The sequence below is a fragment of the Salarias fasciatus genome (genome assembly GCF_902148845.1).
Source record: "Salarias fasciatus chromosome 23 unlocalized genomic scaffold, fSalaFa1.1 super_scaffold_20, whole genome shotgun sequence".
Lineage (NCBI taxonomy): Eukaryota > Metazoa > Chordata > Actinopteri > Blenniiformes > Blenniidae > Salarias > Salarias fasciatus.
This window is the reverse complement of record NW_021941230.1, coordinates 8,403,329-8,541,176: the sequence shown is the minus strand read 5'-3', so window position 1 is coordinate 8,541,176 and position 137,848 is coordinate 8,403,329. Positions and strand designations below refer to the sequence as shown.

General features: G+C 46.1%; 12 protein-coding genes and 4 long non-coding RNA genes across 31 annotated transcripts in view; 12 read left to right on the top strand and 4 right to left on the bottom strand.

The window, feature by feature from the left end:
• The window catches only part of LOC115384111 (ribose-phosphate pyrophosphokinase 2-like), a 3,430-nt gene extending 3,228 nt beyond the window's left edge, over window positions 1-202 (top strand). The window contains exon 7 of the mRNA XM_030086433.1: window positions 1-202. This exon is cut by the window's left edge and continues 86 nt beyond it. Coding sequence (XP_029942293.1) covers window positions 1-7 — 7 coding nt within the window. The 3' untranslated portion in view covers window positions 8-202.
• Window positions 203-1,797: 1,595 nt separating this feature from the next.
• On the top strand, window positions 1,798-3,543 carry LOC115384122 (thymosin beta-12-like). The gene is made up of 3 exons (XM_030086452.1): window positions 1,798-1,953; window positions 2,628-2,743; window positions 2,833-3,543. Exons 2-3 carry the CDS (start codon window positions 2,644-2,646, stop codon window positions 2,862-2,864), a joined length of 132 nt encoding a protein of 43 aa, XP_029942312.1. The 5' UTR covers window positions 1,798-1,953; window positions 2,628-2,643; the 3' UTR covers window positions 2,865-3,543.
• Window positions 3,544-22,386: 18,843 nt separating this feature from the next.
• tceanc (transcription elongation factor A N-terminal and central domain containing) lies at window positions 22,387-24,268 on the top strand. Its single transcript, XM_030086286.1, has 2 exons — window positions 22,387-22,520; window positions 22,682-24,268. The coding sequence occupies exon 2, from the start codon at window positions 22,687-22,689 to the stop codon at window positions 23,503-23,505; it is 819 nt and encodes a 272-aa protein (XP_029942146.1). The 5' UTR covers window positions 22,387-22,520; window positions 22,682-22,686; the 3' UTR covers window positions 23,506-24,268.
• A 958-nt stretch (window positions 24,269-25,226) lies between these two features.
• On the top strand, window positions 25,227-29,473 carry LOC115383992 (ras-related protein Rab-9A-like). The gene is made up of 2 exons (XM_030086237.1): window positions 25,227-25,456; window positions 27,688-29,473. The coding sequence occupies exon 2, from the start codon at window positions 27,752-27,754 to the stop codon at window positions 28,355-28,357; it is 606 nt and encodes a 201-aa protein (XP_029942097.1). The 5' UTR covers window positions 25,227-25,456; window positions 27,688-27,751; the 3' UTR covers window positions 28,358-29,473.
• Window positions 29,474-29,653: 180 nt separating this feature from the next.
• LOC115383658 (uncharacterized) lies at window positions 29,654-62,609 on the top strand. 5 transcript variants are annotated; one of them, XR_003930721.1, is made up of 9 exons: window positions 47,677-48,540; window positions 51,306-51,427; window positions 51,835-52,114; window positions 53,743-53,822; window positions 56,553-58,985; window positions 59,065-59,388; window positions 61,134-61,257; window positions 61,433-61,469; window positions 61,554-62,609. It is a non-coding gene; the product is annotated as an uncharacterized LOC115383658 (long non-coding RNA). The 5 variants fall into 5 exon arrangements; XR_003930719.1 differs by lacking the exon at window positions 51,835-52,114 and having other exon boundaries at window positions 56,553-56,849; window positions 58,895-58,985; window positions 61,554-62,587; XR_003930722.1 differs by lacking the exons at window positions 47,677-48,540; window positions 51,835-52,114 and adding an exon at window positions 29,654-29,761 and having other exon boundaries at window positions 61,554-62,607.
• LOC115383654 (neuronal membrane glycoprotein M6-b-like) lies at window positions 30,522-47,691 on the bottom strand. The gene is made up of 7 exons (XM_030085787.1): window positions 47,512-47,691; window positions 35,534-35,720; window positions 35,157-35,316; window positions 34,441-34,609; window positions 33,799-33,872; window positions 33,645-33,710; window positions 30,522-33,064 (listed from the first exon to the last, which is right to left on the bottom strand). The coding sequence occupies exons 1-7, from the start codon at window positions 47,579-47,581 to the stop codon at window positions 32,912-32,914; spliced, it is 879 nt and encodes a 292-aa protein (XP_029941647.1). The 5' UTR covers window positions 47,582-47,691; the 3' UTR covers window positions 30,522-32,911.
• On the bottom strand, window positions 55,816-76,555 carry LOC115383659 (uncharacterized). The gene is made up of 4 exons (XR_003930723.1): window positions 76,545-76,555; window positions 68,556-68,565; window positions 68,189-68,194; window positions 55,816-56,093 (listed from the first exon to the last, which is right to left on the bottom strand). It is a non-coding gene; the product is annotated as an uncharacterized LOC115383659 (long non-coding RNA).
• gemin8 (gem (nuclear organelle) associated protein 8) lies at window positions 56,089-57,834 on the bottom strand. Its single transcript, XM_030085796.1, has 4 exons — window positions 57,734-57,834; window positions 57,589-57,639; window positions 56,529-56,829; window positions 56,089-56,450 (listed from the first exon to the last, which is right to left on the bottom strand). Exons 1-4 carry the CDS (start codon window positions 57,797-57,799, stop codon window positions 56,191-56,193), a joined length of 678 nt encoding a protein of 225 aa, XP_029941656.1. The 5' UTR covers window positions 57,800-57,834; the 3' UTR covers window positions 56,089-56,190.
• On the top strand, window positions 62,744-85,044 carry LOC115383656 (OX-2 membrane glycoprotein-like). Of its 6 annotated transcripts, XM_030085792.1 has the most exons (16): window positions 62,744-62,964; window positions 63,048-63,371; window positions 63,921-64,044; window positions 64,221-64,257; window positions 64,341-65,665; window positions 65,749-65,838; window positions 65,995-66,072; window positions 66,709-66,835; window positions 67,117-67,154; window positions 67,238-69,091; window positions 69,343-69,406; window positions 80,643-80,732; window positions 80,905-81,156; window positions 81,234-81,554; window positions 84,295-84,391; window positions 84,498-85,044. In XM_030085792.1, exons 10-16 carry the CDS (start codon window positions 69,074-69,076, stop codon window positions 84,532-84,534), a joined length of 879 nt encoding a protein of 292 aa, XP_029941652.1. In that variant the 5' UTR covers window positions 62,744-62,964; window positions 63,048-63,371; window positions 63,921-64,044; window positions 64,221-64,257; window positions 64,341-65,665; window positions 65,749-65,838; window positions 65,995-66,072; window positions 66,709-66,835; window positions 67,117-67,154; window positions 67,238-69,073; the 3' UTR covers window positions 84,535-85,044. The 6 variants fall into 6 exon arrangements, with proteins under 6 accessions (XP_029941652.1, XP_029941653.1, XP_029941650.1 ...); XM_030085793.1 differs by having other exon boundaries at window positions 65,749-66,072; window positions 66,799-66,835; XM_030085790.1 differs by having other exon boundaries at window positions 65,749-66,072; window positions 67,248-69,091.
• A 9,254-nt stretch (window positions 85,045-94,298) lies between these two features.
• On the top strand, window positions 94,299-94,868 carry LOC115383660 (uncharacterized). Its single transcript, XR_003930724.1, has 3 exons — window positions 94,299-94,425; window positions 94,602-94,638; window positions 94,724-94,868. It is a non-coding gene; the product is annotated as an uncharacterized LOC115383660 (long non-coding RNA).
• A 2,345-nt stretch (window positions 94,869-97,213) lies between these two features.
• LOC115383661 (uncharacterized) lies at window positions 97,214-98,102 on the top strand. The gene is made up of 3 exons (XR_003930725.1): window positions 97,214-97,349; window positions 97,600-97,637; window positions 97,721-98,102. It is a non-coding gene; the product is annotated as an uncharacterized LOC115383661 (long non-coding RNA).
• Window positions 98,103-101,118: 3,016 nt separating this feature from the next.
• On the top strand, window positions 101,119-105,015 carry LOC115383655 (OX-2 membrane glycoprotein-like). Its single transcript, XM_030085788.1, has 6 exons — window positions 101,119-101,267; window positions 101,674-101,763; window positions 101,894-102,145; window positions 102,223-102,543; window positions 103,583-103,670; window positions 103,776-105,015. The coding sequence occupies exons 1-6, from the start codon at window positions 101,177-101,179 to the stop codon at window positions 103,810-103,812; spliced, it is 879 nt and encodes a 292-aa protein (XP_029941648.1). The 5' UTR covers window positions 101,119-101,176; the 3' UTR covers window positions 103,813-105,015.
• A 1,239-nt stretch (window positions 105,016-106,254) lies between these two features.
• On the top strand, window positions 106,255-108,676 carry LOC115384016 (OX-2 membrane glycoprotein-like). The gene is made up of 6 exons (XM_030086273.1): window positions 106,255-106,350; window positions 106,925-107,272; window positions 107,358-107,714; window positions 107,798-107,906; window positions 108,075-108,125; window positions 108,227-108,676. Exons 1-6 carry the CDS (start codon window positions 106,269-106,271, stop codon window positions 108,342-108,344), a joined length of 1,065 nt encoding a protein of 354 aa, XP_029942133.1. The 5' UTR covers window positions 106,255-106,268; the 3' UTR covers window positions 108,345-108,676.
• Window positions 108,677-110,924: 2,248 nt separating this feature from the next.
• Window positions 110,925-113,993, top strand: LOC115384015 (OX-2 membrane glycoprotein-like). Its single transcript, XM_030086272.1, has 7 exons — window positions 110,925-111,019; window positions 111,595-111,951; window positions 112,037-112,381; window positions 112,461-112,569; window positions 112,739-112,789; window positions 112,887-113,018; window positions 113,613-113,993. Exons 1-7 carry the CDS (start codon window positions 110,938-110,940, stop codon window positions 113,674-113,676), a joined length of 1,140 nt encoding a protein of 379 aa, XP_029942132.1. The 5' UTR covers window positions 110,925-110,937; the 3' UTR covers window positions 113,677-113,993.
• A 155-nt stretch (window positions 113,994-114,148) lies between these two features.
• On the top strand, window positions 114,149-124,089 carry LOC115384207 (nectin-2). Its single transcript, XM_030086514.1, has 7 exons — window positions 114,149-114,276; window positions 115,241-115,453; window positions 115,546-115,869; window positions 117,715-118,044; window positions 118,923-119,207; window positions 119,908-120,009; window positions 122,511-124,089. Exons 2-7 carry the CDS (start codon window positions 115,390-115,392, stop codon window positions 122,513-122,515), a joined length of 1,110 nt encoding a protein of 369 aa, XP_029942374.1. The 5' UTR covers window positions 114,149-114,276; window positions 115,241-115,389; the 3' UTR covers window positions 122,516-124,089.
• A 673-nt stretch (window positions 124,090-124,762) lies between these two features.
• Window positions 124,763-134,610, bottom strand: btla (B and T lymphocyte associated). 7 transcript variants are annotated; one of them, XM_030086521.1, is made up of 6 exons: window positions 134,308-134,610; window positions 132,950-133,273; window positions 132,838-132,867; window positions 132,648-132,767; window positions 125,194-125,228; window positions 124,763-125,111 (listed from the first exon to the last, which is right to left on the bottom strand). In XM_030086521.1, the coding sequence occupies exons 1-6, from the start codon at window positions 134,375-134,377 to the stop codon at window positions 124,989-124,991; spliced, it is 702 nt and encodes a 233-aa protein (XP_029942381.1). In that variant the 5' UTR covers window positions 134,378-134,610; the 3' UTR covers window positions 124,763-124,988. The 7 variants fall into 7 exon arrangements, with proteins under 7 accessions (XP_029942381.1, XP_029942379.1, XP_029942378.1 ...); XM_030086519.1 differs by lacking the exons at window positions 132,648-132,767; window positions 132,838-132,867; window positions 132,950-133,273; window positions 134,308-134,610 and adding exons at window positions 125,310-125,426; window positions 125,493-125,522; window positions 125,600-125,923; window positions 126,143-126,316; XM_030086515.1 differs by lacking the exons at window positions 124,763-125,111; window positions 125,194-125,228 and adding exons at window positions 131,745-132,446; window positions 132,529-132,563.
• Window positions 134,611-137,848: the final 3,238 nt, after the last annotated feature.

Here is a 137,848-nt window from a genome sequence, read left to right as displayed (position 1 = left end):
GCTGTGAAGGGGGGGGGGCAGGGCTCCGCGGACGTGGGCGGAGCTCCCCCGGTGCTCGCCGCACCACTTCCCCTCTCTTTTGTATTTAAAAGTCTTTTTATTTCCTCCCCTCCCACTGCTGCACGGTTCCGGGGGCAGTTCCAGGCGTCGGGTCCCCCACCCCCCTCCTCAAAAAGGTCATTAAAATGTAGTGATGTGATGATTCGCCGTTTGAAGAGTAATTTTTTTTTTTTTTTTTTTTTTTTTTTTTAACATGTAACTCTGGAGCTGGTTCTTTACAATAAAGCTTTGACGACGCTTCTACTCTGCTGCGGCTCGTTTCTTCTTCCCTCCGCTGCTCAACGCAGAACTTTTCTTTCTTTCACAGAACTATTTTTGAACATTGTGGTGCTTTATTTGTTATTTTACTCGGTTTAAACTCCACGAGATCCATGGATGTCAAAGACTTTGGATGTAGAATAGTTTATCCGTTCATCGACGATTCTTACTGCTTTTTTCTGCAGGAGAAGTCTTTTCCATGAATTTACTGAAGTGTTTCCCCAAATGTTCACACGGTAAGTTAAATACGGTAAAATCAGTGGCTTGTAAAGAATAAAAAGAGATTTCTGGTCCAGTATATCGCAGCTTTGACCAAGACTGAGATGCTTCTGAGTATTTTGATTTGACGTTTCCAGCAAATTCTGTCACCAATTATTGTTACTCCCTGGAGTTTGTTTTGATTCACCCTCTCTATGCATTTAAATCATGTTTTCCAAATATCATACATTTTTGTTTTACATAGTTGTAAAGATAACTTCAATTTTTTTAACCTCTGAAGTTATAATCTCCAAAAGTTGCTGCAAATTCTCACCAGTTCCAGAAATACTTGTTTCTTCTGCAAATTAATTTTTTTACATATGTCATTGACTTACAGAATGAACAGTTCAGGTCCCAACACTGAACCCTGAGGGACGCCACACAATGTCCAGGTGTTCAGAAAGACAGTCTTCCAGCTTCAAAAGCTGTTTCCTGTCCTCCAAATAACTTCTCGACCAGTTCAACACGACTCTCCTGACTCCAGTTTATTGGTTAATATGTCAGGATTTATAGTATTGATGACTTTTCAATGAAAAAAGAGAAATAAAGAGTGACACACACACTGAACATACCTGCTCCCCGTTCACACCTCTGATAATGAGTCGGGTGCCACCGGGGAGGGGAAAGGCCCAATCCGGACACTTCCTCTGCAGGGTGTCGTCGGTTTCTCTGCGAGGACGGTGGAGCTCGGCGCTCATCGTCCCACGAAGACATGAAGAGAAAGATTTTCAGAAATACGAGCCGTGCACCGTGCACGCTGAGGAGAACCTGGACTGTTTAATCACTCAGGGTTCAAACTGCAGCTTCATTTACTGGATCTCTCAAGGTCTTCTCTGCATTTTGTGCACGAAACCGTGCACGTTCCCTTGAATAAAGCCTGTGAGAGTACGTGCACGCGAATTGGAGAAGATCTGACCACACAGAGCTGATATTAAAGGTCAAACTATGTTCCTTTCCTGTTTTCTGAGGGATTTCTGCAGTGCAAAAATATTCCACCTGCAGGACGAGCGCGCGGCCACCAGGTGGCGCGCACGGCGCTCGAATGTGTGCGCGTCAGCCGCGCGGAGGGGGAGAACAAGGGAGACGAGCACAAACTCCTCCAAGTCAGAAAACAACGTGTTTGTTTGGTTTGAGAAGTCAAGAAACGTAAACGCGTTTTTCCGTCGGACGGGCTGTGTGGAAACGTGTTTGTGTTTCTATGCGTGCGCGCGTGCGCCCGCGCGCGCGTGTGGGGGGGGCGTGCAGGAGGACGGGAGCCGCTGATGTCAGTCCTCATTAGCATATCCAGGGCTATATGAGCAGCCTGCGCACAGCCCGCGCCACCACTGCTGCGACGCACGGACCACCGGAGACTCCAGCCTGCTAGCCAGCACATCGGTAAGACCCCCGGCTCGAGCCCCGTCACCCCGCCGACGGGCTGTAGCAGGAGGACACGCGCCGCCGAGCCGAGCCGAGCCGAGCAGGACGATTTTTTTTAAATTGTTTGTTTTTTTGTCACGTTTTTCACGCCTTTGCGTCTTTGTCCACGCGCGCGCACACACACACACAAACATTCACACACACATCCACAGCAACCCGGCGTCTTTGTTGCCTCGCGCCTCACGCCCCCCTCCTCGAGCTCTCCGTGATTTCTCTTGATTTTTTTTTTTTTTTGAGGCGCGCGCCTCCATCAGGGCGGTGGTCCCACCAGGAGTGCGCGTCCACGTGGAAACCTCAACCTGCCTTTTTTTTGTTTGTTTTGTTTTTGTCTTAATTCTTTCTGCATCTACTTTCGCTTTCTGCCGCCCTCCTTTATCTCCCCCCCCCCCCCCCCCCCCCCCCACCTCCCCACCTCCCCAGCATGGGAACTCCCTTTGTTATGTAAAGCCGCGAGCGGCTGCATTGTGCGCGCACATGCCGCCGCTGCTGCTGGATAACGGCGAACAAAAGGAGGCGCGTCGCGCGGCTGCGCACTGAGCGGGGGAAGAAAAAAAAAAAAAACCACAAAAAAAGAAGCGAGAGAAGCTGAGACAACGCCCTGACCCCCTCTTCTCCTCCTTCTTCCTCCTCAGACTCGAACCAGACACCATGGCCGACAAGCCCGACATCTCCGAGGTCAACACGTTCGACAAGACCAAGCTGAAGAAGACGGAGACGCAGGAGAAGAACCCGCTGCCCACCAAAGAGAGTGAGTGTCGCCCGGCGGCAGCACCGCCCCGTGTCCTCCGTCCTCCATCCTCATCCTCTGCTTCTTCTTCTTCTTCTTCCTCTCTGCAGCCATCGAACAGGAGAAGGCGGCCACATCGTGAAGCCCCCCCCACCTTCCTCCTCTCCCACCATGCACTGTACACCCCCCCCTCCTCCTCCTCCTCCTCCTGCATTGCCTTGTTTTCACTCACTTCTTCTAGCTGTATAACTCTGTAACCCAAACATGAAGCCGCCGCCACCACCACCACACCCGGCAGCGGACGGATGACGCCTGCGTGGGGGTGATTGGGGGTGGGGGGCCCCTCCTTGTGTTCCCACCACCACCCCTACTCCGGAGGGTCCTGAAGGTGCACATCCACGTCCGAGGGGGCGCGACCCGTCAACACCTCACCTCTCCGTGTGGCGAGATGTCCAGCTTCTCCGTGTTTGTTGTTTTGTTGTTTTTTTTTTCTAATTTTTTTGGGAAAAATGCACAACTTCGTTTGTACGCTGGCCAAAATGTAAACACCCCGCCCTCCAGCCCCCCCCCCTTCCAGAAAAACAAATTGATTCTGTCGTCTGTCAATTTTTTTTGTTGATTGTACACAAGGACGAAGACGGATTCCACCTGGATCTGGGAGAAATTAATGGACCTTAAACACGCTTCATCGGCACTGTGGGTCTCTGAGCTTGGGTTGGGGGGGGGGGAGTCGGTGTCTAGATCACAGTTCTTTGGAGTTTTTTTTGTAAATTCCCAGCAGTCGTGTTATTCTGCCACAAATCCATCACCACAAATGGAAAAGGAAAAAAAGCAGTGAAATGTTGTAATAAAAAAGAATTTGTTACTAAAGATGTGTCGGACTGGCTGCTTCTCACTCACACACACGCATATCGTCAGGTTGTTTTTAGCCGTTGGTTTGAGAAGGGCAGGAATCCTGCAGGATCCAGGAAGTGGAGGAGCCTTGGGGAGCGGTGCAGTGGCTGCTGGGACATCTCGGCCTGACCCAGAGCGCTGGGTGCAGCCTCAGCGGGAGATTTACTAAATTAGCCGCCGCCTCCAGAGCCTTAATGGCATTAGCATGACATGGCTGTCATTTCCTGTCGGCGGCGGCGGCGGCTCGGAGGGCTCCGGTCAGCACGGCTGCACTCTGCATCCATATCTGAGCGCTAAGCTAGCAGCTAGCGTCGGTGTTTGTTGGGGCTAAAAGGTGCAGAAAGCGGCGGTTTGGCGTCGGACTGCAGGTCCTCCACGCTGCTGTAAGTGGATTGCTCTTAATGAGGCATTAATCTGCATGGAGGAGGGTGTGTGTGTGTGTGTGGAGGTTAGTGGGCTAGTGAGATGGATTAACACCTCCGTGCTCATGCCAACCCGCAGAGAAAGTCCTGCAGGATTTGAAGAAACGGGACGGGAGGGTGTCCTGTCTGGTAACCCATGGCAACGGCAGCTGCTGAGTCACCGGCCGGGGTCTCCGCGGAGAAGCCTCCTCCTCCCACAAGCCGCCGCAGCGTCTGAGCTGGACGTCTGCGATCGATCGGCGGAAAGAGGACGGTCGCCGCAGCGCCATTAGCATCAGCCGGTTGCTTTTATATCCCGCGGATCAGGAAGCGCTGGACAGATTAACATCAAGTTTACTGCAGACGCTAATGCTTTTTTTGCGCGGCCGTCGCTTGGCTTTCACCTCCAGATCGCACCGTCTCTCAAACACACAAACACTTCGACGCGTACGTGATTGAGCAAGAATTCCCCCCCCCCCGTGAGTTTGTGTAATTGGACGACCGGGCTCCGCCAGAGCGGCCTGATCTCTACACGCTGATTCCTCCGTGCCAAGAACATTTTGTGCATGTTTCAGATCTGTATGAATCCGGCCTGGCGGCTGCACACACACTGTCGCTCCAAAACACTTGGCTGAAGTGTGGAAACTGCTGCACTTGAATAAACCCCGCTTTAAGTGGGGCTTGATTTGGCTGTTTGGTCAGAAAGTCGGGGATACTCCTGTCAAGCTAAGTATCACAGCATCAACACAGCTGGACGTCTGTGGCCTAACTAGTCTAATGTCGTTTTTTTATGACTGAAAAACAGGGAAAGATGACTTTTAAAAAATGAATAATTTGTTAAAACTAAGAAAAGAAGTGAGAAAGCTGTGTGCTAGCATCTCAGCTAGCATAAGATCATGTGCGTCAGACGGAGCGAGGACGGGCCAGGCAGCTCATAACGGGAGAGTTTACAGTTTATTGAGGCGTCTCGGGACTTTAATTGCAGTTTTATTGTGACGGCTCCGTGTGTAAAAGTGTCAAGCGAACGATAAACGGTTAGTCGGATTGGCGCGAGCCGTCGTCTGAGCCGGGGACGATCTGACCAGGTTTTCCCACCGACTGAGTCGAGCGTCCGTCAGTCGCAGGCCGAGACAAACACTGGCTGGGCTGTAGGTTTCCATGGCAACCACCCACCCAGGAATCTGACTTCCGAGCGGAGCCGGCTCGGCCGTCGCTCGCTCCCACCTGAGCGCAATTGTCGCTAATATCCGCCGTGTGTGTGGTGATGAGACACACACACACACACACACACACACACACACACACACACACACACAGAGGAAGGAGGGCCAAGCAGGAAAAACATGTTTGTGTGATTGTGACTCTTTCCCGTCTGCAGACGGCCTTGTCGATGGCGATAAAGGAAAAAAAAAAAAACATAAACACAGACTGCAGGAGTTAGCGGCACGTGGCTAACAGCGAACATGCAGTGTGTGTTTAAACACACACGGCTATCCAGTTGTAATGCAGAACTAAACATGTAAAATAACTCAGATTTTCTTTTAAATCAGCTGAAAGAGGAAAACTGGTCAAAATGTAGGGATAAAGTCAACAAATACCACTTCTAAATGAACCTAAAAAAATGCAAAATTGCAACAAAATGGGCAAAACAGCCAGTATGTGTGAAGTTAAAATCCCTAAAATGCCAAAAATGCCCAAAGATTTGTTAAAAAAAAAAATTCCAAATGGTAATGGCTGTACTGAAATAGCAAAAACAGCTTAAACAGTGACAGTTTAACAGTGACAATACTGCTAAAAATGTTTGGAAACAACCTGAGATGAAGTAAAGAAGCACCGATCCAGAACGCTGTGGAAGCTTAAATCTTTAATGCGTTCGACTGAAAGACACTGTTGTTCTGAAGCCTGAGGAGCTTCTTCGCGGAGACGCTTCATTTCTGCTCCACGCTCCTCTCCGAGGAGGAAAGAATGTTGCTCATGGGCGTTAATTACCCCGCCGGCCCCCGAGGACGAGCGCTTTAATCACCGTGTTGAGAACCAGAGTCGAGTCACGTCCTGATTCCATGAATCAGCAGAAAGCCCGAGGACTTAAAACTCCCCAAACTGCAGTGAAATGAGTGTTTTTTTCACGTGGAAGCTGAAAATATTGCAGCCGTGTGACGTTTCTGAGTCGGTGGGACACGACTGGCCGCATCGTGTCTGAGCCGCGCACCTGAGATCCGCCGCCTCGTCGGCCTCCGGATCGTCTGCAGCTGTGTGTCTGGAGCGTTTCAGAAGGCTGTGATTTAACAACACACCTGCCTCGAAGCTCGACACACTTCTGTGTGTTTACACCGACTGCGCCGCACCCACGGCACCACCCGCTATCTCTCTTTATGTTCCACATGCGAGGTCAGTTCGGTTGCGATAACGCCTGCTGGCGTGACGGTGAGTCACAGTGGGCCAAGGTCAGCGCCGCCGCCGCCGCCACGCTGTGCAAACAGCGGCGCACGTACGGAGCAAGGTAAGACAACAAGGAAGCTGACATGAATCCTAGCGCTCGTCCCTGAGCTGCCAGCATCACATGACTGCCTCAATAAACCCCTCCAGCTCTGATAAAACGCGGCTGAGATGCTGAATTGTCACGTAGAGCTTCGGGTTAGAGGTTGATTTGACCCTGACCCTGACCCTGACCCTCACTGGCATCACACAGCAGCATCTCCCATCCGCAAACGTCCATCTTGACAAACACGGCCTCCAGAAACCTGAGCTTTTCCCTCCTCTTTCTTTCTTTTTTTCTTTTTTGTTAAAGTATCGCCACATTTTTGCGCCGGGCGATGGGCGCTCACCTTCCAGGCATGTCAGGAATCCTGCGCCGCGCCGTGTTTTGTCTTAAAGGAGGTCAAGCGCGCTCAGTAGCGTCTCTCCCCCTTTTTGGCCGAACACCAATGTTTGGACAATAAACTGCAGAACCGTCTCCCATCATCCCGCAGCTTTAATCTGACTAACCCTGAAAATCTCTCCTTTTCTGGGATCCTTCTCCACATTTCACCACACTGTGGTTTAAAAAAAAAAAAAAAAAAAAATGATGATGAATGGTGAATTACCCAGCATGCAAGAAGTCTGGCTGCTCCTCACTTCCTTCATGCTGCTTTTTTGAGCCTGTCGCCCGGAGAGGAAGCCGAGCGCCTCTCAGGTTGTTGTCATACGGTGACGACTGTGTGGTTTTATGTCAAAAACGAGGCAAAACAGGGTTTAAAATAAGCAGATTAAAGTAATGCAATAATAGCATTAGCATCATTAATGCAATAAAATGGCCGTTTTGCAGGAAGTTGGCGAATGTTTCCTGCGGAGAACGAGTTCTGAAGCTCGCCTTTGAACGAACTCGCTGCCATCAGCTCGGCCCGGGAACGGCGCGCGTATCAGTGCAGATTGTACTTCAGTTATTCAGCCCTTTATTGCACCAGAACCAACTGTCACAGCAATAAAAACTTTTTCCTCACAGACTTCCTGAATTGACCTGCCGATAGCGCGTTTGCATCTAGGTCAACACCCAATCAATAAAGATAACAAGACCTGATTTACTTACAGCGCATACGTGGTAATCTCAATTATAAAAGCACGGTCAGTGGCTATTGTTGAGGCTGCTAATCTACTGAGATTAAAACCGTGCTCGGTGTGTGAGGCCGGCGCGGCGGCGTCCATGCCAGGTTTCGAGTTTGGTCTTATTCCCTTAAGTCAGTTTGACTAACAAGCTGTGTGGACTTGAAATATCAAGTTTGATTGTGCCCGGCTAATGAGATCAGGCGTTCTCAGGGGTGTAATGCGGCCCGGCTGGATCGGAGCAGCTGATTCAATCAGATGCTTCATGATCACATTATTTTCTCCAGGAAAGTGAGATTAATCATTGATTCATATTGTTTTATTGATGTTTTTTTTTACCATTTCAAAAGGTCGATGTCCAAAAGTAGCGGTCGTGGCTATCGAAACTTGCTTACTGGAACATGAATTCAACATTTGAAGCTTTCAGGTTTGCCTGAAACCGGATCTCTCAGTCCATTTCAGCAAAAGTCTTTTGTTTCCAGTTATGTAAGAGGTTTGATCTCTGCAGGTGTCTCTGCACCAGGAAGTGAAGGAACTGATTACTCTTCCTGTTTTTTGGGGCGCTGAGTGTTTTAGTTCAGCTATTTTCTGCCAAGTTTCCTGCCTGAAGCATCAGAGGTGAAGCGCCGTCGTCCTGAGGTCCGGAGCGACGGTCTGCTGAGGCAGGTACTTCACGCTTCCTATAGCCGCACGCAGCGACGAGCACACTGCGGCAAGACAAAAGGCTGTGTGTGTGTGTGTGTGTGTTCTGCAGCGCAGAGAGGACGTCCATCCGTCGCCGGGCCGTTGCTGGGTGAACGGCGCCCCTCCATCTCTGCAGGCAGGAACAGCCGGTCCCTGTGTCTCCGTCTTTTTTGTCGGTTGAGGTTGAGCCCCCCTCTCTCCCCCGCCTTGCATAAAGGCTTTTGGTCAAACGTGTGCCTGCCCCCCCGAACCCCCCCAGTGCCGTGAGTTCCACTGGACCCCTGCCCAGCGGAGCGCCGGCTCGCCCTCTTTGTCTGCAGCTCTGGCACCGTGGGCCGCGCTCCAAACGCCGCCCACGCCCCCATTGTTCCTCCGTGCCCCGTTTTGCCCCACTCTCGCAGGCGTGGGCCAGCTGCCAAGACGGGCACGGCAACAGCTCGCAGCGACCGCCGCAATTTGGCGCGGCGAAACGCCGAATTAAGACAAATGCCTCATCTCGAGAAGGTTGGCCGAAATGTTGGCCACTGCGTCCACCTGCAGCTTGTTGGGTTAGCGTGTTGGCTAATCTGGCGGATCTCGGTTCACACACTGCTGATTCATACACTCGCCTCTCGTCAACACTGCCGTATGAGGAAACTCATCAGCTGACGGAGGGTAAACAAATGAAGTTGTTGGCTGTAAGATGCAAACAGTGCTCGACTGGTTTTCCACACATCCTGTGTCTTATTTGTCGACCACGTGCGACAGCGATTGGCCGTCCACATCAGAGGAGCCGCTGCCGGCTCCGTCGACGGAGGCCCTCTTTCTGGAGAATGTAAATGTTTAGATTGGCGCAGTGGAAGTGGAGGTTCGGGCCCATCTGTCACGCCGCAGATTAGCATTCCCCCCCCGCCGTTCGGACTCCTCTGGAGGTGGGCGGGGAGAAAGTGAGGTGGGCAGGGTCGGAATGTCAGCCGTTCCCGAGAGCGCCCCCGCCACGCAGCGAAAATACCTTCCAGGCATCGTTCAATCAGAAACAGCTTGAGCTGATCTCAGAGTGCGTAGAAAGAAATCATCAGTGTGATTATATGGAAGTATTCCTCCACCCTCGGGCTTCTTCCCAATATTGTTTGGCTTTTCGCTCCGAGGAGAAACCTGAGACTCTCCAGCCGGGGATTAGCATGAGAAACAGGGGGAAGCTGGGTGGAGCGAGGGCGGCCCCTCCCTCCCTCCCTCCCTCCCCGCCATCAGCTCCTCCATCTCACAGGTCAGAGCAGGGTCACTTCCCAGAATCTGGCCCTTCCTCCATCTCCCGTCTTTCCATAACAAATCTCCCCAAAACTGGAGGGTGGTGGGAGCCGGCGGAGCTGCAGGACGGCCCGCTTCACACAGCTTCGCCACGAGGACCCAGTGTCCGGGCAGATTTCAGCCTGGCATCAACCTTCAAGCTCAAACCAGCCTGGATTGGGATGAAATTGGAGTTCCCGGCCTTGGAAAGATGGGGGGATTTCATGTATGTGTGCCAATGCCTTGACTTTACCTGTATCGATGCGTCCTCTGCTGTTACTTCCTCCAGCGTTAACAGCCCGAAATGTAAATACTTCACTCAGACAAAGTGGCTTTTATCAGTGTCATTCAGCGGTGAATCGCAGGCCTGTTGACAGTGTCGGAGTCGGTGGAGACTAATTGTTTTAAACATTTACATTCCTCGGGGCTGACAGGGTGACGGGATTATCCGGCGGTCGGGTTGACAACGCCAGCGTCTGTCTCCTGGAAATGCAGATGGCGTGCTCCCGACAGGTTGCCCCGCAGACGCGAGGAAATGATCCACGTGCGCAGCAGGATGCACATCCGAGGCTGCAGGGCCGACGCCTTTGCTCCAGGGCCGAGGCGGTCCAGCCGGACGGCGGGGGACGTTCCCGCCGCCAGTGAGCAGGGCGACCGATGCTGCCAGCGACAGCGAGGCTGCATGTCAGGAATCTCCTTCTTACCAGCTTTGCATGATCACACACGCTTCTGCCAGGAGCTCAGGACGCGCCCATAGCGAGGAGGAAGATTCTAATCATCGTCCTGACTCTTCAGCAGAAACCTCAACATTATTCCAACCATGAGAGCGTTTTCCTTCAAATGAGATCACCTGATTGGTGCATTTACTTTAAAAATACCTTAAAAATATTCTCCCAATACATGACGGGTTTAGCATGTACACTTTTCTGAGGGATCTTTATGATCTCCAGAGACACGGAGATTTGATTCCAGAGCATCAAAAGAAGTCATGCAGTGAAACTGGCAGGAAGTTAAGGTTATCTTGGAAAAAGACGCAGAACTTTCACTCTCTGTTCTGTTTTTTTTTTTTTGTGTGTGTGTGTGTTTCAGTCCAGTCGATCAGTGTTGATTGATGGGATGAGATGAGCAGGGGTTTTTACTGAACGGCCCACAAAGAGCAAAGAGCAGCGCGTTTGATGCTTTCATCGGATTTGACCCATGGGCAGCTGCAGCTGACCCGCATCTCCGCATGGGGCCCGATCGGCCGCGCTGCTTTGCGACCTGCAGATACGACGGCGTTCTGTACATGAAGAGCACTGTGAGAGCCCGCACAGTGTGCGTGTGTGTGTGTGTGTGTGTGTCCTCAGGCTGGATGTTACATAAGCCGTGACAGACAGACTGACAGACGGACTGTGAGGCTCCTCAGGGCCAGACTTCTCCACTTCCTGCTGCTTTCAGACGGCAGTGAATCAAATTAAAACAACGGAAAAATGGAATTTAAAATTCAAATTTCCTTAAATGGAGAGCAGTTTCTGGACTGTGTGGAGTTTGCACGTTCTCCTAGGGCGTGCACGGTTTTAAACTTGTCTCCCTGAGGTATTTTTACCTCCTCGCCTCCTTTCAAACACCCCCCCCCCCCAAACTGTAATTACGGCTGGAAAAGCCGCCATTAGCTGCGGCGACTAATGGAAACCCGGCCCTGCGCTTTATTGTCTGCGTTCTGAAGCCGAGCAGGATTTAAACAGCTGCAGCGGAGCTTATTTTTCCGCCGGCCCGGGTACAGTCTGTTCCGCATTGTGATGGAGATTTAACACCTCCGCCGCGACGCCTCCTTCGGCAGGTCACGGCGCCGCCGTCCGCAGTCCGGCCTTACAGCCTCGTAATCTGGGAATAAAAGCAGCCAAACATGGGCGGGAGCGGGCCGAGCCCCGAGGAATTGAAAACTTGTGGTTATAAACCTGGAGAGAAAAGAGGAAAGAGGATCTGCAGCGGTGCGAGAGGCGGGCGGCCTGTTTTCATGGGAACCGGAAGGGGTTCGGGTTAGTTACGTTTGAGAGGTTTCCGCTTTTCAATTTCTTCAAATTTTAATCACTGGTGTTGAAAAACATGCTTTTTATGTTTATCTGAAGGGAAGTGGCGGGGAAGCGGCAGCAGCACACGAACAGATTGCGTCCCTAAATAAGAGCCCGGTCCGTTTATCGGCGCCGTTATAGAAATGCCGGCCTGAGCCAAGAGCGAGCAGATGGTTGGAGAAATCGATGGCCGCGGCTCAAACGAGCTGATCCGCTGATTCGCTTCAACACCCCGGGGAGGGGGGGGGATGAGGGGGAGGCTGGGAGGGGGGGCGTTTGGGCCGCTTCAGTGCGTGGGCGCGCGAGTCTTTTGCGGAGCACGGCGGGGTCAAACATGGCCGCCGCCGGCGCACGGAGCGAAGGCCCGGCGGTTCCCGGCAGCTCGTCTCACCTGGACCGCCGACGGGAACCCACCCAGACGGCAGCCAACGGCAGCAGAGCATGAGCTCCTGTCTGAAACAACAGCCATCAGTGTCATTTGAAAACAGGAAGAAATGCAGAAATTACCAAACGCGATCACTGATCTTATCTCAGCGGCACACACCAGCTGATGTTCCCTTTTTATTCCTGTTGATCGTACCGGTGCAGAATCCACAGCATCGGTCGTATCTGTATTCTGCTGATAGATTAAAAAATAAATAAATAAATAAATTATTGTAATTGTAACGACAGCTCACAATTAATTCTCCTGTTTTGCTCCATCGCTGCCCTCGGCTCAGGCTTCCAGGAAACGGAAGCTTTCCAGATGCTTCTGGTCAAGGCGTGTTTTAACGGTCTGAGCTTCACAACTAACACGGTCTGACTGAAACGGTTTTTCAAACGGATTCATCACACTCTGATGCCGCGTTATGTAATATTTTCTGAAGCGCTCGTCTTCCTCATCTCCACCGCCGCTCATCCCTCTGTTTTTTTGCTCTCCCAGCGCCGCCGCCGCAGCGGCAGGAGGAATGATATCAATACAGCCGCAGCGAAAACACTCGTTCAGACAGGCTGTCTGCTCTTAATGCAACTTTCCAATATTACCCATAATCCAGCGGGGCGCATCTGCGCGGTCCTCATCCTGTTATCGTGCGCAGAAGCAGCCAATCAGGCGCCGTCTTATGTAATCTCAGCATCCATCTAGTGGCGTGGTGGACGCAGACCCATCCTGAAGGAGGGCACACACACACACACACACACACACACACACACACACACACACACACACACACACACACACACACATTCCTCAGACATGAGGCCGGCCTGATGCAGCAGATGGGGTTGACTGTAAACGCTCCTGTTCCACTTATCCGATCACACAAACACACATACACGCTGTGTGTGAACTGGGAGTGACGTACAACCTGAGAATGCTGGGAGTGTGTGCTGTCCGTGGTCATGTTCAGGCAGCGCATGTGGTGAAATTGGAAAAACGAGAGACGCGTTCACGCTGCGGCGATGGGATTAGAGCAGGAAAACTCTTTAATGGATTCTTCAGAGTGAAGGCTGAACGTAAAGCCCGTCTTCGCTGCCGTATCTTCGACATCTCGACGTTTTCATAACTGGCATGCGTGTGGAGCGAGAGCGCGGCGGCTCAGGTCCGGTGTGTTTACATGAAAGGGAAACTTTCAGCACAACAGGAACCAGCCTTCAAATGTTCAACAATGTGATCCCCCCCCCCAAAAAAAACAGGAAGCGATCGGTGAACGCGGCCCGAGCGGCCTTCGTTTGATAAGACGGCTTCGCTTCTAATCGAGTGTATCCTGGCCGCAAAGAGTCGGACGAGCTGACAGCGCCAGGAAGTTTACGTGTTTTATTGAACTTTGGAAACGGTTGGAGAAAACCCCTCAGCTTTTCTCCCACAGAGCAAAAAAAAAAACATCATTCCCGTCCCTCACTGTACAGTCTTGAGAGACGTGGCGGGAAAAGCAAGGCATGCCTTTGTCTGATTGAGTAGGAGGGGGGGGGGTTAGCTTCGGACAACAGCCGACCAATAGGAGCCCCCCCCCCCCCCCCCCCCCTCCTCCACCCCGACCCCCCACTGCGCCAGCTGCCACGCTGTTCCACTGATCTGTGGGCATTCCTGCTCATTAGTGGCCTTTGTTGTTCATTTTGTGAGCTCCTGTGTGTGTGTGCGTGTGTGTGTGTGTGCGTGTGTGTGTGTGTCTCTGTCAGTGGACGAGCGGCTGCGCAGCAGGTGCAGCGGCCTGCCAAGGCTCGTGGAGTCCTCGGCAGGCTGAGCCGAGGACTCCACCTGGGGTCGAAGGTCGCCTCTCCGAGGAGGTCTGAGCGGTTCAGGAATTCCTCCTTTCGGCCATGTCTGCGTCTCTTACCTCATCCTCTCACCTTTTTTCGAGTTTCGGCATGCGCCCATATTTGGACACGAACGATCTTGCCCCCATTTGCTGAGCAGGAATTCTGTTATCAGTCCTTATCGATGCTGCGATAAGTTCCCGAGATGCCTCCGTCGGACAGAACAGATCTCAAAAAGCACATTTCAGAGCTGTTTTTTTAACCAAACGGTGATCTTTAACGTAAAAATGCAGCATTTTCCTCGGCCAGGTTCTCTGTGTTCGTGCCCACTTTTTCGCCTTTCAGACCGGGCATAAAGGTTTTCGTGCATGAGGTCAGCTCTGAGGAATGTGGGCCGTCCCTTCCTCTGTTACACTGAAACCAGCCAGATAACCTGCCCGTTCACGGGGACAATGTGTTTCCACATCAAGAGGGACTTTTTCTCTCTCTCCCTCTCTCTCTCTCTCTTTCTCCCCGTGCTGAACAGCGGCCGCTGTGTTTTCCCGCAGACGGCGGCCATTGTCTCAGGAATGCGGGAGAGACGGTGTGTCCATTAAGGCCACGACATGAGTCTGGAGAGTGGTGCGTCACAGGACGAGACTCTGAGTTGATGAGATGGAGGGAGTGATGGATGGATGCGTCCTCCACCCTTCACTCTAGACTAAGAATGTGAGGGTTAAACAGAGCTCTGCAGGCGGACGTGTTCGTTGTGTAAGGCTCAGCGAGGCTCTGAGCTGCCGACTCGGATCACAGGGAGGAAGAGGACGACGACGACGTTCAGATGGAGAACTGAGAGCGACCTTTCTCCTCTTTCGAACCCCACGCACTTCTGCATTCGGCCCCGGCCGAGGAGGAAGTGGGAGCGCTGACTTCCCGCTGCTGAAGATGGGTGGGCGGAGCCAGCGCTTTACCCACAATCCCTTGCGGGGGGGGTTTGGAAAAGCAGAAAGGCAGGAAGTGTGACCCAGGCTTGATAACAGCGGGGGCGGCTATTTGCGAAAACGGCGTGCACAGAGCAGACAAGGAGGTGTCTGTTGGGCTTCCTGTTGGTTGTTTTGTCAGATGCGAGCGGCTGAATGTGTCTTTATGTGTCAAAATGAACTGTTTGTGCTCCGAGGTCGGGCGCAGCGGCCCGGCGCCGCACAAAGAGAGCCCCACATGAGCCGCGAGACGAGCTCGGACGCTGGTTTTTTTCCCCCAGCCCGAACGCCCTGAATCCCGGTGCTGTCATCGGCGTATCGTCTGATCCGCGCAGGAGAAAAAGCCCGCAGGCCTCGCTCGGGTTTCGCAGCCCGCAGATATTGTTGTCGAGCGTTTGAAGGAGAATTTCACGCTGAGCTTGAAAGCGGTTTGATAAAAACCTGATGTGGAATCTTGGCCCTCGTCATCTCCTTCCTTCCTTTTTTTTCTTTTTTCTTTCCCATGATGCCAAATAAGGCCCGTTTGCCACATCTGCTGCATTGTTGCAGTCCTTCGGCATCTCGTCATCGCGCCGGGAGACGGGGAGGGGGGAAAGGGGGGAAACGTGCGTTTGAGTGTTTGCTCTGCTGACTCGATCCCCTACTTTTACTATAAAATGGAAGATGACGTCAGCCGGTTTCTTTCCCTGCTCCCTCCTCCAGCATTCCCCACTTTTTTTTTTTGTTTCCATTGGCCTTTTCTCTCTTTCACATGCTCGTCGTTATGTAACTGCATGCAGGGCCAAATTTTGAACCTTTTGCACTGAAAACATTTCCCCTCTTCCTCCTCGGGCCACAGCTGCTGTGTTTCACAGACTGACGCTATCAGAGAACGCACTATTAACCCAACACTCGCTCATACGGCTGTATTTACGCAAAGAAAACAGCCTAAAACGGTAACTTACAGGCCCGTTTGGATTACTTTAGGAGCTAAATGTAACTAAATTTGAGCGAGTTTTCTGTTCGGTGCTTCTTCCTGAATACGGTTTGTGCTTTTGACTCTGAAGTTCCCCTTCTGGGATGAGAGCCGCGCTTCATGCAGGCTCGCAGACAGGAAGTGAGCTGCAGTGTTGCGGTTTACCTCAGAGTAGCTCGACTCGCCGGTTCAAAGCCACAGAGCCTGACCTCTGCTCCCCGCTCACACAGTGCACACACACACACACACACACACACACAGTGTGTGTTTTCACGGTGCCAGCCTTTCATCCTCCGCGGACGGGGTTCAGCGGCCTCCGCCTCCGTCCGTGGAGTCCACACGTTCAGCAGCTCACAGGTTAAATTCCTGCAGAGCTGCCCGGGTCGAAGGAGGCTCGGAGGCTTCAGGCAGCCGGTCATCAAGCGTCTGCGGCTGGAGGAGTTTCAGGGTGTGTGTGTGTGTGTTTGTCCGAATGCCTCCGCACTGCAAGCACTCGTTGCTATAAATCTGTTTTTTTATTAAATAAAGCTTTGATTTAGTTATTTCTCCGAGGAATCTGTAAAAGAGTTTAACTACCGAACCTGACATCTGATTTTAAGTTAGAAAAATATACAACCGTCCCTCCAAGCTCAGGTCTGACGGGGGATTTGCTTGAGCGTTCCCAAGAAATATTACAGGCGTGCTGGCGGCTCTGCTTGACTTTATCTCCCACAAACAGGATGACGAAGATGAGGAACTTGTCTAAATTCAGCCTGTGGTCACAGAATTTTTATTTTTAAATACATCTAATAAGTGTTTTTTCTGGAGAAACAGAGAGAGAATTGATGACATGTTCTGCTGGATCATGAGAAATTTGACTTTGTTTGCACGTTTTGATTTTAATTAAATCAGCTGCTGACAGTTTGTGGAATTTGAACCCTCAACACACCATATGCCCGCTTTCTAAGAAACATTAGCTCATAAACTGACTTCCTCAAATTTATGACGAAGGATTGGGTTGACAGTGGTTAACCTGATGAAAATGGTTTGATAAACATTTTATTAGCAGACGTCATCAAAGAGTAACAAATACTGTTTCATCCAGCAGGGTCTGAAATCTGCTCTAACTTGACCAGTTATCCCACGCAGAGAGAGCAACCGTCATTCATGAAGACGTATACAACTGCATATCATCGGTATAACGATGGAGAGAATTCCAGAAGAAGTGATCGGTGTCAGATATAGAGAGAATATCAGTGGGCCCAATACAGATCCTGGAGAATCTCTGATTTCTAGCAGCATGCATTGATTTTTCAGTGTTTTTCCATCAGCTAAAACCACAGAACTGAAGGTGTGATGGCAGCTTTTTTTCACATCTTTTCTGCTGCCTGCTTCTATTAACTCAGCTGTGTGTGTGTGTGTGTGTCCGTGTGTGTGTGTGTCTTGTGCATTCCTTTTGTTGAATACTCAAAGGCAGAGCGGTGGTGACTCTGTTTGCTCTGATGTCTTTGCCACATGACCCATCAGGATTTTGTCTGTTCCGCACATGAAAACAACACGAACACACTTGCAAGTGTGTGTGTGTGTGTGTGTGTGTGTGTGTGTGACTGAAAGCACCCCTCATTCCACACTTTCTCTCTCTCTCGCCCCTCTCTTTTCTCAGACAATATGTCCCCCTGCGGCTGAGCAGTTTGGATCCTGCGAGCCTCCGACCGTCAGACAGGCGGAGAGGAGGAGGGTGGGGGGGGTGGGGGTGGGGAGTGAGGGGGGAGGGGGGGGGGCGTTAGAGGAAGATCTGTAGTGATGAGGAGGAGCAGGAAGACTGGAGAAGAAGGTAAGGGACAGGAAATGAAGCTCAAAGACAAGATGGCCAGAACAGGGGGAAGCAGAGGAGGGTTCTCCTTCTCCACACACACACACACACACTCACTCACACACACACACACACCGCAGGCCCATGAAACCTGACTGTGGGATATCAGGAATTCACTCAGTCATCCAACGGAAATGAGCAGAGAGAGGCGGGTGGAGGTGAAGGGAAAAGACGAAACCCTGCCGCCGTCCTGAGGCAGAAAGGAGAAGAAGAAAAAAAAGAAAAGAAGCTATTTTGTTTGTTTTATTGGTGAAGCTCTCCACTCCTGAGCCCATCATGAACCTCTTTTGCATGTCGGGGTGTTGAGAGGAGACGGAGATGATCCACGTCTGCACGCAGGAAGCCTTGGGACTTTAATGTCGTTTGACAGTCGATGGTCAGCTGTACGTCTTCTTTCAGTTCTTCTTATTTAAAGGTCGTCTCTCTCAACAGAACTGAAAACACTGGTGTCGTATTGATTCGCCAGATTGACCTTATCTCCTTGTCGACCCCCTTTTTATTTCCATGAAGTTTAAATCAGGTTTTTGTTTTTTTTCTTTTTAATCCAGACTGCAGCGTTTCTCTTCTCCCGTCGACTTGTTGTCTTTTCTGGTTCGGCTCTAACTTTCTCGTCCTCTCTCCATTTATGCAAAATACGCCTCTCATTCACTGTCTGCAAACTTTCTTTTGTCTGCTCCTTGCAGTTATCAGTGAATTGCAGTTTGGCTTCTATCGTCACATAATTACCTTCTGATTTCCAGTGTGTCTGAAATGCATCTCTTTGTGAAGGAAGTGTTACAAACAGCCGCCCTGCGGTCACATTTCGGGGATTTTTTTGACACACTGTCCTTCAGAGGAATGTTTCCTGATGCTACAACAGCACCGAGTGCAATGTTCAGCTTTTCTAGAGATACGAGGACCAGAAACGAGTCTGTTTGAAGTCATCTGGATTATAATCTAACTGCACTGCAGTTAGACTGATTCAAAAGCTGAGCTGTTATTTTCAGGCAAATAACCTTTGGTTTCCTCTGTGTACTTACATCTGTGACTAAAGGCATCATGGGTAAAAGCAGGAATTTGCACACCCGGTCAAACAAAAGGCTCTTTCAGCTGCTATCGTCGGCGAGCTGAACACACCTGTTCAAGCCTCGCCACATAGGTAGATGTTGAACAGCGCGCGGCTGCAGCTGTGTGCGCAGCGAAGAGGGAGGTTGTCGGAGTGATTTCGTATCGCAGGGGCTCGGCGTGAGGAAATCTGTGCGGAATTCCTCACAGACAGCTGACCGGCGCCGAGGAGCGGCCCGTCCCACCTGCGCACGGCCGGCGATCACGTTACAAATCCGCTCTCTGATGCGCAACAACTGCGATCCAGACCGGAGGAAGTGGTCATGTGCGGCTGCAGGCCCACCGGCGGTGGAGTGTGTGTGTGTGTGTGTGTGTGTGTGTGTGTGTGTGTGTGTGTGTGTGTGTGTGTGTGTGTGTGTGTGTTAGTGGGGTGGAGCAGAGGTGGGTGGGGGTGAGTCAATGAGGGGACACGGATGACTCAAACCAGCGTTTTCTTCTTCAGTTTCAGGCCTGAGGGGCAGAGCTGTAAACCAGTAAATAACTCAGCTGACTGCAGCGATGAGCCGCCGCCACGTGACGCACTCTACGGTCGTCTAGTTCCTCTTTTTTCTTTTTTTTTTTCTTTTGTCAGAGAGAGAAAATGTTATCAACAGCCAGAGCGAGACATAACAGTCGCAGCTTTTTTGCGGTTTGCCTCGTTTCCTGCCCGAGGCGGAGCGGGACCCTTTAATGAGCGCCCATTGAAGAGGCCGCTGCACTTCGTCTCCATTGAGGCTCTGAAAATAGAAACGAAGAAAAGTGTCAGTCAAAACACGGGAGAAACAGCTTCCACTGCAACTGTCTGCCAGCGGCCTCAAGGTCATGATGGGAGGGTGGGAGGGGACAGGCAGGCTCCCCCTCAACACACACACACACACACACACACACACACACACACACTCTCTCACACAGACGCCCCTGTCAAGAGCATTAAGTTCACATCCAGACTGAAGGCAGTGCGAGGCAGCGGCCTCGTGACTCCCCGATGTGTCAAAACAAGCAGTGTAAACAGAAATCTTCATTGTCTAAACCATAGCAGCCTCTCCGAAACCGAGGTGGAAATTACGCGACAAACGTGAAATAAATAAAGCATTGCGTAACAGTAGAGGACTGGTGCTAACAGGATCTCGGGCTGTGTCGAGCTGTTTAATCATCCTCCACCGAAACACAGTGCTACAAACTAAATTAGCACTTTTCTAAGCTGCAGTAAAACCACACACTGACCTGATGGTATCCTCTCATGTGGTAGAAGGAAATATGGGTGTTCGCAGCTTTTCAAGAGGTATGGGGAGCAGAAATGAATCAAACTAGAGAAACCGGGCTCCTGTGCTGTGAACATGTGCAAGATTTAAAGAATAACTGAAGTATTTCATATCTTTATTGTGACACATGTCTGTATCACTTTTTTGTTTCTCAACCTTTCGTGGAGAAATGTCCATTTTATTCGTGCTGGAAAGAAAACAAACGGTGAGACTCCCCTCCTCGCCAGCAGGGAGAAAGCATGCAGCAGCTTCCCCCCCTCCCCCCCTCCTCATAACGTGTGTTACAGTCTCCAGTTAGCTGAGTTTTACATTGACAGACACTTCAGAAACACGTTACGTCTGACTGCTTCTCCTCCCCCCGCTGTGTGTGTGTGTGTGTGTGTGTGTGTGTGTGTGTGTGTGTGTGTGTGTGTGTGTGTGTTGTGGAGAGGTGAAGGTGGGGGTGCTTTCAGGTTGTGACTTGTGTCGGGGTGTGGGAGTGTGGGTGTGTGTGTGTGTGTGTGTGTGTGTGTGTGTGTGTGTGTGTGTGTGTGTGTGTGTGTGTGTGGGGCGGGGTTACCATGTTGTCATGACTGTCTGTCCACGAAGAAACTGATTACTTTAACAAGAGAGCCTCCCTCCTCCTCCATCTCCTCCTCCAGATTTCTCAAGCTCTGGGCGGGGTAGTGTGTGTATGCCTGTGTGTATGTGTGTGTGTGTGTGTGTGCGTGTGCGTGTATTGCTGACATTGCAGGGATCAATGCATCCAAAAACATGTGAAAGACGAGGACTTTTCCAAAACATAAATCGACAGTTGAGGCAAGTGGAAATCATGCTTCAGGTCGGATAAAAAATACCCTTAAAATGAAAGTAAGTCAATGGAAAGTCCCCCCGAAACAGATAAAAACACGACGGTGCGTGCACGTGTGTGTACATGTCTTCATGCATGCCGTCAAGTGTGGCTGGTCTGCTGTGCACAAGAGGCGGAGACAACAAAAGCAGGATGTGATACAGCAGGGCTCCACTTCCTCATGGAGAGTCTGGGGGGAAGTGGGTGCAGTGCGGAGAGCGCCACCTCTCCGCTAGCGCCCGCCACGGCAGCGGCGTGCTGGTAAAATTCCATTCCCACAGATAAGGAGCCAGCAGCAGGCCGCAGTGGAGTGATTGGATCAGATCTGAGGACCCTCCGGAGCGTTTTGGGGAATTCCAGCACTGCGTGGCTGCAGGAGGAAATGCAGACGACCTGTTGTGATAAACACCTGAAAAAAAATCTGAGCTTTTGCTTCTTGTTTCTGCATCTGTTCTGTCTCCACTGAAGGCTGAGCCAGACCCCACCCAGCTCTCTCGCTGGGAATCCTACATTTCTGCGCACTGAAACCCAGAAAACCTTGAGCGCCGCGCCGCACATTTCCTGAGGCTTCAGGTCGGAGGAGGAGAAAGTTAAACATTAACGCTGCTGAAAGCCTCCTGGAGGCCTTCTCTTCCATTTGAGCTTTTAAAAAGCGGCAGGTTGAAGACTTGAGAGCCAGCAGCTATTAAGAAAAGAGACGCCGAATCAATTTTCCCCTCCAGGCCTGCATGAATCTTAAAAGCAAAATTTTAATGCCAGATTAAGAGGGTGATGTCATTTCTAAGTTACATAATGCTCATCTATTTATATGTCATGGAGGTATTTCTGCATGACTAATAAAGTCTGTAATTTGTGAGGACCACTTTTAAATGTGCTTCGCTGAGCGAACAGGTTATTTCGAGGTGAATCTCACTTCCTAGTGAAGCGTCTGTCTGTTTTTTGGGGAAGTTGGACGAGTCTTGCACTGGCCGTTCGTGTTCAAGCACACCAAAACATCCCATGAATGTCACACTCCGTCAACCACTTCAAGTGGAAACATGGAAGTGTGGCTTTGCACGTTGAAAAAAGTCAAACAAACCTCAAAATATTGTATTTTCACTTTCCACTGAACGCATGTTGCACCTCTACGGGCGCGACGAGCTTCTAGCGTCGACACACCGAGGGTATCATAACAACTACCTGCAAAACTGGACGCTGCACTGCTGCAGGTCTGACGCACACAAGCGCTTCTCCTCTCCCTTCCCCAACCCATGAATTACCAGAGGAGTCTTTTATCTGCTTTCACAACATGTAATTGCTCCACAGCTCACAGACTTGCCACATCGTGTGTGAGACTTTGCTCTTTTAGATGCTGCAAGGATGTTTGCATGTGATGTTTAGGGTATCTAGAGCTGGATATGCTTTCATTTGGAGAGTTTTCTGCACAGTCCATCTTTGACGTGATCCCTCAGGAACTCCGCTGCTGAAACACCTTGACACATAAAACACTCTCTGCAGGACTAAAGTGACACGAGCATCACTGAGAATTTTCATTTCGAATGTGACATGGGCCAAAGTGACTTCTGGGATGTGAATATTTCAATGTTTGCACGTGGTTGCGTTTGCAGGGTCCGATTAAGTGAGGCTGCGGCTCCATCTAGCGGTGAAACCCGGAACTGCACCTCCTGTGGAAAACATTCAACATGGCTGCTCGCGTGCAGACGGCTCTCCGGTAGCCGGAAGAAGCTTCAAACCATGAAGGAACTGAGGTAAAGAAACGCATGTTGGGATTAATTCAGCTGTACTTAATGATGCATGATGATGAGCAGCGCATCCGGCTGCTTTTTTGCAGGCATGCTTTTTTATTTTTCTGCCTTCATTTAAAGGATTTCATGTTTGTCAGTTCACCTTCTTGTGCTTCTCTCTGTAGACAGCATGGATTCAAAGGAAATCGTCCACTATGCTCTTCAGATCCAGAAACTGAATGTCGACAGAAGCTACGGCGACATGGTGACCCTCCTCGGTGACCTCGACCGGGTCCAGGTCACTGCGGAGCAGCTGGAGGCCACAGACCTGGCCTCGGTGCTTTACGGCATCCTGAAGACCTGCTCGGACCAGAGCGTGAAGAAGGCGGCCAGGGGTTTGCTGTCAAAGTGGAAGAGGGAGTTCAAGAAGAAGGAGGCGGAGGAGAGAGGAGGCCCAGCACCGCCCTCTGAACCCACCGTGAGGAGTAAATGCGTGCAGCTCCTCCTCGCCGCCCTGCAGCCCGAACCTCCCGACGGAGCCGGGGCGGCCGAGCTGGCCGGAGCCATCGAGCAGCATGTGCACCAGCTCCACGCTCACAGCCAGGCCAAGTACAAAGCCTGCATGAGGAGCAAGGTGGCCAACCTGAGGAACCCCAAGAGCGCCCACCTCCGCCGGGGCCTCCTGGCCGGCACGCTGTCCGCCGACGCCTTCGCCCGAATGTCCGCGGAGGAGATGGCGGGCGCAGAGCTCCGGCGGCTGAGGGAGGAGTACTCGTCCCGGGGCGTGAGCGAGCGGCAGCTTCCCCGGGGCGTTGAAGGGACGCCCACCGAGAAGATCCGCTGCAAGAGGTGCGGCGGGTCCCAGTGCACGGTGACGCACCTGTCCCGGGGGGCCCTCTTCCTGCCCGCCTGGGTGAGACGGGGCGGCCCTGACGAGGATGCCATGACCTTTGTGACCTGCAGCGGGTGCGGGCAGCAGTGGTACCACAGCGGCTGGATCTGCCTCTGAAGCCCGGCTGTCCGGTCAGAGGACTCCTGAACGGGACACGCTCCTTTAATGAGTGCTTTAAAAAGGTTTAGATGCTGTCCGCGTCCTAAAAAACACTAACTGAATCATTTCCACTGACTCGTTGACGTATCGACCTTCAGAAAGAGGCCCAAGGACACCGGCCCGAAAAGTGCTGAGTCATCTTCTTCCAGCCGCAGCCTCGTCATCTTCTCTGAATCATTTCCTGCTTCCTGTCCTCTTTCATAGTTCAAATCTGTTTATCATTAATATTATTATTATTAAATTATCTTGTTCCAGTAAGGAAACTCCACATCTGTTACACGTGGTCATGCTCCTTCTTTATCACAAGAAGTTTTATCTATCTTTTATCTAATCTAATTGTGAGCTTAACATCCTCTTTCACATCTTCAAATCTTTCACGTCTTTCAAAACTCATGATCTGACAGCTTTGATTTTTCATATTTCCCTTATTTTCATGTGTTTTATTGCACTTGTGACTTGTTTTGACTTTGTTTGAACTCACTTGTGAAGCCGTCTGTAGCCCACAGTTTGTGAAAAGTGCTGGAAAATAAAATTCTCAGCCCACTTTATACCTTTCCTCGGCACGAAGTACCACACCCCTCACATGTGATTACCCCGACCCCCCGACCCCTGTGCCTGTAAATACTCTGGATCTGCCCCTTTCCGCCTCCAGATGCATGTAATCAGAGTAACTTCGGGTATGAAAGTCACCTGAATTCCTCTGACAATATCTCATTCATCGGAGGCAACATGCGGCATTTGTGAAGCATGTGACCTCAGAGCAGCATGTGAGTCTGTAATCTGTCCTCCCGAGCAGCCCCAGGGGCAGATATCCCATGATGCTCTGCTCCGAAGTGGTCCACCAGCTGCCTCATCACCCTGACGTCACCCAGCGGGGATTTCAGGCCAAAAGAGTCACTTTTAAAGTTAGAGCTTTTGCTTATTCTCATCCTTGAACTAACTGAGCTGAGCTGATATGAATCAACTCTGACACTAAAATTCAGTTCTGATGTCATGACTCAGTTATGATGTCATGACTTGGCTCTGATGTCAGGACAGTTCTGACATCATGATTCTGCTCTGATGTCATGACCCATTTCTGATGTCATGACTTAGCTCTGACATCATGATTCGGCTCTGCGTGTTGTCAAATAAGCAGCTGCAGAAACGTTTCCCAGGCTGATCATCAGCCAGCTATGTTGGTCTCTCGACAGACACGTATGTAAATTTACAATACGTAAAATAAATACGGTGCCTTGTTATGTTTTATCAATGAGTTCCTGTTCTCTGAGCATTAACTCTTTGGGTTTACGCGCTGTCTCACGGTGTTTGTTGGATGGTGCTTCTTCAGCTTGCATTTTCATTTCTGCTTTTTTCACCACAGCAGATGCGTTCAGCTCTAATTTTGTCCTTGCTTCTATGAACCTATATTCCGTGTAACTCTAGCCTGAATCATTTTTTCTCCCTCTAATTTCTTTGAAACCTCGCTTCTGTGTATGTTTCAGACACTTTTAAGTAACACGTCATTTAAATGTTTTTGAATCAATCATTAATCATTGTTTAATGAAAACACTCAACCGTATTGAACTGTTGCACCTTATGACCGCCCATGAAATCTGTGGCGGCCCCCGTGGGGGGCGAGCCCCGCTGTTTGATCACCACTGGACCAGAATATAAGTTGCTTTGTGGCTCCTCGCGTGAAGTCCCAGTCGTTCCTCGTGCTGGGAGCTGACGGTTGAGTGTGAAACATCCCGGAGAGGAGCCGCGGGCGGCAGGAGGCGTGTCGCCGCCGGTAACCGGTCATATGAGCGCGATCAGCGGCCGCGGAGCCACACGGCGGCGGGGCGGACAGCCGAGCGCCATGTGAGCGTCCTCCTGGAGGAAACACCGGGAGACCGCAGCTCCGGGAGCCGAGACACGTGTCAAACAGGTACCGTGGGCGGAGGCCGGTCTGTGCGATGAGAGCGAACACGAGTGGAACTTTTTCTCTTATGTTTATTTCGCGTTTCGGAAACTTTTTGGGAGTGTGCGCCCCCGGTGCGCCCATTATCGGACGAGGAGAATTCTCTTGAACAGAAATGTCTGATGTTGAAACTTTCACGATCGTTTGTGATATTATCGGAAAATCTAAAGGTTTTTGGAGATAGAAACTTTCAGAAATGATTTCAAGTGCAAGAAAGCGTGTCTCCGTCCGATAATGGACTCACGGTTCTATTATCGGACAGACTTTGGTTGCCTTTTTAGTTCTGCAGTAAATAAATTGAATTTATTTTATAGGACTATGGAGATATGAACATTTAGACACCTATAAAAAGGTATATATTTGTTTTGGAAGTGAAAAAAGCATGTTTGTAAAGAAAGAAGAAACCTACATTGATTTGCAAGTTTCTTTTTTTGACATGATTCACATAAAAACAGAGATCTGAACCGAAACTTCACCAACTGAAGGCAGAAACAAAGATTTATAGAGCCCCGGATTATATTTTGAGAATGATAACGCACGTAGTTACCCGATAGATGCTTTTTATTTAAATATTTGAGGGAGATGAAAACAGAGACATGATGGAGAATTATGACAGAAAGCCATTTGTTTTATGTTGAAGACATTCTGCAGAGACAACACTTCTTATGAAAGCAAATCATGTGATGATCTGCTTATAAAACACAGCAGTAAGAGAATGGGCATCAGAAGCTTAACTTCAAGCTACAAACAAGTGAAAACTCCCAGTTTTCCAACCTTTCTTGGAATATTCTTGCAGGTTTGGAGGCTTTAAAGTCGCCTCACTCTCAGCTGAGGTGTGACCTCTGGACCATGTGACCGAATCAGGTCACATATTTGTAGGAAAAAAATGTTTTTTAGAAGTAGGCTAAAGAGCAGCCTCCTGCTGGAGGAAGCACATGACCTGTGAGTGTGTGACCGCGTGTTCATTCATTCCAGCTTCTTACTCTGAGATGTTTCCCCCGCTACAAATGACAGGAGCAGCTCTGTGTTTTAAGATCCCGGCGGACATTCTTCCACACTTGTGACTGTTCTCCAGTCTGCAGTGTGTTCAAACCCTGCATACTTGGTTACGTTGCATAGAGTAAAACTCTGTAGTTATCTTGTGAGCCTGCAGTGCTGGACAGCCTCTGAGACGTCCAAGGTGAAAAGGAAAATGCTTGATATTTCGGTTAAATCCATAATTTTGGTGCATTGAGATGAAGAGGTGGATCTTAAGAGGCTCCATGATGACAGAACAACAGGGCAGGGATCTTTCAGGCTGGTTTTTATTGGAGACACGTGGGTTCTTTGTGACTTTGTCTGGAGAGTTGTCTCAGAGTGTACCCTGAATTACATAACTTTCAAAATCTGCATGTTCTTCATCATTACTGTGTGTTTTTAACAGTTTTTGAGTGTGTTAGATGTCATAGACTGGAGAAGCGATGAGGATGATGCATGCTGGGATTTATTCAGTGGAAAACCGAGCTCAGAAGTGTAACAAACCAAATGTGTTTGGAAAGTTATGCTTCATGGTATTGAAGCATTTTGTTTCCCTTTAGGATTGTGTCACATTTGAAAGGAGCATGCATTTGTGGGATGAGCGGGGGCGGGGGGGCACCCGCCAGATGTGACGGCGAGCTGCCGTTCGCTGACGTTACATGCGGTCCTGTGATCCGAGTGCATGTGATGTGATGTGCTGCGCGGATCGTTCCGCGCTCGACGCATTACACGAACTGCAGCGTAATGACCGGGCTGTGGCCGCTTGAGGGGTTTATCTGAAGCGACTCCGCTCCTGCCGGGTCAACTTTCAGCCAGTTTGTAAACACCGTCACGGTTTTTTATGGGCCGTGGACGATAAAACATGAAAAGTAGGCTGCCGCTCCCCGGTTATCTTGAAGGGTAACGGTAGGAAAACACTGATCTGGCGTTCCACCTGCTGTTCTTCCCTCTCTGGCCTACATAAAACCTTACGTCATCTTCAGCTCACTTTATTCAGATCGAAGTTCTTCAGGTGAGAAGTTATCCTCCACCCAGGTCCTGAAATGACCCCTGGAGGTAGTCTGCTCTACAGGTGTATCGGGCACCAGTTTCATGCCGGATTTCCTTGGAGAGTTCTAAACCAAGTCTCTTCAGTTTTTCAATCGTCTTAGATACTTTACTTTCTTCTTCCTCCTCTTCAGGCGGAGCCCCCTCCTGACAGCCGTCCACCGCCAGCAGCCCCAGACAACCCCGCCTCCCGCCACCATGACGTCCAAGTCCACCTTCCTGAAGGTGATCCTGCTGGGCGACGGCGGCGTGGGCAAGTCGTCGCTCATGAACCGCTACGTCACCAACAAGTTCGACACGCACCTCTTCCACACCATCGGCGTGGAGTTCCTCAACAAGGAGCTGGACGTGGACGGGCACCGCGTCACGCTGCAGATCTGGGACACGGCGGGCCAGGAGCGCTTCCGCAGCCTGCGCACGCCGTTCTACCGCGGCTCCGACTGCTGCCTGCTCACCTTCAGCCTGGACGACTCGCAGAGCTTCCACAACCTGGCCAACTGGAAGAAGGAGTTCACGTACTACGCCGACGTCAAGGACCCCAAGAGCTTCCCCTTCGTGGTGCTGGGGAACAAACTGGACGTGCCCGAGCGACAGGTGTCGGGGGAGGACGTTCGCAAGTGGTGCCGCGAGAACGGCGGGTACCCGTACTTTGAGACCAGTGCCAAGGACGCAGTCAACGTGACGTCCGGCTTCGAGGAGGCGGTCCGTCGGATCCTGGCTTCCTGCGACCGGGACGAGCATCTCATCCACACCAACACGGTGCACCTGCAGAGGAAGAGCCAGTCCGAGGACGGCTGCTGCTGAACGCCACCGCCCCCGCCCCCGGCGGCACGTGGCGCCCGCTCGGCTCTGTGTGTGACTGCAGAAAGAGGAAGAGCGGCTGCGGCGCTGCCTGCCCGCCGTGTCCTCGGTTAAACTCAGACACCAGATCAGCAGTGTCAAACCCACACAGACTTTCTTTTCTTCTTTGCAGCTCTTTGGGCGCAGTATTGAGTTTATCCCCCCCCGTCTTCTGATTGCGCCCGCCTCTGTCGGGCACGTGAAACGGACGGACTTGGCTTCAGCTCCTGGCGCCAAACTACATCACATGCTCTGCATTTCCAGAAGTAATACGTCAGAAATAAGTCATATTTTGTTTGTGCGTGTCGTCTGTCCTCAGTTGAGCTCCTGAAGTTTTACGAGTCGCTTCCAAATTTTGATCATCTGCCAGCCCTCCTCGCCAGATCGAGTGTTTGTTCTTTCATCTGGTTTTCGCCTCAGAGCAGACAGAATAATGGAGACTCACAGCAAAATGCCAAAATTTTTCCAAAAACTCATTAAGTTCTGATTGTTTAGTCACATTTTCACGTTAAAATGTATCTAGTTTAAAGTTTTTTTTTTCTGTAATAGTTTTTTTATTTGAATTATTCACTGTCATTCACTTTTTCCTACTTTATATTGGATTTAGATTCTGGGATTGAGTGAAAGGATCGATAATAAAAGTACAATTATACGCATGTAAAACGAAAATGTTCCTTTTCCATACGCATGTGAAATTCTGATATTGTCTGTTTCTGGATGGTAAACACAATCAGCTGACTCCGGGTGAAGATGTCTGCAGATAAAATATTGAACGGACAAATGAGAAAGTATGTGCATTTAAATTTGGGACAGTTGCAGTGAAACCTTTTGATTTTTCAGTTTTTGGTGGAATTTTGCATTTTTAATAGACTCTGATAATGTCATTTATGTGTGAGTTGTTTTTGATCATTAGATTTATATTTTTTAGCTAAAGATCATCAAACAAAAACATTTTTGAAGCCGTTGATGATTTTTCCCCCAAAAAACTCTCCAAAGAAGAAAAACTGTAAAATGAACTGGAGTTATTCACTTTCTGTGTTTGAAGTTTTCACGTGCTTAATAAAAAAGAAATAAATCAAACTGGAGAAAAAAAAAAGACAAAAAGGTTCTTCATTGATTTTTTTCATGGTGATGTAACACCGGTTTTGACCAGAGGGGGCTCTGGTGCTTCAGAAAATGATTAAGAAGCTGCTTCGACTCAGGCTGGTGGTGAGTGGTCATGAATTCTGGTCCTGCGGGGCCGCCGTATTCAGGGTTCACCTGAGCGAGCCAACATATCCGGATGTGACAAACAGGTGTGCAGGAAATAACAAAAGCCTAAAACCAAGACCAGAACCTGAACCGGGGCTCCGGTCTTCTCACCTGGATGTGAGTTCTCTTATTTTATTTACCTCATTTTGCAAGTTTCTTACTTAATTTCTTTGTTGATTCAGCTTGAATGTTGTTTTTCTCACGTGTTTGTGGCCTGCTGTTGATTCTCAACTTTCCTGAAATATCTTCAACATGTTTCTGTAGCGTCTAGTCTGTCTCCAACACGTGTTTAATCTAGTTTAGTTGATAAAATGGTACTTTTCAGATGACTTTTCAAATCTTTTTAAGTAATGAAGTGAATAACGAGGCGAGAGACAAAGTGGGTCACGATAATAAAAAATATCGGTTTTACTAGAGAAGGTTACAAAAATCATCACTATATAGGAGTCATAGAACTATTTCCAACTTAAAAAAAAAATCAAATCATAATGAAACACCTACAGGGACTACAATGCCATCAAAGTACAATGGAGTTTGTTTTAGAAAAGAGTTGGGGAGGTGGGGGGGTTGTTGGGGTTGGGGGGTCGGGAGGTCGAAGGAGGGGGGAGGGGGGGGGGGCAAACACCGCCTACCATAGTTGTCAGTACAATTGACTACACATCACCTGAAAAACTGCAAAGACAGTCATGTCTCCTTCATGCAAATAACGAGGAAACGACAACACCCTGACACGCATCGTCTTATAGGAAACTCAAGTTTGCCTTTACATCAACCTGGCGGCAAAGCACGGATATTTATCAAACAGAACACACATGGCAATATAGTCCTTTTTTTTTCTTTTTTCTTTAGGTTTTTTTTTTTTGTTCTTTTTCTTTTTTACAGAATAGACAGCTGCACACATGGACGATACTGACATGCTTCATCTCATCCCAGGTGGAAAATGTCGTCTTTCTTCAGTGTTTTCTTGAGGGTGAATTAACCAGTGAAGAAATCCCGGTCGCGACCGCTAAAACGATATCTGGGTTATAAAATGGACGTATGAAAATTCCTGACTTGTTTGATTTCAGAGTGTAAACATCCAGAAACAGTCTGAGAGGCATGAGGAGGAGGAGGGAGGGCAGAGGGTGGGGGGGGGAAAAAAAACAAGAGAAGGCGTCTTCAGCTCACGCGGGTCACTCATTCGGCTGAGCGTGGAGAAAATAAGCACGAACATGATTCGAAAAAAATCATCGTTACCCAACCACAAGCTGCCTAAAACCGATTTAAAAAAAAATTACAAACTAACGTTTTTTTTCGTTCTTTTTAAGCCACAGTTTCAAATGTATACGTCACATCGTCCCTCCCACCACACAGCAGCCCAGATGTTACGTTACAGTGATTATATCCAATGCAGAACTATATTTGAGTGCTAAACACAGACCTCAGAGGGTACATTTACACACATCTGTGGAGGAAAAGCAAAAGATCATGGCAAAAAGAAACACTGATTGTGTTGCTCCTGTTTGGAGGAGAGGTGGAACTCCATCTTTTTTGGGCTATTTACAGGTGAGGAGGAGGAGGGGGAGGGGGAGGAGGAGGAAGAGCGGGGTCTGACTGTATGGTCCTGAACCCAGAAGCTTTGGAGAACACTGCTGAAGATCAGATTAGCTTTGATACCTGAGGTGTGTGTGTGTGTTTTGAAGATTTCTCTGACTTCTTTCTCACAGACCCCTCCGGGAATAGCTTTGCTTTTTTTTTTTTTTTTTACCTGGACGTGGAAACAGTCTGGAATGTAGAAATGAGCGAAACCGGCTCACCATCGCACCGTGTTTCTGAAGCTCTCTGTTCACACTGAGCAGGTGTGAGGAGGCTGAAAGCAGGCCTAAAGCGCTCACATTCAGAGAGAAAAAAAGAAGATCCTACAAAATAAACGTTGTTATCTAAAACCTGGCCATGAATGCTAACAAAATAAAAGTCTAATATCTGAAATAAAGGGAAAAGCAAAGGAAATAAGTTAGCCTTGAGTTCTGCATAAAGTAAAATCTAAAATCTAGCATCTGATGCAAAATATATCGACATCGCAGTAAAAAAGGCGAATGTTTGAACGCGATAATATATCTGGATCATCAGTAAAATTACTAACGTCTAATTCCTCGAGGTTACTCAAGAGGAAAAAGGGAAAATGCCGCTGAAAGAAACCCATCAAGAAATGTAAATATCCCAAAACTGAGCAGGAAATCCTCAGAATTAAGCACCACGTGGAAAATAAAGATTGGAAAAAGCTGATCAGTGTGAACGCCGCCTTCAGCAGTGCGATCAGTCGAGCTCCAGTCGGCGCTGGTTCTGTTTCAGTCGAGGCAAATCGGCAAGCTACTCCGTCGGCGTCGCTCGGAGCTGCTCGGACCTCCAGGTGGAAAAACGAGACGCTCTAAAAGCAGAGAAATCCTCCCGAAGCCGCCGTGATTCCAGATTGTTCAGTTCGGAGGGAGGAGGAGGAGGAGGAAGAGAAGGGGGCTTGGATTGGTTTTGTGTTTTTGCGGGATTTCTGTTCTCCCTTATTTTTTTTTTTTTTTGTTTGTTTGTTTGTTAAATAGTGCAACAATGTATCGAGCATTAGCAATCAAAAGTTAAAGATGGAGAAAAAAGTAAAGGAGGAGAGGAAAAAAAAAAAGCAAATGTAAAGAAGAAGAAGAAAGATCAAAGTAGTTACCAGGCATACTTTTCAGAGTATTAAAAAAAACAAAAAAAAAAACAACAACATTCGTACACATTCGCACAATATATTCATATTCATATATATATGCATATAAAACACCAAACAAAAGGAGGGAGCTGGTCGCCGCCCGGCGCCGCTGTGGCCGCGGCGGCTCGCCAACAATGTTTTTTTTTAAACTTTTCAGATTTTTTCGGCTGTGAGGAGCTGTGTGTCGACGGGCTCAGGGCGCCACAGCGTCGCAGCCGGGGGGTGGGGGGTGGGGGGGGGGGTGGGGGACAGGGAGGGAGGGAGGGGAACGCTTCCCAGCTGGTTACCGGAGCCCCGCCCCCCCCCGGCGGGGCGAGCTCGCCCGGACCGAAGCGCCCGCCGCCGCTCCTGTACCCTCCGCCCTCCGCTGGCGGCGAGCCCACCGCCCTCTTCACGGACACGGCGGAGGGACGGGAGAGGGCGGAGCGTCAGGCGGCCGGAGGCGGGGGAGGGGCGTCTGTATGTGTGTGTGTGTGTGTGTGTGTGAGGGTGGTTTGGGGGGGGGCGCGAGGAGATGGGTAATGGCGGAGGACGAGCTCTCGTCCTTACGAGTAGGAGGAGGAGTTCTGGCCCTCCTTGGACCGCGCCTCCGCCTCCAGGTCCTGGTCGTCCTTGGTCTTGATGTCTTGGTACTCGTGCGTGGAGACGGCGCTCTTCAGGTAGGCCCAGTTCGCCGCCAGGATCATCAGGTAGTGGATCTGGAGGGAGAGCAGGAGCCGTTTGAACTGTGAACTCTGACCCCTCCCAGAACACCAACATGATGGATTATTATTCTTAATTATTATACTTAATGATTGGAATTTGCATCGCAATGAAAATTACGCTTAATCTATATAGAGATGTAACAATTGCTACTTAATTCAGCTTCCGATCGATAGAAAAAGAGATCAATTTTGTCCCATAACGGTAAATAAATTCAGGCATTAAACCCCTGAACATGACTAAATCTCTGCTTTTAAGCAGATGAGCGTTAGCGCGGCAGCTCCGCGCTCCGTCTTTAATATTTATCTGCGGAACATCAAAGCGCGGCGGCTTCCAGGAGCGCCGGCTCCACATCTGGAGAAGTGCTCCTTTTTTTTTTTTTTCTTTTTTTTCTTCCATTTTTAGCATCTCCATCTCCGTGCACTCCAAAGCGAAACGTCCGCCCCCGCAGGTCGGCCCCTCCCTTCAGCCCGTGCAGCCACACGCGTGAGAGAGAGAGAGACAAGAGAGAGAGAGATGCCCGGTTGCCACGGCAACAGATCAGCACGCCATGGCAACGCCAAGCGATGAGCTTACCAACGCGATGACGGTGGCGCCGGCGCCGGCCAGAGCCACGATGTAGAGGTGGTAGGACAGGTAGAACTGTGAGAGAGAGAAGGGGAGAGGGGGGGGCGATCAGAACCGCACAAGCACCAAATCAATCGTGGCCGGCGCTGTCGGGGCGCCTCACCTCGCTGGTGTTGCAGATCTCTCCCAGCGTGGCTCCGCACGCTTTCCCCGGATTGGCGGTCCAGGAAATAATACCTGGAAGGATGAGGGAGATGAAAAGGTCACAGAGACAAGAAGCTTTCTGCTCCCCGGGGGCCGTGCGATTGAAAGCGTGATGAGTCGGGCCCAGATAAAGATTAGAGGCAGGAATATGGGTCATTACTTTGATTTTTTTTTTGCTGGGAAATCACGTTCGCGCTCATGCTTTTTAGCGTTTTAGCACCTCCGCAGGTTTATCTGCGTCCGTTAATCCCCTCGTGTGGACGTTAACGCCGGTGATGCAACCGCCGCCCGCTAATTGGGGTTAATATTTCATGCGGCTCTGCGGCCAATCAAGCATATGCCATCCTCATCCGACTTTGCGAGCGGAGCGGGCCGGCAGCTGCCTCTCGGATGTGGGTCACGCGCTGTACATTAGGCCGCGGAGCAAATGGCCGCAATGTGGGACGCCGGCGCCGGAGAGGAAAGCCGCTTTCTTTCAGCAGGTGAAGCGGTGCGAGAGGCGGCGAGACGCTTCCACGGCACGCCGGCGCTCGCTCGCCTTAATCATGTGAAGACATGTAGCGTCTCCTCCCGATCTGGAAATTAAACCTGAGCCACTGACCGTACTGTCGCACGTCCACACAGATGGAGTCCGGGGAGGTGATGTTGGCGTCGGGAGACTTCATGGCGGCGCAGGTGTTCCACATGTTGAAGAAGAGGTAAACTGGGATGGCCGTGAAGCCGAAGATGGCGAGGAAGGCCAGGAAGAGGATGTAGGTCAGGAACATGAACTGAGAGAGAGAGAGAGAGAGAGAGAGAGAGAAAAAGGCTCGTCGTTACAATCAGGAAAAGGTTAATGAAATTCCTTAAAGAGCACAGAGAAGCTAATGCTAGTGGACGTCTGCGGCAATTAGGCGGATCAGGAAAGGACGAAGTGTGTCGAGAGTCGCCCTGAAGGCTGCTGGGAGCTCGGATCAATGGTGGAGAAGCTGTTTTTCCACATCAGGAGGCCAAACTGAAGTGTGATGACAATAATTACAGACAGGGCAAACACCAGGCTCCTCTGCAGTGTGTGTGTGTGTGTGTGTGTGTGTGTGTGTGTGTGTGTGTGTGTGTGTGTGTATGTGCGTGCACGTTAACATATGGAGGTGTGTGTGTGTGTCTGTGTGACACTTTGATGTGGTTTCATGTGAAGGCTGAAAAAGGGAAAACCTTTTAAAACACAGTTCAAAGTGATTTTAATGTCACTTTGATTTGATCTGGAAGTGGGTCAGAGGGTGTGGCGATCTGCAGCGTGCGTGTGTGTGTGTGTGTGTGTGTGTGTGTGTGAAAACGTACGAAGGCGGTGATGCAGCGTCCGCACACGGTGGTCTTGAAGTCGCTCTGCAGCTCCTTCTTGATGGCGCTGGTGGTGTAGAAGCCCTCGGCCAGCAGGATGATGGCGTAGACGAAGAAGAAGGAGGCGATGCCGTAGATGATGTACTGAAAGATCTGGATCCTGCAGAGGGGACCCGGGTCAGGATTCGAACCCGCAGCCGGAGTCGATGCTGCGTTTAGCTGATCAATTGACTAGCTTAAACTGTGTCAAACTGGATCAATGCCTCATTGACAGACCCTCAACGCCATTACTGTCCTCTTTATCCAGTCTGTACACTTTAATTAAAGTCAGAAAGGTCGACCCGGGGTTGAAGTGTGTGTGTTTTGTGAGCACTTACACCATGGCCAGGTTCTCGTGGTCACTGCTGACCCTGGAGAAGTGGTTCTCCAGCATGGTCAGGGTCCCGGTCAGCGCCACGTGGCCGCACCCGCAGAACAGCGCCACGCCGGAGAAGCAGAGGATGGTGGCCACCAGCGAGGCGTACGGCACGCCGCCCAGACACTTGATGCAGCACTCGAAGCATCCTGCGGGGGGAGGTGGGGGCGAGAGGTCAAGACGTACGCTGATGACACCCGGCTGTGGCGCTGACCTCGCAGCGGCACGAGCAGAAATCGCCGAGACGTCCGAGCGCCAACAGCCTTTCCAACAACCCCAACGACCAGCTCAGACGTCTCAATCGGGCATTTGCGGGATGTGCTGAGAGAACTTTAAAGGACCTGCTGGTTGACCTACTTGCTGGTCCCCGCTAACGCTCCTAATGGCCGAGACGGCACCGTCCTGAACTCTTCCTCCAGCTCTTCCCTCCTCTCTTTTTTCCGACGCTCTAAAGCGATGAATAATTGAAGGTGGTCCCTCGCGCTGCTGGAGCCATTTCTCCACAGCGCTGAGGATGAATTAGTAAATTTGTTTTTCCACTAAGCGGAGCCTCCTGCAGGAGTTCTGGATCTTTGGGTCCCGTCTTTAGTCCAGCGGAATGAAAATGAGGGGGGATTGCAAAAAAAAAAAAAAAACCCACAATGTAGTCAAGAGTTGCATCTTATATAACGTCTGTTTAAAAATAACTCCTCCAGCGAAGCAGGAAGTAACTCCGGGGAAAGAGAGAGAGAGAGAGAGGAAAGACAAAGCGGTCCGTCTTGTGTGCCACTTTGCTGTTTCCATGACGACCTGCTCCAGTTGGCATCTCTGAAGCGTCGTTACTTCACAAGTTTGTTGAATCCCGGCGTTTCCGTGGGCCTCGAACGCGTCACCTGACGATCCCGCCCGACAGCGATGGCAAGCGTTAAAGGACAAAACACACGCTCTGATGTGTGTGTGTGCACATGTGACGTACACACACACACACACAGACATCGAGAGACGATACCCTTCAACATAAAGCAATTAACACACGGAAACGACTCCAATATTGGCAGTATCCACAGCTTTTCTGGAGATGCGGGGAGCAGAAAACCATATTTGATGCAGTTTTAGTGACTTTCTGGGGGGGTTTCCATCGATCACAGGTGGGGCGGACAGTCGTTATCGACGGCTTTAAAAGAGCAGTATTGATCGGCGCGCCCCGAGGGGAGGAAAGGAGTCAATAAAAAGCAAAAACAAAAGCACAGTGAGCCTAAATGTGGAAAGGATTTTATTTCAGGAGTGGCTTCAGGTGCTCCCCAGCTGATGAAATATGACGGAAAATCTACTTAATTCCGAGGGGGGGGGAAAAAAAAAAAGGGCCAAAAGCGCCGAGTGATCCAAACGACAGACAGCCGAGAGGAAAGAAATCACAGCAAAAGGCTTCGCTCGTCCACTCCTGACACCAGAAAACCGTTTTCACTGCCGCTCACGCTGAATAATAATGACTTTACTACTTTAGTGGCCAAATGTTTGCTTCAGCTGCACTTTGTGCTTCTGCTCATGTTTGTTCCAAGCTGAACTCTCAGTCAAAGAAAGGAGTAAAAAAGAGACGAGCAATAAAAAAATAAAAAAAAGTGGAAAAATTTGATTTATAGTTATTAATCACTGATGGTAAGCTTTCAAAATTCAACAATAAAATAACATGAATACAAACAATATCAGTGTGATAGAAACGTTAACAATGCACATATGCTTCTCATAAATTGAGAATTTAATGGAAAACTAAAATTTTCTCAACATTTATGGCAAATTTTTTTTTCTGATTTTAGTGTTCCAGCTTACAAGTAACAGTATGTCCAAAAATGAGATTTTTTTTTTAAACAAGATATTCAATAATACATCGTTTTTGAATTATACGTTCAAATTTTATAGTTAATCTTGAAAATTTGCTGCTTCACTGTGTCCGCTGTTTGAATAAATAATGTTGAAACAGTGGTGAGGATTTTGCCCCCGGCGGCTTTTTTTGCCCCTCGTGCGAGTGAGGGTAGGGTGAAATCAAAAAGGCGGGCCGCTCGCCGCCGCTGATGAAGGCTCCTCCTTGCGTAACGCTGCCGAGGCCTGTTGCGTAACGGATCCAAATCCTGTTAATGTTAATGAAGGAAGCGGGACGATGGAGGAGGCGGGGCGGCTCCAGGAGCCCTCTGAGGGCCTCGGAGGGCCCCGCCGTGCACCTCTCAACAGGTCCCTCGGTCGATTTCAGCGAAAATCCGTCAGACGGATGAAGCGATCCTGCTTTTTCAAATGCAAATCAGGAACTTTCAGCTGATTTTTATCTCGGTTCTCTGAAGAGAAAAAAAATAAACCGTGGCTATTTTAGGAGAAAATTCCTGGAGCTTCTGCTGTAAAACTCTCCTTCCCGGCTCCATGTGGCTTCATGGATGAATTCACAGGTTTTCTTTAAAACGCCGCCGCCGCCGTCATCCGGTGTGCCCCCGGCTATGCCTGTTTGTCAGCCCGAGTTTTAAAGTGCGCTAATGGGAAGCAGACAGGCCGGGGTGGTCAGCTGCAGCCGGCCCTAATGGAAATCAATGGGCTATTCATTAGAGGAGAACCGAGGTGACGTGCCGGGGTCGCCCCCCCCCGACCCTGCTCTTTCTACCCCGCTGCATCTCGGGCCCTGCCTCCTTTCTCCGCCGCCGTTGTGAAATACGACTTGCGTGCCCACGCCGCGCTCGCAGCGAGCCAGCTGGAGCTCATCGCCCAGATGATACTGTGCCATACATCAGCCGCCCCGGCTCATGACGAGACGCTTTTTACTCCAGCGTCGCCACGTTTCATGACGTGGCATCAAAATGTGGATTCATTGACACTGTGTGCCGTTAGAAGACCGAATTTGCCCGCTGTGTTCATCATCAAACTCTGTGCAGGAATCTGAGTCGGAACCCGACCGAAATCGCACACGAGAGCGCGATCGATTCCTCCCTGGAGTCTCGTAAAAGATCGCCTACGCGCTCCCGAGTGTTCGCGTCCTCCACTATCGTGTGCTTTTTACAACAAAACGACCTCAGCGATAAAACAGCACTGGACGTGCTTCTGCGAGGCGGGAATTAATGGGCGCTTCCACGACCGGCTGGATAAAGAAACGCGTAATTTTATTAAGGAGTCATCTGATCCTGAAGGATGAGATGAGGGAGCGTGTCCTCGTGCTTCCATGACGATCCAGCAGGCTGCAGCGGTCAGGAGTTCAGCGGAGTCCAGCGGAATAACAGACGTCGGCTCGGTTTAGAAATGAAGTGTTTCTGTTTTCTGATCTTATTTTATATCATTTCAGGAGGAAAGCCATTTTTTTTCCCAATCAATAACTGATTTTATTGAATGTTTCATAGAATATCTGGTAGTTTTTTTTTTGGAGGGATTGTATCCGTGCCAGTCCTGTTTGGTTCTTTTTTTTTTTTTTTTTCATTTTCCATGGCAACAGTGAGAAAACATAAAAGTTACCACAAATATAGATCTAGTTGAGCAGAAATTCAACGGTTTCAGTTGAAATCATCTTGGAAAATGGCTGCCAATTAGAAATTCCAAGTGGCCAGCAGGATTCTTTTTTTTTTATTTTTTTTTTTTTAAATCTTGAAAACGTACAGCCCACGCTCAGATGGATTCATCTGCCGGTTTGTGTTCTTCGCGTCGAGGCTCTGGAAGGAGATGAGAAGGCAGCACCAAGCGAGGTGAATGAGGAGCGGAAGAGGGAAAATAGAAAGCAACATAAAGAAGGGAGTGGAGGGAGGGAGGGAGAAGGCAGAGTGAAGGAAGAGGAACGGGGGGGGGGGGGGGGGGGGGGGGGAAGAAAGTGGAAGTGAAAAGCCGCTCTTGGCCCCGGGGCCGGTGTTACGGTGGCTTCTGCGTGGCTGCAGAGTGGTGCGTGCGGCCAAGCGCCAGCAGTGGGGAAAAAAAACCTGCACTTCAGCAGAGACAGATGGACAAACGCACGTCCGAACAGTGTGTCGTTAAAGTGTCTGCGGTTTGTGCAAATGAGGATGTGTTTCTTCTTCTTCTTCTTTGTTTTTTGTTTTTTTTTAAATGACAGGTGTTTGTAGGGAAGAGCGCTGTAAATAAAATACATGCCGAATAACGAACCCCGCCATTCATCACCAGACACGTTGTTAATCACATTTATGCATGTCATGAATTAATATCTGCATGCACTACGGCGGGGGGGGGGGGGGGGTTGCGATTCTCCGCGGGCATACAGAACCCTACATAACACCGGCGAACGGCAGTTGCCATAGCAACGTGTTACCCACGACCCAGTTCAGTAAAGTCGTCCTTCGATGCTTCACTCTCCTTATTCTCTCTCGATCTTTCTCTCTCCTCACACACACACACACACACACACACGCTCACACACGCTGACAGGCAGTGATGTAACCTCCATCCGACGAGCAAGACCGGCGGTGAGCGCGGCGCGCGGCTGTCCGACGGTACGGATGTGAGCGCGGAGCGAAGAGACGACGAGAAGAAGGGAAGGAGGCCGATGTAAAGGACGACCCTCCCTCCACTCGGGCTCCGGGAATTAGGTCAAACTGAATTATTTGACTTGAAAGAAAAAGAAAAGCGCCGCCGCCGCTTCTTCTTCTTGTTCTTCTTCGTGCACCTTTCCCTCTCCAGGACACTCCTGCATCGCCTGAGCTCATGTCGCCACAGAAAGGCAAAACTATTGATGACCAACATGCAAGAGGTTTATTTCTCCGTGCATGACTTTTATGAAACACCTTTAGGTTCGGAGGTTAAGCCGTTAGCAGTCGATTCATTACAAAAAAACAAATAAAAACAGGTTTTTCGGAGAAACTTGCTTTAATCCTGCAAGTTTCTCTGGATTTAGAAGAAGAAACCTGTTTGCACCTTAAAAAAATCAAAGTTATTGGAGGATCTCGGCATCGTAACTAATCAGATCCTCCTGTCTGGGGCTGTAATCTGATTGGACGAGGGCGTTTCAGCCTCTTTGAGTGGATAACTGAGGCTTTCTGACAGCGACTGTCACCCACTGCCGACATCTTTTGTGATTAAGCTCCGGATCCTGTCAATCAGCCGACGCCCACAATTCAGGAAGGGAGAGTTAATCCCTGAAAGGCGCGAGGACCATCGTCACATGGCGAGCAGGTCTGAATCTGTGGCGCACGCGCGCTAAAGAAAGAAACATGCATGCATTATGAAACGGCCCGGCAACATACATCATTCATTATCAGCCAACGTCGCATGAATTAACGCTCCGCGCGCGAGCGGCCGCGTCGATTCAGCTCCTGCGATCGCTGGGAAGCAGCTTTGAATATCAGAGATTACATCCACTGGCCTTGTAGTTATTATTATTAATGTTTTTTTTTTGTTTTTTTTTAAACTTTAAATTGTACAACCCAGTGGCACAGCACGATTATCGCCAACTGTTAGTGCGCCCAGTGCATCTGCCAGGAAGAGCAGCGTTAATAAAGCCGGGTGAATATTTCAGAGGCCGATCTGCTCCCTGCCTGCGGCTGGATTCAAACTTATTATGGGGCAATTTCCTCACAGTGCATTATGGGTGGATTTCCCCACAAGCGTGGAAGGAGGACCTCAGAGAAAGAGGACAGAGGGAGGAAAGGTGTGGGAGGTTATAAAAAAAAAACCCCATCTTCTCTGGCTGAGGTGAAGAAGGAAAGCCTGTCTGTTGGAGAGCAGAAACCCCAAAGCACTGTGGGTATTTTCACTTCATCCACGTGAAGCAGCTACGTGCCAACCGTTTCACTGCGTCACAGAAAAGACAGGAAATCAAGTTTAGCGTTTTCAGCATTTCAGGATCAGTCAAATGGAGTCTGTGATGGATCTGTTTCCCTTCATCGTCTCGAAATCTCACCACACCTGACGGCAGCAGGCCGGGCGACGGGAGACGCACAGAAGCAGGAGAAAGTCGACAAAAACAAGAAGCACAAAATGTGTTAAGATAAATTGTGTCTTATTTTGGCTTTGTTCGGTTGGATGTTTTGCTTCTTTTCACCGCCGAGGCAGTGAAAGCGAACGCGGCTTCGTCGCCACGAAAGGAAACAAACATGAGCAACTGGATAATCTGCCTGCGTGTCACACGAGCCAACAGTTCAGATTATCTATACTGGCAATAATCTCTCATTGCGCCGAGTCGTCAAAGCCGATAGGCCGCAGCTAACATGATCTGCCAATAACGTTAGCTGTTAATGTCTCCGAAATACCCAGCGGCGCAAGCGGGAGCGGCGTTTTCCAGCGCCGCCGCGGTGCCTTCAGGGACCATTAGTGGCCGCAGGTCGAAAGCATTCCGGACGTGATTGCCGGCTGCTGTTTTCAAAAATTAATGCGTCAAGTGTCGACGGCGAATTAAAATGCATAATCCATCCTCACCACCTTCTAACCAGCAGTGCTTCAACATTCCCAACCAGGAACTCTCACTTTTTTTTTTTTTTTTTCCCTTTTTCCCACGGTACATAACTGACCCTAATCTGAGAAACCCACTGCTGGTCATGCAGCATTACCAAGGTCACGGGGGCAACATCTGGCCGGGCGTGACTGAGCCTGATGGACTGGCGAGTCCGGCCAATCGATACCCTGACCCCGCCGATCAGGAGGGGTTGCCGGTTCCGCTCTTTTCCGCGCCCTCCGAGCTGCTCCCCGGACGCTTGGTCACCTGTCCCCCGGCCGCCGGCTCGGCGGGGCAACGTGCGAGTCCGCGAAATGTGAAATGGCCCCTCTGGCCGGGAGTGGCGTGCTGGCAGTGGTTACGCAACCCACTCGGCTAATGCGACTCTCTCCGAGACGTCAAAGGAGTCGGTGGTCCTCGCTTTGGCCTCGTGCGATTACAGAGATTCACTCTCCGGCCGCCTGGAGGGCCTCGTCCAGACCGTGCGCGGCTGAGGGTGAACTCTCTTTCGCCGCGTGGCGTCGGGACGAGCCGCCTCTCGACGGCGGCCTCGGCTAATGATGACAAGTGCTAATGGGCGCCGGGCGGCTCCGCGATTCGAGAGGAGCAGATTGGGCGTCAGTGGGTGATGGAGGGAGGCCAGAGGAGGTTGGCGCCGCTCAGGAACACGGCCCGCTGTGCCAACCTGCCGCTCGCCGCTATTCATATCCCCGCTGCAGACTGCGGTTCAAACATAGCCGCAGTGTTGGAGGGGTGATGCATCCGCGGCGCCGCTCCTGCCTCTTGGCTCGGGCTGCCGCCCTCGACAGGCGACAAATCTGTTGCTTCTTCGGAGAGCTACAAGTATTCCGCTGGAATCGAGAACGCTCTCGTCGTTATCGCTTTCAGTCCTGTGACTCTGTGTGAGAGTGTGTGTGTGTGTGTGTGTGAGCTCCAGTCAGCTGGGACTGGCCTGCAAGTGGCTGCCAAAGCACGCACAGGGAGGAAGAACATGCAAACTCCGCACAGGTGCAAAGCACCAGAGAGCATCAAAGGAGATTTTTTTTTGTTGTGTTTTCGGGATGTGTTTACACTCCAGCGGTGCACCGAAGACACAACTTAAAACAGGGCCGTCTTTTATTCTTTGATCAGGGGTGGGTGTGTGTTTGTTGCCCTTGTGGCAGGGGTCGTGACCCCGTGGTGAGGGAGAGGACCGGCTGACCACCGCCGTGAGTGAAAGGCTCTCGTCCACGTGTGTGTGTGTGTGTGTGTGTGAACAGAAATAGAGATCCTCTCTCCGCGCAGGCGAAGCACTGACACAGACGTTCCTTAACTACTCCTGGTCATTGACACGTAAACAAATACAAGCGCGCGCACACACATACACACACACACACACACACACACACACACACACACATCCAGATGGAGGCTGACAGCACGCTTTGGGCAAATGGCTTCAAATGAGGAACACATGAGCCTCTCTCTGTGTGACGGCTTTCACATGCTCCCACAACCTCACACACCTCCGGGCGAGAGGAGGAGGAGAGGCACGGGGTGTGTGCATCAGTGTGTGAGTGTGTGTGTGTGTGTGTGTGTGTGTATGTGTGGGAAACAGAGACAAGTAGGAGAACCAGGCTGAAGACAGAAGAATGGGGGCAAACGAAAGCAGATGATGGCGCAAAAGCAGGAGTGGAGCGAGCGGCAAGCAGATGTGGAAACACACCGAGCTTCACAGACTGGAGATTTCAACCAAACACCTCGAAGCTCGAACAGGAAGCCCAGCGAGACTGGAGTCTCTTCAAAATAATGTTCCTGCAGATTAAAAAAAAGAAAAAGGAACTAAAAACCGTAATCGACAGAAAAAAAAAACTTGATTATCACCGTAAATTCTTCTTTTCTATGTTTCTTTGTGGTGAAGTCTTCCTTTCACCGATCGGCCCTGACCCGCTCGCTCTCTACTTCCTGTCCACCTGCCTCCCTCCTCGCTTTCACTCGCACGTTCACCTGGCCTCTGCTGACCTTCGCTCACGATGTTTCCGCAGAGCGTCGAGAAGAAAATGAGCGGAGAGATCAGACACGTCGGCGACCGGATGCAACGGTCGGAATCGTTAAACCGCCCGAAGCGAGAGCCAGCGATGAGAAACGGTTTGTATCATTTACAAGCGTTTCGAGTCTGCAGTTTAGTCAGAAAACCGAAGGTTAACTGAGGATCAGGGCTCTCCTTCAAGAGCGGGAAAAGGTTTCTGCAGGATTAAAAACGTTTCGAGCAAAATCAAGCCTGACTGACTGCGAGGCGACGGCCGCCGAGACGCCATCCAAATGTCAGCGGAGCGCCAGATCGCCACCTCACACCGCCCGCCACTGACCTGCTTCCCTCCCCGTGGTCTAAACATCCAACCTGGGTGTGAATCTGAATATCTGACCGTGTGAAGAAAGAATGATCGCCCCAATGATCTGGCTGAAAAATAACCCAACAGACAAAACATAACCGTTAGCTTGTTTGCTTTTTTTAACCGGCATTTCACCTAAAAAAAAAACGCTTGAATCAAGTTTTAGGTCAAACATTTTTAGGGGATTTTACAGGAGAAGGACGTGAAATCTGATTAAGAGGAAGCCTCTGCCTGCCTCCAGAAGCCGCAGCAGAAAAACTCGGTAAGACCTGCAGACGATGATGTAATCTCTTACGGTTCGGCTCGAAACTTCATAACCAAGGACGGCGAGCCAGTGCGGCGTTATGTAAGAGCGGGCACACACACACACGCACACAGAGGGGAAGGTGTGTGTGAGCAGACCAATCATTTGCCACAAAGAGGCGGACAGACAGACGCAGAGAGCTGAAAAGCACTCAGGAATCCGGAGACGTCTGCGTTTCTCTAACCGAACTCCGTCAGACTAATGAAATCGGACACAACGGCACCTCGGAGAGCGCCGCCGATCGCCTCGTCATCCCGGTCTCTCCTGAGCGCCCGGCACCTCCGGCGCTGCACATGCAGATTACAGATTATAGGAAGCAATCAAGCAAAAGGATCAATCCACGGTCCCGGATTTATAAACCGCGCCTGTGTTCATTTCCCAGTTTGTAATCACTCTGGGTTCTGTGTCACGCTGACGAGCTGCGCACCAGTGGATCATGGACCGGCGTGATTGTTCGGGGTTCAAACACTCCAGATGAGTTAAACTAGTTATTCAACCGTCAGCATATCAGCACTGACAAGCCCAAAATGAGCGAATCAGCACATGTGGGTTTCCAGCGCGAGGGAACCAAACCCTTTAGTGAATTAACTCGTATTTTTTTGTTTTTGGTGGCAATTGTTCTTGTCAGGTGCATCTGGGAGCTATTGCCTCCTTTAACGCGTCTGTTTACTCCAAACTTCACCCACGTGCGTGGTGTGAATCAGAGGATCTGGCGCACGCCGGCTTCAAGCTCCTTACATGACGGCTCTCGCCTCCTTGTCCCCTCCTGCAAATCTGCAGCTTCTTAGCCACAAGCTACAAGCTTATGGTCGCAATCCAGATGTCAGATGATTACACCCACAAAACAGGCCGGCCCTCCAATCCGGGCGGCTGCCGGCGGACTCGGTTGTGCAACATCATCGCACCTGGAGCGCAGTAGCGGCGGCGGCGGCGGCCGAGGTTGAATCGGGTGAAGCTTTCACTGCCTCCACATAAAAGAGGCTTGTTATGGAACTCAGAGGTTTAATTGCCGCCTATAAATACAGCTGTCCTTCTGCTGGAGTGTCCTCGAGGGGGGGGGGGGGGGGGGGGGGGGGCTTCACACTTGCCCACTCAGTGGAGTGAAGTTGCTGGGTGAAAGCTCTTGTCGGACGCCGGTCCGTCCGTGCGCGGCAGCAGCAGGAGGCCTCGGGAGGACGTGATGTAACGTCTTTTTGAAACCTCGCCGCCGAGGGACGCCCTGCTCTCCCGTGGCCTTACGTCATGGCCCACACACACACACACACACACACACACACACACACACACGCACTGTGACCCTGCAACATCGGCGGCGGGGCGCAGTCCAGGCGGTGCTGCAGGAGGACGGCCGGAGAGGGCGAGCCAGTGTGTCGCTGCAGAGTTTCGGAGGGTTCAAGATGAACGTGAAGCGTGAAATCCAGAGAATTTTCAATGCAAATGAACACGCGCGCACGTTTTGAGGAGTCCAGGCTGGAAATAGCGAGCTGGCCTGGAGGACTGAAGGAAAAGTGGCTGGTTGTTTTTTTTGTGCATGCAGACAGTAAAACTCTGCAGAAAGGTCTCATTTAAACACTGGAGGATGCTGTGAGGTGTGTGTGTGCGTGTGTGCGTGAGAGAGAGAGAGAGGCCCCTGGGGCTCCATGCACTCTCACTCTGCATCAGCCCTCCTGCTCTCTGATACCCATCAGGCCATGCAGGCATCAGACCAGGGCGACCCCTGTAAATAGCAAGAGAACAAAGGTGTGCCACCTCCAGTCCTTCACGTGCGCAGCAGCCATCATGGACACATCCTGATCTGTGTCAGGGTGTGTGTGTGTGTGTGTGTCTCTGTGTGTGTGTGTGTGTGTGTGTGTCTGTGTGTGTGTGTGTGTGTGTGTGTGTGTGTGCAAACTGCTCATTTATATTTAAACACCACATAAGCAGCCTGTTGCCAGAGTTACTGGAGGATTTTACTACCAAAACCACAGGGAAAACAAATCGGTGCGTGAGCTGTCCAGTCCTCCTCCGACGCACGCAGACACGCCTACACATTCACGGAGCAACAGTTCGCGAGCGATTTTCACCCAAAAAAAGATGACATTTGATGCGATTTTTTTTTTTTTTTTTTTGCACAAAATGTGTGAAAATGTCAGGCTGGCGTTTGAAATGTGCGGCTGTCTGTGGGGCCGCGGTACGGCGGGGGTGTGGGGGGCTGGAAGGGTGTGTTTCTCCATATTTTTTTTTTTTTTTTTTTACCAACAACAGCATCTGTGGCGCATCATCGGCGGATCAGATGCGCGCACCGTGCCTTGCATGCGCGTCTTTTCCAGCCCGACGACCGATCGCGCGCTCCCCCCGGGTGGATCCAGACGCTCGATCCTCCGTGAGGATGATGGCCTATCATGATGGCAACGAGCGGGAGGATCCACCTGGAGGGGAGGAAAAAAAAAAAAAAACAATGCGTCCGCCCCGCGCGCGGAGCGCTGCGCGCCCCCGCTCCGTCCGTCCAGCCGCCGCGCGATCGGCTCAAATAAGCTCATGATTGCTGCGGCGATACAAAAGCAAATTGGCGTTAACGCGCCGCTCCATAAAGCCACCGGGGCCAGCTCCGGACCGTCAGTCCTGCACATCACGCACACACCCGCACATATGCGCTAAAGCGGAGCGGGCTTTATTCTGATCACCTGCAAGCATTATTTCCCTCAAAAAAAAAAAAAAAAAAAGGTGGGAAGACACCGGAGGGGAGGGGATGGAAAAAAAAAAAATCAGCGCTATTGTGTCGCGCACAAGCGAGAAGCCATTGCAAGTAGGTTAAACCGCTCAGGCTGGCGCAGACGCAAATGTCTCCAAAAGAAAAATAACAAAAAACAAAAAACGGGGGAAACGGCGCAAAAACGCGTGCGTACCTTTGCTCTCCTGGCCCTCGTCCTGAGTCTCCTCCGCGTTGGACTCCATGGCAGGCTTTGTCCCGTCCATTATTTCAGCGGGTATTTAGTCTCCTCGTACTTGCACTTGTGCCTCACAGTGTGTGTGGATGGTGGATCCTGTTCTGGTGACTTGATGCTCTCTCTCTCTCTCTCTCTCTCTCTCTCTCTCTCTCTCTCTCTCTCTCTCTCTCTCTCTCTCTCTCTCGCACACACCCTCCCTCTCTCCCTCTCCCCCCTCTCTCTCTCCTCCTCTGTGTTCAGGCTTAGCTCCTCTCTCTATATGTATATTAACAATGCCCAGTGCAAAGGCGCTGACAGATTGGATTTATTTCGCCCGTGCAGATTAGAGTCCCCCCGCCAATCGATGTCAGACAACAGTATTTGGTAAAAAAAAAATCAGCTCTAACTGAGAAGGAATGGTGCTGATGGGGTGAGAGGCATTCCTAAACGTCCCCCTTGACGGTGCCTGATTGCCTTCATCTGCTCTGTCCTGTTCGCTCAGGATCCTCCGCCATCAGCTGATCCGGGTTTTGTGTGGTTTTGCCTCAGTGAAGGACAGAATGTGCAGGAGATGTAAATATGCAAACTCATGGGTAACCATGCATGCACGAATACACACATACAACCACACACACACACACACACACACACACCGCCCCCTCTCCATCTGGTGAGTGGAGAGAGGATCTGTGTGCTGCACAAGAGTTTTCCGTCACTCCAAACTGCGTCGAGCCTGATCAACTCTCGGTAATGACACACACACACACACACACACACATTGGAGGCTGGTGTTTTTAATTGTTGTCGTTACACTACAGTTTGGCCTCCTGATGTGGAACAACAGCTTCAATTCAATTGATCCGAGCTCTGATTGGACCTCCTCCACCAATGGGGGGGCCGGCGGACTGTCAAACAGCCATGTGTCCTGAAGAGGGGACTCTTTTGTTTGCCTCCCAGCTCGGCCTCTGATTGGCTCGGCCCTCAATCCAATAAGAAATCAAGCAAAAGGTGAGTTCCGGGTTTCCATTATTCACCCCATTTTCTAATAATAAACACATCCTCCAACAATGGGACACCATCTGTCCCGAATCCTCTTAAATAAGGTTTTAATTCAGGCCCACGTGGCCCTGTTTCAGACAAAGCCCCACTCACACAACAGTCCAGGAAATCTCCCCCCCCCCCCCCGACCCCACCTCACCCCACCCTCACCACGCCCAGAGGTGACCCCCCCCCACCACCACCCCACCAGCCCCTGATGTTTCAGTCCAACACAACACGAGATGCGACGTGTGTGACAGTGAGTGGAGCCAGTCGCCGCCCCCCCCCCCCCCCCCCCCCCAACCCTAGGGCAGGAATTAACACCCCCTCTGCACCAGACGCTGCTCAATCAAACGCGCTTCCTGAGACGCCAGGAAACGTGATCCACCGCGAAGGTCTGCCGGCGTGAGACCTGACACCCCGCATGTAAAAAAAAAACAAAAAACAGCAACAACAACGTAAAAGTGTTCGCAGATTTTCTACAGATATGAAGCGCAAAAAAAAAAAAGTGTTGAAGTACAGATTCAACTTCTGTACTTAAAGTTAAGAAGGTGAAGTCTCCACAAACACGCAGCTATTTGAAAAATGGGTGTAATTAGTCAACAGAGCTGACAGAGCGTGTATGACAGCGGCTTCATGGCTGATCCATATCAAACAATCCATAAAATGCGAATTTGTTTTAACCCCCTCCGCTTGCATAAGACGTCATTACATTAAAGCGCGATGGAATCAGGATTAATTTAATGATCCGGCTAAACACAGAATAGAAGAAAATAACAACAGCAACGACAACTAAATTACGACGTTCAGCTTTTAAAAATCCAGGTTCATCCATCGTGTCTGTAAAGTGAATTGAAGCCTCTCACACAGTGACCATGAAGAAATATTCCCTGGAGATTTTATTCAATTTGCATAAATTGTAAATGCAAAGTGACACAAACTACAAACTGTCAGTTAGCACGCTTTGCTTTTTTTTTTTTTTTTTTTTTTTTTTTTCTCCTCTCAGAACCCCCATAATCCCCTGCTGGGTCACACAGATTAAGGACTTGTCCAGAAGATGAGATACAGTGCTCTCTGGCACCCTTCACTATCGCCCTGTGTCACACACACACACACACAAACACACACATGCACACACGCCTGGACTATGGCCCTCCCACCGTGCTGCGCTCCAGAGTCACCACAAAGTGGGAAATCTCCTGATTCCCACCAGAGCGGCGTCTCTTCCAGGTGGAGTTCTGATCCGCTTCGTGTTTGCGCCCGAGGCGTTTCCTCATCTGGCCCCCCCCGCGGCTTTTATGGACATACTTTATCATCAAGTAATTTCTGTGACAGATCATTTCCTGGATTTGTTTTCCCCTCAAATTCAGATTTATACGTTTGTGTTTGATGCTAAAGTAACACTTTCAACGTGCTCATTCAGCCACTTGATGCCCGGCGCTGTCCCAAAAACCACAACGTCATGAGATTACCAAAGCCGGCACCAAATTACACAGCAATCCATTTAAGAACAGATATTGCGATGTGGAGCAGCGATGCCGTCCCCAGAGCCACGCCGCATTGTTTCCCCCCTGAATGCACGGATTGAGAGATTTGTAAGAAAGAGAATGATTTAGCTCCGCAAAGCTCCTCGTATCAAAGGGACGCATGTTGTGTGTATTGGAGGCAATGTTCAGGTTTTCATGTTGTAATCCCCTCCGGCTATACCGTCGCTCCCGTGCGCGCCGTGTATTATCGAGCTTGACCAGCGGACAAAGGATATGAAAGATCAACCCGAGGCCTCTGGTTTCAAACAGACACATTGTGTTTGTTTGGGAGTTTCTGTTTGCTTTGGCGTCTGTGAGAACCGGACCGTGAGAGTTTCAGAAGGAACCGAGCTGTGACCAAAGCTGCGCAAACTTTCTTCTCCATCTCGACACGTCTGTGAAGACATGGCGAGCTTGAGAGGGATTTCAGATAGACATACCCAGAAACCTATTTTGAACTATCGGAAAAACTACAGTCAAGTATTTTGCGACACATCAACAAATATATTCAAAAACTTGTCTCAGATTTTCAAATAGTCCAATAATTAGTGTTGAAAACGCTGAAAAATCAGTTCAAAATACAGAACATCACACACTGCTCTGTCCCTTCTTCCCATAATGCATCTCGGTCCTCCTCCCTCTCCTCGCCGGTCGGCCTTCGCCGTTCCGTCTCTGCCGGACTCACTGAGCTGAGGTGGTGGTAATGTTATGGCTCCTCACAGCGGCTCCGCTGTTGCCATGGAGACCAGAAGAGACCCTTCTATCAGTTCCTAGAAATCCTCTCACGAGACGGCTCGATCTCAGGATATTTAAATGAGGGAAAAACAACTGAAGTGACTGATGTTGTTAGTAAATAATGTTTTTGATAAAGTTGCCAGATCCAGGCGGAGAGAGTTGAAGTTTCTGCCGCTGATCGTCAAACTTCAGCGTTTTATCATCAGTGGTGAAAACTGGCCGTCACTTAAACAAGTGTAGACATGCAAAGGTACCGTTACACACACACAAACACACACGCGCGCACACGCACGCACACGGTGTCTCGGCGACGGCTTTCCGAGTCTCCCGCTGCCTCTTAAGTCTAATCCCGGCCATTTTAATGGGCTTCTGGCTTTCTGGAAAAGGAAAACCTTTGGCAACTGGCACGTCTCTCACCTGACGAGCTGCCTTTGTGTGTGTGTTTTGTGTGTGTGTGTGTGTGTGTGTGTCCAGATCCGGGGTCCTTAATCTGTGATGGTGATGATGACCCAGTTTAGCCCCCGCCCTCAGCTGGCGGTCGCCAAGGAGACGCTTCCCTTCTCATCCCTGAACGGAACCGTCGGAGGCAGGCAAAGGTTAATCCAACACACACACACGCAAATAAATACTCATCAGCCAAAACATTAATACCCCCGACAGGTGAAGAACACTGCTCCAGGACTAGTTAGGGAAACACTTGGAACTATTTTAGGACATTTGGAAGTAATATCAAACTATATCTATTTATGACTGGCTTAAGTTTTACTGTGGGACTTATTCTGGATGAGTTTGGGAAACATTGGGGGCTAGCTTTGAGCGTATTTCACACTAATTTTAGAGCCGTATTAAACTTGCTTTGGGCGTATTTCACTCACAATCACCTCCACCTCTTGATCTGTCTTGGCGTGACATCCTGCGGCGCGGCCTCAGAGATCTCTATCGGGGTTCAGACTTCAGCAGGTGGTCATAATGTTCTGGCTGATCGGCGCATCTGTGAATGCAGGGTTTGTCTCTGATGCAAATTCATGCAAACCAGTCACATCAGACGTCTCAGAGACACCTGCACTCCAGCCTCTGCTCTGAATTTGCGTCCGATGGCGATCGCCGCTCCCCCCCCCCGTGCTGCGACGACGACGACGACGCGACGCGGCGCTGTGGAATTCGTGCCCGGCCTCCGCGGCGCCCGCACCGTCCAAACCCGGCGAGCGCCCACCTCCTTCGGCAGCCAGGAATACTACTGCACTCATTTATCTCATCTTATTTACGATATCTGACTCCTATTGGTACGGCTGGCTTCACTCTCACACACACACACACACACACACACATACACACACCTACGCACACGCAGGCCTACACGCCACCCCTCCCCCCTTCCGTTCTCAGCAATTTATCCGACGAGCCGCTAATCCTGCTGGCCCAGATTTGGTCCACAGTCTGCTCCACGGTGCAGCGTTACATCCCAACAACTGCACACACACACACACACACACACACACACACACACACACACACACACACACACACACACGCACGCGCACGCACACAGAGCGCACACCCCCACCCCTGTACAGGCCGCCTGCATGCGTCATGTGACCCGGAGGAGAGTCATGTGACTCCCGAGCTGCACCTGTGACCTACTGTACACACAAACACACACACACACACACACACACCAGCGGCGATGGTGATGATGATGATGAGGATGTACGTGGGATAAAATCCATCATGAGTCACTGTGGAGGAAATGCGAAGTGGGGCTGAGCTCATTGTCTTCATCATCATCATCATCATCATCATGGCTGCAGAGGTGGTGAGCAGCACATGGGGGGGGGGGGGGGGTTGGGGGGGGCAATGCCATCTCCCGCTGTCTGTGGGTCAAATATATCTCTATTTTCTGCCTGCGTGGGCCTCGTGCCATCCACGATGCGAGCGCCGTGCATCGCCGCGTTGCCGTGGCGACGGGTCCTCCAACATGAGGGTGGAGGGGAAAAAATGCGGGCGCCAGTTGCGAGGGGCGGAAGCCTCCGCCGCTCCGTCCTGATTCAAGCCGCATTTTCACGCAGGAAGCCTCCAAATGCACAAAATATCACACGGAACACTTCAAACGGAGCGTAAAAGCACGGAAATCGATAGAAAAATCAATAACGCGGCAGCAGGAGGCCGAGTTATGTAACAAGCTGCAAAGGAATATCTCCCGTATCAAGATCTCACAAGATAAAAAAGCTGGAACTGGCAGATTTCTGAATTCCACGCTGTGGATGACTCTGACATCAATCTGTAATATGAGAAAAACATTTTCCTTGAAACTGTAAAAAAACGCTCAGATTTAACATCTGATATGCTTTTCATGTTAGATTTGGAATCAAAACATGTTTTAATACTTTTAATAGTGCCTTAACTGTTTTGGAATCGGACTGCAGGTCGTTTTTGGGGGATATTCGAGTTTTTGTTGTGCGTCTCTGATTAAATCCTGAGTAACCAGTGATTCATCAGACAGAAGAAATCAGCCTCTGACGTCGAGTGAAAATCATGAAAAAAAAAACACACACACAAAAAAACAAAACAAAAACCCAGAGAAGTGTAAAGTTTGGTCCATCAGTCCTCATCTGACTCCTCGCTCGCCGGTGTCACAGCTGATCACAAAAAAAAAAAAAAAAAAATCTGCCCCTCAGCGGAAACACAAACAACTCTCCCTTCAACACTTGTCAGCTCCTCATAATTAACACTGAGGAATCAGCACAAGTGCATGCTGGGAAAGAAAAAAAAATGAGTGACACATATTTATTTCTCGTGAGTTTGCATCAGCGCACGCTTCACTTCTCTGTTCTTCTCCTACACTGTTATATATATATATTTGTGCATCCATCATATAGACGAATCCTTCTGTTTGCTTCCGTTCGTCATTTAGATCTGCTCCAGTTTCTGCACGATCAGCCTGAACTCAGGCTCCCGCTGCTGCAGCTCGACTGTTTGGATGCTGCAAATCAGGTCAGTGGATCGTTCTGCGCCGCCTTTTTTTTTTTATTATTTCCATCTGACTGATCATTTATTCCTTCAGAATGAAACGCTAAAGCTGGTCTGCCGTCAGCATCCCGTCTGCAGGAGAGGAGAGCCGTTTCCACAAAGAGGGAAAAGTAATGAGGAGGCAGATGAAAGATGAGACGCTTTTTTTTTTTCTTTTAAAGGTGGTGGTGAAAAGTGGAAGCTCGAAGGAGGTTTACAGGGGCTGTCCTGCGGGAAAGCGACTCCCCATCACTCTCAATCATGTCACCGGGCTGCATCCTGTCTGCTGCGGAGGCCTCAGCGGGCCTGATGGGAAACAGATGTTGTGAATGGGAGTGGGTGGAGGAGGCGGAGAGGAGCTCTGGAAGCCGGACCGAGGACCGGTCCCGGGACTCGGAAACAGTTTGACCTGATCGCTACTGACGTTCCTGAATCGACCCATAACGCAAAGGCGTCTCCAACCTGCCATCCGTGGCGGCGGCGGTGGATGGAAGAGGCTCGTAAACACATCAGCTGCTGTTTTATGTCCTGAAACGTCGCTAAAGCTTTCACAGAGAGTCAAAAAACTGCTCCTGCACGGATCAGATATCACAGAAGACAGGTTTCCTTTCCTGTGCCGCCTGGCGCCCAGACAGAGAGGTCAACTACGGCAGCCTGAAAGGGTCACTGCAGTGCAAAACTATAAGACGGCTGCTTTTCAGCATTTTGTTGTTGCACACTGTCAAGTTGTGTTGCAGCTTTTGCATTCAAACTTTTTGCACTATTGCGAGTTTTGTTGCAGCTTATGCACATCTAATCGAGGCGACTTTCTGCCACTTGAACTGCCTCCAGGGTGGAACCTTGCTCCTCTGTCGTGTCTCTCCTGTGCGCAGCAGCACAGTAATTGTCTTCCGTGTTTCAAGCCTGTCCAGTCGGTTTAATCCGCAGCGAGGGAGCCGATCACTCCTCCTTAATCCAATCAAGTCTCACAGGAGCCGAGGTTCACGCAAAACTCACATCAAGGAGTCTCATATTTTCTCTGAAATGCCTGAGAAGAGGCGCAGCCAGAGGTGTCACTAAAATAGATGCATGTTGTGAGAAATATGTTGTAATAATAATGAAATGGAATCGATCACTTGTGTCCGTCTGGTCCCTTAAAGATGTAAACAACGCACATTTCCCTCTAAAATAGCTGGAATTCCCGGGGAATCGAGCAGCGGACCATCTCTGGAGGAGGTGTGGCGCACTTTGTGTGAACGGCGCACGTGGGGGGGAATTAAGCGCGCGCATCCATCCAAACGGGAGACGCGGCCGCCGCACGACAAGAAAGAAAAGACGGAAAGCAAATCCAAGCGAAACAGTTAAAGTTACCAGACTGAGCGGGTTTTACTCGTGTGAGCCTTTAAACTGATTAGCTGGCAAAAAAAAAAACAACAGGCGCCGCGCGCGCACGGACCGACCTGTGCGCATGCAGCGGACGCATCGCATGAGCTGAAGAAATGTCAAAGTTTACACGACAGAAAAGTGAGAGTGGAGGAGAAAGAGAAGCAGAAGCGTCCTACCCATTGTCCCGCAGCTCCTGGGGAGAAGTTGTGAAAAGTGAGCGTGGAGGAAGGAGGCGCCGCGTGGAAACAACTGGAGGAAGAGGAGGAGGAGGAGGAGGAGGATCAAGAAGGACTTAAACCGGGGAGATTTCCCTGTGAGACAAGACGGTCAAACCACTACACCACCATGCAGTCTCCATCAGAAGCAGCGGGAGTCATTTTCATTTTCCTCCAGCTGCATGCTGCTCATACTCGTGCACAAACATTAAGTATTCTCTTCAATACAACTTGAAATAGCAGAGGCCATTACACACACACACACTGCATCACTGTGTGTTTGACCCACATTTCATGCAGATTCAAATGATTTGCATTCACAGTTTGGTTTGTGTTCTCAGTTATTTGATGTCATGCTGAAATGCTTCCTGGATGGAATCAGTCATCACCCGCAGTGGGCAAAAAAATACTTTATTAGACACTTATTCCATTAAAAAACAAACGTTTTTTTAAAAAAACAGGCCTCCCCCCCACCACCACCAGCTGCAGCATGGAGCGCCCCCCGGCTGCCGGGGGAAATATTCAGCACTGACCGTGGTGCGTGTGGAAGGGAATAAGTCAGAATAAAAGTCCTTGAACGCGTCGCCGCACCGCCCAGCGCTCTGACGCCTGCATGTGGAGCAGCAGCTGACGGGTCGGTGACATTTGCGTCCGGCTGAGCAGAAACTCATTAATGCTGCTTTTTTGGAGACGCTCCTTTGACCTGAACTGTCCGTCGTCCTCCGTCAGCAGCTGGGACGCGGCGAAGCGCCCCGTCCCCCTCCTCGTCCTCCTCAGAGCTTCAGGGGGATCACGGGCCAGTACTTGGGCCGCTTCAGGTCGCAGTTCCTCTCGAAGGTGAGCTGCATGGCCGCCTCCATGGCCAGGATCTTGGACGCGTCCTCGCCGTACAGCTTCCTCATCTCGGCGGCGCGGCGCTCGCCGGGCCGCTCGGCGGGCGGGGCCACGCTGCTCCGCCAGGAGGCGCCGTGCAGGTCGTGGTCGGCGGGGACGTAGCGGTCCTGCTGCTCGGCCTCCAGCTGCTGCTGCTTCTCTGCAAACAGGAAGCAGTTCCATGTTCTAAACGGTGCGGAAGGCGTTTGGGAGACTCGCGGCTGCTTGGGTCACTCACTTAGCTCCTCTCTGTGTCTCTCAGTCTGGGCGAAGTACTGCCGCAGCTCCTCGCTGATCTCCATGTTGCTCACGTCGCACTCGATCTCCCCGTCGGAGCTGCTGTCCTCGTCCCCGTCCTCCTGCCAGTCGGCGTAGCGCCGCTCCCGGGGCCGGGGCCGCGGCGGGCCGTAGGCGGCCTCCCAGGCCTTGCTGTAGGCCCGCCGGTGCCTCTGGTACCAGGCCATGGCCTGGTGGTAGTGCTGCCAGTAGCGGGTGAAGACGGGGGCGGAAAACCAGGACATCACGGCGCATTCATCCTCCTGACGACAAGATGCTTCTGGTCAGTTTCACACTTTTTTAAATGCTACAGAATATAATTATTTTCTGTGATTGTATAAATTACCTATTTATACGAAGATATTTCATCCTTAATTGTCTAAATTTGATGGAATGTTGACAAATATGGTGTTTAAAAAAAAGGTATTTCTTTAGTAGTCACACTATATTCACAATAGTGTAGTAGATCTGAGTACATATATATATATATAATACACACACACACCTATGCAGTAACTTCTTCCTGACTTTTCACACACATTACGATTGAAGGAAGCAAGTCTACCTTATAATATAATAATGTCACATGTATTTACAATTGTATATAAAGTGACATACATTGAGACGAGGTAAATATATACATTCTACAATGTATTTTTTTATCGAGCTGCCTGAAAGCACACATTATTTCCCCTAAACTGCTCATTTCACTCCTGGTTTATTTTAATTCTCACCTTTTAGTATCATGGAACACAAATTAATGTCACAGTGTTGAATAATAATAGAAGAAACTAAATGAAAAATATGAGAAAGTAACTGCAAATTTCAGATTGTATGATTGATTTCAGTGCGCATGCGCCGCGCATTGATACACCAAAACGCGGAGGAAAAAATAGTCCGTGCAACCCGGCGAGTATTTTTATTGCTTAGTGACTTTTAATTACATAATAACAAGACATATTTACTTGTAGCCACTGCGTTTGGTGTGAAAACTGCGATGTAACGGTGAGAAACAGACTCACCATGATGCCAGCAGACTTGTGCCGCTCCGCGTCTCTCAGCTGCTTAAAAACCTGCAACACAGAACAACATAACGTCCGCGTGGGGCTGAAACATCACGTTAATGCGCGAGAGACGCGGGAAATGGTCTCGTTGAGGCGCATTTACCTGTCCGGACTGAGAATGTTTTGCTTCTCCCCGTGCTCCTTCCTCACATGGACATGTTCCCAGCATGCTTTGAGGCTGACCAGGCTGACCGGGTGGCGCCCCCCAGCGGCCCCTCGCGGGCTCTGCACCTCAGCATGAACCACCGTGAGACTGAGATCAAACACTCATCTGAGGAGTTCTCTATCTGCTCCTGCATGGATGTAACACACAATCTCAACCATTTCACAGGAGAAAAATCTGAATTTGTTGAATAAATGACACGACAGCGTCAGAATGTCGTATTATCCGTGCAGATTTGAGCGTAGAAACAGAATAGTTGAGTCTTGTGAGGCATGTCAGACTGTCTAACTGGGTCATGTTTTGGCTTCGGGCTTCAAAGCTTTCAGAGGAAACACAAAAAGACAGGCATGCCTCCTTAAAAATGCTGAAATTTAATATTTCTCCAAGATTTTTCCCATGTTAAGTTTCATTTGTCCCCAAATAATTGATGCATTTCATTGTTTTCAATCAGTGAAGTTCATGAAGCTACAGAAAAGAACTCATTAATACATCACCATCCTAATTTTATGCATGCCAATATGCGAAAAGGGTTTAAGAAAGCGATAAAAGAAGTATTATTAATACACAGAGACTGCTGGGTGTGAATAAATGTAGGTCACATAACTGGGTTCACTTCTCCCTCTGCTGGCAGATCAGACTGGATGTGGACTTTTATTGTAGTCTGACATTTAAATGCAGATGTGCAGCCTGGAGGGTCAAAGTCAAATATTTTAATTAAAAAAAAAGAAAAGAAATGAAAACAAGACTCATATTTGTAATCTGAATACCTTGCTGCAGCAGACTGAGCTGCTGAACCACCTCAGGACGAACTCAACAGAAAGGTTCCATATTTAATGGTGCTGTAGTTCATATGTGTTTCTGGGTGGTATCTGTAGATATTTTAAGAAATGTTCAGGTTTTATTTGTGCTGCAGTAACTTCTTCCTGACTTCTCACCTGATCTTGAAAATAGTCTCAGACGTTTTCTTTGTCTTGTTTGACCTTGACAGTTTCGAAACTGAGACGCTGTCACGCTTCCTGTTCAGGAGTGAACCACCGCTGGTGTTTCTGACAGAGATGATATTTAGGTTACAAGAAGTGGGTCAGTTGTTTGTTTTCTCAGTTACCTTTCAGAGCTCTCGTCTGCAGCGACAGAGAGATGGACACGTTCAGACTGTGGTTTCTTCTGCTTCTGACCCTCTGTGACAGTGAAGGTAATGTACACTCTGTGTGTTTTTCCTCACAAAAGATGAGCTGATCTGACTTTTATTGATTAAAACTCATTGTTTCCAGATTTCCTTGTGAAGAGAATCAGGCAGAAAGCAGAAGTGACTCCAGTGTGTAACTCCAGCCACACTGTGGATATCATCACTCTGCTGGTGTGTAAGATCAGAACAGAGCGGAGCAGGACTGAACCCTGTTCTCTGATCTACAAGTATGATGGACGTGGATTCAGCTTTGATCAGGGATGTGGCTCCAGCTTCTTCCTCACTGGAAACAATCAGACATCGCTTCTCCACTTCCAGGATTTGACTGCAGCTGACAGCGGGAACATCACCTGTTCATGTTCATACCTAGATGGAGTGTATGTTCTCCATCTCAGCATCACTGTGGAAGGTAGGATTATTTCAGTCATGCTGCTACTGAAGGAATGTTTTCATGCTTTTACCTCTTGACTGGACAAATGACCATATTTGGTAACTTCCTCTGAACTGTAGACGGCGCCACAACAAGGAAGTGCTGTCAGATGTCTAGAATGTATCAAGAGCCTTTCAGAAAGTGAGACAGAGCTCTACAGTGTGGCACAGTAAATGAGTCAGGCCTATACAGTGTGTGAGTGTTCAGGAATGTCAAAGTCTTTGTGTCATGTTTAAGGATGGGAATAGAGAACCGATTCTTCTGTAGAACCGGTTCCTCATGTCTCGATTCCGAGGAATCGTTTGGCTGTCTCCTTAACGATTCCGCTATCGATTCCACTGTGTGCGTGACGACGTATCATGCGCGGAGCGCATGGACTCGCACAGCGCAGCTGTGGTCCGTTCTGGCGCTGCAACAGAGCCGAGGACCGAAAACCTTCAGCAAGGATCCTATTTTTCCTCACTCCGGAGCCCTGCTGCTTCAATCTAAACAGAAACAAGTCGGGGGCCAGATGGAAACTAGTTACGTGTTCCAAAATCTGTGATTTCAAAATAAAATCTGTGTCGCGTTTTTGCCATAACATTGTTTTTTGTAATTCTTCTGTTAGAATATATAACAAACAACGCGATCTAATCATTATCTGCATTAGAAGAATGAACAATGTTGTACTTACACATTGTAGGAAAGTCAAAGACACCAAAATTGCACAATAGCTCTATGACCGGAGCAGCTGTGTTGCCAGATTGGGCTGGTCTCTGCACAATCAAGCTTCTTTATAACCCGAGGTGGGTTGATGAAATGGTTATGTGTTGGTGACAGGTTTTTTTTAAATGCAAATCCGGTTTTAACGGGTTTAACATGCATTCTCTACAGAGATGGTGGTTTGGATTGCTTTCTATTGTTGGACAGTTTTAATATTATATTTGGGGCAGATCTGGCAACCTCCATCAGCTGACAGCAGACACACTGAGGCAGAGTGAGTGACAGAGCTGCAGAGCTGGACCAGACACGTAAAGGCATCCAGTGTGAGGCCGGGGTAATTTGGTTTTGAGCTTTCCAACCTGGCGTCAGGAAGAAGCTCCAGAGTTTGGCTGTATTTCATACCTAAAGATGAAACTGGGGCTACTTGCAGCTTGTGAAGTTTTCATGACATGGATATTTTTTTCTTCTGTTCAGGATGAAGATATTGAAGAGTTAATGCAAACACCCCAATTGTATTGTTTCATTTCTCACTCAATGAGAATCGATAAGAGAATTGATAAGGAATCGTATCGATAAGCAGTATCGATAATGGAATCGGAATTGCTAAATTCTTAACAATTCCCATCCCTAGTCATGTTGCAGTTTTGAGATGTATCGAGAACGAATCACAGTTAAAAATGTGAGTCAGAATCCAGAATGCCTGAGCTGGAATGGGTGAGAGCTGTATCAAGAATTCAGAGGTTCTAGATTAAGAATTAAACAACGTATCTGCATTTAGATTACATGACGTAGTTTAAAATGTGAGAGAACTGGAGAATATGTCAGAATTCTGAGCCGTGTCAAACATCTAAAACAAACTAGAGTTGGAGAAATGATCAAAATCGTATTTCTGAACATTCTACAGCCATCAAATCAAATTAAATCCAGTAAAAACTGTTCACACCTAAGATGTTTTTAGGTATTCACATTCATAAAACGATGGTTTTATTGAACTAACAAAGCTCCTTTCTTTATCTACAAAGATTCAGAGGAAGAAGAGGGAGGTATGATAATACCAACGGTCATCTGTGCTTCAGTTTCTGTGGCTTTTTTTCTCACGCTGGCCTCAGTGATGCTGGTGTTCATCTGCACAAAACACCAACAAAGGTAAATCTGACTGAACACAACTTTAGTCATCTTCTCACAGAATCATAAATCACTCATGATACAAGATGCGCTACAACTTCCTTCACTTTACATTCACATTTTACAAAAAACCAAAAGCCCAAAGTGTAACAGGAGTGAAGAAGCCTTTATCTATTTTCTTATTTGTTTCTCACAGAAAAGAACCGGATGCAGTGAGAAAACCTCCCGACATGGTACGACTCAGACACCTGTACCCTCCAAGAGCCTCCTCCTCAACAGTTTAGTCCTCCTGAATGGTTTTTTCTTCTTGTTTCCAGGACTTTGCAGACGTGGGGCCATACAGCACCTTCATCCCCACTGAGGCTGGACTTTACTCAGTGGTCCGGCTTCACTGCTCGTAGACACTCTGAGAATTCAGACAGGAGAACACGAGAAAACCCGTCTGGGTGTTTTCAAAGTGGTCTCAACACAGATAGAACAGATGAAAAATCAGAGCGTTATTAGACGAATACAAGAAGATGGATGAAATAAAGAAAAGACCAGCGTACTGCCGAGAGATGAGTCAATTCAATATACACCTCATTGTAATTTTCTGTCTGACCACCAGAGGGCAACATTTCACTGGGAAATGAACCCTGTTATGTTTCAGCAGTCTGTTTTCTAAACTCATTCTCGTGGAAGCAAAATGCGTTCACACAATATAACAGTATACAACATATTGTAACATCATGGAATACACGTTTTACAACTTTTTTTTCTCCTGAATTGTAAGTTTCTACGTGTTATTTTGAAAATTATCAGCTCTCCTTTAGCTTGGCTTGTGTATCAGACAGCAGTCTGTGTTAAGATACTCAAATAGCTGAACAGAATGATCAATACGTTACCGTCTGAATCATTTTCTGGTTTCACAATGTAAAGACTTCCTCAGGTAGAAGAGAATTGGAAGTTGGTCCTCATCCAATATGGCCGCCACGCTGACCCAGTCAATGGTCAGTGAAGAGTCTATTAAGATGGATGTGTGACTGATAGTGAAACTGCAACATCAAACTCCTACAAGGGACATCTTAAACCAAACCAGTGATCCATCAATCAAAATTTATTGATAACATGACCATTGTCTTCAACTCTCAGGAAATCCAACTGAAATGTGTTAACAGAAATGCCTTTTCTTTTTCTGAATAAAGCTGCATTTTCTTAAACTCGTTAATAAATTTTATAATGACAATAAGGAAGTTGCTCTATTGTAGTTTTCATTCTGGCGGTGATGCATTTCTACATGCGGTCTCCATAACGCCTCCCCAGTTGATTGAGCCGGTGCTTCACTCAGGCTGTGTTGTGTGCAGTTTTTGTCTGAGTTATAATCTGAATTAACTTCTTCCTAACTTTTGACCTCATCTTTAAAGTGGTTTTCACACAGTGTTGGTTACTATATCTGTATATCGAGCTCCAGGACCGAATATTTTTTCTTATAAAATTATTTCTTGGCTCCATTGACTTCAAATCAAAAGCTTTCTTTGCCTTGTTTGACCTTGAATGTTTTGAACGTCCTGTTCAGGAGTTAACCACTGCTGGTGTTTCTGTCAGAGTTGTTATTTAGGTTACAGGAAGTGGGTTTGTCTTTTCTTTTTTTGTCTCAGTTACCTTTCAGAGCTCACGTCTGCAGCGACAGAGAGATGGACACGTTCAGACTGTGGTTTCTTCTGCTTCTGACCCTCTGTGACAGTGAAGGTAATGTACAGCCACTCTGTGAGTTTTTCCTCTCAAAAGATGAGCTGATCTGACTTTTATTGGTTAAAACTCATTGATTCCAGATTTCTTTGTGAAGAGAATCAGGCAGAAAGCAGAAGTGACTCCAGTGTGTGACTCCAGCCACACTGTGGATATCATCAATCTGCTGGTGTGTAAGATCAGAACAGAGCGGAGCAGGGCTGAACCCTGTTCTCTGGTCTACAAGTATGATGGACATGGATTCAGCTTTGATCAGGGATGTGGCTCCAGCTTCTTCCTCACTGGAAACAATCAGACAGTGTTTCTCCACTTCCATGATTTGACTGCAGCTGACAGCGGGAACATCACCTGTTCGTGTTCATACCTAGATGGAGTGTATGTTGTCCATCTCAGTGTCACTGTGGAAGGTAGGATTATTTCAGTTATGTTACTGAAGAAATGTTTTCAAGAAAACAAGTGTTTTCTTGCTTTTACCGCTTGACTGGACAAAGGACCACATTTGGTAACTTCCTCTGAATTGTAGACCGCGCCACGACAAGGAAATGCTGTCAGATGTCGAGAATGTATCAAGAGCCTTTCAGAAAGTGAGACAGAGCTCTACAGTGTGACACAGTCTGTAAATGAGTCTGGCCTGTACAGTGTGTGAGAGTTCAGGAATGTGAAAGTCTTTGTGTCATGTTGCAGTTTTGAGATGTATCGAGAACGAATCACAGTTAAAAATGTGAGTCAGGATCCAGAATACCTGAGCTGGAATGGGTCAGAGCTGTATCAAGAATTCAGAGGTTCGAGAATAAGAATTAAACAATGTATCTGCATTTAGGTTACATGATGTAGTTTTAGAATGTGAGAGAACTGGAGAATATGTCAGAATTGTATTTCTGACCATTCTACGGTATTCACATTCATAAAACGATGGTTTTATTGAACTAACAAAGCTCCGTTCTTTATCTACAAAGATTCAGAGGATGAAGAGGGAGATATGATAATACCAACGGTCATCTGTGCTTCAGTTTCTGTGGCTTTTTTTCTCATGCTGGCCTCAGTGATGCTGGTGTTCATCTGCACAAAACAGCATCAAAGGTAAATCTGACTGAACACAACTTTAATCATCTTCTCACAGAATCATAAATCACTCATGAAACAAGATGCGCCACAACTTCCTTCACTTTACATTTCACATTTTACAAAAAATAAAAAGCCTGAAATATAACAGGAGTGAAGAAGCCTTTATCTATTTTCTTATTTGTTTCTCACAGAAAAGAACCGGATGCGGTGAGAAAACCTCCCAACATGGTACGACTCAGATATCTGTAACCTCCAAGAGCCTCCTCCTCAACAGTTTACTCCTCCTGAATGGTTTCTCTTCTTATTTCCAGGACGGTGCAGACGTGGGGCCGTACAGCACCTTCATTCCCACTGAGGCTGGACTTTACTCAGTGGTCTGGTTCCACCGCTCACCGTCACTTCGAGAATTCAGACAGGAGAACACGAGAAATCACCTCTGGGTGTTTTCAAAGTGGTCTAAACACAGATAGAACAGATGAAAAATAAGAGCTTTATTGGACGAATGCAAGTAAATGGATGAAATAAAGAAAAGACCAGCATACTGCCGAGAGATGAGTCAATTCAATATACACTTCATTGTAATTCTCTGTCTGACCACCAGAGGGCAACATTTCACTGGGAAATGAACCCTGTTATGTTTCACCAGTCTGTTTTCTGAACTCATTCTCTTGGAAGCGAAATACGTTCACAGAATTTAACAGCATACAACATATCATAGCAGTCTGTGTTAAGATACTAAAATAGATGAACAGAATGATCAATACGTTACCGTCCGAAACTTTCTCTGGTTTCAGAATGTAAAGACTTCCTCAGACAAGTCCTCATCCAATATGGCCGCCACACTGACCCAGTCATTGGTCAGAGAAGAGTCTATTAAGATGGATGTGTGACTCATAATGAAACTGCAACATCAAACTCTCACAAGTGACATCTTAAACCAAACCTGTGATCCATCAATCAAACTTTTTTGATAAAGCATCTTGAGCCTGCTTTTAATAACTTGAACATTGTCTTCAACTCTCAGGAAATCCAACTGAAATGTATCAACAGAAATGCCTTTTCTTTTTCTGAATAAAGCTGCATATTCTTAAACTCATTAATAAATTTTGTAATGACAATAAGGAAGTTGCTCTATTGTAGTTTTCAATGTGGCGGTGATGCATTTCCATGTGCGGTCTCCATAACGCCTCCTCAGCTGATCGAACCGGTGCTTCACTCAGGCTGCATTGTGTGCAATCTTTGTCCGAGATATAAGCTGAATTAACTTCTTCCTAACTTTGACCTTATCTTGAAAGTGGTTTTCACCCAGTGTTGGTTACTATTTCTATATATCGAGCTCCAGGACCGAATATTCTTTCTTTTGAAATGAATTCTTTTCTCCAATGACTTCATCTCAAAAGTTTTCTTTGTCTTGTTTGACCTTGACTGTTTTGAAACTGAAGACACACACACGTCCTGTTCAGGAGTGGACCACTGCTGATGTTTCTATCAGAGTTGTTATTTAGGTTACAGGAAGTGGGTTCTTCTTTTCTTTTTTTGTCTCAGTTACCTTTCAGAGCTCACGTCTGCAGCGACAGAGAGATGGACACGTTCAGACTGTGGTTTCTTCTGCTTCTGACCCTCTGTGACAGTGAAGGTAATGTACAACCACTCTGTGAGTTTTTCCTCTCAAAAGATGAGCTGATCTGACTGTTAATGATTAAAACTCATTGATTCCAGATTTCCTCGTGAAGAGAATCAGGCAGAAAACAGAAGTGACTCCAGTGTGTGACACAAACAGCACTGTGGATATCATCACACTTCTTACATGTAAGATCAGAACAGAGCGGAGCAGGGCTGAACCCTGTTCTCTGGTCTACCAGTATGATGGACATGGATTCAGCTTTGATCAGGGATGTGGCTCCAGCTTCTTCCTTACTGGAAACAATCAGACAGCGCTTCTCCACTTCCATGATTTGACTGCAGCTGACAGCGGGAACATCACCTGTTCATGTGCATACCAAGGACGAGTGCATAATCTTCATCTCAGCATCACTGTGGAAGGTAGGATTATTTCAGTCATGTTGCTACTGAAGGAATGTTTTCAAGAAAACAAGTGTTTTCTTGCTTTTACCGCTTGACTGGACAAAGGACCACATTTGGTAACTTCCTCTGAATTGTAGACCGCGCCACGATAAGGAAATGCTGTCAGATGTCTGGAATGTCAGAATTCACTTGTTGAACATTCTGTTTCCTGATTTTGTGAATCTGTTGATGTTTCCCACTGCTGTATCATCACATCAGTACATTTCCTGCAGACTTCTGGACGTCTTGCAGGACGTCATTGGGTCGATGTGATTTTTTTCGTAACAATTCGCTCAGTTTTCCTTCTTTGACAGCACAATGCCAGATTGCATTTGGTCTGATCTCACTGGAGTCCTTTCTGTTGGGCTCAGTCTTCTGTTGTATGGTTATCTGGATGATCTCTCATATTCTAATTGTCAGTTCTACAACGGTCCAATCACAGACAAGACTGTAAAAGTTTAAGCTATCCTACAGAAAAAATCTGCACAATTCTACGGCCACAAAATCGAGCTAAATCCAATGAAAACTGTTCACAACTAAGATGTTTTTCGGTATTCACATTCATAAAATGCTGGGTTTGTTGAACTAACAAAGCTCCGTTCTTTTTGTGCAAAGCTTCAGAAGAGGAAGAATTCACCACAGGTATGAGAATAACAATGATCATCCGTGGTTCAGTTGTGGCTTTTTTTCTCATTGTGACCTCAGTGATGCTGGTGTTCTTCTGCAGAAAACAACATCCAAGGTAAATCTGACTGAACATGACTTTAATCATCTTCTCACAGAATCAACTTTTTCATAGAAGGCCTTGTAGATTTGGATCCCCCCCCCCCCCCCCCCCCCCCCCCCCCCCCCCCCCCCGCCCACCTGTTATGATTGTAAACTATTTAAAAACTGCGTGTTGTGCTGTCTTTGATTTATGTTTAAATTAGTTTGATGATCAGAAATCACCTTGTCTTACATCGAAATAAAAAATAATCATGAGTAAAACTGACTTTTTTTGTTTTTCTTTTTTGTTTCTCACAGAAAAACAACCAGATACAGTGAGAAAACCTCCCAACATGGTACGACTCAGACATCTGTAACCTCCTATAGCCTCCTCCTCCACACTTTACTCCTCCTGAATGGTTTCTCCTCTTATTTCCAGGACGGTGCAGACGTGGGGCCGTACAGCACCTTCATCCCCACTGAGGCTGGACTTTACTCAGTGGTCCGGCTTCACTGCTCACCGTCACTTAGAGAATTCAGAGGTCTCCACACAGATAGAACAGATCAAAAATAAGAGCTTTATTAGACAAACAATCATACCAGTAGATGGATGAAACAAAGAAAAGACCAGCATGCTGTCAAGAGATGAGTCCCTTCAATATACACCTCATTGTAATTGTCTGTCTGACCACCAGAGGGCAACATTTAAAAAAACTTGTGTCCAACAATAGAAAACAGGCCAAATCAAAACTGTGACAACCGGATTTGTACAATAAAACCCCTCAAAAGCACATAACCATTTCATTAACCCGCCCAATGTGTTCAACAGAACCCTAATTTGGCAGAGACCCGCCCAATCTGGCAACACAGGCTCTTTTTTTTGTTGTTGCAATTTTGGTTTCATTTGACATTCCTACAATGACGAAGTACAAAATCGTTTATTCTTCTCATGTGTATAATGACGACATCACATTGTTTGCTATTCATTCTATCAGACGAATTAAAAAAAAATGTTAAGGCAAAATCACAACACAGATTTTATTTTGAAATCACTCTCTTGTGCTTATTTTGGAACATGTATCTACTTTCCTTCCAGCACCCGAGCAACAGGGGTCCAGCATCCAGAAAAATATGATCCTCGCGGAAAGTTTCCGGAGCGCTAGACGGGCTCCATAGCGGTGCCAGAGCCGGACCGCAACCGGACCGTAGCCGCACCGTGGCTGCTGTGAACCGCCACATTGATTTTAATGACGACTGATTACTGTAGTTGCGGTGTCTGGACCAGAGCCAGACAGCATCCAGTGTGAGCCCGGCTGTTAAAATGCTCAAACAGCCGAATAACCTGTGTCAGGCAACTTACTCATAAAAAGTAGTTAATTGTAGTTACAACTTACTTCTTTAAAAAAAAATTAACTGTGTTTGGAACTGAGTGATAATATTTTAAAAGTAATTAATTACGAGGCAAAGTAACTACATTACTTTAAAACAAACGTGTTTAAATATGTTAAAGAATATGGCTCCCCTCTTAGTGGAACTTTAAGATGCATGTTCAATTATTGATTATAAAACTGAGTATATGATTAATGAAATAAATGGACACTCGACAGAATAAATTTGTTGAGAATCACAGGGGTTATAGAGCAGTGTCTGAAGTACAGGTGAAATTAAATCGTCGGATGGTCACGCTTTATTTTTCCATTTTCAGTGGGGTACAAATTTTGATGGGAAAAACAGACTAACAAAAATGTTTTCCTTACTTTTCTTTGGCTGCAAATTGCAATTATTGTTAGTTTTAATTTACTTGGATGAAATGAAGCTCAGTGATGTTCCTCTATACCTTCGCTGAATGCATGTGTGTTCCTTCAGCCTGGGGAAGCACTTTCACTGACATGACACCAGGCTTTAAAAACATTTAAAAAGAGACTTAAAATCGATCCTAAAAGACAGGGAGCCAGTGCAATGCCTTTAACTCCTTCAGCTTCTCCAGAATTCAGCTACTCGTGTGTGCGACGGGGAACAGAAAGCACGTCACACTGGTTTTCAATTGTTTTATTTGGGGAAGACCAGAGAGCAGAATGTTACTGGAATCCATTCAACTTGATACAAAGGCATGTCTCAGCATGGGTGTGTTTTCCCCAGGAAGAGAAATAGAGATGGGTGGAATCTGGATGTATTCCAAAGAAGGGAAAAGCCTGATATAACCTCATGAGGAATTAAGCTGCACTCAGAGTTCAAAGAGATGCTCAGGTTCTTCACTTGATTGAATGTTTTTATAATGTGCGCCAGTTTTGTGGTAAGTTGTTTCTGTGTTTGCTCAGGCATTGATTCATTACTGCATGCAGATACTGCTGATTTGATGCAGGAAGCTACTCAGTACAGTCGCTCGGATGAGTGTTGAACAGAGTGCTACAAGAAATAGTAGCTTTATTTTCTTTTTCTGCTCGTTTTGTGTCAGTTTGTAGGAGTTAATGATGTTAGCCTGCTGCCGCCGCTGGCTCTAAACATGGTCACGGTGTCTTTTAACACGGAGTTTTTTCTTCCTAGTTTGAACGGAAACAGATGCTGTTGCTGTTTTTCATGGCTTCTGTTTGCTGCCCCATGTTTGCAGGTATGTTTAGTTTGAGCCGTTTATGCACCATTTGTCTGTATTTGTCTGTTTAGTGTTCAGAGAAAGTTACTGCACTTTTGCAGCATGTGTGTATTGTGCTGTGTTTTCACCACTAGATGGCACTATTGGTTTGTTTTTGGTCCCACTATGTTAAAGTAGGGGTGGGCGGATCGATCCAAATAGTATCGAAACCAAAGTTAGTATTGGTATCGGATCGATACCAGTACGTTGAGATCGATTGTTTTTTTTCTGCTCTGGCAGAGTTAACGCAGCCTCTCTGTCGGACCTTAGCTCACTTCAGTCGCTTGTTCGGAGCAGCGAAAGAGAGAGAAAAAGAGAGACAACGAGTGAGGAAAAGCGACGGTGGATGGATAAAGAAGCTTTGCGTGGACTTATTTCACAGCTTCAGACAAAGACACTGCATCATGTAATGTGTGCAGGAAGGTAATTCGCTGCTGTGGTAACACCACCAATCTGCACAAACATTTAAAAGCAGTGTAAATGGAGGGAGGAGGAGGGAGAGCCCCGATTAACCAGACCCCGACACACAGACAGGGGTCTCTGCCTGAAGCTTTTCAACAGAAGCCTCCAGAATATCCAGGGAGCGGTTTTAGAGAAGTCAAGTTAAGATTTTGGTGTTTTCAGCAAAATTTGACGTTGCTTTTCAATTGGTGGTCAATGTCATTTCAGCAGTGATTAAACTGTTTTCATATATTTAGTCAATTGAAATAAATCCTGACTGTGTTAATGGAGCTAATATATATATATATATATATATATATATATATATATATATATATATATATATATATATATATATCAAAGGTGGTGATGAATGACAACCAACTACAGTTTACAGTATATTTGCACTGATGACTGGAGTTGTTTAATGTGCAGCATGTGACTCTGAACCAGATGCTGTGTGTTGACACAGCATATGTTTTTAAAGTTTTGTTTATCGTCTTATTTGTTGTGCATCTTCAGGTATTTTTTTAATTTAATTTTTATTTATTTACTGTAGTATAACTACTCACGGCACCTAGGGCAAAACAAGGGACCTTCACTATCTTTATTGAAAGCCATTTCAGCATAACATAAGATAGAGTATGACAGAGAGAACTTCCAGAATATAACATTGTTGTAGTATTCTTGTGTTGGTTAATAAAATTTTTTCTTTTATTTGGTTAAAATCTTGGTTCTGTGTTTTATTTATTTATTATTTATTTTATTTTTTCCCCTTGTCCTGTTCGGCAGTTGGGGCGTGCAATATTGTATGATTGTAGCCTTTTACTATCCGAACAGATTTTAATGTTAGCAGCAGGATGAGACTGAATCTCCTCCTGCTGCTGCCTTTATTTAAAGCTGGCATACGGCATGGCTGCCGGACAGGACCTGTATTTTATTGTCCAGGCGAGGTAATTCACTCAGGCTCAGTGTGCAGCTCCCCTTCTCCTTCTGTTGATCAGACAGACTGGCTTATTAAGGCAATGTTAAGATGAGGAAGAGGAGCAGGAACTGTTGGGAGCTACTTTACAGCATCAGACAGCATTACTGCTACCTGTGATGTATGTAAAATAAAAATAAAAATATACAGAATTAAAAAGAAAAAAGAAACGAGTGAAAAGTATCGGAATCGGTATCAGCAATACTGGCCCAGCAATTACTTGGTATCAGGTTGATCCCAAAATTTGGAGTATCACCCACCCCTATGTTAAAGTGCTGTTATTTTGACAATTTTGTATTTATTTTGAACTTATATCATTTTATTTATGTCTGCAAAGTATGTCATTATTTTAGAAATATTTTATGTTACCATTTGTGTATTTTATATGTAAATTCACTTTTGTAGAATATACACTATACGATCACACACAGTTTCTGGAAATCTTATGCTGTGGTTTGAGCGGAAACAGATGCCGTTGCTGTTTTTCTTGGCTTCTCTTTGCTGTCCCATGTTTGCAGAATAAATCAGACCAAGAGCATCGTCAGTCCAGCTTCCTGTTAGGGCTGGACGATTATGGCAAAAATAATAATCACGATTATGTTGATATTGAAATCACGATTAATAACCACGATTATTCATAATTCCAAAACTTGAGTATTTATTAAACTACAACTTGAAAGAACAATCAAAAATAAACTTATAAAAAATTAATATCTTAAATATCAATAAAACAAAAATAAATACCCAATCTGCATGCATTTCTATAAAACTTGCAAAAATAGCAATATGCAAAATACACTAACAACTCAGTCAAAACCCGATCAGGCTTTTCTCGATTACCGATTCTTGATTTTCATTTGACAGCAGTAACCCAAATACACCACAAAGATAATGCACCATTAAAACAGTTGGCTGCTGAATTACTTAACTTCTCTTTTATTGAACAATAATTCAAAGAGCTTTCTGTAACTTCAAAATTATCTGTTCTTACTTAACACATGTAAAAAAAAGAATAAAAAACAAGACATGGAAACTGTTTGTAATTAACCATAATTTCATTTAAATGTTCGATTTCCATGATTGCTGTCTTTTATTTTAATGAGCTGTACTACCAATACTTGTTTGCTGTAAGCGGAAATCAACTTCCGGTTTTCATATGTAATGCTTTTATTTTGATAGCACTGTTTCCTGTAAAGACGTTTTTTGGTGAGGTTGCTTGACGATGGTTGAATGAATGGAGCGGAGTTTGAAACGGAGCGGAGAAATCAGTTTTGTATTTTTGTTATTTCATTGTATTTTGTATTTTAAAAACGCTGAGACGTGATTCCTCTGCTGCGATTGTCTGCAGCTGCACCGCGTCTCTTCTGCATCAATTTCCGGGCTTTTCAGTGAGTTGAGCAAACTACAGAAAACTATCTTGGTCATTAATTACTCTCTGAGGGTCGCTTCATTGGCTCAGCTGTTTAATTGCGTTTCGCCATTTAATAACACAGTTTCTGATTGGACGAGAGCATCAAACGGTCTGCCGCTGTCTGACAAGCGCCACTTCCAAAACAGTTAATAGCTATTTAGATATTTGAGAAATAAATGGATAAAATGTACAACTATCACTTTGTAATGTTCCTGAAGTGTTCAAACATTCCTCAGTGTTTCCCTGATGGATTACTTTTCTCCTCGATGGATTCTAAACATGTCACGGCTCGTAACTGCTGAACGCCGCTCCAGTCTGGACAGAAAGTAAGTCTATCACACACATAAAGTTACCTTTAAGAGATTAAAAGTTTAAAAGCATTAAACGTAACAAACAAGTGTTTTTCCAGTTGTATGTGAGAAGAACAGCAGGGCTGATGATTCAGGACTGAAGTCAGGCTTTTATTGGAAGATCTGCTTCATTCAGGAGTTATTTCGTCTCTGGCAGCTGAACTGTGGCGATGTGCTGTATGCATGCAGACACTGTGACCCAAAATGATTACTTTAAATACGGGTTACGGGTTGGGCTGCGGGTCGTGTTTCAACGGGTCGGATCAGGTCGCGGTACTCATCGGGCTGATGCGTGAGTTTGCAGTTCGGTTGCGGGTTTGTACGTCCCCGGGTCGGGCCGGGGCGGGTCTTGAAAATTGGACCCGTGCAGGATTCCAGCTGATTGGCATGCGAGGTTTAGGCTGTGAGCATAACATTGGATATGTAGAAAGTTGTCAAGCCCTGCAGCCAGGTTAATATTTGAGACATTGTCGGTGACGAGAACGAGGTCATGTGTCTCCGTCCCCCATTCGTCTGCCACAGTTTGGATAAACTCGCACATATTTGCGCCTGTGTGGAGAGGTTCAGCTTGCTTGCTAGTAGGGGTGTGCCATCTAAGGCACCTCACGATTCGATTCGATTACGATTCAGGGTGCTACGATTCGATTATTCAACGATTATCACGATATTAATGATAAAAACGATTATAATGATTTTTTGTGCATTTTTTTCCCCCTCACTTAGTGCCCACTTCATACTTTGAAACAATGTACAGCTGTTTCTCGGTATACATATGTAACAGGTTGAAGAATTACCTTATTTATTATTTTGAAATTCCTGCTAAGATATGTAAATAGTCTCTGTATACAGTTTGTCCTGCAATGAGTAGTGAGTTAGCGCCATCTACTGGCAGCTGTCAAATCTATGAATGTGACCGGAAACCGGAAGTTCAGCAGTCCTGAAGCCCGCTGCTGCCGGTAAGACAGACTCCGGTCCTTCTCTACAAAATATTGTTATAAAATGTTCTAAAGTTAACATGACAAATCGTCCAGTGTATTTTCGTTCTGTGTCTGTTGTAACTCACGAGTCACGTTAGTGTTATGGTCTATTTTGTTACATAAGTCAACTCTTTTCTTTTCCTGTAGATGTCAGATGCCAGAAGAAGTGCTAACTACATGCCTTTTGTGTTTTCATATGCTCATTGCAGGTAAATGTTGTTGTTGCATTAAATGTTTTGTATTCATTGTAATTAGTCAGACATTCAGAGAGTTGTATTGTTTGTTGCGCCATCCGCCATTATGGAAACAACGTGCATTGTAATATTTCTAGTGACCACTAGGGGGAACTGTAAGATATATTATTGATTTGATTTTGAGTAATGGTTGTTCTCTTGTACTTTCTATTTAGTATTTACTTCTCTTTACTTACATTTTCTATCTAAAAAGTATAAAAAGGGATGATGATGGTTAAAAATTAATTAAGATCAATTGTATGAAATTCATTGTAAAAGCATTAATGTTAAAACCACTATACGATCACCTGGTAAAATGTCTACTGTTAAAACCATTATAAGAAGGAATGTGAAAGTCAGATCTTCCAATGTATTTCATTATAATGTAAAAGACTAATATGTGATGAAGTTCAGCAGTCCTGAAGCCCGCTGCTGCCGATGTCAGATGCCAGAAGAAGTGCTAACTACATGCCTTTTGTGTTTTCATATGCTCATTGCAGTGCTCATTGCAGCTATACTCATAAAGAATCACATCATCTCAGACGTGCCTCAGAGTGTGTTCTTGCCGGGACGGGTTCACAACAGTTACACATAAATCTTTTTTTTTTTCCCCCCTTGTCTTGTTCGGCAGCTGGGGCGTGCAATATTGTATGATTGTAGCCTTTTACTATCCGAACAGATTTTAATGTTAGCTGTACATCGTTTCATACTTTGAAACAATGTACAGCTGTTTCTCGGTATACATAAATCAAAGTAATCAAACAAATTCAAAAAAAGTATTTTTTATTGATGTCAAGTGGTCCATCAGCAACCATGGCATAAACTTTGTGCCTGTAGCTGTGGCCTAAAGAGCCAATACAACAAAAGGCTGCCCCTGTTGACAAAAGATCAACAGTTACCTCCCTTAAGTGCAAACAATAGCAGATATGTCATATATGCAGATATATGTTCAATTTGAATTTACTACTTGGCGTACAGCAAATCTAGACACCTACATCTAGATATCTATGTCTATATGTCTAGGCGGTGGTGGGACGTCAGCGGGAGCTACGGGAGCTGCAGTGTTGTTGTGTGCGTGTTTTTTCGACTGCCGATGCTAACGCATATTTCTGATCCCTGCTCTTGGAATAAACATCGTCACGCTGCCAAACACCTCTGGACTTCTTTCAGGCATATTACAGAGATAAATGTTTTGGTTGTTTTGTTTACCTCTGAACTGAAAGCTTTGTTTACGGCACCGCAACAGCTCATTGTTTCCGGGGCGACATGAGGCTACACGGTGCTTTTTGTTCCAGTGTAGTGTAAAATGGACGAATATCTATTGGATGAATATGTTGTGGACGAGAACTTTGAATGACTTTCTCTTTAGCAAAAGCAGCGTTGGCATTTAGCAGTAGCTTTTAATCCAGAAGAATGAATCTCACACTCTGTTACTGTAGCTAAAGAGCTAGCTGTCGCCATATTAACCGGTCCGTCACTACAGATGTCCGGGTGGTGCGCAGGAACAATACTTTGGTTCCGCAAGTGGCGTCCGTGCTACTGGCGTCTAGTTATTATGAAAAATAATCGATTTTAAATATTTATGAATCGTAATCGAATCATTATGTGTCGCATCACGATTAATCTAATAATCGATGTATCAGCACACCTCTACTTGCTAGTGGCTGCTTTCTCCTCCATTTCACCGCTCCCTCGCTCTTGCCGCCGCACGCACCTGAGGAACTCGGTCCGCGCTCTACGCGCGATCTAATTTTTACAAAATAAAATAATGGGAAATGAATTGATTTTTGAAAATTTAATAATCGATTCGTACTTGTCCATAACATATTCGCGATTAATCAATAATCAATTTTTTTCACCACCCCTACTCAGCACCCAGTTGTTTTCAGCGCATGATGTCAGTCATCCTCAAAGAGCTTCCTGGAGTCCAATGCTACCTTGATGACATAATTGTGGCGGGCACTACACCTGAGGAGCATGATGAAAGACTTTCAGTTGTACTTCGACGCATTCACGAAGCAGGACTTAAACTGAATCCCTCAAAATGCAACTTCAGGAAAACAGAGCTGTCTTTCCTAGGGCACACAGTGTCAGATAAAGGTCTACAGCCTGATGCTTCACATGTGACTGCTGTCTCTCAAGCCCCTCCTCCCACAGACCTGCCCAAACTCAGGTCATTTCTTGGACTCACATCCTGGTACTCCAAATTCATACCAGGATATGCTGCTGTTGTGGAACCGCTCAGGAAACTGTTACGTGGAACAGACACATTCACATGGACTCCTGAGGCCCAACAGAGTTTTGAGACTGTAAAGAGGCTCATAGTGAACAGCCCTGCACTTTCTCTTTTCAACCCAGAACTGTCAACCATTGTTACAACAGACGCATCTGACTGTGGATTAGGTGCAGTACTCACCCAGATACATAAGGATGGATCAGAAAAGACTGTTGCTTTTGCATCACGCACACTCACCCAGTCTGAGAGGAAATATTCCACTGTCGGAAAGGAGGCCCTGGGGTGTGTGTGGGCGACAGAAAGATGGAGAACGTACTTGTGGGGGAGACACTTCACACTACGCACCGATCACAGCCCTCTCACCACACTTCTTGCATCAAAAGGTCAAGGACGAGCAGGTATGCGGATTGCTTGATGGTCATCTAGACTGTTATCTTTCAACTATGATATTCAGTACAAACCAGGATGTGAAAATGTGGCCGCAGACTGCTTGTCACGACTTCCGTTGCCGAGCTCAGAACTAAGCTCAGAGGACGACACAGAGGTCGCACTTACCTTTGTACTTTCTGCCATTTCTGAATGCGAATTTAAAGCTGCTTGCATTGCATGTCCTGTACAGACACAGCTGCGTGAACTGCTCACTTCAAAATGGCCCAAGTCTGCAAAAGGTTTAATGCCCAACGTACAGCCATTTTACAAGTTGAGGCATGAACTTTCACTACAGAATGACTTTATAGTGCGTGGTACATATCGACTCGTGGTACCAGACACTCTCCAATCAAAAATGATTTCATTGGCACATGACACCCACCAAGGTATTGTGAGAACTAAGCAGAGACTCAGAGAAGCTTACTGGTGGCCAGGGATGGATGCACAAGTCGAAACAGCCATTAAAGCATGTGTTACATGTCAGTCACATGACAAGTCCGCAGTCACTCACAACACTCCCTTACAGCCTGTGCCATACCCAGATGGAGCATGGGAAAAGGTAGCCAATGATGTGGTGGGACCTTTTGACAAAGCACCTATGGACTGCCGTTATGCAATCACACTGATTGATTAGGTCAAGGTCAAGGTCAAGGTTTATTTCTATAGCACATTAAATACAGAAAACTCTGCCCAAAGTGCTGCACATGTTGATAACACCATAGAAAAGAAAAAAAAAACAATAGAAAAATACAAAAGTTTAAAAACAATAACTTACAAAAATGTCCAGCTCAGCTTGTGTTGAACGCCAGAGCAAATAAATGTGATTTTAACAAAGACTTAAAACACTCAACAGATGAAGCAGAACGAATGTTCAGAGGGAGCTCATTCCAGAGTTTAGGTCCAGCGACCGCAAACGCCCTGTCACCTCTGGTTTTCAGTCTCGATCGGGGACAGGTTAAGAGCAGCTGGTCACATGACCGCAGGGCTCTTACAGGAGCATACAAACACAACATTTCAGACAAATATTCGGGGGCCAGACCATTCAAAGATTTAAATACAAGCAGTAAAATTTTAAATTGAATTCTAAAAGACACAGGGAGCCAATGAAGTGACTGAAGTGCAGGAGTAACATGATCGAAGCGCCTTCTCCCTGTGAGGAGGCGAGCAGCGGCATTCTGTACCAGCTGTAGGCGACGAATGGATGAAGCGTCCAGACCATGATATAGGGAATTACAATAATCCAGACGTGCCGTAATGAATGTGTGAATTAATTTTTCCAACTGGTCAGAGGGCAAGTAGGATTTCACTTTGGCGATCAGTCGCAGCTGGAAGAAGCTGGCTTTCACCACAGCACTGATTTGCTTCTCTAGTTTAAAAGAACTATCGATGATGACGCCGAGGTTCTTTACACAAAAACTGTGAGGAACTCCGAGGTCAAAGGCAGGAACAGGTTCACCAAACACAATTACTTCAGTTTTGTTCTCATTTAGGTTCAGAAAATTAAATTTCAGCCAGTCTTTCACTTCCTTCAGGCAATTTTGAAGAGACTGGAATGACCCACTTTCAGATGTGAGTGGCATGTAGATCTGTATATCGTCAGCGAAACAATGAAAGGAAATTTGATTTTTCTAAAAATTGAGCCAAGTGGCAACAAATATAAAGAAAACAGAGTCGGACCCAGTATAGAGCCCTGGGGAACTCCACACGTAAGCCTAGCTTTAGCTGATGAAAAAGAGCCGACGTTTACAGAGAACTGTCTCCCAGTAAGATATGACCTGAACCATTCCAAAGCAGTGCCTTTTATTCCAACACATGATTACTACAGTAAGTGGCCAGAACTAACCTTTGTCCCACAGGTCACATCAAAAACTGTGATTCAGTTTTTGTCAGCAGTTTTCAGCAGAGAAGGAGATCCCAAGGAGCTAGTCTCCGACAATGGTTCTCAATTTGTGTCACAGGAGTTTGAATCATTTCTCTGTGACAGAGGCATCGTACACAGGAAGTCTTCAGTTTACTATCCGAGAGCCAATGGTGAAACCGAGCGCTTCAATCGCAGCCTAAAAGACACTCTGCAGACAGCTACGCTGGAAGGAAGACCGTTGAAAGAATTCATGAGGGAATTTCTACATGTCTATCGTGCAACCCCTCACTCTACAACACAACGCTCACCTGCTGAACTGTTGCACGGTCGACCGATGCGCACAAAACTCAATGTGGCTGGACGTCCACTGACCACACGCAAAACACTGTTGTCAAAACAGGTGGCTCGCCAAGTGAGAGAAGTGCAGGAAAAGAGCAAGGAATATACGGACAGAAAACGAGGCGCTTCAGCTGTGTCTTTCCAGTGTGGGTCCTATGTCCAAGTGAGAAAGCCTGGCATTCTTCCAAAAACCCAGAGCAAGTTTTCCAAACCACTCAGAGCGATGGAGAAAAGGGGACAGTACACTTATTTGCTGTCAGATGGAAGATGCTGGAATGCGTCTTATCTCGCACCTGTACCGCATCTGGAGTGTGGGAGTAACAGTGAACTGCCACCTCTGGACTTGGTGGACACACCAGAATCTACATCACCAGTGATACCAACAAGCTCAACCAGACCAGTCAGGTTCAGAAGGTTGCCTGTGTGGTCTAAAGACTATGTGGAGTGATTAAACATCGAAATGGACTTGTTTTAGTGTGAAACATGTTCTGATGCTGACGTTAAAAATGTCACAATGTTTTCACTTTGTGTGATTTCAGTTTTTCCTGATTTTTGGAAAAGATGAGAAGGTGTTATATAGAAAATGCTCAGACCTTGAATCTTTTAATATCCTGCTTGTGTTATTTTCAACACACTTTTGTGATGAATACAGAGCAATGTTTTGTTCTTAGGGCCAGATGTAAAAGTTTGTCTTGTGACTTGATTTACAGACTTTCAGTCTGAGATGCTGTTCGGGTCAGTTATTGGCAATGCCACTGTCATATTTTGTGAAAAAAAAAAGGGTTTTCTTACTTTGTAAAAAAAAAAAAAAAAGGGGGTTTCATGAACCTAAAGTGCATGTTTTGAAATGGAAAAAAAAAAAAAAAAAGCACCTGTTGAGATTTAGCGTGAAGTAATACGGACATTTTATTTTCATTTAATGTGGATATTTCTGTTCATATACACAAAGTTGGCTTATTAAGGGGGATATGTGGTGTCTTGCCTGTGCGCCAGAGGGCGCTGTGGACATGAGGAAGAAAAGGAGAGTGTAAGTGGAGAAGAAGCCAGCCGTGCGATGTTACTGCTCGTTATGTTCCCTGCATGTTATGGATTTATTTTCTGAATTAAAAGCACCTGAACTTCAAGCAAGGACTGCTTATTTACGCATACAACAGTTGCACATCTTGCCGTCTCGCTGTAATTACATCTTTTTGTAGCAAGAAAACCTAAATACATCTCATTTAACCCATTAAAGCCGGGCACGCATTACTGCTTCAGTGTGCAGCAGTGGCCAGAAACGTTGAATACAAAGTTACGAGGGAGTGCAGCAACAAGATCTGTACCTGGAAACAGGACCAGCTATGCATATGTGTGGGTTTGATGCATTTCATTGCCCAAGAAACAGCTGATTTGCGCCAAGAAGAAAAAAGACCCGGGTCAATGGTAGAACTGCGCTACAGCGCTTCCGGGTTTAATGATAGAATTGCGCAACAACGCCACTACCGTAACTGCGGCCTGGCTTCAATGGGTTAAAAAGGAAATTAAAGAAAAAATAAACATATGTATCCAACCGAGTCCAAATCGGGAGGAAACTTCCGATCCCCATCAAGTCCGTAATCACGTGATCGGGGCCGATTTCCGATCACGTGATGGGACCGGGACATCTCTAGTTTTTTTAATAGCAGAATTCAGAGGGTTAGCGATTGGCTCAAAGAAAAGAGATAGAGAAAGAGAAAATTTAGAACCAGTACTACATATCACTAGCTTGCTATTACTTCAAGTTAATATTAGGATTATGAATGTTTAGGTAATGTTTTCTTGTTTTTAATAAAGAAACAATCGAAATATCTCCATATTTCTAAAAATGTGAAATTTTTTCACCCAGTTTTAACTAAGTTTTTTTGTATACAACTATGAGCAAAGATTATTTTCAGGATCATTATGCACTTCCTGACACTCTGCTGTGATTTGTTGCAGCCTCCAGCTCACAGATCAGCGGTTTTGGGGATGAAACAGCAGAGTATGGAGGGGAGGCGCATTACAGCTGTTCCTCTGCCGACCCCACAGGTGAGGAATCAGAGTAGAGATGTATGTCACAAACTCATTGGAATGTAAATCATCGATGCCAAAGTGTGTGTAAAAGATATTTATGTGCTTTTTATTATGAGGAATAGGAATCAGGTGAAAGGCGTTACATACATAGCAGCTCTTTCAGCGTTTGTTGGCGTCTTCCCTCCAGGCGTGCGTCAGGTCACCTGGCAGAGGCTCTTCTCAGACCAGTCCGTGGAGAACCTGGCGACCTTCAGCCCGCGCTTCGGCCAGCAGGTGAACGAGCCGTACGGGGGGAAAGTGTTCTTCACCGAGGCGGCGCTCAACTCCACGGCCATCACTGTGAGCGACGTGACGTGGCAGGACGAGAGCTGCTACGTCTGCTCCTTCAACGTGTTCCCCGACGGCTCCAGAGGCCGGCAGACCTGCCTCACAGTGCAAGGTACACCGCCACTCCTCGCCCAGCATGAGGGGGGAGGTCTGCTGGCTCCTCCGTGCTGACTGTTCTTCTGATTCAAGGAATCTCAGAGGCCAACATGAGCATGCAGACCATCAGTGGGGCTGAGGAGCACCAGAGTGAGGTGGCCTTCAGCTGCAGTGCCACAGGTAAACCAGCTCCCAGCATTCAGTGGGAGCTACCCTCCGGAGTCGCCTCCTCCAGCCCGGAGCAAACGCAGACCGTCAAAAATGCTGACCGCACCTTCATCAGCAGCAGCAGCATCACGCTGAGGCTTGATGCCCCCTGGAAGGGACAGGTGGACTGTGTGCTGAACAGAGGGAAGCCGGGCCAGAGGACGGAGAGAATCCCTCTGGTTGTACAGCACGAGGAGTCGGAGGACGGTGTGTACATCAACCACACACAGTCAGTTTACATCACCATGCAGGAAGATCATGTGCCGAACATTCCAAATGTGATCTATCATGTTCAGAATGTTTTGATGGCATCGGTTATTAACGAGGAAAGGGAGGTGTAAGAAGGGGCATTCCCTCACCTGGCCCCCCACGACTTTCACTGGCAGACTCTATGATCGGACATTTTTTTGGCTTTTTTTAAATTCTTTGTTAGCTGTTGTTGTAAAATTCTTATTTCTTGCCACTGAATATCGTCTTTGTTACTTTAAAGTTGGAGTCTCTGTAGCAGATCTCAGACTGAGTACCTGTAAAGCAGATAAGATTCCTGTAAAACAGGACAAATGAGACTGGTGACCGTTGCATTGGGTGCAGTGTAGCTTCGCTCAAAATAATTTATTCTCAAATCCCATAATATATTCTTTCCTTTCCATATTCCCATATCTTTTTAACATAATATCAGAAACACAATCACAACTTATTTTGAACAGCAACATGCCAATCCTGTTTTCTCATTTAAACAACACAGTGTCATTTTACCACAAAAAAATGATCTTGCATCCAGCATAGTACTGCATTAAAACGTTCCTTTTCAGTCAAATTAACTGTTCATCACTCAGTTCACAACAAAACTAATGAAAATGTAACTTAATTAACCTTACTTCCTGTTCAAATTGCAGACATGAGTGTATTGCTCTTTCTGGGAATTTCTGGGATGATTACATGAGCTGAAGACAAAGTTGGTAAATTTTAACAATTTTCCAACAATCACATGAAGATATTACTGTAACGCATAACTTATTTACACATCAACAGTATACAGTACCCATAAGAATGACCTTTAACCTAAAATAAAATGTGCTGGAGCCATAAATTAATACCTCGTTTTGGTCATAAAGAAAAACTACAGCGCTGCACCTTCTTAGGCCACATGCGACGCTCGGAGGAAATACGTATCTCATTCAGAAAAAACACCATCAAATATACTCAGAACATAAACAAACTCAAATGATCATCTTCTCTAAACACTTAACCACAAGTGTGAGTTCGTTTTATGAGTATTTGCACTCCACTAACCTGTAAAACAGGACAAATGAGACTGGCAACCATTGCATGTAGTGCAGTGTAGCTTCGCTCAAAAGAATGAGAAAATGCACATGGGTTCATTCGCAAGGAGAGACAAGGCACCACTACCTCCTACTGGTGACACTGAATAACTAAGTGTCTCATATGAAGAGAATTTTCTTTGCTCTTACCCCGTGTGTCCACCAAACGCGGCTCGAATTTTTCGTGCAATGAGATTACATACAAAGTCAATGTAATGACGCAGCGGGCGGCCGGCGCGAGCGTTTCCAGCGAAAAATGGGCCTGTCAGGACAGCCTATCAGCTTGGAGGTCGTCACCGACGTTCTGACGTAGGGCATGCAGGGCCCCGACCACGCAGAGCAGTTGGCGAGATGCCAAGGCGAGCGGCAAGCGAAGTGCCCAATTTCATTTGTTCACCGCTTCTGGTGGAAACCAGGCGTCAGCCTGAAGCAGTTCTGGAACCGGCCGTCCAGGTGCAGCTCCTACAGAAGACGGTGGAACTCACCGAGCTCATAACCGCCTCCGTAGTGTAGCATGCAGCCAGAAGAGATGCCGGCGCCTCGGCCGCAGCCGGAGCTGACGTCCCCATGCCGAATACAGAGCAGCGATGGTGGCAGGCGGAGCATCTCAATCTCAGTCTTTAATTGTGAAAGCACTTCTCATATTCATAAAAACAACGCAAAGTGCTGAACAGTAAAAACAGTCATAAAAACAAAAAAAGAACAAAAACTGCACCATCGATCAACATGCATGCGCGCACACACACACTCCCATGTTCGATAGTGAAATGATTGGCGGGCTTGGAGTGACGTGATGCCGTGACGAGCGGCGAGGCTTTTTTGCAGATTTGTACCAGCGATGACACGCGCGTCTAGCAAATGTCCCGCAAATGCTGTCGCGTTCATTGCGTCTGGTGGAAACACGGCCTTAGAAGAAGCAATAATTAATCATTTCGGCTTGTATTCACAAATCACATTTACAGAAATAATACCTTCAAAATAAACAAAACTACATGAAATGTGACTGAGATTTCATGAGCGTCACATCTCCATCAAATCGCGCATAGAAACACCCAGAAACATGCACAGTTTGTTCTCGTATAAACAGGATCTAAAGCAAGACCTTCCTTGCAATACTCCTGTTTGCACTACATATCAGTCATTTAATTGAAACCTGCAGTCTGTTTGACATGACTGACACAGAGTCTTTGCATATCAGGCCTAAAACTTTCTTAAATTAAAATCAAAAGAAATGTATTTAATTCAGTAATTAAATTAAAATGAAATATTTAGGTCTTTATTGAACACACAACATGGACAGTGTAGGTGTAAAAAGTGAGTGAACTCTGAGATTTGCGTTCTGGACGTTCATTTTCCCCTCATTTGCAGTCTTATGACTTTTAGATTTATTTTAGGCTTGAATGATGATGTGAAGCAGCCTCAGGTCATGATGCTTCCACTTTGCAAATTTCAGCTGCCTCATAAAGGTTACTGTAAGTTATCACAGGAAACATATTGTTCAGTCCAGAACTGTTACCATTGACCACTGATAGTATAATTAGTGACTGCTTCCTAGTGTTGTTGTAAAGCTCCGCCTCTGTGCAGCACTCTGATGAGTCACTCACTGATCTGTGATCTCTCTGCAGGGACGGGTCATTCTCACGTGGCCGTCGTGTTGAGCGTCTGTGTCGTTACGGTCATGGTCTGCGTTATTGTTGCGGTGGTTGCAGGGATACACAAGAGGTTAGATGAATTTTTCACACTATGTTAATCTTTTTCTTGGAATTTGTTAACATGCTGATATTTCATCCATGCCGTGTTCTAAATGTCTTTTCTTTTATTCCTGTAGGTGGAAACGTAAAGTGAGAGATGAAGCTGTTATATGATCAAGGGCGTCAGTTTGTTTTGAAAAGTGTGTGGGGGGGCAGCTGCTGGCAAAAGTGACTTTTGAGCAGTGGCATTTCTATTTGAAAATACTTGGTAGGGCAAAGTGTGGTGTGTGTGTGTGTGTGTGTGTGTGTGTGTGTGCGCGCATCTGAAAAGATCGGCAATAGAGATGGAAAGTGTGACAACCTATCCCATGACTATTTGTGGCAGTGACGTCACACTTCCCATCTCTAAAGTTTACATTTGCCGGTCTCCCCTGTCCATCATGCATTGCGTGTAGGTCACGTGGTCTTCCCAACTCTATATACTGTAGCTACCAGGCGGGTCGCTATTGCGGTGTGCTCGTTCGGGGCTTTGAGGGCAAGTGTTTGTGTTCTGCGTTTATTTTCGTTACTTCATGTGTTGGACCGTGAACGGGTGGGGTTGCTGCCACCATAACTTCGGGCCTGTGAGCCATTGTTGTGTGTGTTCTTCCCGGTGTGCTTTTCAAGATTAAAGCCCTGGTAAAGAGAGAAGCTTCTTGTGTTTCCTTGCACTGCAAGTCACTGCTCATCGCCACAATATGCTTTCACTCACCAAAGCTGAAGACTCACTTTAAAAGAAAATTTTCTTCTTTTGGAAAAACTTTTCAGTGACTTTTATTCATTTAGATTTCTGACTGTTAACTTTAGCTTTAGCAGTGCTGAACTGTCATGGCTCCGTCAATCTGCCAATCACTAATCAGGACCCTCCTACATCGGTGACAGCCAATCAGCTCTTAGTTTGGAAATGACACTGCAGTGGGGCTCAGACTTGTCAAAAAAATTGCTCAGTCTCATTGAACACAGCACAGATATTACAGTTAATCTTAAAGCAACACTAAGGAACTTTCAGTTTTCGTTGATTTTGGCGGCGCCAGTGGACAAAAGCAGTAGTGTTTTGCCTGAAGGAATACTACAGTTCCAATGAGGACGAGTGCGTGGCGTCGTAAAATGCTGCTCCCGGTGGAATTCTGTCGGACTGAACTCACCTTCAATTGTTTCCAGTGGCTGTCTGAAGGATGGATAGCGACGAGGTAATGAATCTAAATGAATCTAATGGTGGCAAATAGCTGAACAGAATGATCAATACTTCACCATCTGAATCATTTCCTGGTTTCAGAATGTAAAGACTTCCTCAGGTAGAAGAGAATTGGAAGTTGGTCCTCATCCAATATGGCCGCCACACTGACCCAGTCAATGGTCAGAGAAGAGTCTATTAAGATGGATGTGTGACTAATAGTGAAACTGCAACATCAAACTCTCACAAGGGACGTCTTAAACCAAACCTGTGATCCATCAATCAAACTGTATTGATAAAAAACCCCAAAAAAAACTGTGTTGATAAAGCATCTTGAGCCTGCTTTTAATAACATGAGCATTGTCTTCAGCTCTCAGGAAATCCAACTGAAATGTATTGACAGAAATGCCCTTTCTTTTTCTGAATTAAGCTGCATTTTCTTAAACTCATTAATAAATTTTATAATAACAATAAGGAAGTTGCTCTATTGTAGTTTTTAATGTGGCGGTGATGCATTTCCATATGCGGTCTCCATAACACCTCCCCAGCTGCTGATGGAACCGATGCTTCACTCAGGCTGTGTTGTGTGCAGTTTTGTCCGAGTTATAATCTGAATTAACTTCTTTCTAACTTTGACCTTATCTTGAAAGTGGTTTTCACCCAGTGTTGGTTACTATTTCTATATATCGAGCTCCAGGACCGAATATTCTTTCTTTTGAAATTAATTGTTTTCTCCAATGACTTCATCTCAAAAGTTTTCTTTGTCTTATTTGACCTTGTATGTTTTGAAACTGAAGACACACACAAGTCCTGTTCAGGAGTGAACCACTGCTGGTGTTTCTATCAGAGTTGATATTTAGGTTGCAGGAAGTGGGTTCTTCTTTTCTTTTTTTGTCTCAGTTACCTTTCAGAGCTCACATCTGCAGCGACAGCGAGATGGACACGTTCAGACTGTGATTTCTTCTGCTTCTGACCCTCTGTGACAGTGAAGGTAATGTAGAACCACTCTGTGTGTTTTTCCTCTCAAAAGATGAGCTGATCTGACTGTTATTGATTAAAACTCATTTTTTCCAGATTTCCTTGTGAAGAGAATCAGGCAGAAAACAGAAGTGACTCCAGTGTGTAACTCCAGCCACACTGTGGATATCATCACTCTGCTTACATGTAAGATCAGAACAGAGCGGAGCAGGGCTGAACCCTGTTCTCTGAACTACGAGTATGATGGACATGGATTCATCTTTGATCAGGGATGTGGCTCCAGCTTCTTCCTCACGGGAAACAATCAGACAGTGTTTCTCCACTTCCATCATTTAACTGCAGCTGACAGCGGGAACATCACCTGTTCATGTGCATACCAAGGACGAGTGCATAGTCTTCATCTCAGTGTCACTGTGGAAGGTAGGATTATTTCAGTAATGTTGTTACTGAAGGAAGGTTTTTCATGCTTTTATCTCTTGACTGGACAAATGGTCATATTTGGTAACTTCCTCTGAACTGTAGACCGCTCCACCATAAGGAAATGCTGTCAGATGCCTAGAATGTATCAAGAGCCTTTCAGAAAGTGAGACAGAGATCTACAGTGTGACACAGTCTGTAAATGAGTCAGGCCTGTACAGTGTGTGAGACTTCAGGAATGTGAAAGTCTTTGTGTCATGTTGCAGTTCTCAGATGTATCGAGAACGAATCAGAGTTATAAATGTGAGTCAGAATCCAGAATGCCTGAGCTGGAATGGGTCAGAGCTGTATCAAGAATTCAGAGGTTCTAGAATAAGAATTAAACAATGTATCTGCATTTAGGTTACATGACTGAGTTCCAGAATGTGAGAGAGCTGGAGAGTATGTCAGAATTCTCAGTCGTATCAAACATCTAAAACGAGGCAGAGTTGGAGAAAAGCGTGCGTGCACAGATGGAGTGTATGTTCTCCATCTCAGCATCACTGTGGAAGGTAGGATTATTTCAGTCATGTTGCTACTGAAGGAATGTTTTCAAGAGAACAACTGTTTTCTTCCTTTTACCTCTTGACTGGACAAAGGACCACATTTGGTAACGTCCTCTGAATGATAGACTGCGCCACGATAAGGAAATACTGTCAGATGTCCAGAATGTCAGAATTCAGTTGTTGAACATTCTGTTTCCTGATTTTGTGAATCTGGTGATGTTTCCCACTGCTGTATCATCACATCAGTACATTTCTTGCAGACTTCTAGACTTCTTGCAGGATGTCATTGGGTTGATGTGATTTTTTCACTAATTCACTCAGTTTTCCTTCTTCAACACTACAATGCCAGGTTGCATTTGGTCTGATCTCGCTGGAGTCCTTTCTGTTGGGCTCAGTCTTCTGTCGTCTGCTTCTCTGGATGATATCTAATATTCTAACAGTCAGTTCTACAACGTTCCAATCACAGACAAGACTGTAAAAGTTGAAGCTATCCTACAGAAAGAATCTGCACAATTCTACGGCCACAAAATCGAACTAAATCCAATAAAAACTGTTCACAACTATGATGTTTTTCGGTATTCACATTCATAAAATGCTGGGTTTATTGAACTAACAAAGCTCCGTTCTTTTTGTGCAACGCTTCAGAGGAAGAAGAGGAAGATTTCACCACAGGTATGATCGTGATCATCCGTGGTTCAGTTGTTGTGGCTTTTTTTCTCACCGTGACCTCAGTGATGCTGGTGTTCTTCTGCAGAAAACAACTGACTGACTGAACACAACTTTAATCATCTTCTCACAGAATCAACTTTTTCATAGAAGGCCTTGTAGATTTGGATTTTTTCCCCCTGTTATGATTGTAAACTGTTTAAAAACTGCATTTTGTGTTTATTTGTGTTGTCTTTGATTTGTATGTTTAAATTAGTTTGCTGATCAGAAATCACTTTGTCTTACACCAAAATAAAAAACACCCTGAAGTGTAATCATGATTAAAACAGACTTTTTTTTCTTTTTCATTTCTCACAGAAACAACAACCAGATGCAGTGAGAAAACCTCCCAACATGGTACGACTCAGACATCTGTAACCTCCTTTAGCCTCCTCCTCCACAGTTCACTCCTCCTGAATGGTTTTCTCTTCTTATTTCCAGGACGGTGCAGACGTGGGGCCGTACAGCACCTTCATCCCCACTGAGGCTGGACTTTACTCAGTGGTCCGGCTTCACTGCTCATTGTCATTTCAAGAATTCAGACAGAACCACAAGAGAAAACCCCTCTGGGTGCTTTCAAAGTGGTCTCAACACATTTGAGATTGCACAGATAGAACAGAGATCACAGTCAAAGCTTTACTAGATGAACAATCATACAAGTAGACGGATGAAATAAAGGAAAGACCAGCATGCTGTCAAGAGATGAGTCAATTCAATCCACACCCCATTGTAATTCTCCGTCTGACCACCAGAGGGCAACATTTCACTGGGAAATTAACCCTGTTACGTTTCAGCAGTCTGTTTTCTGAATTCATTCTCTTGGAAGCTAAATGCGTTCACAGAACATGACAGTATACAACATATTATGAGGGGCCATACAAGACATAATTCATTCTGGCCCTGTCACATACATATATTCTCCTTGCACATACATATATTCTCCTTGCACACACATATATTTTCACGCTTACACACGTATTCTCCTTTCACATGCATACATTCTCCTAAATAAATAGGTATATATGCATGTGTACAAAGAAAATATATGTATGTAAGAGAAGTATGTATGTATTTAAGAGAAGAATGTATGTGTGTGCGAGTGAGTTTCGTGGAAAAGGAAGTGAGTATAGTGGAAAAGGAAGCGCGCTGTGATTGGCTGAGAAGCTCAAGCAGGCGGGTCTTGTTCAGATCAGTCAACATTGCAGGTGTCGTGGAGTCTCAGTGCTGCTACAAGCAACTGGGGTATTGGGAAATATTTTATTATCCCCAGAAACAGCCTGATCCTTATCCTCATGGCTTGAACAGCAGGTGACCCGTTCATCTGCTCCAGACTGGACTCAAAGCATGGTGGAAAGTGAAAAACTCTTCAGACCTGCCAACATCCAAGTGGCTTCAGCAGGACAAGCAGCTAACGCTAACGCTACACAAGGCCGAAATGGAGGATTAGGGCAGTGTTTTTCAACCCCTGTGCCATCATGTAAAGGTTGAATGATGCTTTCCGTGTGGATATGACACCTTAAGACACAATAAATAAACATACACTATGGAAAAATCTCAGCTAGCTTAAAGCTCGTGTCCGGAGTTTCCGTTCGTTTCCAGCGTATGTATCATTTTTCAACAGAGCTTCAATGTGTTTGTCTGGTTAGATCCTACAACATAATATTAGCATAATGCAGTGGTGGGCTGTCAGGGCCTGCAAAGTCTTCTCTGCTGGCCTAAAAAGTATCTGAATTACAGACTGATGTAAATTATATTTTGTCCATAAATAATTAATAAATGATTCCAAACGGTATGTTCCAGTTCCTTTCATAGTTTTCCCGTTGTTGAGCTGCTTCCAGACATGTTTTTTTTTCATATTAAATCATTTAACCAATCAGATATCAGGCATCATCTGTTGCTAGGGCCAAAGAAATCTGCCCGAGGCCTTCACTGTCCGTTCCTGATGGCGCAGTGAAGTAAAGTGAAGCGTCAAACAGACAGCTGCTTCAACCAATCAGACAGTTGCTTCAACCAATCAGATTTCGAGTTGGAGACTCAGCACCTTCTAGCTAGCGTACACAAACAACAGCATATCCAGGCCTTCTGATTTACATTCACCAAGAGATACAGTAGGGGGCGGTATGCACCTAAGTTGTTGGTCGCCTACCTCAATTATTCCAAAGAAGAAGAAGACCTGAAGAGAAATAAAACTTACCAGAAATACCACAGGGCAAGCTGGACTTTCAGCTCTGGCTTTATGGAACTGAAACACATGGATAATCTATATGACAGAGCAGTTGAACTCTTTTTGAGGAAGGAAAGGAGGATGTATTTTGTTTTCAAATAATCGGGATTTTGGTGAGTGAAATGTCCTCTTTTCCTAAATAATATTGCTGTTTTATTAAGTTGTTGATGCTCATTGTATGTGCACAGATGTAGTAGGAGACTTGTGCACTTCAGCAAAGGCATTTATTCTGGCTGCACAAGTATCTATCTGCTGTGCAACAACTCTTAATGTGCATATCTGCATAATAAGATTTTTTTTTTGTAAACAAAATAGTTATTGAGAGGTGGATTGATTCAGGCGGATCTGTTCTGAAGGCCTTAGGGTGAAATGCACTGTCCGCCACTGGCATAATGCAATATAAAGATTTATCTATGAGCCCCGCCTTCGTCTCATAGACCCCCATGTTATCCGAAAAAGCGCCCGTCAGCGTCAGCCAATAGATTTCGAGCTTCCGCATTCTCGTGCTGTCAATCAAACTGCAGCAGAGTGGCAGCCAGAGAGCATGGCCACTCGCCCAGGCAGAGGAGAGTTAGCTCCGCAGCAGCCGCCACGCTTACCTCGGATATATACATGGTCTGCTGAACATCCACCGTAAACAGCTAAACGTGTAGGATGCTGTAGGACTCGGAGGCTCTCATTTTCACCCGACGGATAATAGCGTGCACAATAAAAGGGGAGTGGCTTGGTCGCTCATGAAAGCAGAGGGAGGGCGGAACCTCGAGACATTGGATTAAAAAAAAACTCTCTCTTTCAAAACTCAGGACACCAGCTTCAAAGGAGCACAGCGCAGTTTGCTCGTTTTATGCAAAACACCGACCCCTGCAGGCCTTAGGCGTAACTGTAGCTTAGTGAAAAGCTCGTGTCTGTGGCTTGTGCCCATGTACGTGCACAGAACAAGGGAACTCCTTCCTCGCTCTTTTAGCAGCGCTAGAGTAAAATGTAAGTTTCTTTTGCCTTGTGGAGTCTGTGCTGGAGTTGTGTAGTGCTAGAAGCCAGTCTTTTCTTACTTTCTGGAAGCTCCATCCTCAGTACTGCTCAGTTGTTGCTGCTAAGCGTCTGGCGGAGTAATGGCGGACAAATCGAAACTTAAGGATTACCAGGCCAGCGGGAGCGCGCATTACGTCAAGCTCAGAGCGATTTGTACCCGAATCACTCATATTTCTGTGCCTTCAGTGTCCTGCACAGGAAAATAGGAGCGACTGCGATCTTGCAAAAATAGCTCTTGCTGCCCATCAGGCAAAGGTGAAAACGTGTGTGGGTGTGAATAATTGAAAATTTAATATTTAAAACTGCGCTGTATCCCTTTAATGCTAATGTTTCTGGAAAGTAGAATGGAAATGCTAATAGTTAGCATGACAGTCACAGAACTTACTGGAACAAATTAAACTGAATATTTCACTTAACCGATACAAAGAACCAACTATAATTATTTCAATAATAACTGGAATATATATTCCTCAATCAGGAAATTACGGACAATCAGTGGCGGCTGGTGGTGAAATTTGTTGGGGGGGCTAACAAATGCTTGCATAATACCGATTGAATAGTTAACAGAGCTGCAAAGGCAAAATCCCCTATGATACACACAGTTACATCAATTACAGGTACACGATACTTTTTTAGTGCGGTCTCTCTCTCTCTCCCCCTCTCTGTCTCTACAGATTCTCATCACTGTTTGGCAGGGGAATATATGTGTATGTAAGCATGAGAATATATAGCCTATGTATGTGCAAGGAGAATATATGTGTGTGCAAGGAGAATATGTATGTGTAAGCATGAGAATATATGTATGTGCAAGGAGAATATATGTGTGTGTGAGCATGAGAATATGTGTGTGTGCAAGGAGAATATGTGTGTGTAAGCATGAGAATATATGTGTGTGCAAGGAGAATGTATGTGTATGAGAGGGCCAGAATGAATTACGTTTTGTGCGACCCCTCATAACATATCATAGCAGTCTGTGTTAAGATACTCAAATAGCTGAACAGAATTATCAATACTTCACCATCTGAATCATTTCCTGGTTTCAGAATGTAAAGACTTCCTCAGGTTGAAGTGAATAAGAAGCAAGTCCTCATCCAATATGGCCGCCACACTGACCCAGTCAATGGTCAGAGAAGAGTCTATTAAGATGGATGTGTGACTAATAGTGAAACTGCAACATCAAACTCTCACAAAGGACGTCTTAAACCAAACCTGTGATCCAGCAATCAAACTTTATTGATAAAGCATCTTGAGCCTGATTTTAATAACATGAACATTGTCTTCAGCTCTCAGGAAATCCAACTGAAATGTATTGACAGAAATGCCCTTTCTTTTTCTGAATGAAGCTGCATTTTTCAAAACTCATTAATAAAATTTATAATGATAATAATGAAGTTGCTTCGTTGTAGTTTTCATTCTGGCGGTGATGCATTTCCATGTGCGGTCTCCATAATGCCTCCCCAGCTGATGGAACCGATGCTTCACTCAGGCTGTGTTGTGTGCAGTTTTGTCCGAGTTATAATCTGAATTAACTTCTTTCTAACTTTGACCTTATCTTGAAAGTGGTTTTCACCCAGTGTTGGTTACTATTTCTATATATCGAGCTCCAGGACTGAATATTTGTTCTTTTAAAATGAATTCTTGGCTCCAGTGACTTCATCTCAAAAGTTTTCTATGTCTTGTTTGACCTTGAATGTTTTGAAACTGAAGACACACACACGTCCTGTTCAGGAGTGGACCACTGCTGGTGTTCCTGTCAGAGCTGTTATTTAGGTTACAAGAAGTGGGTCAATTGTTTGTTTTCTCAGTTACTTTTCAGAGCTCACGTCTGCAGCGACAGAGAGATGGACACGTTCAGACTGTGGTTTCTTCTGCTTCTGACCCTCTGTGACAGTGAAGGTAATGTACAACCACTCTGTTTTTTTTTCTCGCAAAAAATGAGCTTATCTGACTTTTATTGATTAAAACTCATTGATTCCAGATTTCCTTGTGAAGAGAATCGGGCAGAAAGCAGATGTGACTCCAGTGTGTGACTTCAGCCACACTATGGACTTCATCACTCTGCTGGTGTGTAAGATCAGAACAGAGCGGAGCCACACTATTCTCTGATCTACGAGTATGATGGACGTGGATTCAGCTTTGATCAGGGATGTGGCTCCAGCTTCTTCCTCACTGGAAACAATCAGACAGTGCTTCTCCACTTCCATAATTTGACTGCAGCTGACAGCGGGAACATCACCTGTTCATGTTCATACACAGATGGAGTGTATGTTCTCCATCTCAGCATCACTGTGGAAGGTAGGATTATTTCAGTCATGCTGCTACTGAAGGAATGTTTTCAAGAAAACAAGTGTTTTCTTGCTTTTACCTCTTGACTGGACAAATGACCATATTTGGTAACTTCCACTGAACTGGAGACTGCTCCACGACAAGGAAATGCTGTCAGATGTCGAGAATGTATCAAGAGCCTTTCAGAAAGTGAGACAGAGATCTACAGTGTGACACAGTCTTTAAATGAGTCAGGCCTGTACAGTGTGTGAGAGTTCAGGAATGTGTGTCATGTTGCAGTTTTGAGATTTATCGAGAACGAATCACAGTTAAAAATGTGAATTAGGATCCAGAATGCCTGAGCTGGAATGGGTCAGAGCTGTATCAAGAATTCAGAGGTTAGATTAAGAATTAAACAATGTATCCCCGTTTAGGTTACATGATGTAGTTTTAGAATGTGAGAGAACTGGAGAATATGTCAGAATTCTATTTCTGACCATTCTACGGTATTCACATTTATATAACGCTGGTTTAATTGAACTAACAAAGCTCCATTCTTACAAATATTCAGAGGATGAAGAGGGAGATATGATAATACCAACAGTCATCTGTGCTTCAGTTTCTGTGGCTTTTTTTCTCACGCTGGCCTCAGTGATGCTGGTGTTCATCTGCAGAAAACAGCATCAAAGGTAAATCTGACTGAACACAACTTTAATCATGTTCTCACAGAATCATAAATCACTCATGATACAAGATGCACTACAACTTCCTTCACTTTACCTTTCATATTTTGCAAATAACCAAAAGCCTGAAGTGTAACAGGAGTGAAGAAGCCTTTATCTTTTTTATTATTTGTTTCTCACAGAAAACAACCAGATGCAGTGAGAAATCCTCCCGACATGGTACGACTCAGACATCTAAAACCTCCTAGAGCCTCGTCCTCCACAGTTTACTCCTTCTGAATGTTAATTTTCTTCTTGTTTCCAGGACTTTGCAGACGTGGGGCCATACAGCACCTTCATCCCCACTGAGGCTGGACTTTACTCAGTGGTCCGGCTTCACCGCTCAGAGGCACTCAGAGAATTCAGACAGGAGAACACGAGAAAACCCCTCTGGGTGTTTTCAAAGTGGTCTAAACACATTGGAGACTGCACAGATAGAACAGAGATCACAGTCAGAGCTTTATGAGATGAACAATCAAAAAAGTAGATAGATCAAATAAAGAAAATATCAGCATGCTGTCGAGAAATTAGTCAATTCAATACGTACCCCATTGTAGTTCTCTGTCTGACCACCAGAGGGCAAACCCTGTTATGTTTCAGCAGTCTGTTTTCTAAACTCATTCTCTTGGAAGCTAAATACGTTCACACAATATGTATACAACATATTTTATCATCATGAAATACACGCTTTGAGCTTCACTTGTGTGATATAATCTCGTTCGTTTAGCAACTTTTTTCCTGAATTGTAAGTTTTTACAATTTGAAAATATCATCTCTCTTTTAGCTTGGCTCATTTGTCAGACAGCAGTCTGTGTTAAGATACTGAAATATCTGAACAGAATGATCAATACGTTCCCATCTGAATCATTTCCTGGTTTCAGAATGTAAAGACTTCCTCAGGTAGAAGTAAATTAGAAGTAGGTCTTCATCCAATATGGCCGCCACACTGACCTCGTCAATGGTCAGTGAAGAGTCTGTTAAGATGAATGTGTGTGACTAACAATGAAACTAAAACATCAAACTCTTACAAGGGACATCTTAAACCAAACCTGTGATCCATCAATCAAGCTTTGATAAAGCATCTTGAGCCTGCTTAATAACTTGAATATTGACTTCAGCTCTCAGGAAATCCAACTGAAATGTATCAACAGAAATGCCTTTTCTTTTTCTGAATTAAGCTACATTTTTTAAAACTCATTAATAAAATTTATAATGATAATAATGAAGTTGCTGTATTGTAGCTTTCAATGTGGCGGTGATGCATTTCCATATGCGGTCTCCATAACGCCTCCCCAGCTGATCAAACTCAGGCTTATGTGCGGTCTTTGTCCGAGATATAAGCTGAATTAACTTCTTCCTAACTTTTGACCTTATCTTGAAAGTGGTTTTCACCCAGTGTTGGTTACTATTTCTATATATCGAGCTCCAGGACCGAATATTCTTTCTTTTGAAATTAATTCTTTTCTCCAGTGACTTCTTCTCAAAAGTTTTCTTTGTCTTGTTTGACCTTGAATGTTTTGAAACTGAAGACACACACACATCCTGTTCAGGAGTTAACCACTGCTGGTGTTTCTGTCAGAGATGATATTTAGGTTACAAGAAGTGGGTTCGTCTTTTATTTTTTCCTCAGTTACCTTTCAGAGCTCACATCTGCAGCGACAGAGAGATGGACACGTTCAGACTGTGGTTTCTTCTGCTTCTGACCCTCTGTGACAGTGAAGGTAATGTACAACCACTCTGTGTGTTTTTCCTCTCAAAAGATGAGCTGATCTGACTTTTATTGATTAAAACTCATTGATTCCAGATTTCCTTGTGAAGAGAATCGGGCAGAAAGCAGATGTGACTCCAGTGTGCAACTTCAGCCAGACTGTAGAGTTCATCTCTCTGCTGGTGTGTAAGATCAGAACAGAGCGGAGCAGGGCTGAACCCTGTTCTCTGATCTACCAGTATGATGGACATGGATTCAGCTTTGATCAGGGATGTGGCTCCAGCTTCTTCCTCACTGGAAACAATCAGACAGTGCTTCTCCACTTCCATGATTTGACTGCAGCTGACAGCGGGAACATCACCTGTTCATGTTCATACACAGATGGAGTGTATGTTCTCCATCTCAGCATCACTGTGGAAGGTAGGATTATTTCATTCATGTTGTTACTGAAGGAATGTTTTAAATGGACCAAGTGTTTTCTTCCTTTTACCTCTTGACTGGACAAAGGAGAACATTTGGTGACGTCCTCTGAACTGTAGACCGCGCCATGATAAGGAAATGCTGTCAGATGTCTGGAATGTCAGAATTCACTTGTTGAACATTCTGTTTCCTGATTTTGTGAATCTGTTGATGTTTCCCACTGCTGTGTCATCACATCAGTACATTTCCTGCAGACTTCTCGACGTCTTGCAGGATGTCATTGGGTCGATATGATTTTTCACTAATTTGCTCAGTTTTCCTTCTTTGACAGCACAATGCCAGGTTGCATTTGGTCTGATCTCGCTGGAGTCCTTTCTGTTGGGCTCAGTCTTCTGTCGTCTGGTTATCTGGATGATCTCTCATATTCTCATAGTCAGTTCAACAACGGTCACAGACAAGACCGCAAAAGTTGAAGCTATCCGAGAGAAAGAATCTGCACAATTCTACGACCATGAAATTGAACTAAATCAAGTAGAAACTGTTCACAACTAAGATGTTTTTCGGTATTCACATTCATAAAGTGCTGGGTTTGTTGAACTAACAAAGCTCCGTTCTTTTTGTGCAAAGCTTCAGAAGAGGAAGAATTCACCACAGGTATGAGAATAACAATGATACCACTGATCATCCGTGGTTCAGTTGTGGCTTTTTTTCTCATTGTGACCTCAGTGATGCTGGTGTTCTTCTGCAGAAAACAACATCAAAGGTAAATCTGACTGAACATGACTTTAATCATCTTCCCACAGAATCAACTTTTTCATAGAAGGCCTTGTAGATTTGGATCCCCCCCCCCCACCCGTTATGATTGTAAACTATTTAAAAACTGCGTGTTGTGTTGTCTTTAAATTTATGTTTAAATTACTTTGATGATCAGAAATCACCTTGTCTTACATCGAAATAAAAAATAATCTTGAGTAAAACAGACTTTTTTTGTTTTTCTTTTTTGTTTCTCACAGAAAAACAACCGGATGCAGTGAGAAAACCTCCCAACATGGTACGACTCAGACATCTGTAACCTCCTGTAGCCTCCTTCTCCACAGTTTACTCCTCCTGAATGGTTTCTCCTCTTATTTCCAGGACGGTGCAGATGTGGGGCCGTACAGCACCTTCATCCCCACTGAGGCTGGACTTTACTCAGTGGTCCGGCTTCACTGCTCACCGTCACTTCGAGAATTCAGACAGGGCCACAAGAGAAAACCCCTCTGGGCGTTTTCAAAGTGGTCTCAACACAGATAGAACAGATCAAAACTAAGAGCTTTATTAGACGAACATTCATACCAGCAGATGGATTAAATAAAGAAAAGACCAGCATGCTGTCAAGAGATGAGTCCCTTCAATACACACCTCACTGTAATTGTCGGTCTGACCACCAGAGGGCAATATTTCACTGTGAAATTAACCCTGTTTTGCCTCGCTTGGTGTGCTTGTCACACTGCACCGCACACTGCCTCTGGGGCCTCTGTGGTCAGCTGAAGGAGGTTGCCAGATCTGTCGCGCTTTCAGCCAAAACATATGTCCAACAATAGAAAGTAGGCCAAATCTCCATCTCTATCGAAGATGCATGTTAAAACTGCGAAAACCGAATTTGCACAATAAAACCCTTCACAAGCACATAACCATTTCATTGGCCCGCCCGACGAGTTTAGCAGAACCCTGATTTTGGCAGAGGCCCGCCTAATCTGGCAACGCAGAGCCTTCTAAGGGTATTTCTTTTGCAATTTTGGTGTAATTTGACTTTCGTACAATGACTAAGTACAAAATCGTTCATTCTTCTCATGTGTATATTGACTCCATCACGTTGTTTGTTATTTATTCTACCAGAAGGGGGGAAAAAAAAACAATGTTAAGGAAAAAACACGACAAATGTTTTATTTTGAGATAATTTATTCTGGAACACATCATACTAAGCAAAACACTTTCTACTTTCCTTCCGGCACCCGACTTGCTTGTGGTTAGATTGACGCCGCAGGGCTCCTGCGTCTGGAAAAGTAGGATCGTTACGAAAAGCTTCTGGAGCGCTGGACCGGAGCCGGACGGCATCCAGTGCGAGCCCGGCGTCATACTGTTAAAATACCCAAACAGCTGAATAACCTGTGTTGAACAACTTACTTATAAAAAGTAGTTAATTTTCGTTACAAGTTGCTTCTTCAAAAAAAATTTAACTGTGTTAGTAACTGAGTGATAATATTTTTAAAAAAAAATTATTACTAGGCAAAGTAAGTACATTACTTTAAAACAAACGTGTTTGAATATGTTAAAGAATATGGCTCCCCTCTTAATGGAACTTTAAGATGCATGTCCAATTATTGATTATAAAACTGAATATATGATTAATGAAATAAATGGACACTTGACAGAATAAATTTTGAACCGCAATCACTGGATTAATCGTAAATTATTCAAATGATTCTGTGTGATAAGAGACAAGACGCGAGTGGAATATGATTAGCAACTGTCGATACAACTTCTACATATGTAAAAGAATAATAAAACATAATAGATGTTTTTCAATAATACTTCCATTTAAAAGCTGCCCTTGAGTGATCAGGGCTCTATGGCTGTATCTCTCTCTGCGCTAACGACCAGGGATCTATGGCTGGTCGTAGAAACCCGTACTTTCCTTCTTTCTGTTTGATTATGTCATTTAGAACTTTCCTGACTGAGTTGCAACAGTGTGTCATTTTAAATGATGTCATCATCTAATTTGACTTAATATGCAAATGAGCATTTCAGTTCAGCTGTATTAACACCAAGTACAACGCAGCCATTTCTAGTCACTTTCACAGATAAAAAAATCTGTTTCATAAAGGAAGAAACCCTTCTTTTAAAGATGAATGATTAATGAAATAAATGGACACTTGACAGAATGAATTACGAACAGAAGAGATTAATGTTATTGAAAATCACAGGGGTTATAGAGGAGTGTCTGTATAAGGTGGTCAGGCTTAATTTGTCCATTTTTCAGTGTTGGGAAAAAACAGTCTGAAAAAATGTTTCCCTTCCATTTCTTTGGTTGAAAATTGCAATTGTTGTTCGTTTTAATTTACTTGGATGAAATGAAAGCTCATTGATGTTCCTCTATACCTTCGCTGAATGCTTGTGTGCTCCTTTAGGCTGGGGAAGCATTTTCCCAGACTTAAAATCGATCCTAAAAGACACAGGGAGCAAAGTGCAATGCCTCTCCTCAGCTTCTCCAGAATTCAGCTACTCATTTGTTGGAGCGGGAACAGAAAGCAGAACCACGGTTAGAATGTTTTATTTGGGGAAGACCGGAGAGCAGAATGTTACTGGAATTCTATCATCTTGACACAAAGGCGTGTCTCAGCATGTGTGTGTTGGCCCCAGAGAGAGAGAGAGAGAGAGAGAGATGGGTGGCCTGAGGAGGTGGAGGAAGTTTTCTGCCATCTGTAATTTAATATCTGAAATCCAATTACAAAGGTCCTCAGTTGGCCACATGGCTTCAGTAAACACAATCATCTACAGCTGTGTGTCATTAGAAAATCAAAGAATCGTTCAGGAAAAAAAAAAAAATTCTCCCAGAATCCAGAATTTTTGCTGAATGGTAAAAACACTGTCCGGTTATTCTGCTCACTCTGGTATCCCCCTGCTTAACGCTGATTTTTAATTTTTTTTTAAATATATAATTGAGGAAGTATGCAGTTGAGGACATCCCTGACATTTTGAAGTGGGGTTTACCTCAGAGAAACTACTCACTGTTGCTGGGTTTTTTTGTTTGTTTGGGTTTTTTTTTTAATCTCTGTCGTTTGGTTTACAGTAATGGTAATCTGGGGCAATTTGAGGTGAAGCAGCACATGATACCACATGACAGTCTTAACCAAAAACCGGCTCCTAATCACATGTCCCCTTCCCTCTATGAGATGTCACTGTAATTTCTTGCTGAGTTTCTTTAGAATCCTGGCTTTATATTACAGGTGGTGCTTTCCTGTACTTATCTTTGCAGAATTGATGATGTGACTTTTCAGGTTCTTTCCCAGATTATAGCTTCTCTTAAATATGTTGTTGACTGGTAACAAGCATGTGTCATGGCTTCAGGCATGTTTTATTCTGACATTTTCAGTTTCACAGGATGTGATTTATCACAAAGGAATCATATGGGTTCGGGTTAGGGTTAACCCTCCCATGTCGGCACATCAAAAAGGTAAATAAAAAATGGTTTCGCATGAACAATAAATACCAGGATTGATCAATAAAGATCAGAAGACACACCTAACATGACTGGGTGGGGGATGGAAAAGATAAGAAGTGAAACTAAAGATTAGATTTTTCTTTGCTTTCTTTGCTAAATAAAGAAACAAATCAGTGAACTAAAACACACACACACACACACACACACACACACACACACACACACACACACACACACACACACACACACACACACACAGTTGGATCTGTTATTTTCGTAGGTAAACACAAAACCATCAAAATAATAAATGTCAGGTAACGCAGAAGCGCTGAGTCATCAATTACAGGAAACAGAAACTAAAAGTCGATCAGCTGTTATAAGAGTCGATGTGCCTGAGTGAAGTGAAAGTAAAGCAGCTCGCCGACAAACCCCGAGCAATGCTGCTCCAGCTCATAACCATATGCTGGCTCTTTAAAGGTAAGACCAACTCCATGCTTCTGTCATTCAAATATGTGTTCGAAGACTATCAGCGTTAATCACGTTAATCAAGATTAGATTAATGGAGGGCCGTCAGTTTTTTTTTAAATCGCCGAATTCGGATTCGGGTTGGCAATTGGCTCAAAGACAAGAGATATTTGAGAAAATTTATAACCAGTGCTACGTATCACTAGCTTGCTATTACTTCAAGTTAATATTAGGATTCTAAATGTTTGGTTATTGTTTTCTTGTTTTTAATAAAGAAACAATATAAATAATTCCATATTTCAAAAAATGTGCATTTTATCACCCAGTTTTAACTAAGTTTTTTTGTATACAACTATGAGCAAAGACTATTTTCAGGATCATCCTGCACTTCCTGACACTCTGCTGTGATTTGTTGCAGCCTCCAGCTCACAGATCAGCGGCTCTGGGGATGAAACAGCAGAATATGGAGGGGAGGCGCATTACAGCTGTGCCTCTGCCGACCCCACAGGTGAGGAGTCCGAGTATAGATGTATGTCAGAAATTCATTGGAATGTAAATCTATCCATCCCAAAGTGTGTGTAAAAGGCATTCCATACAAAGCGGCTCCTTCAGCGTGTTTGCTGGCGTCTTCCCTCCAGGCGTGCGTCAGGTCACCTGGCAGAGGCTCTTCTCAGACCAGTCCGTGGAGAACCTGGCGACCTTCAGCCCGCGCTTTGGCCGGCAGGTGAACGAGCCGTACGGGGGGAAAGTGTTCTTCACTGAGGCGGCGCTCAACTCCACGGCCATCACCGTGAGGGACGTGACGTGGCAGGACGAGAGCTGCTACGTCTGCTCCTTCAACGTGTTCCCCGACGGCTCCAGAGGGCGGCAGACCTGCCTCACAGTGCAAGGTACACCGCCGCTCCTCGCCCAGCATGAGGGACGAGGTCTTCTGGCTCCACCGTGCTGACTGTTCTTCTGATTCAAGGAATCTCAGAGGCCAACACGAGCGTGCAGGTCCTCAGTGGGGCTGAGGAGCACCAGAGTGAGGTGGTCCTCAGCTGCAGCGCCACAGGTAAACCTGCTCCCAGCATTCAGTGGGAGCTACCCTCCGGAGTCGCCGCCTCCAGCCCGGAGCAAACGCAGACCGTCAGTAATGCTGACCGCACCTTCACCAGCAGCAGCAGCGTCACGCTGAGGCTTGATGCCCCCTGGGAGGGACAGGTGGACTGTGTGCTGAACAGAGGGAAGCCGGGCCAGAGGACGGAGAGAATCCCTCTGGTTCTACAGCACGAGGAGCGGAAGGACGGTGTGTACATCAACCACACACAGTTTACCTCACCAGGAAGATCATATGACAAACATTCCAAATGTGATCTATCATGTTCAGAATGTTTTGATTGCATCGGTTATTAACGAGTAAAGGGAGCTGTAAGAAGGGAGGCGTTTCCTCACCTGGCCCCCCACGACTTTCACCAGCAGACTTTATGATCTGACATTTTTTTGGCTTTTTTTAAGTTCTTTGTTCACAAATTCTTATTTCTTGCCAGTGAATCCATCTTTGTTACTTTTAAAGTTGGGAATCTCTATCAAATCGTACATAGAAACAAAGAAAAGAGCACAGTTTGTTCTCATATTACCAGTATCTCAAGCGAGACCTTCCTTGAAATACTCCTGTTTGCACTTCATTTCAGTCATTTTATTGAAATCTACAGTCTGTTTGACATGACTGACACAGACTCTTTGCATATCAGGCCTAAAATGTTCTTAAATTAAAATTAAATGAAATTTAATTAATTCAGTAATTGAATTAAAATAAGAAATGTAGGTCTTTATTGAACACACAGCATGGACAGTGTAGGTGGGGAAAAGTGAGTGAACCCTGAGTTTTGAGTTCTCGAGGTTCATTTTCCCCTCATTTGAAGTCTTATGACTTTTAGATTAATTTAGACTTGATTGATGACAGTAAAGCAGCCTCAGGTCATGATGCTGCCTCCACCGTACTTCCCCAAGCTGTTCACCAGATCCAGGGACTTTCAACAGGTCTTTGGCTCTGACGGCAGGGTTTTTTTTAGTCATATGACTCAGTAACACATTCTCCACCTGAGAAATTATGAGGTTTTTCTTTCACTTCCGCTTTCAAATGTCAGCTGCCTCATAAAGGTTACTGGGAGATATCACAGGAAACATGTTGTTCAGTCTAAAAACTACCATTGACCACGAACAGTATAATAAGTGACTGCTTCCAGTTTCTCTGACTGTGCTGTTTATGTTTCATGTTGCTGTAAGTGCTCCGCCTCTGTGCAGCACTCTGGTGAGTCACTCACTAATCTGTGATCTCTCTGCAGGGACGGCTCATTCTCACGTGGCTGTGGTGTTGAGCGTCTGTGTCGTCACGGTCATAGTCTGCGTTGTTGCTGTGGTTACACACAAGAGGTTAGATTTATTTTTCACACTGTTAATCCTTTTCTTGGAATTTATTTACACGCTGATATTTCATCCGTGCTGTGTTCTAAATTTCTTTTTCTTTTATTCCCACAGGTGGAAATATAAAGCGAGAGATGAAGCTGTTGTATGATCAGTGTTTGGCTTCGCTTTAGGAATGATGAAACACAAATAAGCTAAAGTCTTCTAATGTCCTCTTTTGTCGAGATAGCCTAACCCATGTGACATTTCATTTGGAGCACTTTATGAAGAATGTATTGAATGTATAAACTGTGACATACAGTCTGCAACAACCTAAGCTTTACTGGTGTTTGCAATGATACTGTGGTGAAAAAGGCCCCAGAGCACTTTAAATTGCTGACTGACAGTGGAGCTCCATCTAGTGTACGAGGTGTGCACACACAGGAATGGAGTGAAAATGTAGTGGAGAAATAGTGCATTTCCTAAGGTTATAGCTCAGAATACATTGCACTTTTTTTTTACAGTTTGCACATTTGCCTTCACTTCAGATCTAATCCTGTTGAAAATTCTAAATTAATATATTTGTCCTTTTTGCCTGAATGTTTGATCACATTGTATTTATTATGTTTATCTGTTACAGCTCAGCAGAATCATGTATATAACTGTATTGTGAGCGGGTTCTGTGTGCACCTTGCATGCTCTACCCATGTGCATCCTGTGTTTTAGAGATACTTGTGTGTTCACTTGTTGCTAAATGAGCATTAAAAAAAGAAACCATTTGGATTGGTGTTTTTGACTTTTGTGGCAAAAAATCTAAAATTTTGATATATGCACCATTCTGGCTAGAAAACACGTCGTGCCCAGTGGATCTGATGGAGCTCGTGGTCAGTTTCTTCGGTGAGACACTTCCATCATTCTTCAATTTCAGCCCATATTCAGCGCTGGTTGGTTAAATTTCCTGTCAGTTGTTTGTTCTGTATCGTGATTGGTGGAATCACTCCTAAAGCCCGCCTCCCCAGACACCTGGAGAGAAAACCGGTGTTTCGGGTTAACTGGTTTCTATGTTAACTGGTGACCGACATGTCTTGAGAACCCGATCGACACTTGTGGTTGTACCAGCCGAACGTCGGTTTTCTGCAGTTACAGAATATACTTTAAACTTTGGTGCCTTTTGTGAGTCTTACTTCAACAGGTGCTGCTACCTGCATGCGTTTACAGAAATCAGTCACCAGTTAACAGGGGAACCGGTTAATCCGAAACATCGAGAAAGGCGAGCAACTCCCTCTGATTCTCTGACACTTGAATAATTTTTGCATATCGTTCTGTTTGATTAAACATTAGGCCTTTGTCATTTCAGTAATGCTGATATTGTACAGTGTAATTCGGCTACTGTAATGATAAATAATGCAATTTCAAGTTGATTGTTGTGAACTTTAATGAAGTGAAGTGAAGTTTAATACACTCATAAGCGCAACACTTTTGTTTTTGCTCCCATTTTTCATGAGATTGACTTAAAGATCTAAAATTCATTCAAGATACACAATATTACCATTTCTTTCAAACATTGTTCACAAATCTGTCTAAACTCAGACAGCTGCTGAAACAATTGGTTTGCATAGCCAAAGAATTTCTGCACAAACTGTCAGAAACCGTCTCAGGGAAGCTCAACTGCATGCTCGTCGTCCTCATCGGGATCTTAACCTGACTCCAGATCGTCGCCGTAACAGACTTGAGTGGGCAAATGCTCACATTCGATGGCATCTGGCACGTAGGAGAGGTGTTCTCTTCAACTTCGCACAGCCTCGGAAAAGGAGTGGACCAACATTCCACAGGCCACAATTGACAATCTGATAAACTCTATGCGAAGATGTGTCGCACTGCATGAGGCAAATGGTGGTCACACCAGATACTGACTGGTTCTGAGTCCCCAGACCCCCAATAAAGCTAAAATAAAATAAAATAAAATAAATAAATAAATAAATAAATAAATAAATAAATAAATAAATAAATAAATAAATAAATAAAAATGCACATTTCAGGCTTTTATTGTGGAGAGTCTAAGGCACACCTGTGCACTAATCATGGTGTCTGATCAGCATCTTGATGTGGCGATGGATTATCTCAGCAAAGCAGAAGTGCTCACTAATCACACATTTAGACAGATTTGTGAACAATGTTTGAAAGAAATTGTAATAATGTGTATAATTTCAGATCTTTGAGTCAATCTCATGAAAAATGGGAGCAAAAACAAACATGTTGCATTTATATTTTTCGTTGAGTGTAAAATCAACTGATGATTTATGTGAAAATCAGAGTCTGGTGAAGCCAGCACGGTTATAGAAACTAGTGATAGAGACCAAAACATGTTCTGAAACCGGGCGCTTTATATGTTTATTTGCACTCTGAAAAACTGCATTTTTGAATGGGTTCTAATGAGACCGGGGCTCTTTTTGAAACAAGCATCATCGCCCCCTGCTGGAGGTTCTCCGGAATTACATCTTTTTTTGCACTTGATCCTCATGTTTTATGAGCGGAGGTTGGCGCCCACAATGGCCCGCCCCTGCAGCAGCAGTTCAAAGTAACAAAAGTGAAAGTGGAGGACCACAAAGTAGCGGGAAAATTTGAAGAATGGCAGAAAGCAGGTTGCTGTGTGTTTCGTCTGGACTCATGCTGCTGTGTTTTCTCTCCACAGTGGTTCTCCTTTCCGAAGGTAAAACTCAACAAATAGAATAGGAGACTTTATTAATGTCACAGAGGAGAAATTTACCGGAGCAAGAGGCATGTAGAACACGAGGTCTGTGCAAAAAGTAATGCAAGGTGCAATACGAACATTTTATGACACATTTTATCACATAAAAGTGGTTCATAATTTTCATATTCACGCATTAAACCCTCGGTTCTGTTGATGATTTCTTATATAATTAAAATAGCAAATAGCTGATCAGTGAGAGAAAGAGAGTCTCTCTTGTTGCCAGTTGTTGCATCTGATTTCTGCATTTGTGTGAAAAATGAGAAAAAACAGCCTCATCAGCTCCATATGCAGGGGATTACTACAAGAGATCTAATTTTAATAATCCACTCAGTATTTAGTGTACTTTTCGCAAATGACACATTGTTTTACAGGACAGAAAACCTGAGCAGCGTTTAGAGGAGATTACAGCCTGGAAAAGTCAAATATGTGTGATCATGCTCCATTTTTCACTACTGTGCCAGAGGTGTGTGTGTTTGGGGTGTATTCATCCCTCAGAATGTGGATGTGAGGTGTGTGTTCCTGCTCCCTGCAGCTCTGCCAGATGTGGTCCAAACCCAGCAGACGGTGACGGCGGCCGTCGGAGGAGACGCTCTGTTCTGCTGCCAGCTGCTGCAGCCCAAAGACGTCCGGCAGGTCACCTGGCAGAAGCTGTCCTCCACCGGAGACGGCAGAGAGAGGGACCTGGCCTCTTCCAACCGGTTCTTCGGTCAGAGGGTGAACGCCGAGTTCTCCGGTAAGGTGGCGTTCAGAGACGCGTCCCTGCAGAACTGCTCCATCGTGCTGCGGAGGGTGCAGGTGGAGGACGAGGGCTGCTACCGCTGCCTGTTCAACATCTACCCCGAAGGCGTCTTCACAGGAAGAACCTGCCTGCAGCTCCACGGTGAGGCCGAGCCCCGCCCCCTCCGCCCCGCCCCGGTGTTGCGTCCCACTGCACGCCGTCGCTGACGTCTCCCATGTCTCTGCAGAGCTGCAGGCACCGCTCCTCCAGGTGAGCCCCCCAGTCCCCGCCGGGGGCCCCCGGGTGGTGCGGTGCGTTGCCACGGGGCGACCCGCCCCCACGGTGACGCTCTCCGTCACCCAGCAGGACCTCCGCCTGTCCAACCACAGCTGGGTCACGGTGTCCAACCCCAACGGCACCGTCAGCGTCAACGCCTCGGCCCTGCTGTGGGGCTCGCCGCCGCACGGCGGCATCGTTGGGTGTGCGGCGCAACAGCAGTCTGGTCCTCAGCTCCACACGTTTGTGACCCTTCCTGAGGTCATTGGAGGAGGATCCCCGATGTCCGGGGAGGAGGAGGAGCCCGCCAGGCTCTCTCATTCTAACGGTTCAGTGATTTTAAAAACAAAACATTCAGGTTCTCTCGGATCTGAAGAGGTGTTTGACCTGTTCTCCTCTCATCTCTCGCAGAAAGCAGCTGGGTTGCGTTGCTGCTGGCCGTGTCGCTGGCGCTGCTGTTGCTGATCTCCATCCTGGTTGCTGTGGTCCTTGTCCTCCGGCGTGAACGGAAGAACAGGAGGTACATTTACTGCTGCACCTGCCGGGGTGGCAAACATACAGTCCGAGGGCCAAAAGTGGCCTGCAGGAGGGTCCAGTGTGGCCCGAGAGACAATCCGCTTCAAATCTGAAGTGAAGTGCTGAGGTCTCTGTACCGGTGGCGTTTCTGAGGCCTGGTTGTGTCTTTCAGGGATCCGCAGAGGAACAGCACACCTGCAAAAGAAGCACAGCCCCTCACTGGGTAAGGAAGGGGGTCTGTAATGCTTTTTCTCTCATGTGACTGTCCGATCAATTTCAATGAATGAATGATGGAATGTCTTCTTTCTTGTTTTGGCTTTTCAGACCATACCAAACACCTTTAAGACAACCGGACTGCAATTCGCTGAAGCAGCGAACTCCCAGCTCCAAGACGCCCGCTTCACGAGAGCTTTTTTCCCAGAAAGAGACTTTAGATTCTTAGATTACTGCATTGAAATCTGGGGCGGAGATGACAACAATCAATGAAACAATTCAAATGAAGACACTGGTTCATGATTGAATATCAGTGAAATGGTAAACACGGATTTTGCATAGATTTTTTTTACATCTCATATAATTTGAACACATTTTTTTCAGTATAAGATCTCTGTACATTTAAACTTGTTTTCTATGTTTGTTACGTATTGACCTTTCAATCGGTACAATCAAATGATGTGAAAACCTGCATACTTCCAGCTAGTGTTGTGTATTCTGATTTGGTTGAATCGCTTCTATATGATGAATATGACACCAATGTAGTTAGATTATGCTATTGATCTTAATAAACTTCCATTTCATTGAGAAAAAAAAACCCAAACACTTTTTGGTCTTTCCTGCTGCAATCTCGTAGTTCCAGAACATCATGAGTTCAGATTTCAGGATGTAGGCTGTCAGCCTGGGTCCACTCCCCCCTTTGAACATGAAACACTCTTGTTACCAGACTGAGGAGAGGCTTGACATCTATTATTTCCATATGATTCCTGCAAAAAGTGCCTTAAACAGCCTGCACACTTCAGAAGCTTTCCTTCTAACTCACAGTAAAACTGAATGACTGGATCAGCTTAGTTGGACGTCTGCAGTTTTTTTGTGGTTGGAGAAGTTTTTCAAGTGCTGCCCCACAGGAGCAGCACTGGAGCAGAAATATAAAGCGAGAGAAGACGCTGTTGTATGATCAATGTTTGGCTTCGCTTTTAGGAATCATGACAAACAAATAAGCTAAAGTCTTCTCGTGTCCTTTCTTGTTGAGATATCCTAACCCATGTGACATTTCATTTGGAGCACTTTAAGAAGGATGTATTGAATGTACAGACTGTGACATACAGCCTGGAACAACCTAAGCTTTACTGGTGTTTGCAATGATACTGTGGTGAAAAAGTCCCCGGAGCACTTTAAATCGCTGACTGACACTGGAGCTCCATGTAGTGTATGAGGTGTGCACACACAGGAAGGGAGTGAAAATGTGGTGGTGCAAGAGTGCATTTCGTAAAGGTTATAGCTCAGAATACATTTGCACTTTTTTTTACAGTTTGCACATTTACCCTCACTTCAGATCTAATCCTGTTGAAAATTCTAAATTAATATATTTGTCCTTTTTGCCTGAATGTTTGATCACATTGTATTTATTATGTTTATCTGTTACAGCTCAGCAGAATTGTGTATATTGTATTGTGAGTGTGTTCTGTGTGCACCTTGCATGCTCTACCCATGTGCATCCTGTATTTTAGAGACACTTGTGTGTTCACTTGTTGCTATATGAGCATTAAAGAAAAGAAACCATTTGGACTGGTGTTTTAATTCACTTATACATTTTGACTTTTAGGGCAAATAATCTAAAACTTTGAAATATGAACCATTCTGCCACCTAGAAAATAGGTCGTGCTCAGTGGAGCTGATGGAGCTCGTGGTCAGTTTCTTAGGTGGGACCTCATTCTTCAATTTCAGCCCATATTCAGCGCTGGTTGGTTTGATTTCATGTCAATTGTTTGTTCTCTATCATCATTGGTGGAATCACTCCAAAAGCCCGCCTCCCCAGACACCTGGAGAGAAAACCGGTGTTTCGGGTTAACTGGTTTCTATGTTAACTGGTGACCGACATGTCGTGAGAACCCGATCGACACTTGTGGTTGTGCCAGCCGAACGTCGGTTATCTGCAGTTACACGATATACCTTTAAGTTTGGTGCCTTTTGTGAGCCTTGCTTCAACAGGTGCTGTCCCCCGCATGCGTAATCAGTCACCAGTTAAGAGGGGAACCAGTTAATCCGAAACATCGAGAAAGGCGAGCTACTCGCTCTGATTCTCTGACACTTGAATAATATTTGCATGTCATTCTGTTTGATTAAACATTAGGCCTTTGCCATTTCAGTAATGCTAATATTACACAGTGTAATTCAGCTACTTTAATCATAAATAATGCAATTTCAAGTTGATTGTTGTAAACTTTTAATATTTAAAAATCACATTTAATGTACAGATTAAGTAAAATTTAAGACAGAAAATTTACCATTCATTAGACATCTTTTGAGGTGCAGGGTGGCGACCCTGGGACGAGTTACTGGTCATGTCAGTCCAGCAGGACGTGTACACGTAAATGTGATTGGTCCAGCTCGTCACGTGACCGCATCACGGGGACAGAGGAGGCGCTGTGATAGGGTGATTTATGCAAAACTTTAACTTCTAATATAAAATCTACAGATGATTTATGTGAAAATCAGAGTCTGGTGAAGCCAGCACAGTTGTAGAAACTAGTGATAGAGATCAAAACATGTTCTGAAACCGGGCGCTTTATATGTTTATTATTTCCACTCTGAAAATCGGCATTTTTTAGTGGGTTCCAATGAGACCGGGGCTCTTTTTGAAAGAAGCATCATCGCCCCCTGCTGGAGTTTCTCCGGAATTACATCTTTTTTGCACTTCGGCATGATCCTCATGTTTTATGAGCGGAGGTTGGCGCCCACAATGCCCCGCCCCTGCAGCAGCAGTTCATAACAACAAAAGTGAAAGTGGAGGACCACTAAGTAGCGGGAAAATTTGAAGAATGGCAGAAAGCAGGCTGCTGTGTTTTTTCTCTGGACTCATGCTGCTGTGTTTTTTCTCCACAAGGGTTCTCCTTTCTGAAGGTAAAACTCAACAAATAGAATAGGAGACTTCATTAATCTCACAGAGGAGTAATTTACTGGAGCAAGAGACACGTAGAACACTAGGTCGGTGCAAAAAGTAATGCAAGGTGCAATACGAACATTTTATGACACATTTTATCACATAAAAGTGGTTCATAATTTTTCATATTCACACATTAAACCCTCGGTTCTGTTGATGATTTCTTGTATAATTAAAATAGCAAATAGTTGATCAGTGAGAGAAAGAGAGTCTCTCTTGTTGCCAGTTGTTACATCTGATTTCTGCATTTGAGTGAAAAATGAGAAAAAACAGCCTCATCAGCTCCATATGCAGGGGATTACTACAAAAGATCTAATTTTAATAATCCACTCAGTATTTAGTGTACTTTTTGCAAATGACACATTGTTTTACAGGACAGAAAACCTGAGCAGCGTTTAGAGGAGATTACAGCCTGGAAAAGTCAAATATGTGTGATCATGCTCCATTTTTCACTACTGTGCCAGAGATTTGTGTGTTTGGGGTGTATTTATCCCTCAGAATGTGGATGTGAGGTGTGTGTTCCGTCTCCCTGCAGGTCTTCCAGATGTGGTCCAAACCCAGCAGACGGTGACGGCGGCCGTCGGAGGAGACGCTCTGTTCTGCTGCCAGCTGCTGCAGCCCAAAGACGTCTGGCAGGTCACCTGGCAGAAGCTGTCCTCCACCGGAGACGGCAGAGAGGGGAGCTGGCGGGACCTGGCCTCCTTCAACCGGTACTTCGGTCAGTGGGTGAACGCCAAGTTCTCCGGTAAGGTGGCGTTCAGAGACGCGTCCCTGCAGAACTGCTCCATCGTGCTGCGGAGGGTGCAGGTGGAGGACGAGGGCTGCTACCGCTGCCTGTTCAACATCGACCCCGAAGGCGTCTTCACAGGAAGAACCTGCCTGCAACTCCACGGTGAGGCCGAGCCCCGCCCCCTCCACCCCGCCCCGGTGTTGCGTCCCACTGCACGCCGTTGCTAACGTCTCCTGTTTCTCTGCAGAGCTGCAGGCGCCGCTCCTCCAGGTGGGCGGCCCGGGCCCCGCCGGGGGCCCCCGGGTGGTGCGGTGCGTTGCCACGGGGCGACCCGCGCCCACAGTGACGCTCTCCGCCACCCAGCAGGGCCTCCGCCTGTCCAACCACAGCCGGGTCACGGTGTCCAACCCCAACGGCTCCGTCAGCGTCAACTCCTCGGCCCTGCTGTGGGGCTCGCCGCCGCACGGCGGCATCGTTGGGTGTGCGGCGCAACAGCAGTCTGGTCCTCAGCTCCACACGTTTGTGACCCTTCCCGAGGTCGGAGAGCCGTCCGGGGAGGAGGAGGAGCCCGCCAGGCCCTCTCATTCTAACGGTTCAGTGATTTTAAAACAAAACATTCAGGTTTACTCATTTCTGAAGAGGCGTTTGACCTGTTCTCTCCTCTCTCGCAGAAAGCAGCTGGGTTGCGTTGCTGCTGGCCGTGTCGCTGGCGCTGCTGTCACTGATCTCCATCCTGGTTGCTGTGGTCCTTGTCCTCCGGCGTGAACGGAAGAACAGGAGGTACATTTACTGCTGCACCTGCAGGGGTGGCAAACATACAGTCCGAGGGCCAAAAGTGGCCTGCAGGGGGGTCCAGTATGCCCTGTGAGGCGATCGCTTCATATCTGAAGTGTGAAGTGCTGATGTCTCTGTACCGGTGGCGTTTTTGAGGCCTGGTTGTGTCTTTTAGGGATTCACAAAGGAACAGCACACCTGCAAAAGAAGCGCAGCCCCTCATTGGGTAAGGAAGGGTGTCATACATGCTTTTTCTCTCATGTGGCTGTCCGATTATTTTCCATGAATGATGGAATGTCTTCTTTCTTGTTTTTGTTTTTCAGAACAAACCAAACACCTTTAAGACAGCCGGATCGCGATTCACTGAAGCAGCGAACTCCCAGTTTCAAGACGACAGTTTCAAGAGTTTCACGAGTTTCACGAGAGCTTTTTTCCCAGAAGGAGAACTTTGGGTTCTTTGGGCCAATCCCAATTCTACCCCTTACCCCTACCCCTCAGCCCTTCCTCTATGATATGCGCGTTCACGAGGCTTAAGGGCTATCCCAATTCTACTTTTGAATAGGGGGAGGGGAAAGGGGGAGGGCCAAAACACAATGGGAGTAAGTTATATTATTTGTCTAAACTATAATATGTCAGTAATAAAACGTGTTTATACAAATATATATGTATTAATTTAGTAAATATATAAAATAAAATGGCTTGGAAGGAAGTTACAGCCCAGCAAGCTTCAAAAAAGTGGGAGAACCTGAAAAAGAAAAATAAGGTAAATAATAATACCATTATTAAAAAACAAAAGTAATTTCTAAAGTAATTTCTATCGTTTCTAATATCCATAATTTTGTGTTATAGCACCTGAAATTTGTAAAATCTGGCTCAGGCACAGAGGAGGGGGAAACCACTGCTGCAAATTATTTCGAAAGGGGTATCCCAATTCATAGTGCTGCAAACATAGCCCTAGCCCTCAGCCCTATTCTAAAAGGGGTAGGAGAGTGATAGGGGTCGGGCCAAGGGCTGAGGGGTAGGGGTAAGGGGGAGAATTGGGATTGGCCCTTAGATTACTGCATTAAAATTTGGGGCGGAGACGACAACAGTAGAAAAAGCATGGAGCAATAATTCAAATGAGACACTGGCTCCTGCTTGAATATGTTGAAAACAGATTTTGCATAGATTTTTTTTTTTTTTACATCTTTCATATAATTGGAACACATTTTTTTCAGTATAAGATCTCTGTACATTTAAACTTGTTTTCTATGTTTATTACGTATTGACCTTCTTTCAATCAGTGTAATCAAATGATGTGAAAACCTGCATACATACAGCTCGTTTTGTGCATTTTGTTCTGGTTTAATCGCTTCTATATGATGAATATGACACTAATGTAGTTCGATTATGCTATTGATCTTAATAAACTTCCATTTCATTAAAAAAAACCACTTTTTAAAAAAAAAAAAAGAAAAAAAAACACTTTTTGGTCTTTCCTGCTGCAGTTTCTCCAAGTGACCACTGGGTGTCGCCATTTCTTGTAGTTCCAGAACATCATGAAGTGTTTTTTCTTTTTAAGTTGCATTATTGCAGAGGGGCAGAACCGAGGCAGCAGGGACAGTCAGTCAGTTGTTGTAGTTGAAAGTGAGAAGGTCGGATTATGCGGCTCCACTTTGACTTTACCTGCAGCAGAGCTCATTTCAGCCTCAGACACCCAGCAGCAGTCTGCAGGTAGGTTTTAATCCGTCACTTCCAAATGCATATGCTGCCTTTGAGTTGTTAGAATTTCCTCTGGTTTGGACAGGCTTTTGATGTTTCTGTTAAAACTAATTTGTGTAATGTCAACATAGTTTCTGAAATAATGCTTTGCATTATTTCTTTTAGATGTGTTGAACCCATTACATTGGACTCCCTGTAATGTGATATTTTAATAGATTTCACACATCTTGAGTTCACATGTGGATGTATAGCAGATTTCAGGATGTAGGCTGTTAGCCTGGGTCCACTCCCCCCTTTGAACATGAAACACTCTTGTTACCAGACTGAGGAGAGGCTTTACATCTATTATTTCCATATGATTGTTGCAAAAAGTGCCTGAAACAACCTGCACCCTTCAGGTTTCTGAAGCTTTTCTTCTAGCTCACAGTAAAACTGACTGACTGGCTCAGCTTAGTTGGACGTCTGCAGTTTTTTTGTGGGTGGAGAAGTGTTTTAAGTGCTGCCCGACAGGAGCAGGGTGGGTGTTTGAAGCCAGATGCTTGGCACTGTAAAAGAGCAAATCGGCTCCAGTGAAGCTGTGAGGTCTGGACCTGGTGGTTTCACAGGTTTTGTTCTTCCCTTGGTCCAGTTTAGAGCTGAGTAATCACTGGGCTTGGCCGGTGTTTACACACACACACACACACACACGCACACACACCTGAGTGATTCACATTTTCGGGGCTCAGGGTTTTGCTTTCAGGCTATGATTTTGAAATCTCCAGGTCTAGACTCCTGCTTTAACGCTGCTGGATAATTACCCACTTCCTGTAGCAGAGATCATGCTGTGGATTTAAAACCTGCTTTCCACCCCAGGTGATGTTCGTTGAATCAGCACTGGCTGTTGTTGTTGTTGATGTTGCCACGGCAACAGCTTGTAAAGAGAAGTCTTATGGGGTGTTCATGATGCTCTGGCTTCTCGCTTCCCGTTACCTTACAGAACACCTGGCAGGTCCGTCTGCGCCGCAGCAGCAGCAGCACCGCCACGTTTCCTGGATCATCGGGAGGCCAACGAGGAGCGGACGGAGCTCCGGGTGGGTCCAGACGTGAAGCTGTGGAGGTTCTGGATGTGATCAGCTCCGGTGTACGATGTGTGGACCTGGTCTCGCCCTGTGCTTCCTGCTCTGGATCGGAGGAGTCTCCACCACTCAAGGTAGTGCCCCACTTCACTTTTCACATTTTCTTGAGGTTTTCGCCACATTAGCGGTTCAGAGTGACTCACCTGTTGTTTGCGTCTGATTCCAGGTGAGGTGATCGCTCCGGCCAGCCTGACGGCAGAGGCGGGGCGCCCTCTAGTGCTAGCCTGCAACATCACCACGGCGACAGGCAGCGAGGTCCTCCAGGTGCGCTGGCTGGACCAGAACGCCAAGCTCCTGCTGGCGTACGAGCAGCGCGAGCCGGTGCGCATCAGCCACCAGGCGAGCGGCGTGCGGCTCACCGCCTCGCACGGCGACACCAGCGCCATCACCATCGAGAACGTGCGGGCCGACGGCGGCGGCTGCTACCGCTGCGTCTTCGACGTCTTCCCCCAGGGGACGCAGGAGGGCTCCACCTGCATCAGCGTCACCGGTCAGCTAGATTTCTGTGTCTCGGCTTTCTTTCCACAAACACAAAGCTTTTCACTCGAGTGTTTATTGATAGAAGTTGTGTTTTTTGGACTCGGTTCTGTTTTGAGTCACACTGAAGGTTGTTTTCAGGAAGGGTGAAGTTTAAAGTGCCAGAGTGAGAGTCTCGCCTGACCCTTCCTGTTTTCACCATTAAATACGCACACACACTCCCACACTGACCTGTCCACCACAGTCACGTATTCTACAATTCTACAATTTCATTTAGCAGACGCTTTTGTCCAAAGCGACGCACAACACAAGCAAGAATACAGACATAAGAAAGAAACCATTAGTAAGTGCTTCAATTGCTTTAAGTGCGATTGGTCAAGGGAGTTGCCATCAAGTTGCAGAAGAGGAGCCACTACCCCCCTCTGTTTTTTTTTTGTTAATTTTTTGTCAACTTCGTCAGTGGTACATAAGTGCTGGGTTTTAGACCACCTGACCTATTGTTCCCCAAAGATGGAGTCGGATTAAGTCCCGAGGTGTTCTCTGAACAATTGAGTCTTCAATTGTCTCTTGAAAGTAGAAAGGGACTCGGCAGAACGCACAGAGTTAGGTCGTTCGTTCCACCATTTGGAAAAAAAGAGGAGAAGAGTCTGGAAAGAGATTTAGAGCCGTGCTGGGGTGGAAGCACCAGACGTCTCTCACATGCAGAGCGAAGTGGGCGTGAAGGAGAGTAGACCTGGATCAGGCAATCCAGGTAGGCCGGAGCCATTCTTGTAAGTGTTTTGTAAGCAAGGAGGAGAGTTTTGAATTTGATTCTGGCTGCAACTGGAAGCCAGTGAAGGGAGATGAACAGGGGAGTGACATGAGCTCTTTTGGGCTGGTTGAAGACCAGACGTGCTGCTGCATTCTGGATCATCTGTAGAGGTTTGACTGTACAAGCAGGGAGACCCGCCAGAAGAGAGTTGCAGTAGTCAATGCGCGACATCACGAGAGCCTGAACCAGAAGCTGTGTGGCCTGTTGGGTCAGGAAGGGTCTGATCTTCCTGATGTTGTAGAGGGCATAACGACAAGACCGAGAAACTGAGGCCACGTGAACCTTAAAGGTCAGCTGGTCATCAATCATGACACCCAGGTTTCTGGCTGAGTTTGTGGGCACAAGTAGGCTCGAGTGAAGTTGGACACTGATCTGAGGCTGGACAGATGGACAAGCTGGAAAGACCATGAGTTCAGTCTTAGACAGACTGAGCTGAAGGTGGCGCTCCTTCATCCAGGTGGAGATATCAGCCAGACGTGCTGATATCCGAGCTGCGACTGTCGTGTCGTCAGGTGGAAAAGAGAGGAAGAGCCGTCAGTCGTCAGCATAACAGTGGTAGGAGAAGCCATGGGAGCGAATCACTGCACCAAGTGAGGTGGTGTATATAGAGAAGAGTAAGGGGCCAAGCACTGACCCCTGAGGGACCCCTGTTGATAGGCCATGTGACCTTGACACCTCCCCTCGCCATGACACTCTGAAAGATCTGCCTGCCAAGGGTCAAGTAGGTTGTTGTTCTGCAGGTGTTCAGAGACTTGGTTAAATACTGAGCGCTCCAGTATTTTTGACAGGAATGGTAGAAGTGAGACTGGCCTGTAGTTTTCAACCTGGGCTGGGTTCAGATGAGGCTTTTTGAGCAGTGGGGTGATGCGGGCTTGTTTAAAAGTAACAGGAAAAATGCCGGTTTCCAGGGAGGAATTGACAATGTGCGTCACTGCAGGTTTGATTATGGGCAAGATGGTCTGCAGAATGCTGGTGGGTATTGGATCGAGAGGACATGTTGTAGGTTTTGAGCTCAGAAGAAGTCTTCTCCACTTCCTTCTCCCTCAGGTAAGGTGCACCTGGAGGGCAACCGGACGGCCGTGAGCGGGAAGCCGCTGACCCTGTCCTGCTCCTACAGCCTCCCCGAGCGCGTCCGCCAGGTGCTGTGGAGGAAGACGGCCGAGCAGGGCGACACCGTCACTGTGGCGTCCTACGCCAAGCACGGCCACTACAGCGTGGAGGAGGAGTTCAGGGGTCGGGTCCACCTGAGCCGGACGCTGGGGGACACCCAGCTGAGCATCCAGGTGGTGAGGACGGAGGACGAGGCCTGCTACACCTGCGAGTTCCACACGTACCCGGACGGCGCCCGGAGCGCCACCGCCTGCCTCTCCGTCTATGGTGAGGAAGAGCCGGAGGATGGTGGACGGAAAACGAGGCACAGCGTATTTATTATTGCCTCGCTCTCACTGATTCCACACCCTCACCTCCCAGCGTCCTGTTTCTGTTTTCAGTCAGGAACTTTTCTTCCACAGGAGCCCGGGAGGAAATGTGTGTCCCTGTGTGGACGCATACGTGTCAGATATAGCTCAGGAAAAGGAAGTGTCATGTGAAAAGAAAAGCGTAGGCGGTCCAGAGGTGAGAAGGCCTCATTAAACTCCTGTCCTGAACTCTTCTGGAGACGCACCGCCGGGCCCCTCGCTGCCACTTAACCTCCGAGACTTTTCCACCGCTGTGTGTCCGTGAGTTTGTGTGTGTGTGTGCGTGTGTTTTCAGAGTGATAATGAGGGAGGGGTGTCACTGAGGGGAAGGGGTGATTAATTTGGGATAAAGCCCAGGGGGGATGAGTGGTTCACTGTTCGCCCAGACACAGGGCTCCAGTGTGTGTGAGCGTGTGTGTGTATGTGTGTGTCCGTGCTACACAGGCCTTGCTTTTGTCTGCTCCGTCAGCACCGACGGTCCAGACACACACACCGAGTGAGTAAAAGCTGCTCGGCCTCCACTTTTCTGTCTGCCTTTTGTTTGCAGACCGGCTTGTTTTTGGCGTCTTCGGGCGGGCTGATTGACAGGCGGCCGATTTGCTCAATCCGAGGTCGCGGTGGCTTTGTGTGTGTGTCTGTGTGTGTGTGATCAGGAGACTCAGACACAACACAGTAACAAGACGATGAGGGCATTCGCCTACATAAACATGGTCCTATAATAGCACCATTTCCAAACTTCCCAAATCATCCCTCCGTCTAAGGAACCGTCTACTGTGATTCCCCGTTTCACCCTCACAGTTCTGCCCGAACCAGAAGTGAGCCACGTGACCTCGCCCTCAGGGGTCACTGAGGCCAAGTGCACCGCCCAGTCCCGCCCGGCGGCAGACATCACCTGGGATGTACGCGGCGACAACAGGACGTTGGGGCCGCCCGTTCTGTCGGTGTCCGATCAGGGCGATGGCACCACGATCATGACGAGCACGCTGATGTTCCCGTCGGCGCTGCTCAGCGACGTGGCCGTCAGGTGCATCGTGCAGCACCAGGGGCTGGACAAGCCGGTGACGCTGTTCCTCAACACCAATGGTGAGAAACTCTTCACCAAAATCTAACAATGATGTGAATAAAGTGGACTAATGAACTGCCTGAATGACTTTTCTGTTGGATATAGCTGTGTGTCATCTGCATAATAAATTTCAAAGTAATGTGGCAAGGTGAAGCAAATGTATCGAAAATAAGAGTGGATCCAGGTTGGAGCCCTGGTGAACTCCACACTCTACATGAGAGGAGGTGGCGGAGTCACAAGTTAAGTTTTAAATCCAAGATCTATGATACTGTTTCATACTTACTGGCACGTCACTTTATTTAAAATGAACATTTCTGAAGAGAGATGTCGACTGTTTTTTGCATCTCAGCTCTGATTTCCTGGACATTCTCTTGAAACGTGAGCTGCGATTAGCTTCAGCTGTGTTTTGCTTCAGCAGCCTTCAGTAACCTTTATTTATAGAAGCAGTGACATCTACATGATAGATGGTCACAGCGCATCATGAGGGAGTAATTAGGTGAAGGCATACAGTCATTTTCAGTCAGCCTGGCCTATAAATACCATACATTTTACCATCAGTGACCACTTTTGTTACTATTATATGTGAGTGTCTTCTCTGTGGTCAGTTGTGGCTGCTTTGTCGGGGTCTTGAATCCTATAATCTCTCTAGTAAACGACATAAATCTAAAGTGTCAGGAGCTAAAAGCGAGAGCATCAGTTTGTTTGTTTGTTTGTGTGCAGTGGCTCCAGTGACGGTGATCCTGCTGTCGGTTTGCGGCGTGGCCGCCGTGCTCCTCCTCTGCCTGTGTGTGTGCCTCTGCAAATGCTTCATCTGCACCAACGGTGAGTCCAGACTGCATGAAAAAAAAGCGACAAAAACTCCACATCTGCTCTGCAGCAGGTGAGCAGAGCCCATGTTGGCGTTCTTTGGTGTTCCTTCTCGACAGGATGGATTTATTGGAGAAATCCCCCCCTGCTGACAGGCAGAGATTTTGTTTGTACTGTGGCCCGTTTGTGCCGCCAAGTCTCCGAGTGCCTCTTATCACTGTAGCGACGGCGATGGAGTGTTCGCATTTCTCCTGGTTACACAAACACAAAACATCCTGCGGGTTTTATGAGACACCGCATACAAAAAAAAAACAACCAAAGAACAGGCCGATCAGAGGGGAGCGGATCGATACAAGGCGCCACCGAAAAGTTGATTTACAGGAAAACCGTCACGCCGTGTTGGCATTACACATCCTGTCTCCCTTGACTCCTGTCAACACCTTTCCCACAATCCTCTCTGGCCGTCATGGAAGCACAGGCGTAACGTGGACGCCGGCCCATTTCCCCTTCACCGTCAATTTTGTGCACACCGAAAAAAAAAAAAAAAAAAAAGTACATGGGTGGAGATACGAGCTTTTGGTGAGGTTGCCACTCCGATCAGCCAAACTAAAGTCTCAGAGGAAGAGAGACAAAAGCGGCGCTGACGTCTGGAGGTCGGGACGGTCCCACGGCTGCTCTGTTTGATCAACGTGCAGTTCAGCTTTTCGACCCGCAAAAAAGTGACGTCTGACTTTGATAAGATGAAACCTTTCTAAAAAAGTTTTTCCTTCAGCTCCTTGCCCTTTTTTTTTCCTGGATATGAAACACATTTTCCTCAAGTCTTAACAGTTTATCATCTTCCATAACTCCCACCTTTCCTTCCCTGTAATGATGAATCCGTGAGCGTCACAGAAAGCGGGAAGAGTTGTGTCCGACACTGAGTGAAGAGCTTCTGCTGTGCTCTAAGTTCTAGAGTTTGTTGGAATTCTTTCTCTTCCCGTGTATTTAAATGACGGTCTGAAGCCTCTTTGGCCTCGTGTTAGCGTTGGCGTACTGTTGGACCGAGGCATCGATTAAAAAAAGAGCCTTTCGTCTGAAAACAGACCTTCAGACTTTCTGCTCTGGTTGGAATTCTTCACCCAGGATTCCTGGTTTTCCAAGTCCTCCGGATCCTGAGCAGAATAACAAGTGGCCGCGAGTGATTGTGTGGAGTTAGCAGCCGGAATAAAAGCCCCCTCCTCCCTTTTCCTGGTCTAATCCTTCAGGCCAGGGGGAGAAAGACGACATTTAGGGGCCTGGCCGAGGGAGCAGCGACACGTTGACACTCTGCCCGGCTGATAACAACGTCTCCTCTCACACACACACTTGTACTGTGTTTCCCGCTCCAGCGTGGAGGGGGGGGTGTCAGGGACTTGGGTTTTTATTGTGACGGGATCCAGATGGTGAAGAGAGCAGTGAAGTACATATTTGGCAATGAAAGCTTCATAAACCCCTCCATGAGTGACAGTACTCTGTCAGGATCCCTGGTTTGAGTCCAGAGTTTCTGTGGAAGTGTTGCAGCTCATCATCAGCCTCGGTGTGAAACTAAATCAGTCCTGTGATTCACGCTTGGCTGCAGAATCCGCTGAAGAGTTGTGATGTCTACGGTCGAGGTCGAGCCCGGAGTGGGCCGCATGTCAGTCACTGTGGTTGCCGGTGAGTCAGTGAGCCTCGCTCAGCCTCGAACCCCAGCTGGGAAGAGCAGGGCCGGGCCCCAGGACCTTCCAGTAACACCCCGCCGGGCTATTTGCGGCTGCATTTCAGTGATTCCTGGCGTGGCCGCCGGGCGGAGAGGGAGCGCCGCCGTGCCACAAGGACAGGAAGTAGGCTGCAGATAAGGAGCTTGCATGTTTGAGCTGGCACCTCCTCGAGCTCTGCAGCAGGAAGCGAGGGGCAGGCGCCACATCCGACCCCGTAAACATGAACAGACCCTGAATCGTGTGGGCGCCGCCTCCGGCTCCTGAGAGATCAGAGCCGGGGAACAGGAACAAAAAGCTGCTCCGCTATTATCCTGAAAGAAACACGACTTCGGAGGACGATGAAGGTGACGCCCGCTGGTCAGCTCCCGGAAAAAAAAAACCGACCATTCCTGACAGAAACTTGTCGCTGTCGTGATAATTGGTTCAGCCTCGCCTCACTTTGCTGCCACATGAACTCTGGGGTGCGGCGTGTGGATTTTCTGCAAGGTTTCATTTCTCTCATGCATGTCACGTTTTGAGTACGAGTGTCTGTGTCTGTGTGTGTGTGTGTGTGTGTGTGTGTGTGTGTGTGTGTGTTTATCTTAGCATTCCTCTGGGAGACACGACAAGTGAGTGGGCGCATTGGTTTGCCTCACTCTGAAAAAAAAGCCCAGTTAGCAATAACTGAGCCCAGAATCCAACATGTGAACAATGTTGCACTACTCAGCCTGTTAGTGTTGGCACGGTGGAGCAGCGGTTCGCACCGTTGCCTCACTTAACCGACATATCTGAGCGGGTCTCCTCTGTGTTTACATGCAGACTGATGAGGAGGGATGCCGCAGGCAAGGAGGAAGGACCTCAACACTGCCACCTGCTGGGAGATCCTGCAACTACACGTGTAACACTGGAACTGGAGTCTGCCTGAGAGGATTCGACCGGAGAGACAACGTTGTTTTACACTTAAAAAAATGGAGCGCTAAAGTTCTAAATCCAGCTTCAAAAATTATTTAAAAAAACTTGTTACATATTTCCAGAATCAACATGACTTAAAAAAAAATTAAATTCTGCTTTAGTAAAAAAAAAAAAAGAAGAAGAAAATCTCGTAAAAAAAATTGGAATTACTTTTTTTAGAACAAAAAATAACTTCAACAGCAAATATTTTTTCATTTTTCTGAATTAACAAAAATTTCCTCCCCAAATTTTTTTTAAAAGTGTTACGTTTTATTCATTAAATATTTTTTCTTGAGTTAGTGATTTAAAGTCATACAAAACTTTTTTTATAAGTAAATGCCAAACATTTTTTCAGAATGTTTATTTAATTAAAATAACTTTTTTACTAAATAGATTTTTTTCACAAGTGCACAGTTTATTTTTTCTGCATTACCAAGTAACTTTTACTTCCTTGTTTGATTTAATCTTTTTTTTTTTAACATGAAACACTTTTGTTTTTTAGAGTTAAACATTTTAGTAAAAGGTTCAAACAGATCTTGTTGAATTAACCCTTTTTTAATTTCTTCAACTTACTGTGTTTTCACATAATTATGTTGGTAGTTTTGATAAGAGATGGTTATTTAATCTGCATTCATCTTGATTCCTAAAGCTTTGACTCATTTTTATTTTTTATTAATTCAGAAACATGTTTTTTTGAAAATTTTTCTCATAGTAATTGAAACAAACTACAATATGAAAGCCTGGCAAACACATATCTGTTTTTGTAAAAGTTATTCTGGATTTTATTTCTGCTTTTAAAGCAGGTGTTAAAAGGATTTGTGTGTCTTTTTTATCAGATTTAGTTTTGGGAAGTTGTTTAAAACATTTTTTTTTTTGCACTAAAACATGCAAACTGCAGACAAGTTTGCAGCTTGTAGACGCTAAATGTGACGGTCCCCTCAAGGAAAATGTCCTTTCAGGTCCTTTTTTAAGGCTGGTTATAACCCAGAGTCATTCTAACCTTGAAACAGTGTTATGTCACTTGACAACCTTCAATTTGTGGTCGTCAAACCCTCAAAACGGATGAAGAGAGGGGGGCACTTTTTGAACTTGGCAGGTTACGGGAAAGTCGAGCGCCGAGCAGGGCGGGAGGAAATGAAGCTTTATTTCTAGCTGCTGCAATGCGCTCGGTGGTTATGGCTCCTGTGTTTCTACATGAACTGACTAAAACTGCTGCCATCGCTGGAAAACGTCCAGAACTTTAAAACGAAATACAACTGGACATACCAGTGCTTTGTCTTTTAGCACAGCGTTGTGTTTAATTCTTTGGAGAGAGTCTGTCTGTAAAATAATTTAACTTGTGATTTCCTTGATTGTGTAATGTGTAAATGTTTGCCACAATGCTTTTTCTATTAGTTTTTGCTGTATTGAGTTTTAAAGAAATAAAGACTTGGGTTGTTTTCTTCATCGTCTCGGTTTAACAGAATTTTGATGTCTTCTCATATGTTGTGAACTATCATCGGATGGGTGAACGGTTCGATCCTATCGTCATTTTTATTCTCATTTTCCAGCCTCAAGCTGTAAAAACATGGGTGCTTTTTGGATTGGATCAGGTATAGGTGTATGGGTGTAATGAGGGAGGGTGTATCCTCAGGAGATCAACAGCCTCGATCAGTGTGTGTGTGTGTTTTTATTAGGAAGATTCTTTTCCTCAGGTGAAACAGATTTGATTATGAGTTTAAAATTATTTAAAAAAAAAGCTTTCAAAGAGATGCAGAAATTATGAAATCCTGAGGTTTTGTTCAATGAAGAAGGCTGAAATCCCCACACCACTGAACAAAACCTCAAGACTGGAGGACAGATTGGTCACTGCTGCCACCCAGAGGAGCAAAGTGGCATTACTCCAATGCGACATATTTAATAAGGGGTATTATTATCGATGTAATAAGTTAACAGAACTGGATGGATTCAGGACGGTGGTTGTCGTTTTTTCAGGTGAGTGAAAGTGTTTTCCTTTGTGCGTTTGAAGTGTTATGAATTTTTTTTACCACTAGATGGCAACATTGAGTTAAGCATTCATGAATCCTTCACGAAAGAGATGGGACTGAACAGAATCAAAATCAGTTTATTGCCATTTTACATCAATGTATGATGAAATCTTCCACAATTCCTCTTTATGTACAGATTTGTAGACATAAAAAGATACACAGTAATAAAAAAAACAATAATTTTATTTTCCGGATTGCATAGTAGACCCAGATTCAGAATCATAGCTTCTGAGTATATTTGAATCTGATCTCATCTGTTTTTTCTTTTCCTGGAAGAGGTATAAATTGATACTGGGTTACAGCTTCAGGATTTCTTTCTTCACGCCACATGAAGCCCTGCCCTCCGAGGACGAGCTCCGCCTCTTAGAGGCAGGGGGTGGTTTAAAGCAGTGTACACGACGACTGAGGCCGTCTCCTGGTGGGTCATGGGGATCACCATGTGCTGCAAACACCCAGAGGAGCTTTGTCAGTCTCATCTTTCATCGAGCAAACATTTCAATTAGCTTAAAATAAACTAACTATACCTGATTTTCACTTTGTTCTTCTTTCCTTGGTTTCCCTGCAACATCAACGTCTCTTGTTACTGAAAGTGTTTCCGTATTTCCATAAAGACAGAATATGTTTCTGCAGAGCAGCTCACCTTTACACCCTCGCATTACAGCCACAGATGTAATGATCACAATAAGGACCAGCGTGCCGATGGCCGCGGCCGAGTACACATACAGCCACTCTGTGGCTTCAGGGTCTGGGCTTCCTGCTGGGAGAGGAAGGGAAAGTGTAGAGCAGCTCATCAGCAACGATGGAAACGTGCAGACGTGGAAACTTGTGGAATTTATCCTGAACTCGTCGATGTCTGTGAATAAAGGAGAAAACTCCAGTTTGAGGTTGCAACAATCAAAAGGAGGAAATACAGAGAGGAACTCTACTCACCTTCCACCAAAACAGTGATTAAATGACTCCTTTCACTTCCAATTTGACATATAAATCGACCTGAGTCATTTCTTACAATGTTTGTGAAGATTAGATAATAAATCCCAGCGGTGCGACTCAGTGGTTTCCACTCTGTTTTAATACGGCTCTGCTTGCTGGAGTTGATGAGGACATCGCCCTCTTCATATTTATACCAGGACATGTTGGATGGTGTTTCTCCACAAAAATAAGATGTGCAGTTAATCCTCAGTTCATCTCCAATAACGGCTCTGTAGACGGTGTTGCGATGGACTCTAACCTCAGGCTGGCATTCAGACTCTTCACCTGCAGATGAACAAAGGATGGTGGAGTCAAGATTCAGGATTAATCTGCAGGAACATCACAAAAAATCCACAAAATGCAAACCTGGAGGGATTTCAGGTGAGTTTACATACTCTCCCTGAGCTTGCAACATGTTTTAGGGACTACTGTGTCTGAAAACATGTTAGATCAGTGGTTCTGTTAGAGGTTAGAGAAAAATCTGGAGGTCAGTGGTGTTCTTACTTTCAGCGTTGGCGTAGAGAAGCAGCGCAGACAGCATAAAGACATGCATCCAGCAGAGATCAGGCCTCATGATGTATCCGCTAGACACCCTCCTGTCGTCTCCTGGCTGCAGCCACATCCACTGAGAAAAATCTCAAACGAAGGAGAGAAATGTGTCCTAACAACCTGAAGCTTGCAGCTATTTCTGAATGTGTTTCACCGCCGCTCGGAGCAGAAACCTCCTGCAACGCTGACAGCCTCGGCTCTGCTTCCTCCTGCAGGCTGCTGTGGTTTGGCTGGAGGACCTGCACTGTGCTGAAGAGTAGGTGGGGGTGCTGTGGCCTCACGGCCTTTTCAATGTTTTTTGTGGTTTTCTTTGTCAGGTATCTCCATCAGTCATTCACCAGTATTATCTGATTGTCACGTAGACTGGAACTCTTGTGGTTTGACCTTCTGATATTACGGTAATATACTGGCTTCTCTGCTTCTATTCTTTTTCTTATTTTACTGTCTTCCAATTTTTTAAATGTGTTTTTTAGTGAGACTCCAGAAGACTCTAAAGGACTCCAAAGACCCGACCGTCACCCACGAGGGTGAGAAACTGCACTACAGAACTGACTGCTCATGCTCAACAAAGAAGATGGAATCCTAAAACCTCTCCCGCTGAAGTGAGATTCAGAGGTTTAGTGGCTTTTATCCCACCGTCAGGCTCCTGGAAGATCTTGGAGTCATTAGCATACAAAGTGAATTGTGGTATTTTTCAGATTTTACAGACATCATTAATGTACAGAATAAAGTATTTTGGTCCCAATACTGACCCCTGGGGGACGCCACGAACAATGTCCAAGCAGGAAGACTGAGAATCACCTGTTTTCACAAACTGATGTCTGTTGCTTCAGGAACTTTTCATCCACTTTAAAGCTTCTCCCCTGACACCATAACGCTCCAGTTTCCTTTTTTTTAATGATCGATTGAGACAAATGCTTCTTATATTATATATTAATGAATACATATGTGTCAAATTAAATAGAAGGGTTGTGAATATGGGAAACAATGCATGAATTGAACATCAAACAATATTTATTCATAAAAAGCTACCCTCGGGTTCAGTCAGATTTATTTTCCCTTAAAAAATAATTCAATCAGGCAGCAGCATGGTCAGCATATTCCTGAGGACCTTTTTTCCGTCTTCCTGTTTGTGCTGAATGGAACTTTATCAAATATACTCAGGTAAGTTTGAAGCTTTTTTTCAAAAAAATATTTTTTAGACAAACGGTGTTAATATAAGATGCCAATAATTGGCAACTTGATGGCCTCAGGCCAAATGTGTCTGATAATCTAAACTTATCTAACTTATCTAAGGGACAGAAGTAAAATCCCATTTTATTAGAGAAAGGTGGGATAAGTTCTTCTTTCGTTTACTTTTTTTTCGTCACATTTTCTTCTCGCTATTTTAATGCCTTTCTATTTTGCTGTTCTGTGTTTGAAGAAACGGTGGTGTTGTGGAGTTTGCAGAACCGGAGCAGTCAGGTGTGTGAAGACGGCCTTTTGTTGACACATCCGCTGACAGCTGTCAAACAGTCAAAACCACCACGACAGGTTACTTCCGCCTTTTCACCCTCCACTGTGCACCACACAAGGGCTGTGTTCGAAACCGCATACTGCCTACTACATCCTTCCATACTCATACTGTCCATACTGCATCCTGCATGCTCAGCCCATCAGACAGTATGCAAAGCGTTTACACTACAGCATACTACATAATAACCCACAATGCATTGCACTCCTCCCCGAGCCGAGAAATCGACCTGGTAAAGCTGATTTCACTTTAGCTCTAAACTCTTCAAATGTATAACTTCATCAAGATTTTTCCTGTCCGTCGTGTTGCATCTTGGGTAAGTTCAGTATGAGTAGTGAACTCACAATGTCTACTGGCGAATGCAGTATGCATCCGGGAACTTCTCCCATACTCCAAATCGCATACTGCCAGTGTAAACGCTCTGCATACTCAATAAGTTAGTATGAGCAGTAGGTAAGTATGCGGTTTTCGAACACAGCCATAGATTGACACCACACCTCCCCATGTCACCAAACCCCACCCCTTGTGAGAAAATCCTCATCCACAGACACCACAGTATGTGTTGTCTTTCTTCTTTATCAACAGATTTTAGACTTCTTGAGTGTTTTGGATAAAAGATTGCATGCACAATTACGTCTCATCATTTTTATGCATATTTTCCTGATCCACTCTAACATTCAGAGAGAAATCAGGGAGATGCAGAAATTACAAAGATGCTGCAACATTATTCATTGAATGTTTTGGTGCTTTGGTGCTGGAATACTCCAGAACTGGAACCTACCTGGAGGACTGAGAAGTACGGGGAGCTGAGAGACATGAGGAATGACAGGAAGGTGAGGAAGGCTGAAATCCCTACCTCAAGTCTTGATTGCTCACTGCTGCCACCCAGAGGAGAAAATTGGCATTACTTCAGTGTTGCAGCAGCCTCCACACCACACAGAGATGCGTGTTGCTGAGTAAATAACTGAATATAATGTTTTTTTTTTTGTTTTTTTTTGGTGAACCTTCTCAAAATGTGGATATCATCTCTATTATTATTTTTGGGTTATTTCTGTGTTGTTTTGCCCAGAGCTTCATATTTGTCTGTATATGGTTCCGGGGGTCATTAATTAGTGACGCACAGGTAAGACGTGTGCTGATGCTCTCTTTCCTAATTGTTGTTCCAGCGGCCATAAAATACTGTTAGGCTCTTCAAAACTTCATAAAACACTTAAGGAACAGATACTAATGATTGTTGGGTGAATTTTGATCCGAGTTTTGATCGATAAAACTTACGTTTTAAAACGATTTTCTGACAATCTTTTGCCTGTGTTTGGCCTGCTGCAGGAGAGAGAGAACTTTCACCGTTGCCTGTGTGTGTGTGTGTGTGTGTGTGTGTGTGTGTGTGTGTGTGTGTGTGTGTGTGTGTGTGTGTGTGTGTGTGTGTGTGTGTGTGTGTGTGGTGTGTGTGTGTGTGTGTGTGTGTGTGTGTGTGTGTGTCGCGGTTTCTGACCTCTGCCTCTCTGTTATAGGTGGGTTTTGGTATCTTGTTTCTGTTGGATATTGTTTATTTGCTGTTTAATGTACATATATTAAAAAAAAAAAAGCCGGACGGCTTCTGATGAGGACAGAGAGAACTTTCACCATTGCCTGTGTGTGTCGCTGTTTCTGACCTCTGCCTCTCTGTTATAGAATAAACGTGCCGATCCTAAGGTGTGTGAGCAATCATTTCAAGTCTGCTACATGCAGTTGGTCACAATGTTCTCAGTGGTGCATCTTCAGAATGGAGTGAGGAGGGGGGAGGAGGGGGGGGGGGTGTCTCCTCATCTTGTACATGCCCTGCTGTACTTGACCAGTGACTGTGTTCACCGACCAGGTGAGCTTGTCTGTGATGGTGAGCTGACCACCTCCCGGGGGTGTTACTGTAGATGTAATAGTTCACAGAATTCAAGGCTGTTTTTGTTCTTCAGGTGAGATGAAGTCTTCTGTTTTGAACGTGTAGGTGTCATGAGCTTTTTGCTCCACTAGATGGCCACGTTGAGTTAAGTTTTAACGAATCCCTGACTGAAGAGATGGGACTGAGCAGAGTCACACTCAGTTTTTTGTCATCATACATCAGTGTATGACGAAATTGTCCCCAACTTCTCATCTTTAAATACAGACATGTAGGCATGAAAACATATGCAGTAATTAAAAAAAGCGTAAACAGTATAAAATCTGCAGCGCGCTGTGGCAGTTACAGTGGCTTCACACTGTCTGAAGTGTGTCTGAGCAGGGAGGGCGGAGTGTGAACCCGGTGGTAACCCCCCTCCCCCGTTGTCTTGAGTATAGCGAGCACCAGGTTGTGGTCCTGCAGCCCTCAGCCAGATGTGACACCTCGTGCCTGCTCGTGTGAGGGTGGAGGAGGTGCGGCGTCCTGTTCTCACCTGATGTGGTCTGTCTGTGTGAGCAAGTCCAGGATCCATGAGCAGAGTGAGGAGCTGGGTGCAGGATGCAGCGCGAGCTGCAGAAACACCTCTGCAAGGCTGCAGCCTCCGGGTTACGTGACATTAGAACCACAGATCAGAGCATCCTACATACTCCCTGAACGTTTAAAAAAAAAATCACTGTTACGAAGCGTCACGTAGACACCGAAATGATCTGAATCACCACCGATTTTAATTTTTTCCCCCTGCGCTGTGAGAAGAGCTTCCTGTTTCAGATGTGGAGGCCTTCACAGGTTGTGGAGATTATGATGCAGATTCTTGGACGTGAACCAGCTGTTTCAGTCAGAACCGAAAGGCATCGCTTCCTGGGTTTGATCTGATTCCTTGACCAACGCCTTCCCACATCCGCTGTGAGAACGGCTTCTCTTCCTCTTGGTTCCAGGTATCGATGTTTATCAGGATGACAGAAATCTGAACCCCAGAATGCAGAAGTGATGTTTGAAGCCGTGTTTGTGGTTTTTATTCAACTTTAATCTTCATCGACATGAGCGGTGACTGAATCTGCTACCGGCTCCGAGTTCCTAATCGTTTGCGATCGTTTCGGTCAGGATCAGCGGTCGTTTTCGTAGATGTGGACGTAGCGGCCTCGACTCCTGAGCCTCACAGACGGAGTCTTCCTGGAGTTTTCTGCACAAACAAAGACGGGTGAGATCAGCTCTGTGCACGCTCACTTTAAGTGAGCAGGAGTGAGTTTACCTGTGCACGTGATGATCAGGACGACGGCGAACAGCAGGATCACCACCACTCGGTACACGAAGAGCCACATTATGTCCGGACAGTCTGCAGGGCCAAGGCGGGACACCTCGTCTTCAGGATCAAATTAAAAGTTCAGATTATTGAATTTTGGCTCACAGGAAGCAGAAAAATTCACGCTGCAGGTGTTACGGCTCAAAGAGCATCCAGGTCAGGTCAGACCCGCCGTGTGGTTTTCACTTCTGTGCTTCTTATCAAACATGTTCAGCGTGACACCGGACTGTGTTTAAAAAGACCCCAATAAATGTTTTAAATCCATCAGAGGAACAAAACGATGGACTTTCACTCGTGAATTCTGAAAGTATTCCACGTAAATGCAAAGTTTAACAAAAATACATGTGTATATTATGGAAAATACCAATGTGTGTGTTTCTATGCAGGGTTGTGTCGACAATGAATATTAGAATTTGACCATTTTCATCTGTTCCGAGGTCAAAACCTGCAAGTTTATAATGCGTTATAATTCTAAAACATTTCTAAGTCCTTGTCACAGATGTTGCCGGAGTCTTTCCACTGGAGTTGAGCTGCTTTTTGACTTTACTGGATGTGGAAGTAGGTCAAAGTGCGGAGGAAGAGGGACTCACCGGCGGCGTGCGCAGCGGGGGTGAGCAGGAAGCAGACTCCCAGGATGCTCCGGCCGTCCCAGGGCTTCATGGTGGAGGATCCGGCTCCGCCGTCTGAACTGTACCTGAGCGACTCTCTGTGTGGTTCGTTCAGCTTCCTGTTTCTGTTGACGCGTGTCTCAGATGGGTGTGTGTGTGTGTGTGTGTGTGTGTGGTCTCGCCGCACCACGAAAACATGTTAAACACACAGATTTCAGCTGAAGTAGAACTGAATAGAATTTAATTAATCTGATTGCACGAAAAAACAAAGTAACATTCTCTCAGATTTACAATCAATGAGTCAAACATTGCTGCGACGCTTCACATGTGAGGTTTTTTTTTTTTTCCAGAGGAAATTCAAGTCATGGGTCTGTAACGTCATAGTCTGAAGTCTAAAACATTCCAAATAACACCTTAAACCACATTAAAAAAACACATTTATCGGAAGCAAAATGTTCACATTCAGCATTCATCTGTCCACACATCTGTTGGTTTTCCGTAAACAACACGATCGGATGGTTTCAGGACTGGAAATATACATTTGGTGACGCTTTCTGACACTGTTCACATGAGAAATGGACTCAGATTCAAGGAGACAGGATAGAAACTGAGAAAACTGAAGGGTTTTCTGTCATTCACGCCACGCGGATGGCCGCGTACTCCGACGGCTCCTCGGTCGGCCTCGGAGGCCGGACTCGGCCCCTCGGTGGCAGCGGGTGATTGAGAGTCGCGTAAAAAATGGAGGATCCCGCCTCCCGCTCCTCCCTCTCCCCTCTCTCCTGATTGCTGCCTTGCCTCGGCTGTGTTTTCCTGCGGGTGGAGCTCCTGCACGGCGGGCCGGAGGGGCTCCTGCGCGGCGGGGCGGAGGGGCTTCCGCCCGGCGAGGCCTGTGGGAGGGGCTGCTGGGTCATGGGGATCACCATGTACTGCAAACACCCAGAGGAGCTTTATCAGTCCCATCTTTCACTGGGCAAAAATTTGAATTAACTAAACGTAAATGAACTATACCTGATTTTCTCTTTGTTCTTCTTTCCTTGGTTTCCCTGCAACATCAACACTGTTACACTGAAACACTGTTACTGAAAGTGTTTCCATAAAGACCGGAGTGTTTCTGCAGAGCAGCTCACCTTTACACCCTCGCAACGCAGCCACAGATATAATGATCACGATGAGGACCAGCGCGCCGATGGCCGCGGCCGAGTACACGTACAGCCACCACTCTGTGGCTTCAGGGTCTGGGCTTCCTGCTGGGAGAGGAAGGAAAAGTGTAGAGCGGCTCATCAGCAGCGACGGAAACGGGCAGATGTGGAAACTTACTTGTGGAATTTGTCCTGAACTCGTCGATGTCTGTGAATGAAAGAAAAAAAACCCTCTAGTTTTAGGTTGTAACAGCGCAAAGAGAGGAAATTCAGAGAGGAACTCCACTCACCATCCACTGAAACAGTGATTAAATGACTCCTTTCACTTCCAATTTGACATGTAAATTGACCTGAGTCATTTCTTACAATGTTTGTGAAGATTAGATAATAAATCCCAGCAATGTTACTCAGTTGTTTCCACTCTGTTTTAATACGGCTCTGCTTGCTGGAGTTGATGAGGACATCGCCCCCTTCATATTTATACCAGGACATGTTGGATGGTGTTTCTCCACAAAAATAAGATGTGCAGTTAATCCTCAGTTCATCTCCAATAACGGCTCTGTAGACGGTGTTGCGATGGACTCTAACCTCAGGCTGGCATTCAGACTCTTCACCTGCAGATGAACAAAGGATGATGGAGTCAAGATTCAGGATTAATCTGCAGGAACATCACAAAACATCCTCAAAATGCAAACCTGGAGGGATTTCACTGTGAGTTTTCATGTTATTCCTGAGCCTGAAACACGTTTTATCGACTACTGTGTCTAAAAACATGTTAGATCAGTGGTTCTGTGAGAGATTAGAGGAAAATCTGGAGATCAGCGGGATACGCCTCACAATAATATATAACACTGTGTATCCACACAGATTCAGGGAGGAGCAAAGTCCATAAATGCCATCACCAAGGTATCTGAGGTGAAAGTGTTTACCACTTCTCCACCGTGCCGCTTCATAAGCAGAAGTTGATCTGGTCAGAAATGCAGAAGCAGCTTTCAGGTTTTCACTTTCTGTCAAAGCGACTTCTGACATGTTTGGATGAGTCACCGGCTTCGTTTTGAGGGAAAATATGCATTTTTGTGTCTCCCTTTTTTCAAAGAAAAGCTAATTATTTCCATTTCGGCTCCCACGTATATGAGAAACCCCCTCATGAGGTGGTAGAGACTAACAGAAAGTACTGTATTATTTGCATGTGAATCAGATTTTCTCAATGGAAATGCACCTGATTCAGTCTTCCACCTCCGTTTTGATTTTTTTTTTTTTTTTTTTTTTTTTTTTTTAGAAAACAGCAGGAATCTTTAATACGCAGATGTAAATCTGATCTTTAAAGACGCAATTCTGAACTGGATGATCGTGACCTGAAAGGGTCACGGCTGTTTGCTAAAGCAAGAAAAACAATGCGTCAGCTTGATATACAGGTGATTTAATAATAAAGGGAATATTTCCCTGTTTATATTGCCACTCTGTTGGTAAACTTTAGCTTTTTCAGGTTTAAGGATTGAGCGAATTTAAAAACGGACTGACGTTCCCGTTCCTGTTCTTGACCTTGACACCGATCGCAGTTTCCGCCCAGAATCTGCTTCGTGGAGACAAAACGACAGAAGCTGCACTGGAAACAAAGCGAACACTGCACAAAGAAAGGTGTTCTTACCTTCAGCGCTGGTGTAGAGAAGCAGCACAGACAGTATGGACACATGCATCCAGCAGAGCTCGGGCCTCATGATGGAAGCTCTCAGACGCCCTCCTGTCGTCTCCCGGCTGCAGCCACATCCACTGAGAGAAATCTCGACCTCATCATAATTTACTTGAATGAAAAAGAGAAATGCAACCTAGCAATGTGCAGCTTCCTCTCTCTGAGAGAAGTTCATTCCCCGTGTCTCTGAGCAGAAACCTCCTGCCACACTGACAGCCTCGGCTCCGTCTTCTTAATCACTTCTCAGCAGCGTTCGAGCTGACTTCCTCCCCCTCTCTCGACTCCTTTAATCTTGCACTTCATGCAAACTGCTTCTTCCTGCAGGCTGCTGTGGTTTGACTGGAGGACGTGCGCTGTTGTCGAAGAGTAGGTGGGGATGCTGTGGCCTCACGGCCTTTTTTAACGGGTGTGAGCGTGTGGTTTTCTTTATCAGGCGCCTACATCACTCATTCACCAATATACACTGATGGTGACATCAAAAGGAACCCTTGTGGTTCGGCCTTCATAAATTAATATCAAGGCTTATCTGCTTCTATTCTTTGTATAATTTGATGGTCTTAAAATGTTCTCATGTGAAATGTGTTCCAGAACTACATTTAGAACGACGTGTTTTATAAGTGGAGTACAAATGCTACATTCAAGTGAGAGTTCAATACACCTTGAGAACGTTTAAAAGAAACGACTGGCAATTTTTCATGTACATGAGAAGATTATACTGTATACGTATTAGTGATAACAGCGCCGACCTGTGGCGCTCAGTGTGAAGCACAGGCTCAATCACCACGAATCAGTGGATCATGGGCCAATTAAAACTTATTAAATGTATAGAAAATACAAAAATAGAAGTTCTTTTATTTCATTAAGCCTACACAATCTCATAAAATTCAAATTATTATAATTGAAATGAATATTTATTAGTAAAATAAAAACGATGTTTTAATAAAAAAAGAAACTTTCAGGATGACGTCAGACTATTTGACCACGTGGTCTTGTTGCTATGGAATCCCTAGAAACTAAAGACGAATTCGTTTATTTGTAATAATTTTTTAAGGATTGAAACATAGTTGCCAGTGAGCGATGTGTCAAAAATAATAATCCTCTATTTATTCATCAATTATTATTTTTTAAAATGTATTTAGACTGCTTCTTTTAAACTACGCAATTGTACTTCCGGGTGTCCCTCACTTTGTCCAATCAGAACTCTCCACTCACCTTTTTGCACGTAGATGGAATTTTTTCTTTTTTTTTCCTCCCCAGTAAACAACAGATTCTGTACTTCTCACTGGGTATGAAGAACGACGAACCGGACCGGATGTATTGAGAAAACACAACCTTTGAACTGAAATTATATCTAGTTTTTCCGTGTTTTTCATGATTCTGCTGACAGGAAAAGCTGACACTGGGTGAGTCAGATGTTCTTTGGTGAAACAAAGAAGTTATATCTGTTACAGTAAATAAATTGGTGTCATTTGTATTATTTAATCTCTATATATTGGAGAATCAATTGGTGTCTTTCAGAGAGTTCAGTCTGGAAATATTGAAGAATGTTTTTATGGTATTTGTGATAATGTAGTAATGTAGAAAAGTTATCCATGTGGCTACACTGGTAAATATGTTGGATACAGTCTGAATATATATGTATATATATATATATATATATATATATATATATATTCCTAAATGCATTGGTGCAAAAACTCAGATGTGTAAGAAATATCTCAATTTGATGCTAGTTTAGTTTATTTATCTGTGTGTTTATACTTAGTAAAAATGTGTAAAGAAGCAGTGACGCTAGGATTTGTCTTGTTTTGTTTATCCCGGGAATAATCTGAACAAGAACTTCGATTTCAGGACAAGCTGGGATATCGGCGCCGCGCCTTGAAATTGAAGCCCATTGGCTGCTGGGATAATCCATTTGGATGGAGGAACCTGGAGTTTTAAAGTAAGCTCGTCTTAAACTTGTCTGTTTTAGTCTTCAGCCGGCCGGGCCTCGGGGAAACACATGTTAGACGACCCTTTGACCTTTAATATCCGCTGAGTTTATTTGCTGCGTGGCCCCCCTCCTCCCGCCTCACCCCTGCTCCTATGCGTATTAAATCAGATATGCCGAACGGCGGAGCGCCCCCACCCCACCACCCACCTCTTACTTAACCCTCCGTGACCTCAGGTTTTCCTAAGTAAATTGATTTAGGGCAGAGTCTCCGCTCTGTTTGCTGTGACGGAGCGGGCGGCTCTATTGACCTTAATACAGAGGGAGCAGATTAATAAAGAGCCCCCTTCTCGCTCGCTCGCTCTGTTGTTTCACGTGGACGGGGGTGACGACACCGGCGCGGGATAAGCGGGACGGGGGGGGGGTGCGACGTGTGAAGGAGGCTGAGCAGCCGCCGTGCCGAAGCGCCCGGGGTCAAAGTGGAGAAGGAGCTGCTGTCTCACATCACTATGCTGCCTTCGGCCAGCTGTAAACGGTAACATAGCTGCACCGTCACGTCACCGTCGAGCCTCGTCTGCAACGAAACCTGCTGAGAACCAGTGACACTGACAGAATCTCAACAGACACGATTCAGCGATCAGTCTTAGAAAACACGATCAGGTAGTTCTGGTTCATGAAAAGAGCGCCACCAGTATTTCTTAGCTTTTAATGAGATTAAATGTCATTTTCTGGAACGTTTCATTCCAATAAAACTCACAAAAGCACATTTTCGGTTCACAGTCGCAACACAGAACAAAACATTGATATGTAGTCACACATCCGTCTTTTAAAAATCCAATGTATTTTGACGGTCGTAGCAGAATAACATCCTTGACCAGCAGTTTCAAGGAAGAGTTACCCTTTGTTTCCAGATAAACGGTTTGGCGATTTAGCTTTAAAGTTCATTTTTGAGTCGCTAAGTGTTTCCTCTGTCTGTAGAGTGGGTCGTATTCCAATCCAGAGGGTGCCAATTTGAAATTTTCTGCGCTTTTCGTGTGGAGATTGGTGTCCTGGGACGGTGTTTCCCAGCGTGGAGTCCAGGCCCTTCCTGGAGGCTGTCGCCAGAGATCACCAGAACGACCAGTCAGGCCTTGACCTCTCAGAGATCGTCAGAATTATTTGACATCAAACAAAAAAAAACCATAACAGCCTTTTCTTTATAGAAACTTCTGCTCAGGACACCAGTGTCCAAGTGAGGTAAGACGACGTAGAGTGTTGCCGTTTGTGACAGGAAGTGCACCGCGCTCAGTCGTTTGATCCTTATTTTTTGAAGAATCACTATCGATACTTTAAGTTAATACATAATATGTATTGTGCAGACTCTCATATCATATTTCTTTGATTGCATTTATACCGTTTCGAGTTAGAAAATCTTTTCCTCCTGCGGGTGATCGGATTGACCTCGTCCTGTTAGAAGATAAATGTCCCTGAACTTCCGCTCTCGAAGGGCGCGTTACCTTTACTGCAGTTAAAAGAGGTCGTTGTTTTTTTTTTTTCTCCCTGAGTATCAGCTGCAGCTCAGCGGAGGAC

Coding starts and splice junctions, on each gene's coding strand:
- LOC115384122 (XM_030086452.1), top strand. CDS start 2,644: ATGGCCGACAAGCCCGACATCTCCGAGGTCAACACGTTCGACAAGACC. Junction 2,744..2,832: donor CCCGCTGCCCACCAAAGAGA/GTGAGTGTCGCC, acceptor TCCTCTCTGCAG/CCATCGAACAGGAGAAGGCG.
- tceanc (XM_030086286.1), top strand. CDS start 22,687: ATGGATTCAAAGGAAATCGTCCACTATGCTCTTCAGATCCAGAAACTG.
- LOC115383992 (XM_030086237.1), top strand. CDS start 27,752: ATGACGTCCAAGTCCACCTTCCTGAAGGTGATCCTGCTGGGCGACGGC.
- LOC115383654 (XM_030085787.1), bottom strand. CDS start 47,581: ATGGACGGGACAAAGCCTGCCATGGAGTCCAACGCGGAGGAGACTCAG. Junction 33,873..34,440: donor TGTGGACGTGCGACAGTACG/GTCAGTGGCTCA, acceptor TCATCCTTCCAG/GTATTATTTCCTGGACCGCC. Junction 33,711..33,798: donor AGATCTGCAACACCAGCGAG/GTGAGGCGCCCC, acceptor TCTCTCTCACAG/TTCTACCTGTCCTACCACCT.
- gemin8 (XM_030085796.1), bottom strand. CDS start 57,799: ATGCTGGGAACATGTCCATGTGAGGAAGGAGCACGGGGAGAAGCAAAA. Junction 56,830..57,588: donor ACAAGTCTGCTGGCATCATG/GTGAGTCTGTTT, acceptor TCTTGTCGTCAG/GAGGATGAATGCGCCGTGAT. Junction 56,451..56,528: donor GAGACACAGAGAGGAGCTAA/GTGAGTGACCCA, acceptor TCCTGTTTGCAG/AGAAGCAGCAGCAGCTGGAG.
- LOC115383656 (XM_030085794.1), top strand. Junction 80,733..80,904: donor TTCCTCTGCCGACCCCACAG/GTGAGGAATCAG, acceptor TCTTCCCTCCAG/GCGTGCGTCAGGTCACCTGG. Junction 84,392..84,497: donor GTTGCAGGGATACACAAGAG/GTTAGATGAATT, acceptor TTATTCCTGTAG/GTGGAAACGTAAAGTGAGAG.
- LOC115383655 (XM_030085788.1), top strand. CDS start 101,177: ATGTGCCTGAGTGAAGTGAAAGTAAAGCAGCTCGCCGACAAACCCCGA. Junction 101,268..101,673: donor CATATGCTGGCTCTTTAAAG/GTAAGACCAACT, acceptor GATTTGTTGCAG/CCTCCAGCTCACAGATCAGC. Junction 101,764..101,893: donor TGCCTCTGCCGACCCCACAG/GTGAGGAGTCCG, acceptor TCTTCCCTCCAG/GCGTGCGTCAGGTCACCTGG.
- LOC115384016 (XM_030086273.1), top strand. CDS start 106,269: ATGGCAGAAAGCAGGTTGCTGTGTGTTTCGTCTGGACTCATGCTGCTG. Junction 106,351..106,924: donor AGTGGTTCTCCTTTCCGAAG/GTAAAACTCAAC, acceptor TGCTCCCTGCAG/CTCTGCCAGATGTGGTCCAA. Junction 107,907..108,074: donor CGTGAACGGAAGAACAGGAG/GTACATTTACTG, acceptor TGTGTCTTTCAG/GGATCCGCAGAGGAACAGCA.
- LOC115384015 (XM_030086272.1), top strand. CDS start 110,938: ATGGCAGAAAGCAGGCTGCTGTGTTTTTTCTCTGGACTCATGCTGCTG. Junction 111,952..112,036: donor AACCTGCCTGCAACTCCACG/GTGAGGCCGAGC, acceptor GTTTCTCTGCAG/AGCTGCAGGCGCCGCTCCTC. Junction 112,382..112,460: donor CAGGCCCTCTCATTCTAACG/GTTCAGTGATTT, acceptor CCTCTCTCGCAG/AAAGCAGCTGGGTTGCGTTG.
- LOC115384207 (XM_030086514.1), top strand. CDS start 115,390: ATGTGTGGACCTGGTCTCGCCCTGTGCTTCCTGCTCTGGATCGGAGGA. Junction 115,454..115,545: donor AGGAGTCTCCACCACTCAAG/GTAGTGCCCCAC, acceptor GTCTGATTCCAG/GTGAGGTGATCGCTCCGGCC. Junction 119,208..119,907: donor GCTGTTCCTCAACACCAATG/GTGAGAAACTCT, acceptor GTTTGTGTGCAG/TGGCTCCAGTGACGGTGATC.
- btla (XM_030086515.1), bottom strand. CDS start 134,377: ATGAGGCCCGAGCTCTGCTGGATGCATGTGTCCATACTGTCTGTGCTG. Junction 133,274..134,307: donor TCTCTACACCAGCGCTGAAG/GTAAGAACACCT, acceptor GTTCATCTGCAG/GTGAAGAGTCTGAATGCCAG. Junction 132,768..132,837: donor GTTCAGGACAAATTCCACAA/GTAAGTTTCCAC, acceptor TTCCTCTCCCAG/CAGGAAGCCCAGACCCTGAA.